The sequence below is a fragment of the Patella vulgata genome, chromosome 6 (assembly GCF_932274485.2).
Source record: "Patella vulgata chromosome 6, xgPatVulg1.2, whole genome shotgun sequence".
NCBI lineage: Eukaryota > Metazoa > Mollusca > Gastropoda > Patellidae > Patella > Patella vulgata.
The window spans coordinates 24,801,588-24,906,460 of record NC_065884.2 but is presented as its reverse complement, the minus strand read 5'-3'; the positions used below and the strand labels follow the sequence as shown (position 1 = coordinate 24,906,460).

Genomic DNA, 104,873 nt, shown 5'->3' with positions numbered 1-104,873 from the left:
GCGATTATCAATCGGCTGTTAAAATAAGAAGCAAGTCTTTAATATGTGCGGTGAATAATTATGAGTTAACAATTATCTCTTTCTTTTGGTAACGTACAGGCTAAATCAATTTGGTCGCGTGGGGTTAATTATCAGAACCATGACCAATCGCTTTAAACATTTCGCCAACCAATCAGCGCCGATCCGTAATTTTTATTCACCCAGTTACAACACGTGGTCGTCTGTTGATCACGTGACAGGAACTAGCCATTTTTATAACGAATGAGCATTGACTTCATGACATTGGCGGTTGGTTTAAACAGCATAGCAGCACGTTCGGTAAATTAACAGTTACAAACTTACAATATGGCGACTCTAAGAAAAACCATGCGATTTTCTATCCGTGGAAGAAGATACAGTATTTTGGAAGGAAAGGAGAATTACTATTTCAACACACCAAAATACAACAAAAGAAGTTCTGCTGTGGACGTTACTGACCACACAAACACCAATGACCTGCCAACACGAAGAGGTTCTAAAGTTACCCAATCTGTACGTGATGCAATGGGTACACTTAGACAGGTATGGAAATTTTAAAACATGAATCTTTCCACTTTTTATCATCTTGACCATTGACATGTCAACACTCAAAAACATGTTACCTACGATCGTAACGATGACGATGTAGGTCATCATCCATGATTTAGATTATGAAACTCTTCTTTCGCCTCTTCGGTCGGCAATACCCCACTATCTCACCGGTAGATAGATTATATTGAGCATCAATTCAAGAAGTTTCAATGAAGGGGACTGCAAACAATGAATTATGACAGAATAATTACTGCCACAGGCTTAGTCGTGATATAATAACAACAGTCATCATTGTTCAATTGATTGTTGTAATATTATTTGATTCTAAATACCAGTGTGACACCTTGTGACCTTGGTTATACTATATATGTGTCAACCACAGTTAAGATTAAAAATAAATAAAATATCCCTAACTGAAACTGGTACATAGAAAGTAACAAAAGTTATACAGTCAGTGCTAATTTCTGATGGGAGTATCAACATTTATTCTTAATCTTAGTAGTCATGATCTCTATGACTGCTGTTCTATAATATGTTTTTTTTTTCCTTTTTTTTAAAACAAATTATGATTATGGATAATAAGTACTGTGTAATAATATATTGTTTTTGAGTTAAGCAAGTAACACTTAAAGCGTATTCAGCATTCACCAGTTGGTAAAATAAATTTACTGGGGAATGTTCAAATTAAGATAATTGGATTTAAAATTTGAGACAAATCTGGTTTCAAAGATATTAACAGCCTCTTGGACCTCTTCTTAAGAAAAATCATATATGGTGTGATATGAATAGCATTTAGTTACCTAACCACTGTTCAGTACTTGGTTGACTATTGAGATATCTAGTAAACATTCAACGTTTAATGTTAACTGTTAAATATCCATTCAGCCTTATTCTCAAAACTTAAAATAGAAATTAAATTTGTCTACAATATTGTATAGAAAATAATATATTCAGCCTATATATGTTATGTAGGCTACCGTGGGAAGAAATTATCATTTATTTGATAAGATTAAAAAGCTTCTCTAAAATAAATTGCAAATACACTTCAAAGTAATCAGAAAACAATGGTGTGAATAAAGAAAATCCTTCATGCAGACTCTGTTAATCTGAAGTGGAAGTCTTTATAAAATCACTGAACATTCAGTCATCCAGATCACTCCATTTATTAATGAATAGACATCACTAACTAGGGTTCCCATCAATGGGAATGATTTCAGAATAATTCAATCAAAGTCAAACTTACAAAAGTCTTCTCTTTGCCACCTCTTCTGTGGTCATTTCCTGGTTTACATTGACAATTAAAATCTGTTTAGTTTATAAGTTTCGAATAAGATTAGCATATTTGTGAATTAAGAGTAGCAGGCAAAGTATGGACAAGCGAACAGATGTATGGCTTATTTGTTGATGCAGGCAGAGAGAATCGACATAAATAAATTTCTTGCATTTGAATACTTATTGAGACAATTGCAGGTTAAAGTTCAATTTAAATAAACTACACAATGTAGGTTAAAACTGCATTTGCTTTCTGCCATGTTTAATTGGAGTGAAGGGTAGATAGTAGATAGAGCTGTTGGCAGCATGAAGCGGGAGATTTAAAATTTAAACATGATATCATATGACTCAGACTAGTCTGTGTCTGATGAGTCAGTCAGCATGATAGATTATGATACAAGATAATTATTTCTGACATTTTGCTACATTTTGTATTTGAATGGATTCATAAGTTATCAACACATGTATATATTGCATTTTCGACACTTACAATTCATTTTTAGGTAAAGATTAAGTTTAAGTGATCTTTTTGTTATGCCCAAGGAACAAGAAATTGGACAATTTTTCCACTATTACTTTTCAATAACAATTTATATTTACTTGTCAATTACATGTAAATAATTGAATGCTCATTGCATTTAATTTGATGTTGACCTATGATACATTAAGGTTCTATCTATGTCTAGTAGTTAGTTTGATTAGTTATGTTTGATTATTTGTTGTACCTACTCTCAGTTTGACAACCAATAATTAACAGATTATAGTAAAAACATTTCGGTAAAAGTCAAGTACAATAAAAACACTAAGCTAAATGAGGTGGAAAAAAGAGGCTATATTGTTCAACCACTGATGGTATTTATCCTGTGATTAAGAAACAAAGACACTTTGATCTAGGTCAAAGCAGTTTGGACCAAGCACTCCTTGATACAAGAAACTTACCCTTAGGCTTTGGCTAAAAGAACCTTTAAATATTGACTGCATTCCAATATGAGAATAAACTGGAAAATTATATTGTTAAAGTTACATATATATAACTTATATATCATGTTCCTAAACCTGAATGATTACTGTGCTTGCATTATTTATTTTAATTGCTAATATACATGTACATGTACCATAAAAGTGTGGCATATCTAAAACCAAACATTGGTTTAAAAACCATATTTTATTCATATAAAAGCTTATATAAATTTTCTTCATATATGTTTATGTTATTTACTTTTGATATATCAAGAATATGATAATGTACTTGTTTCTTGACGATGAAAGTTCAATTCAACAATGTAAATTAATAGGATAAATAAATGAGTAACAAGCCGTTCTAACCACCACACCAACTAACTAAATTACATTAGATATACAGTTAAAGTTGAAGAGTAATTATTGAGTATTTATTTATTTGATTAAAGACGTATTCCAGTCGTTCACAAAAGTGATTTTCTATGTGTCAAAACGTTTTGTTAGTTTTAGATAATCATGAACTATCCTCAAGAATTTTTGATAGGGACAGAACCATGTGACATTTCTAAAATTACGCAAGACCTATTTGTTTCTACAAATGTGCTGATTTTTTTGTTTGATGTGAAAATTTCTTGATTTACGATTTCATTAACAAAATAAACAGAAATATATGAGTTGATGGCCACCTTTACTCTTGTAAAAAAATAGAAAGTGATAGTGATTTAATGGTGTATCTGTTAGTACAAGATCTTTGATGTTATGTAAAAGTACATTAGTTAACACTAGGGGGTAGGGGAGTAAACATCTTGACATTTAGAGTAATCCCCCTTTAGTCTCCAGCATGCCATCTGCCATGATATTGGAGCCAAGTGAAGATAGATCAGAAGGAGGTGTGGTACCCCAGTATGTGGTATTGTAAAAAGACCTGTTGTTACATACCTGCTGTTCAGACTGACATTAAATAGCTAGATGAGTTGAGTTCATTAAACCTATGTTATCAATTGGATGTAGGCAAACATTGATAAATGATATACATGTATCATGTAATTGGTGTCATTTAGTCATCAACTCAGGTAATGACTGCTTTAATGAGAAAATGGCATAAGTACTGTACATAACATATTACAGATAAAATGTAGGTCAAGAGATTGTGTGATACATTATAGAACCTAAGAACAGATCAATGTATTTTTTTTTCAGAAATTTCGTATGTCTACTAGAAGACGAGTTCGATTACAGAGTGCAAAATCTCCCAAAACACCATCAAGACGTCGATCATTACGACTGTCATCAGTAACACCACAGAAGGATGTGAAGATGTTGTCACCATTCTGTATTGATACACCAAATAAAATAAGATGTGGTACCAGACAGAGGCAACAGTGGTAAGTTTTTATACTAAAGATAGGGTCCTGTTTCTTGAAATCTTAACTAAAGATAAAATCCAAATTTTAGTAAATACTTCAATTTTGATTGGCTAAGTGCTAAAATCAATCTAATATTATCCAATCAAATTACTAAAATTTGGATTTTAACTTAGTTCAAATTTCGTGAAACCGCCCCTAGGTTACCTACAGGTAGTTAATTTTATACAGAATAGCTATATTAGCAGCAAGCTTGTGACTGTAGTATCTAGTAACAAAAGGGTTAACCCTACATGTAGGTTGGTTTACAATTAGTAGCTTTGCATGGAATATGAGCGAATTTAGACATTATATTGTGTTTTTCAGTGTATCATTAGAGACACCAACAAGACTGAGGAAAGAAGTTGAAGCTTTAACAGCTAATATGCAGGCACTGAGTGCTTTAACACCAAATACACTCCGAGAAAGAAGTATAGCAAGGTTAGTTATCATTTGTGTAGTTTTTTTAAAGCCAGTTTGCTTAGTTATAATTTTATAAAAGAATTAAATATTTTGTAATCAAATAGAAATAAAGCATTAAAAAAAAACTAGATTCAAGGGAGTATTACTCTTTGTTCTTATTTGTACCTGTTCATGGTGCCAAACTAATAATTGAATGCATATTTTCACTCATGGAATAAAGATTAATATAAACTGTACATTTTCAGACGTACTTCACCAATGCTAACAAATGGTAGTTTGAAATCACGCCAAGCCAGAAGAAAAATAGAGACAACCATTATCTGAAGAGTATGTGGTATCTTTGCTAAAGGTGCTGATCTATGTCAGTCGGTGCTTTGCAACAGTAATTTTTTTTGCACTTTAAGCCATTGTCATTGTCCTATGAATTAACATAATTTGTAAATAATGAAAGAATTTCAAATAAATGAAAACTTTAGTGCTATATTATGTGCTGTCTGTAATGTACTATGTTGTCTAACTGAATCACTAGTATCAAACCAGTATTTTAGTATTGTATATCTTCCTTATGGAGTGACTTTTTAAAGGTCAGTTAATATTAAAACATACTAATGCTATTATTGATCATCCGCTTTTAAGAAATTACAGATAGTATTATTAGTAGATTCATTTTGTCTGTGAACATATTTGAAAAAGAAACTAACTTTCAATCATACTAAAACTTACATATTGAATAAATACTCAAATAATAAATATTATAACAATAATATTTGAATATCCACATTATAATTATACATAATTCAACAAACTTATAAAGTTCAATCAGTATTCAAATGTATTAATTTACTTTAAGTATAAGATGTGTTTCTCTCTTATATTCATGTACATAATAAAAATATCACCAAAAGTAACACATGACAATATATGTAGATAATTAAAATAAATAATTGTGATTTATTGTGTATAAATGTTAATCCAGTGATTGAAATATGAAATAGGGGCCAACATATTTTTGGTCGGCTTCCTGGGGAATTAAAAATCCATTTAGGATTAAAGGTCGAAGCAATTTTCTAAAATACTTTAATTGAGTATCTATACAGTTATTTTCATCATGTCCATAATTCTATATAACTGCTTTATAATAATTGTTATAAGTAAATATTACTGATATATATGTTATAGTATTATATCAGTATTTTTGTTAACCTATCTCTATTGTATGTATGTATCTACTTTTCATACTCATTTATAAATGTAATTTTGTTCATCCTATACAAGTATATGTATTATTGTATTTATCTTGTCTTTCATTCTTTTCTGTTCTATTCTCTTTTTCTATCTTCTATTTCTTCTATTTTTTGTTTTGTAGTATACAATGAATTATTACTTGAAGCATAAATAAATTTATGTCATCAGATTAAAAAGCTTAATGCTTGAAGAACATTTTGTTATCTTGTGTATTTATTACTTTATTGGTAAAAGATCAGAGGAGAGCTCAAAACCCAGTAGTTTGGGAGTAACAATGGAAGGGGATTGGAGAAACCATCACTACTGTGGAAGCAGATGTTTATAAACCATCACTACTGTGGAAGCAGATGTTTATAAACCATGGGCTACTACTACTAGATAGATAGCCCTACTCATTGTCACATTTAATACAACTTTCGGTAAATTGGCATCACTTTCAAAGTTTATTGTCAAGGTTAGGATGTAAAGAATAATTAGGCCATTGACTGAATCGCGATTTGTGATAAGCACCAGCTTAGCCGGCTACATCCTCAGCCCCACCAAATTTTATGAGCTGGTACGGGCCCGCATCAGGTCTAGAGATGGTCAAGCTGACGCTCACAGTCACACATTGACACAGAGCTCAGAAGTATTATTATATTACCACATCCTCAGCCCCTCCAAAAAATTCCATATAGCCCCACCAAATTTTACGAGCTGGCTATGGGCCCGCATCAGGTCTAGAGACGGTCAACCTGACGCTCACAGTCACACATTGACACAGAGCTCAGTCGTATTATAGTACCTACCATAGATAATATGGTATTATCTATGGTCGTACACAAAAAAAAGGCTGGAAAATCCTGAGCCACTTTCTTACTCTTAGCACACACCTGGATATTAACTGAGGATCTTGGGATCATTGAGCCAGCGCCTTAATCATGTCTGGTGTAGAGAATTATGCAGTAGTCAGTTGGATGTGGAGGTGCCCGTGATCGTAACTTGATTCTACAAACCAATAAAAAAAATTCAGTTTACAAACCAGCCTTGGTCTCATTGTTTACCTTCACAACACTATGTTGGCTTGTTCGCTGGACTATTAGGAAGTTTGCAAAATATTTAATATAACAGAAGTGTCACGCACACAAAAAGATGTCCTAAAACATCTTTTTGATGGGATAGATGTTTTTATGTATTTAACAATTTTCTTTGATTGGTGGATAAATAAAGCAGTCATCAAGGGCAGATACATGGATGAACGATGAATCAATGGGATGGCTGAATAGTTAGCGTGCGCGCGCTGTATCATAAAGTCTGTCATTGAGTCGACTGGTGTGGTTTCGAATCCCTGGTTGTACGTGACATGGAGTAGGGTCGCCAGTCTTACCTCGTGGGTTTTCTCCGGGTCCTCCGTTTTCCTCCCACTGCTAAAGACCCCTACGCACAAGCGTATTATTGAAATAAAATTAAACCATGTTAGTCCCGAAATGACCTAGTTTGTGTCGAGTGGACGTTAAACCCCATTTCTCTCTCTCTCGTTAGTGGAGTGAGACCACTGGGGATACCGAGATTAGTTATTAATGGTATATAACCAAAGTCATGCTCACTCCAGAGAGTAGTGGACAGTTATCCAATGATGTTCACAGAGGTTTTCTGCAAAAGCTGTTCCTTGTGTAATCCCCCCAAAATGAAGTACCTTGCCTGGACAGCTATGTTTTTATTTGAGTTACATGGCATGTTGAATTCCCCCGACTCGCAGATGAGATCTCCTCATTCCAAAATTTATTGTCAAGGTTAGGATGTCAAGAATAATCAGGCCATTGACTGAATCGCGATTTGTGATGATCTATTGTATTATGCATTATTTTGGCATAGCTATAATACACGTGTACTTTGCTTTGGAATTTATTATTTTTTTATTGGATAGTATGGCCAGTTTTTATGGATATGCTGTCTTTTCATTGTGAACAGGCAAATTCACACATGGTGGCCATAAAGTCACTTTTTCAATAACTGAAGCAGTTTGACATATATTATAATCTTAAAGGCTACTCTAGAATCTAGTAGCACTAACCTCAGTTTGTAGTATGCTTTTCTTTTTGACTACAGTATTATTGTGTAGTCAATGTAGGGTGTAAGTATTTCCAGTAGCTGCATTTTGATTCTTCCATGGGATCACTTGGTACTTTTAATGCCCGATGGACATAAATCGTTTGCAGTCTAAAATACATTATTACTGACAAGTGAGAACTTGGCTTGGTGAAATATTTTATTAACAATGAATATCAACATATGATGGTATAGGTTAAGAGAATGGAAATGAAAAATATTACTGTATGAAATATTTGCCCTGAGGTTGTAATATTAACTGACACAGGCAACAAACAGAAGGCAACTGTAAGCTTTAATAATATTAAATTTGAAAATCTGGTCAGTATCGAGATGATTATAATGAGAATAGAGAAATTGATTAGTCATGTAATACATTCTATGATCATGATTAAAAGTAAAACTTAAACAATATCTGTAAAAAAATGAGATACCTAATCATGCAACATATTCTTCATTACTCATTAAAGTCGCATATCGTCGTTTGCAGGAACGCCAATCCCTTGTAAAATATAATAGTGTGAAATTTTAATCTCTTCATAAAAATGGATACATTTTGTTCAGTACTGTGGACTCTGTCACTTCTGACATCTGAATATTACGGCATTATGTGAAATCGGTCATCATTTTCATGTCGCGATTTATTTCCTTATTACTTCAACCAAAAATGTCTTGAGTAATCCGAATTCTGAATATTTTGAATTCTGACATCAATCAGCAGTCCCGCCACATGATTTGCGTACAATTAACATTGGATAATCCAGCCTTCAATCAGTGGGTGTTAGCCAAGAAGCAATCACCAATCAATTATCTGTGAGCATAAAACATGGGTCGGTCTTTGTTGATTACCTTGATAATTTTATAATCTCTTGGTATATATTTGAGTTTCTGACGTCAAATACAGCGACATTATATATAAATTGCCAAGATGAAAAATCACTATCATTATAATAATATTGTGTTCATAATGTGTGATCGTCCTGCAAAGCGTGCCCATACAGATGTCGAGAAAGTTCCACGACCTACAGAGAAGAAATTAGCCGTTAATTATTCAATTGATATAATGTAATAAAAGTTTGAATGTACAGAAAGTGTTATCATATTTTAAGTTCTGTGTGTTCGAGGGTGCATTGTATCGATCCCATATGATGTCGGAATTGACAGAGTCCACTGTATCTACAAAGAAATGTTGAATTGAAAATGATGATCAATGCTTTTAATAGAAAATGTGTTGATCAAAAGTCTTAATCTTCAACCAATCTCTTTAGTCACATTATCTCAAGATAAAATGTCTTTGTTCATCTATGCTGTACAATTCATACTAATCAATTTGAGAAAAGAGTATGTGAAGTCCATGGCAATTGGTCGATCTATCCTCCTGAACCATTCACTTCATATGATGCAAAAACTGAGATTGTCTACTCTTTCATCTATGGCATCCATGTACTTGTCTTCAGGGTATCAACCATTTTTTAGTCATTCAATATTGTGTCTTTTTTCGCCACATTTTCATTGTATAACTTAACTTCTCTGTGTATGTGTTTTAATTGTTTTGTCTACACTCTGTTCTGGGATTGTTTGATCTAACTATGGTTTGATGTTCAGGACAATTTCCATTACTGTTACTGAGTGCAAAAGCATTGGGGAAAAAAATGAATTTTATAGCCAAAGAGACTTAGAGAAATCACCCGCCACTTAATACAAATTACACATCAAATTTATGGGGTAAAAGCTTCTGAATGAAATACTGTCAATCCGTATGGAAATTATAAACAGGCTCTCTTTGCCTATTCAATTCATTAACAATTTATTAAAATCATTGAACAAAATGGATCCAAATTCAATGTTTCAATCAGCATCTAAGTTTCTTATATAATCAGCACAAACATATTACACAATAGCACCACCATACGGTATACTGGATAATAACATGAGAAACATTAGTGACCAGAGTTGTACAAAAATAAACTTTACACACACGACACATTAACACTTTATAATGTTATAAAACTATCATCATATGTTGCTGTTAGAGTTATCTTCTCCTTGTTTGGAAGGTGTCATATCCGTTTCTCTTTCTAACACTGGAGGAGGCTCAGAATCTGAAATTAGGATAAAGCTGTGTTATTTGTTACAGAAATATATTGTGACAAAAACATTACAAGGAAAAACAGATATAAAACTAATTATAATTACCATTTAAATATATGAAAATATTTATTCTGCACAATAATGTTTAGTTTCCAACAAATAAAAATATATGTTCTTCAGTCTTTATACTTTTAAGCTTTATTACAAAGTGAAGAACAGTTATTATTCACAAAATAATGCTAAATTCAGTTAGTTTTTATAGGAATGAACCATGGTTGCCTTCTATCACTGAAAGAAAACATGCATTGCACATCACAAAGTGCTTGGGGAATATTTCAATCTGATTAAAACACAGATCCTATTTCGTTTCGTTTTTATAGTTCAAAATTTTGTTTTACTTGTCTTTACAACACTTGGATCTGGAAGAGTTGTTATTTAACTCGTGTTCTCAATGGTGTCAGGGATAAGCCAATGAAACGGTCTGTTACGGCGAGCTTTAGGCGTGTTTTGCAAGGAACTGTGGGTAATCCACTAGTAACATTAATGCTGATTGGTTAATCAAATGTTTGACGTCATTAGTTCATAAGTCGGTCTTTTGACCCCTGACATGACCTATCGCAATAACTTCTCAGATCTTCATGTAGTGTAGGCCATTGAAAGTATATAAAAAAAACGAAACGAAATATAGATCTGTATTTTAAACAGATTGGGAACATTTAGTACCGTAAGCAAAACTATCATTAATTTTAGTATTAAAAATATGTTGTGGTAGATGGATACCAATCTTACCATTTGTTTCTTCATTTGATCCATTTCTAATCTTGTCATCATCACCCAGACTAGTATTCATACCTATAATTTAAATACAAAAATAAGTCAATTTATCTTCTGTAGTTCTCTTTAAATATTTGCAGCAAATGTAAGCTTTTCCATGAATTTGGAGTGTTCAGTATGCTGTATCAATAACGAATAAATAGTTTTATAAAGAGCAGTTGGATTTAATATTGTAGACAAGTGGTTGCCACAAGAGATACACCCACAATTTACAATAGATGGACGAAGAACTGGGAAATAGGACTCATCCTCTCATTGTTCAAATGTTTCACATTGAATTAGGAATAAATCTGTTAACCAGCGGCTGCCAGGCAGGATACGCTCACATTTTGCAAGAGATGGATAGAGAACAAGCTAAACAAAAAGAGATTTTTCATAACATCAAGGGCCATAATTCAGAAAGTTACGATCCGATATGCACGAATATAGACAGGAACCAAGATCTTTGGGTTATAAAGATGATATATTTCAAGTTTTATCAAAATTGGACCAACATTGTGACTTCTAGAGGGTCTACAACTTTGATATACCATATATTTACACTATTTGCGTACGAGAGGCGGCCATTTTGTCTGGCAGTTTTGGTCCGAATTTCACAAAATTCTAACTCAGCCGTCATTAGGGTGTAACAGTGAAATATTGTGACAAGGTTTTCTGAAAACAGCGGTAACTTTGGAACTAAATGTCACAGATTGCTGACTATTGATAGGGTTCGTCCTGTCATGCTACACGCCAAATTTTAAATAAATCTGTTGGAACCAGCGGTTGCCAGGCAAGATATGCCCACATTTTGCAAGAGATGGATAGAGTACAAGCTAAAAAAAACAAACACGATTTTTCGTACGATCAGGGGCCATAATCCAGGAATTTATGGTCCGAAATGCTCGGATATCGAAAGGGACTGAGATCTGTGGGATATAAAGATATATTTTAAGTTTCATCAAAATCAGAAAAAATTGTGACCTCTAGCGTGGTCCACAACCTTTGTATTACATACTTTCAAACAATCTGCGTTCAAGGAGCGGCCATTTTGTGCAAATATCGAAAGGAACCGAGATTGTTAAGTTATAAACATATATTTCAAGTTTCATCAAAATCGGATCAAAATTGTGACCTCTTAAGTGTCCACAAGCTAAAAACATGATTTTTCATACAATCAGGGGCCATAATCCATGAATTTATAATCCAATACATGCCAATATCGATAGGATCTGAGATTTTTGAGAGATAAACCTATATTTCATGTTTCGTTGAAATGTGATAAAAATTGTGACATGTATGGGTGCGACGACAATATATGTCGACATGAAAATGTAGGCATATAAAAACTGTAGCCTTTATCGCATTCAGAACATTTTTGGCAAAGAGGGGATAACTCCAGAACGAAAGGTTGCAGAACGCTGAATATCAATAGGGGTCGACCTCTCATGAACACAATGCCTCACACCAAATTGGAAGAAGATTGGTTAAAAACTGTGGCCACTATCACATTCACAAAATTTTTGTGCAAGGGGGCATAACTCTAGAACAAAATGTTGCAGAACATAGATTATTGATAAGGTTCGCTCACCAAATTTGAAAAAAAAATCTGTTAAAAAACATAGCCTTTATCACGTACACAAGTTTTTCGAAAAGGGTGCATAACTCTGGATCGAAAGTCAATGGTCACCAAACTAATCCGTATTGATCCTTTTGTTGACCCTTAAAACATATGTCGAGTTTCATTTGAAACAGACAAAAAATGTGGGCATATAAAATCATTTGGTGCATAATCAACTGCAGCAATTCTTGACATTACTCTTCAAATAAAATTCTTACCTTCTATATCATTACTATCTTGTGAATAATCTACCGAATTATCAGCAAACGACATATTGGAATCCTCAAAAATATTGGTTTCACTACAATTTGAATCATGGGATTGTTGAGTGTTCTCTTCTGAATAAACTGAAGCTGCTGCACGTCCTAAAATAAAGAATGAGGACATTATTATATAAAATTTATGCAACAGAATTTAGATGATCAAAGGCAACAAGAATATGGTGCTTTAAAGAGGAAACTTCACTTCGATTACCACTGACAAACAGAAAAGATTTGATTACAATGATTATAGAAGTTAAATTTCTGATTATGTAGTGTTTTCCAAGGAGCACAGCCTATGCTCATGCAAAAAGCTGTGCTACTAGTTTATAAATGTTGTAATTTTTGATACTGGTAATTGACTGACTATAGTTACTATTACTATATCTTACACAGCATTTTAGTATTTATTCAATTATTGTCTTCCTTTAATCTGTAGCTATACCGGTAATTTTAATGAATATATAGCTACAATCTGATTAAAATACAGATCTATATTTCGTTTCTTTTTTTTTATATAAATATATATACATGTACTTTCGATGGCCTACACTACATAAATATCTGACCGGTTGTAGTGAAAGGTTGTGTCAGGCTTTTGACCTTATGACGTCAGACATTTGATTAACCAATCAGCATTGATATGTAACAAACCGTTTCATTGGCAAATCCCTCACATCATCCACAATGCGGGTTATATAACAACTCTCCCTGATCCTAGTGGAGTAAAGGCAAGTAAAACGAAATTTTGAACTTTAAAAACGAAACGAAATAGGATCTGGGTTTTAATCATTGAGGTTAAAATAGTAAATATTGTTTAAAATAGCACTGGAATGATATAGACATCATGTGAGTGAAGGTATCATGTTAAAGAGGAAGTTGTGCAACTATGATAAATGTTTCCATGTAATTTCACTGGCAAATCAGGAGCACTAATAAAATTGGTCAATTTGTGAAAAAGTTGGTTATTTGTAATGTTAGTTATAAAATTAATTACATTTATATTCTTGCTGATATTGAATATTGATAATGTATTTTCAAGAGTGTGTGTAATTGAATGAATTCTTCCCCAGTTTCATATAGTAATTCAGGATGCAAGTTGTTTCTGGATTACGAAATAGTAAAACTATTAACCCACAATATGGTCGTGTAGATTCTCGAGATTCAAATCAGTATCAATGCAACAAGTTATAGCGATTAATAAAAATTTTTGTTTTTGCCTGACAAGTTAACTACATGTAGATGCACATAATAATTATTTTTATGCTGTTATGTTCTAAGCTTAACAGTGAGTAAAAATTAAAATATTATGATTTGTTAAAAGTGATTATTGTTATACCTGAATAGTATTCTTAAAAGATAGGTTGCCAGGCAACGAAACAGTTGTCGCATATTTTTACTTTTTTCGGTAATGGAACATTTATAATACATTAAAATCTGATTAAGAGTAACAACTCATTAAGTAATTATCAGAAAACCATTAGAATTTGTTTGGTTTTTATAAAGTTCTGCCCCATGCTAACGTTTAGTATACAAAACTTTTAACATCATGGATTTAGCTGTTCAAGTCATAAAGATCCATTGAAAATCAATATACTTGTTCGTCTCAAGACCTTAAACACTGTGTATCAATTTAAAGTCAATCGGATATTAACTTTAGCCTCTAGATCGTCCACAAGATTTTTCGAAGTGATCAAAGGCCATAACTCTGGCAGTAATTATCAGAAATTGCTGAAAATCAATAGGCTTCGTCTCGTGACCTTAAACACTGTGTATAAATTTAAAGTCAATCGGATATTAACTTTAGCCTCTAGAGCTTCCACAAGATTTTTCAAAGTGATCAAGGGCCATAACTCAGGCATAAATTATCGGAAATCGCTGAAAATCAATAGGATTCTTCGTCTCATGACCTTAAACACTGTGTATCAACTTAAAGTCAATCAGATATTAACTTTAGCCTCTAGAGCGTCCACAAGATTTTTCAAAGTGATCAAGGGCCATAACTCTGGCAGTAATTATCAGAAATTGCTGAAAATCAATAGGCTTCTTCGTCTCATGGCCTTAAAACACTGTATATAAATTTAAAGTCAATCAGATATTAACTTTAGCCTCTAGAGCGTCCACAAGATTTTTCAAAGTGATCAATAGGCTTCTTCGTCTCATGGCCTTAAACACTGTATATAAATTTAAAGTCAATTGGATATTAACTTTAGCCTCTAGAGCGTCCACAAGCAATTGTGGACGCCAGACCGACGGATGGGGGCGACGACAATATACGACCACATTTCAATGTGGGCGTATAAAAAATCTAAGGTCTTAGCCAGCAATTAAGCTATGGTTTTGGTAAGCTAAGAATCTAAGTAAGCTTTCTACATTCTAAAAGCTTCCTATGATGACCTTACTACATGAAATGACATCTGATCTGAACATACATTGATATCAATCCACAATAACACCGAATTTCAATTTTTTTCAAAACAAGTTCATCTAAAAGAATTAATACATTTGACATTGGTTTACATTGATGAAAATATCATATGTCCAAATGCCATTTTCAAACCTCCAAATTTTACCACAAGCTTCACCAAGAACAGATTAATATTGTTTATGCATCGACAAATGTAACATTTACTGCCCACATTATTTGGGCGAAACATAAAAATGGGTAGTGTATAATAAACAAAGGGATCGAACCTAAGTTAGAGCTACTATTGTAACTACTGTCAACAGATAGTTGTGAATCTTCTTGAATGTTTTTCGGTGTTTCCGCAGTTTTGGTCTGTTTTGACGAGTTTTTCGTTTTCCCATGAGTTGTATCTAGATAAATAATAAAGCAAGCAAAGGTCAAGTTAGCTCTAATAAATACATGTAATAATATACATATTGCTAGCAGTGCAAGTAACAAGCTTTTCTAGTGCTAATTAAATAAAAGCAAAGCTTTGTAATATTACATATCATTTATTTATTTCAAGCCCTTTCTATTCTAATAATAAATGTCAAAATCAAACAACAATATGATGCATCATACAGTATGATCTCATACTTCTCTATGAGGACTTGGATAATAAAATCAATCAACCTGTTTAAGCTTTTTTGCTAGTATGAGTGATTCCAGAAAGATCAATCAGTTTATCGTGGGCAGATAAAGAAATCACAAAACAGGATTTGTTTTTATATTCAAATCAGACAACCTTTGAAGTAAAGCAATGGAAGCAAAATAGTAAATAATTTGGTTGAAAAGCAGATTTTAAAGCTGATATTAGATGTTGAAAAGCAAAATTAGCTGACTGGACAATCTAACCTACCTGATTTACTTCCTGATTTCCCTTTGAAAAATTTACGATTACTTGTGGCTGACTGAAAAATATAAAAATAATATTAATATAACAAATTGACAAAATTTACTCTTCCCTTCATCCCATTATTAGTTTGCTCGACCAAAAGACATTTTATTAATGTACCAAAATCAACACAGATGTTAGTTTAATCTGCACTGACTGTGCTAATTAAGACAGATCGTTTGGAATAATAAAATTGATGTAGAGGATTATATTTATAATAATAATACTTACTCTTGGTGAAGATTCCTGATTTGCCACTGAAATTTAAAATGAGAAAAACAATAAATTTTCAATGTCTTATTGTGACTGCTAGAAAGGTTAAAGATAGAACTGTCAATATACCCTTTTGAAATGTTAAGACCTCCTTGATTTTGGTCACAAATATAATTGTTGTATATTATGTGTTGGACAGGGATCATTTTGATATTTAATGGTTGACAAAAAATTATTTACAGCTGTTTCGTCTATAATAACTCTTATTTACAAGCTGGGGGATCATGGTGGCTAAGTGGGTAAGACGCGGGCTGGCTAGAATTGAGGTCGGGTGTTCGATCCCTGCATTGGCCGAGCTAGTTCATCCAGATTTTCCGGCGTGGTTCTCCCTTGTCAGTGATGCAGGACGGAGGGCCTGACAAGGACAGCTGTCTAGTCGTTCGGATGGAACGAAAAACCGAGGTCCGGTGGACACATTGGCGTGACAGTTGGAATTTGATATAAGAGTAGGCCGTAGTGCCACTGTCCAGGCAAAATTTCCCTCATAGCACACTGTATGGCCTATGCCCGTCTTCATTAGCCTAGTTCGGAGCAGAACAGTAGGACGTTAAACTCCATTTCATTTATTTACAAGCTAACATTCTCTTTAAAATTCAATGTTATCCTTTGACTGGCCCCTTTTTTAAACCTGATTATCTACCCTTAATAGTATCTGAATTAAAATGGGAAAATTGGTTATATTGTGAAAAATGCACATGAAGCACAGAGATTTTAAAGTAGCCAAGTCTTTAACTCAGTATCATCCATAGTCTTCGACATTAAAATCACAAATTATTTGTGAATTTAAATCAACATTGATGTTGTGATCTTACAGGGAAAAGATGGGCTTCTGATATCCAATATTTAAGACAAAATGTCTAGACATATTCCACAACTCATATCAAACGTTGACGCCATATTCTTATCTGGAGAGCATGCACAATAAATACTATCGGTGTAGACTGGAATAACAAGACACTAGAGATTGGCATTTGATTGAGACTTCTGGCGTATTTCGTCGAGCATAACTGATTTAAAAACAGAAACGATTGAATGTAAGCCAGTTTTATACATTCATATTACCTTAATTATATGCATTGCGACCCATTTGTGTCAATTTCTAGGTCCCAAATATTGGCGATTTAGCTCCTTTTTTAAACTCATCATTTGGTGACAAGACTAATTCACAATAATAAATATTGTTACTTACCTGGAACCCATTTAAATATTCTCATAGTTGTGTCTCCAATTGTAACCCATTTCTTCTCCCTTTAAAAGACAAGAAATATATCAGCTTAATATATGAACACCCAATGAATACTGTTGGCTATTAGAGGGTTTTTGTTTTTATTGTTGTCACTCTATTTCTTTGTAAACAATCCTAATCTTATTATCTGATGTGCACAGAAATTACCCTATCCTGTGGTGCATGATGATAACCTCAGGGATCGGCAGTGAATATTCACTCGGTCGCTACAATCACTGATAGGGATGACATTAGTGTGGCTTAATGAGTCCCCAATATTAACTTTTTTCCTTCTGCAAATTAAATTCTAGAACATTTTTTTTAAGCATTACATAAATAAATAAAGGTGTTTGCAGTATATGTAGGTAAACAATATTTTTTTCTATTTAGTGTAAATGGGTATGTAAAATTAGTAAAAAGAACCATTCTGCCTGGACAAGTAATGTCATATGTAAACAATACATGCCCCATTGAGCCAATGATTGACGCCGCGTGAAGTGATGTCATATGTTGAAAGCAGTCATCTTTTACAGAGTAAGTAGAAGGGTAGCACAACATTTCAGTCCCGCGTCATTTCGGACTTAACACAGACAACCTTTCGGACCCAGTATGATGACCGTTCAGGCTTACTTGACAACTTTTCGGACTCAGTCTGGCAACGTTTTGGCCTCTGATGAATAATTAAAACTGTTGAAATTTTATTGAACTTGACAATAAAATATTGTTGAAAATTTGTGTATATTTAGCTGACTTGATGACAAGCAGTAAATTTTACATGCATGTTATATTTTTAAAATCATTTTTGGCTTATTAAAAATTGATTTGATAGTTGTGTTCAACCTTTCTTTTCACCTTATTCCCGAGTCACCTACCCAATTCCAAAATGTCACCTGTCTGAGTCTGAAACGTCAAGGGCATATTTTTTGGAGTCCGAAATGTCGTAAGTCTGAAATGAAACAGGACCAAAATGACATGTGAAACAGATTGGATGATGACGTGCAACCCTACCAATAATATAGATAAGAGATAAGCCTTGACTTGAAAACTCTTCTGTTTGATTTTATTAGAGTTCTCGTCTGATGACTAGCCGTTATCAATAATTTCAGACTCAAGAGGACAGACTGGAAGATTCAAAGATCTCGGAATTATGGCTACGGATAGCATTAGCCATTAGGTCTCGCCTAGCTCAGTAGCTGTAGCCTACTGACACTACTCTGGCATTAATAATTTGAGGGGGGGGGGGTAAAAAAAACAAACAATTTCACACGGCACTGTGTGGCAATCGAAAGAAATATAAATAAATCAAAGTGTAAAAAGGCACCGGTTCCGATATTAACATAGCTAAGGGCAGGTAGACATAACCTAGACTAGGCTAACAAACAGTTCTATTTTCACTGTGTCACCATATAATCAACCCTACCGTGGATTACATCAAAACTTACCATTTCTTTACTTTATCTAGTGCACTGATCACGCGTTTAATATCTTCTTTCGCGCGGCTACGGGTTTCTGCTCTTATTGACCGGGAAAGCATATCTGTAAATACTGGCCAATCTTGTACTGATTAATGCGTGCTTTGTCTAGCTAAAAATAATAGACCAGGCTTTACGTTCCTTCTTTTTAGTCTTCTATTATAGGACGACTCTAAGCTTCTTTATATTCCAGCTTTGATGAACAAGACTACATAATCTGACGCCATTTATTTTCAAAGGAAGATAACTCTTGTTGTCTTATTGGCGGAAGATTCAGGGTGGAGCAAGTAACTAATTTTAATCGCCCAACTTCCCGGAAGACCATATAGTCTATCTGTTATTAAGGGCATCCCGTCAAGGTTTTATGCACAGGCACTTGAATTGATTAAAATAAAACTTCTTACTACTCTTTGACTATATTACAGCTTATTACTGTAATATACAGTCAAAGAGTAGTAAGAAGTTTTATTTTAATCCCTTCAAGTGCCTGTGGTTTTATGTTACCGGTACATGATTTTTCTTCTTCTTAAAACTATGAAAACTAGGATATATGTTATTTTCATAAAATTAAGATGGGATCTAGGATATAATTATTTTTTTTTATTTTCTTAAAATTAAAATGAAATCGGGGTTTATTTTTCTTTTATTTTCTTAAACTTAAGGGAGGGGGGGGGCGAATGGTTAGCACGCGCGCGCTGAATCATACGGTCTGTCATTATGTCAACTGGCGTGGTTTCAATTCCCCGGTTGTACGTGACAAGGAGTAGGGTCGCCAGTCCAACCTCGTGGGCTTTCTCCGGGTCCCCCGGTTTCCTCCCACTGCTAAAGACCCCTACGCGCAAGCGAATTATTGAAATAAAATTGAACCATGTGTTAGTCCCGAAATGACCTAGTTTGTGTCGAGTGGACGTTAAACATCATTTCTCTCTCTCTTCTTAAACTTAAGATGAAATCTAGGATGTAAAGTAAGCCGATACAGTAACTAAAGCCATTTGATTTGGGTCAAAATTGAACTTGTCAGACTCAGTGGATTTCATTTGTTGACCCTCATTGAAAATTATTTCACATCGTTGTGTGTATATTTTTCGTAAAATGTTAAATAGTCTTAGAGATCTTCTCCGGAAACAGTACCGGATCTAGGGAGGGCAAAGTGGGACCCACCCTGATATTAGACTAAGACTAATTTTATATATAAAACTGAAAAATATATGCATATGTCGAAAAAGTCTCATTTCGATATTTGGTTGTTAGGCTACGCGTAGAACGTTTTGCGAAGAAATATTAAAGATACATTCCTGTGTATAAACTGGGTGATTTGATGATATATTTGGACTAAAAACATATTCAAACTAATTAATCTATCGTAATTTTTCTTCAAATCATTCTCAAATCAGTGTATTCGCCAGGGAATACCCCTGCTATAAAAATCTTTCAAAGGAGGTCATGTTTGTGTCATGTGACTAGGCTGACGCGGTACCTAGTAACAGGTGCGAAGACGGATGAGTATTCATTGCATATATTATAATAATAATAATAATAATGAATTTGTATAGCGCCTCTCATCTAGAACTGTTCTACTCGATGGCGCTGAGCTGCACTGTCACGTTTGGTATTCACAGTTAAATAAGTGAGTTTTCAAGGATGATTTAAAGGACTCTAAAGTTCTGGATTCCTTTAATGTTGCTGGGAGTTTATTCCATTGGATGGGTGCTGCCGCTGTTGTCTTTAATAGCTGAGTATCATAAATCCCAATAAATTTTCGAATTATCCACTGCCCAAGTCTTTTTCTGTGGTTTTTATCTCAGAAACCACCAAGTTTATCAACATAATTATACATCGACCGCTCAGTAACGCTGGGAGATCAATCTTCGCGGGCGACCTTTGACGTCATGTACTCAAGCAGACATCCCTAATCGTCGGGGTTTTGGTTAGAGAAACCTTTACATTTTTGCCCCGTATGCGTTCCATGGGTATTTTTCAGGGAATCCAGTATTTTTCTAGTAAGATTGGATAATTCTACTTGCCATATACTGTATACCAAAATTGCCATACCTTTATTGGGAATAACCACCCGATAAATACTTTTGCGGGAGATCTGCTCCAGAAACCACAACACCCACCCCAGGATTGAGTAAGTCTTCTTTTATGCAGAACACAGATAAAAATAATAATTACAAAAAAGTCTAAATAGCTGAAGGCACCACTGCAGCACCCGAATGATGAGTGTAAAGAGTTGCATGCCAAAATAGTGATTATTTTCTGAGTTCTTCTCCGGAAACAAGTGAGACGAACTTGCAGACAAAATGATCCTGACGGCTCAAGTGAATTATTGAAATAAAATTGAACCATATATTAGTCCAGAAATGTCCTAATTTGTGTCTAGTGGACGTTAACCCCATTTCTCTTTATATTCAAGGGAGATAAAAATATAAAAGCCCATTTTTTTTTTTTTTTAAATACGCCAAAATTTCATTTTTGGTGTGATGCATTGGGGTCATATAAGGGGGCGAACACTGTCGATTTTCAGCGTTCCTCGATATTGAGTTATAGTTAACATATAGGCTAAATTTTTTAACAGATTTATTTTATATTTTGCGTGAAGCATTGGGGTCGTGAGAGGACGCCTCGATGTTCAGCGTTCCGCAACTATCCATTCCAGAGTCACCTCTCCTTTTCCGAAAACTTAGTTAACACAATTTAGCCTACAAGCTGTAATGGATTTTGTTTCAAACCTGCTCATCACCACCACTAAATATTTCCCGTTATATTTATCCCCTTCCAAGTGGGGAGTATATTGCATGTTATTATACGAATCAATAATTGTACATGTATATATAGAGGTTACAGAGTTTTGCTAGGAGAGACTGACATTTCCTCTTGGGGATTCAACGTCCTCTTCCACCCTCCGGGAAACCTTTATCTTATTAAATTCAGGGTCCTTGCTGTGGGAGGAAACATAATTACACGGAGTAAAACCACACGAGTAATCTGTGATGAGTGAGGGGTTGTCGCGCTTCAAGCTATAGCTGGCCAACAACTTCGGGATTGTAGTTATGAGTTCGGTCCCTGATGTAAGCGTATGTGACTTGATACAGGTGCCTTGTCAATCGTGTGGTTTTACTCTGTGTCGTTAGGCTTCCTCCCACAGCAAGGACCCTGAATTTAATAAGAATACCAAACTAGAACAAGGTGCACATGTGGGGAACGGCCTGTCGCGCGCGGGGGGGGGGGGGGTGTAGAAGCCCGGCGCCAGGGTAAATTAGACAATGATCAGTCCCTACATATGATATATGAAATAAATAACCTTGGATCAGACCTGAGCTTCTAGATAAGAGGACATGTCAGTCTCTCCTAGCAAAACTCTGTAGCCTCTTTATACAATTATTGATTCGTATAATAACATGCAATATACTCCCCACTTGGAAGGGGATAAATATAACGGAAAAAATTTAGTGGTGGTGATGAGCATGGGATGGAGTGTGTGTGTGTGTGGGGGGGGGGGGGGGGTATGCGCTCCGCCACTGCAGCTTTGGATGGGCTGTAAAAACGAACAAATGAATATTTTTATTCTGCAAGTTTATCATCAAGTTATGCACAAAATTATACAGCTTAAAACGTTGAGACGTGTTCGGTTAGGTTATATTATCTCGAGCGCTCGCAATAGTATCTCGAGCGCTCGACTTAATTATCTCGAGCGCTCGACATAACTATCTCGAGCGCTCTACATACTTAGTATTTCGAGCGCTCGAGATATTATTTCTTTTTTTTTGCGTGTCCTAAATCAGCCACCATAGAATTGTCCTCCAGCTCTATAGTCAAAATAATATTAATGCTCTTTTATCTGATCCAACTAACATTATATTGTTTTAAACGTATAATTCTACTTCTGACACGGGTTTAGGGAGTCCTGTATATGACTGTTTCAGACTTTAATTGAATAATTTACTGAACACCAATGTTTTAATGTTTATCGGCTGTAAATTATACAGCCCATCGGCCATCATAAGTGTGCCACTGACCGACAATCTATCGTCGACAAACCTATCTCAAACATAATCCAAATTATAATGGAAATGGCTTGTTCAAGCCTTTGATGGATATCACGATGTTTAGCTTTGTTAGTTTAAACAACTCAATTATTGTATGGGAAGAACGCTAAAATAAGTTTAAAACAACCACCCCGATTCTCGACAAGCAGTAGAATGCATATTACTTTTCAGTGCATGTGTCTTATTCTGGAATGTCAAACATTCTATTTTGAAGTACTCCTCTAATAAACAAATTAATCCTTTATTTTATTTTTATATGAATCACAGGTTTGTCATAATAAGGCCAACAATCTGATTAAAATACAGATCCTATTTCGTTTCGTTTTTTATAGTTTAAAATTTCTTTCTATTTGTCTGTACTACACTAGGATCTGGAAGAGTTTTTATATAACATGCGTTCTGAATGGCGTGTGGTATTAGCCAATGAAACCATCTGTTACGGCGACTTCTTGGCGTGCCATGCACGGAACTGTGGGTACACCACTAGAAACGTCAAAGCTGATTGATTAATCAATGTCTGACGTCATAGGGTCAAAAGCCGCTCCTACGACCCTGACGCGACTTTTAAGTAAAACTTGTCAGATCGTCATGTTGTGTAGGCCATCGAAAGTATAAAAAAACGAAACGAAATATTGATCTGTAATCAGATTGTAAGGCCAATAAAATAAATCAACAAGGTTGCAAAAAGCAGGGATGCATCTCGGAATCACCAGAATAACAGTGCGTGACATCATCACATTTTCTAAATCGTTCTTGTATCCCAACACCACAAGTTTTACTGCATTCACTCCAACTACCCCACGTTTCATAACCTAAAAAAACCCAGGAGAATTAAAAATTGTGTAAACAAATTAGGCCGGCTAAAGTAAATGCCAGACCATAAACGTCATTTTTCAGCTTCAGTATTTACAAACTATTTGACACTTAAACATGCATTATGCAAGAGCTAAATCTGTTTATTGCAGGTCTTTCTTCAGGCCTTAGACATTAATTTACTGGTCCAGGCCATAATCAACACTCGATGCCATCGTTAGCCTGCGATCTTTAGTGGATATGAATACATTTTGTGATGGATAATTTAACGTAAAAATAGATAATCGAGACTTTGTTAATTATAGAACCAACGTTAGTAATGATGATCGAGGCTAGCCAAAAATTGAATGTTAATATCTTTGTTCAGTGAAGCAATTTGGCGTGGGATTGGTATGGCCTAGTGGTTTAGAGTGCCCCGCTTCGACCTCTAGCTGGCCGGTCATCTCTGAAGTGTGTGAGCGTATGTGGCTTGGAGAATCTCGTGGGTTTAATCCGGGTACTCCGGTTTCCACCCACAGGAAAGACCCCTGCGCGTGCGCTATGAAAATAAAAATGAAAACACTTGATTGCGATATCACCTTCGGTGGAAGCGGACGTTAAACTCTAAGAGAGAGAGAGAGAGAGAGAGAGAGAGAGAGAAATGGGGTTTAACGTCCACTCGACACAAACTAGGTCATTTCGGGACTAACATATGGATTAATTTTTTTTACATAATTCGCTTGCGCGTAGGGGTCTTTAGCAGTGGGAGGAAACCGGAGGACCCGGAGAAAACCCACGAGGTTGGACAGGCGACCCTACTCCTTGCCACGTACAACCGGGGATTCGAAACCACGCTAGTCGACGCTAACCATTGAGCCATCCCCTTTAAACTCTAAGAACAACAGCATTTTCTATTTTCACTATCTATTTTTAACTATTATAGCGAGAACTGTCAGCTCTTTAGTACCCAATGCTCCTTTAAGTAAATTGCTAAAATAATCATCCTTAGTCCAATAATCTGTAGAAAGACACAGGGACAGTTTTAATCCATAAGCTTACGTGGTCATTTACTAAAAATAACCAAACCATAAGAACGTAGCTTAGTAAAATGTCTATGCTCAACAAGTAAGGTTAAACTATGAGATTTGCACATACCAGTAATTACGAACCCCTATTGGCATCTTCATCTGTTTCCTCTAATACCTCAGCTTCTTTAAAAAAACCCTTATTACTACCATCGTTCCCGACGGCATCATATTCCAGTTTGAAACTAAGACTTCTTTTTTGGCGCCTTAATCTTTCCTTACGTTTGTGCAAAATATTCAAGATGGCCCTGGCAAGTTGCTTTTTTACAGGTACTGGGTTAAAAATTTTTCTTTCACCAACTGCCAATTCCGGCCCTACATGCCTTACTTCAGGCAAATCCGCCCCCGGAAGGATCGTTTGGGGAGGCTTCATGTTTTCAGCTCCTGTCGTTTCAAATACCTTGTCCAGCTCACCTTGAATGTCAATCTCCACAGGATTTACTTGCATATCCGAACCAAGCTGGTTATTCGCATTAGGATTCCCGTTGTTCGTTTGTTCTAAAATTGAAGCTGATGGGTTTATTTCGGCAGACCTCTGATAAGCATCACGTGGCAAAAAAATTTCATCATCGTAATCATTAGGAGTTAATATTTCGTCATAAGCACTAACATCAACATCCAGATTGTCTTCATAGGCTTGGTGGTCATTAAAAGATCTCTTCTGTTTTTGTGGTTCTGTGACATTACCTGGAGACGGCGTTGTGACACTAGCAGTGGTACCTGTCAACTGTAGCCAATTCATCCCCGGAGCAACGGGTAGACTCGGCTTCTTACGTCGATGTTTTAACAGCGGATGATTAATGGGCCGCAATGGACCACGATTTTGTGGAAATGGGCGGTCAACTCGTGGCAATAAACCAGTCATCTGTGGAAATATCGGTTGACGTAATGGAGCGGTCTCATCATTGTAATAATCCGTGTACTCTGAATCACCACTATCATAGTAATCATCGTAATTCCTTAAATGACGCCTCGATCGTGAAACAGCTGCCCCCGAAGCTTTATCTGCTTCTCTTTTCTGTCTGTTAACGTTGCTATCACCTTCATCCATACTACGCTTCTTCCTGGAAGAAATTAAATCACCAGCATATAAACCCAACTCTCCGTCATCATCACCATATTCATATTCATAATCATTGACACTTCTTTTATTTCTTGATAATAGAGATAATAAGCCAGAGTCATCTATTGGACTGCCACCTTCTTCCCAGTCGTCATCATCATCATCATCATCATCCTCATCATCATCATCATCATCGTCATTATCGTCATCATCATCATCATCAACATCATCATCATCATCATCATCATCATCATCATCATCATCATCTTCATCATAATCATCTTCCTCATCATCACCAGTTTGTCGTTTTTTTCTTGATAACTTGGAAACCAAATTATTTGAAACATCATCATCGTCATATTCAAGATCACCGTCATTTGTGTAATCATATTGTCGTTTAGCTATGGGTAGTTTCTCTTCAGAAGTTTTGCTGTCAGTACTTCTCTTCTCGCGTGTTAATAATGAAACCAAATCAGAAACATCTTCTTCATAATCCTTCTCTTCCTTATCTCCATCATCGTTCTCGTCGTCGTCGTCGTCATAGTCGTCGGTGTAATCGTCATCGTCTTCATAATCATCATCAACTTGCCGTTTTTTCATAGATATGGGACTGGAGGCTTGACCGTCTGCAGAAGATTCGACATTTCTTCTTCGCCGAGATAAGAGGGAATAAAGCTCAGAATCATCACTATTATCATATTCATCAACATCATCATCTTCGTTGTCGTCGTCTTCGTCCCCTTCATCATCATCTACATCGTCATATTTTTTTCTAAATCGGTCCAAATGTTCTTCTTCTTCTTCTATTTCAGCTTCTTCATCAGTGTCGTCGTCATCATCGTCCCCCTCTTCACCATCATCCTCTGCTTCTTCATCATCATCCATAGCGTCATCGTTGTCATCATCAGTTTCGTCATTTAGATCGTTTAACATATCTGTGATATCATCTACAGTGTTTTTCTTATGTCTGATAAGTGTGGAACTTTGTCCAATGGTATCACCGGCATCTCTCTTCGCTCTGGGGTGCTCATCGACTGTGTCAGCAGTAAGATCTCTTTTCTTCCTGTTCAAACTGTCCAATATAGAATTGAGTTCAATTTCAGTTTGGTCTGTGTTCTCAAAAGATTTTTTATTGCGATATTCATCATAGTCTTCATAATCCCTACCGCCATCATTATCATCGTAATCTTGTCTCTTACTTCGTTTAAAATCACCATTATCAACGTTTTTCTCGGGATTATCATCCACATCACGTTTACCACGGAGTAGATTCTTCAAGTAGTTTCCAATCATACCGTTATCTTCCGATACTTCATCATCTGGTCCGTCGTTATAATCACCCACGTCACCCTCGTCGTCATCTTCCTCGTCATCTTCCTCGTCAACTTCTGTCTCTTGGTTATTATTGTCATCGTCATTATCATAGTCATAGTCATCGTCATCGTCCACATCGCGTTTTTTTAGATTTACTCCAGTAAACCCGTCCTTATTCAAGACACCCATAGCATTAGCGGGTACGATAATTTGTTCATTATAATCTAGCTCCGGTTTAGGATCGTATGATTTAAGATTTTGTAAAACAGACGAAGCTTCCCTGGGAAACCTGGCGCCAGGTTTATCTTGCGACAGATTTCGCTTTTCAACAATAACGTCATCGTCATTTTTTTCTGTAATGACATTGCAATCGGGTCCAGAACAAGGGACGTCAGCTTGCTGTAGATCATGTACCGAGTGACGAACATGCTCTGGGTCATCAACATCTGTCTCTAAACCAGACGGACCTGTAAGATAAAAAGAAGAAAGAAAGGTTAAATAGATAACACCAACAAAAACGATACATTTGTTTCCTTTTTTGATCTAAAGTAGCTATAAGTCTCTAACTCAATATCATCCAAAATCTTCAACATTGAAAACACGATTTATTTGTCAAATTAAATCAACATTCATGTTGTGATCTTACCGGAAAAAGATGGGCTTTTGATATCCAGTATTTAAGACAAAATAAACATTTCACCATTGGTACACGAATCGTGTACCATAATGCGCTTCAGCCCCAGTTGTACCAAGAGACTCGAGGGACGAGGCTAGACACATTGCACCAAATCAAACGGCGTATGTAGACTGGAATAACCAGACGCTAGAAATTTGCACTCGCTTGAGACTGCTGGCTTATTTCGCCGAACATAACTGATTTGAAATTGGAGTAAAAACGGAAACCATTGAATGTAAATCAGTTTATATACATTCATATAACAGTATTATATGCGTTGCGACCCACTTTTGTCAATCTCTAGGTCCCAAATGTTAGCGATTTAGCTCCTTTAAGTGTCAATATTTGTGAATCTATCTGTATTAATGCAGCCGGAAAAAATATTAAAAAAGATCCGACAAATTTGCTTGCATTCCCACTATTTCAGAAATTCTTCATCGAACTTACACCAACAGGACTATATTGCGGCAATAAAACGAGTACCGGTACGGTAAACTATTATATACGGAGTATCAAAAAATGAAATAAAAGGAAAAACATCTGATTTTAAGAATATTGGTGTTGCTGTTTGTAGAATTTTATTCGTGCTCAGATTGATTACAGATTAACTCACCATAAACATCTTTATCAGGAGAAACATCTGCAGATCTTTTTCTTCTCTCAGATTCAATTGCTTCTATATTTCGTAAATTGTCTGTATTCATTGATTTAGGTATAGATATATAGGTATTGTCATTACTATGATCGTCAGCATTCAAAACATAATTAGAAGATGCCTGTAATTAAATATAATTGTTAATAAAATCTGAGGTGCAAAAGCGAACCGGCAGCGGGTAAAAGTTTCAGGTTGGTAGAATCAAAATGTCTTTAAAGGGCATCTGTTTCTATATTCTAGTAAAAGGTTGTCAGCTACTCTTTCAAATTTTAGAAAATTCCAGGTGCCCCTAATCAAATAATGCATATTAGTAACCGTAGCTCTACCAGGGGCCTTATTAAAAACTACAATATTTCTAAGAATGCAGTAAAATCTATATAGGATTTTAACCCTCTGCCAATGAAAATATTCATAGGGTTTCAGTAAATTTTGATATGTTGAAATCATCTAGTCGTGTTTCTACCTTTTCAAATTGGCAATTACACATGTTCTATTACATAATATGCAACATTAAATTTTGCTTTGCATTTGAACTGAGGTGTCTGTAAGGAAATTTAAAAATTGATTCCACTTCTTGTAGCTCCCATCTCTATCTATCTATTGTTAGGACTTGAATGTAAGACAAATAGATCACCTCCTTTTACAAATTAATATAATAAGCTCGTATATACCTGAGACATACATTGACCATATCCCTCTCCATTGCGTCGTACACATTGTTGATTTAATGCTTCACAATCAGCTGACGTCAGACAAATCTGTTCAAATGCACGCCTCTAGAAAATGCCAAAGTCAACGATCAATTTTTTGAAAAATAAAATAGTAACTAAGTAAATGAAAGGAGAGGGATAGGCTTCTGCTATAGTCTAGGTTTACTAAATTTTGATCCCAATTTCGAAGGCACGATAAGTCTAAACGTATTTCGAAAAATGAATTTAATAAACTGCAGCTTACTTATAGATTCTTAGCTCAGTCTTATCACTCAGATCACATATTATATACTCTTCAAAAAAAGTAGGGGATATTCAGAAACAATACAAAACTGCGGAAATGCACTGCTGTTTTTATTAGAGGTAACCAGTGTATGTTAATAACAGGCCAATTGCCTACACATGAACATAAACAGTTCATATGGGCGGCTTATCTTATCTGACGGCCGCATTTCAGTTGCAAAGAGATACACCGTCAAAAGTGAAAATGGACTTTTTTGATTTTTGTCTTAATAATGAGTAATTGCTCCACCAATCCTCAGACATTCAGCAATTCGTTGTGGCATGCTCCCAATCAACCGTCCAATCACGATTTGGGGCAATCTGACCCACTCCTCTTGCAGTGCCACTGCCAATTCTTGCAGTGTTGTCGGTTGACGTTGACGTCGACGAACAGTCTCCCGATCAAATTAAACGTAACACACTAAAGCAAAGCAACGCTAAACAGTAAATCATACACAGTTATGCAAGAACCGATAGGAAAGCAAACATGGATTCTATCAATTAATTGACTTAACTCACTCTTTTTGTCAAGCCATAGATCACGGAAAGTATACAAGAGCAGTGTTCTGTAACATCAGCAAGGCTTTTGACAGAGTCTGGCACTCTGGACTCTGTCATAAGCTGGGGCGTCTGGTGTAGGAGGGGTCTGCTTGATTGGTTTATTGATTATTTAAAAAACAGTAAGCAAGTAGTAGTTGTTAGTGATACCTCCTCTGACCCCATGATTGTCCCTGCCGGTGTCCCACAGGGCTCGGTTCATGGTCCTCTTTTATTTTTGTTATATATTAATGATATTGTAAATGATATTAACTCGAATATTAGATTATTTGCAGATGACACTTCCCTTTATTTACAAATAACGGATCCTCGGGCAGACGCGGCTATCCTGAATAATGATTTGATTACTATTAACAACTGGTCAAAGACATGGCTTGTAACTTTCAACCCCCTAAAAACTGAAACAATAACTTTTTCAACTAAAATAAATTTAACTAAACCACACATGTATTTGGACACTGTGCCAATAAAAGAAGTATCGGAGCATAAACATCTTGGGCAAAACTTTCAACCAAATTGCAAATGGGATGTCCATATAAATCATATCTGTAATAAAGTAGGGAAAGTTATCAATTGTTTTAGATCATTAAAGTATCGACGTAATAGAAAATCATTAAACACCATCTACATGTATACTTCTTTTATTCTACCACATTTTGATTATGCTGAAGTAATTTGGGCTGGCTGCTCAGACAAATTAGCTTCACAACTGAATTAGAAACTTTACAGTTAGATGCACTAAGGACTATTTTTGGAGCGGTTAGAGGTACAAGGCACCGTACAAGCCATGCAAAACTCTATAAAGAAACAGGATTTGTTCCATTAGCTGAACGTCGACGAAGACACAAAATAAAATTATTCTATAAGTTAATCAATGGTCTAGCTCCTTCTTATATTTCTAACCTTATTTTAAAGAAAAAATCACCATATCGTCTAAGAAATTGTAATAATCTCGAAGAGTACTTATGTAGAACAAACATTTTTTCAAATTCATTTATTCCGTCGACGATCAGAGAACACATTGGAACCCGAAGTACAAAATTCATTTGCTTCAAGCTTGATTAAAAACGATCTTATTATTCCACAGTACTTTTATATTCGAGATAGAAAAAAATCAAATAATACATAGTAAACTGAGATTAGGCTGCAGCAAATTAAATGGTCATAAGTTTTTGAGACATTTAACGGATAGCCCGCCTGCGCGTGTGGTCACCTTTTTGAAGATTGTTACCATTATCTATTAGTATACCCCTACATTCGGGTGCCCGAGGACAACCTATTGGGTTACGGTACTCAAGCAGCAATTTCAAGATATTGGTATTTTATTAAATGGTCAGATTGTCCTCTCATTTGATCGAAATCAGTTCATTTTTAACACTGTTCATAACTTTTTAAAATTGTCAAAATGTTTCTAAAGTTATTGATTTATTTACTCTATACATAATATACAAAACAATACCTCATGTTTAGGTAGGTTTTTTATGGAGGGACATTGGTACCCTAATAATATAAAGTCACGGAACGGACAACTGTATATATGTATAAATGTTTAGTTTATATTTAAATCTCAAATAATTTTATATTTATATGTTCGTGTATGTACATAAAGTAAACTTATTTTTGTAAATTCTGGAGAGGAGTCAACATAGGTCCAGCCTGTTTGTTCTCCAATCCATTTTGAAATGAAATAAAATATTGCTTACACCCCCCCTCCCCCAAAAAAAACATGGATAGATAAACCAGCACGCGACAGTTGTCATCAACCCTTCCTTGATTCCTCATACTCCTCGCAGTGTTCTGTTTCTCGGGCCATTGCTTCAGGAATATGTGATTCCTTGAAGTGTCAAATTTGACAATGAACCCCTAGTGTATGGCGCTATTGCGTGTCGTATGTGCAGCTCAGTGGTTCTCTTGGGGCGGTAAGTTCTTCATCTGTGAGCATACTCTCAAAGCACCTCAAGTGTCCATGACTATTTATCATATCACAACCTGCATATAATATAGGTATTTGCATTTCAATATCCCATACTTTTTTTGAAGAGTATATAATTTATAGCCTGGGACAATATTTTTGCAACCTCTGTCCTCCGTCAGAATACACAAAAAAAAGGGTATGAAACTACACAGTGTAGTCTATTTTTTCGATTTTATTTCTTTTTCAAACACAGTGTAGTTGCTTTCAGTGAAAAGCTTATAATGTCCGAACTCGTCAGAACATTATGGACAGCTGATATATTCGAATCACTCATCTGCGAGTTTCTAAAGTGGTAGTCGTCCCTCTTTTTATTTTCTTGTACCGCTATTCATTATTAGAACTATATATAGGGATGGATAGATTTTCAAAACCTTAAGAAATTCCACCTTAGTACTGGCTACTTACCCTTTCTCGTTCAACAGGAATAGACGTTGTTGTTCCAATAATGAAACACACCAGAAAAGCTATTTTCATGATGGCTACATTTATTCTGAAATGGCAATGATAAGATATGTAATTTGACATATTTTATTAGACAGTCAAGGCAAAAATTAAGCCTAACAACATGATATACGCTTACTTAGTTAATAGTAGTAGTACTGTAGCCTGAATGAATGAAATAACCTAGACTTTTTTATCCGTACCGGTACTGCATTTCTAACTAGTCAAAGATTATAAGAACTATGAGATCGGTGCTACACTTATTTTTTAGTTTTAAGTGGACGCAGGCATTTTTCGTATCACCTGAACAACTTGACGCCGTTTGGGCCTATTATGAACATTATCATTACAACTAAGTACGTACCACCGAGTTCTGAATCTGATGCGATGGGGGAAACCAGGCTGGAAAATCACGAGATTAGAGAATCTTCTCGGCCAACACCGGGATTGAAACCGGGATCTCCAGGTAAGTCATCCAGGGCCGCCCATAATCACTTTTTTTTTTGTTGGTGCTGCTGCTAGAGTACAGCTATATGATAGGGCTAGAAGAGGCTAGATCTAGACGTAGTCGAGTAGTAATAGTAACAACAATGATTGAATGATTAATTAATGGTCACAAGTTAACCTACACTGTTTAGCGTTTATTGGAACATAGCACTTAAAGTTAAAGTAAATATCAAAGTGATAAAAACAGTAGGTCCCCTAGGCCTAATTTCAAACTCAACAAAGAATCAAAGAATAAGCTAGCCTAGATCTTGGTTTGGGCTAGCAACTAAGCAAGGAAGAAAATGTCATCATGTCAAGATGAAGATGTCTAGATATCTAGCCCGATATAGGCAGGCCTACGCACAATAAGACTTTAGACACGCCACTAAAAACAACATTTAGATATGTCACCTTTACTAGCTTAAAGCCCAGTAAAGGCTGGAAATTATTTGTTAGTATCGATACCTACCTCATGTAGCGTGAGAAAGGAATTAAAATGGTGGCGAAATCTCTGTGACAACCAGGAACCATAGCGTCAACTGTGACGTCATAGTGAGCGTGACGTTATTCTTCTATGACGCCGGACTCGACAACGCGAATTCCTTCGCTGGGAATAACAAATTGCTAAGAAAACATCCGGAAGTCTCCAGGGATGTCCAAAACTGTAGGCATGCCTTCATAGCAATTGTGGACGATTTTTGTCTCTCGGAGTTTAACTAAACACACACACAGAAACACGCGTGTTACATAAAAAATATCTTGTTGGTCGGAACCGTCGTCGCCCTTTGGTATTAATTTTACGCTTAAATAGTAATAGTAGGCCAAATATTATAATAGTTAGGCCTGCTGACTTTGGCTATCGTAATCTTCCAGAACAATATCGGTATCCATGTGGTGAAATTTTTCTCGTAGTCTATGTTGGGATCAAAGCTTCTCTATTTCAGCGTTATATCAACGTTCTTGAGTAGTTAAGGTTTTGTCATTGAATCATTAGAGACTTTTGGCAAGCGTAAATTCCTGGTCCGTGTCGCGTATCCGTATCGATTTTGCGCGTGACGTCATCAATGCGTGTGTATTTCTCATACGTGATACGGCACACGGATACGACAGCATGTATCGAACAGCTTTCATACGGAAAAGGTCCGTATAACATCGTTGTCTTTTTACCGTACCGGTATTGTTTGCTACTTTTAGACGCTGAAATGTTGTGCCGTAGCGTTTTTATGAATCTATGTGTATCCTAAAACACGAAGGTGTATATTTCATGGGATATTAACCATGATAAAGACTGGAATTTAATCATTTTTTTGAGCTTTTCACGGAATTTTCATATTTTTCCTGTCTGTCTGCATGCTGGCTGATCTACGTGCTAAATTTAGGGAGGTGGGACCTTGCAAATCTAAGAGGTATATATTCTGAAATGATACATTAGTGAAACCAAAAAAGGCTGTCAAGTCCAAGCCGAAGATTTTTAATAAGATTCGACGCTATTTTTTTTTATTATTATTATTTTTTTTAAATAGCTCAGCGATTGTCGAGCGACTTTACTCCCTTCGGGAATTTGTAGGCTAGGCACTTGACTAGTAGGCTACTGATGTTGATCTTGGTAGATAACTGCCATCATCTGTAATAGAACTAAGTTCAGCTTAAGCTACCCATAGCCTACATGTACGTACGCGGCGCGAAAATCTGCCAAAAGTCTAAAACTACATTGACGCAAAGTATCACGTGACGATACGGATACGTGATACGAATAGGAAAAATTCCACTTGTCAAAAATCTCTATTGATGCAGAATAACATTTAACTGTATGCTGTAGTTGAGATAACTTTTATTGCATTCTATCTTTGCTGGAAAATGACAATTCATGATTCATCAGTAGTAGCTATTTAAATAATAAAAATAAATTGGCAGGTTATTTCAAGACAAAAAAATGTTTTAATAGCCTATGATTTCCCAATAAAGTGGTGGTTATCCATGAATGACTATTGATTCCTAGTAGACCTAAAACATGCTTTGTGGTCACTAGGCCTAGGCCTACATAATGAAATAGGATTTAATGATCTATTTTTCTGCACCTGATTATGAGCATGCAACGTGTATACTGGCACCATGCTTTTTTGTCCCACCCGGATGATTAGATGCTATTCCTGGCCAGAATCTACATTCTACACTAATGATGAGGGGATACTACATTGGAAAATCCTGGGGAGTGTTCTCAGTCAATCCCAGGTTTCCTGGTTAGTAAGCAAGCTACTGAGCCACTAGTTGTCTTCCAAATAAAATGTCTTCAGACCACCCCTTTCTTAGGAAAAAGGGTGGACTAACATTTTGTATTATAAATTGGCCTTTTGCATTTTCTATTAATTTGAGATGGATATCCTTTACTGTGGTAATGCTAGAACAAATTATTCTTGCCATTTTAAAACTATTAAACTATTTCAGAGCAATAGGATGATGGAATTGAAAGTCAACAATTTTATATTTATTAAATGAAATGTTTTATTAACAGATAATTCTGCCACAGACAAGCACATCATTTACCTTATTAGGCAATGCATGACAGGCAGTCTGACATGATATAACATCACATGAACAGAACATAAGGTTTAGATAACAGTACAGTCATACTGTCTTTGCTGGAGATTAAAGAGGAGATAACATATCAAACCATCTCCCATGAATCCGCAATCTTCAAGCCTGTTCTATAATTAATTCCTTGATAAATTGTTAAACAGCAATGTTGACTGACCAAAAACGGTTTGTAATATAGAACCAAGGGAATATGACTCTGTTATAAATTGTATATAATTTATGAAATATTTTAATTTTGTTTATAAAATTTTAAGTCAATTCACACTAAGACAGTATAGCAGGTACCAATGCCTTGAAAAACAGTATGACTGTAATATATATCCTATTAAGAACACAGACAGTGAACACATGACATCTGACTTGAATCAATTAATTAATTAATTAACAAGTACATGTACAGTATGGTTATATTATATATTATTAATATAATACACAAAATAAGACATGTATGTTATTAATTTTATATGTACTGTCTTTCCATTTACACTTAATCTTGATAAATAATCCAAAATTTGAAGATTGTCTTTTCCCCAAATTATATAGTAGCAAGTTAGAATAGACCGTTTAATAGGTCTTGACACATTATCAGCCTTTGGAAGAATTTTAACCATTCCATACAAGACTGACAAAAGACTACAGTACATTTTCTAAGCAGAAGTGCAAATTCTTTGTTAAGTCTATGACCCTTTATCTGGTTTTAAACTCTGGTTTTTGACTGAACAAGTATAGGAATTAACAAGTACAAGATGCTGCAAATAGGAAAAACAACAATAAAATGTACTAGTTATAGGTATTTCCTAATATACATTCATACCATATATTATATAGCAATATACAACATAATTTCTAAATCTATCTAGCATTTTATATTTCTACAGCTGTTCAGTAAACACTTAGGTATATTATATATTCTACACAACACCATTATCATTGTTTTATTACAAATATTAAGAAGCAATTCACATTTGTCTACAAGATTAAAATGACAAATATTGGTAGGTCTACAGTTATCCTTAATGAATTGTCCATAGAAATCAAAATTAGTTGATGTTCTTAGGGAGAAATTACAAAATGAAATAACACCATATACAATCAAAATTTTCTTTGGTTTATCCTGTTATAGTTTAATTATATTTAGGCTGTCTTCTAATTAAATGACATTGGTGTTAACATTCCCATAAGGGGAGAGAACCCAGTAAACTATAGTGAAACAGGCTTAACCAGGAGAGATCTTATTTGTTAACTAAAGAAATATTATGCATAGATCTCACTAATTAGCATGTTATAAATACTTCATCCAGCTGTCATGTTTAAATTAAAGGATTTTTTTTTCAAATTTGTGAATTAATATTAATGTAAGAAAATCAACGTTGTGCAATATAGACTTTGAACACATAATCTGTAATTTGCAAATATTAAGTAATAAACTGACGTAAATAATATTAAAAATGGCACGATACACAAAGTTTGGGACAATAAATACTATTCATAAACTGGTAATAAAAGGTAAAATAATCTATGAAAATCTCTGTCTAATAAGCTACTGTAAGGTTTGTATAACTTTGATTTCTTATAATAATTACATGATAATATAATAAAAAATAATTACATAATAATAATAATATTAATAATAAAAACTAACAAATTCATAACAAGAGTAATTGCATTATCAAATTAAATCTTGCAATTTTAAAAGCCAGCATTGTAAGAGAATGATGGAAAAAAAAAGAACATAAAAAGAAAGAAGACAGAAAAAGAAAATAATTTGATCATTTGGTTAGTAGGAGGGATAGAATAAAGACAACCATCTTTTATTTAAATTTAATACAAAATTAACAGAAAAATGTAAAATAGAAAAGATCAGATCTTGAAGTAAAAATGGACATTTGATATAATTTAGTCTAGTATAGATTTACAAGGTAATAATAACAAGGTAACAATAACAAACACAGCAATACTAATAAAGCTTAATCATGAACATTAATCAACTAGACTATTGTAAATATGACTGGTTTAAAAAAAGCAATCTGCATATATTTCTAGTATATAATATGATTACATATCGTTTATTATTAAATTTGAATAGTAGTAGACTGGAGTTGTTTCCACCTAATCTTATATCCCTTTTTGTAGATTTATTTAAAATATACTGACCATAATTAGAATTAATCGTGTTCAGAAAAGTGTGCAATCAATTGTGATCAAATACTTTACACTAGTGTAGAAAAAATATCATCAAGGTACATGTAATAAGGACAGCTTTACATTACACATAATATAATTGCATCTTTGAACCACATTGTGCAAACTGTCCAAAGAGATATCAATTTCTTTGAAAGTTGAAATGTGATAATATCATTTTAACATTATTTGATTGCAAAACTTTGACATAAATGCTCAAGTGCTATATTCTTTGCTCAAGGAATAAAGAGAATAATATATATTTACAACAATTACACACTACCATATATAGGTTAAACAGTTACAAACCCGGTAGTGATTGGACAACCAATCAAAAACCCTGACTCACCTGAGATTTTTCTCTAATCTTTAACCAATCAAAAACAGTGAAAGTGGTTTCAAATTTTTATGCTTAAACTGTGTACGCCTTTACACACAAGTGTAATAATAATAATAATATATTCTTTAACCGTTTAATATTAGGCGCCCAAATTTTCTTTGATCATTCTTTTTATATTTACAAAATGTTTCTACTTGAAGAAAAAAAGTTATTGAAATAAAGTTCCACATTTCTACCCAATACTATAACAATCACAGAACAATAAAAAGTGTCTTCAGCACTATACACTCATGTTAAGAGTTACTTCCCATGAGCACAGAGTTATCCCCCTTCACTCTGTATTCCCAACAATGATTGTCACAATTTCAATAACATCTAGCAACAGAGTGAACAGACATGGTTTATATAGTTTATTATGTCGATGTGGAGAGTTTTGTACCTCTGTAGTTTCTGTACAACTCATTTCATCTTCGTTTGCCCTAAACATTTTCACAGTTATCCAACAATCGTGTTATATATAATAAATGCACAACTAGTTAAAATATAATAATCGGAGGCTTTATGCTGTCGACTCTTTTAAATTATCAAAATAATCCATTAATTGATCGTATGTCATGCCCATAGCTTCGTAGTCCCATTCTGGATCATCTTGCATTGAGTGTTCGGGGCCAGTATCTGGTAAAGGATTAGCTGTAATACGAATACTACATTCTGAACCCTTGTATGTGGACACTGTGCTGTTACGATTACTACCACCAGTACTATTACTGCTTACAGAACTACCAATTCCTGAACTCGTAGGTCGAATCATGCGATTACCATTAAAATCTTCTTCAGGCATAAGCGTGTGTGAGCACTTTGTATTGACAGCATTTCTTTCAAGAGTTTGTCTTCCAATCCAAACCCAATCATTTGCTTGGCGAACAGATTCCCCTTTCTTCACTTTACCAAATTTAGATGGCATTCTTTTTCTTCTATAGCGCATCATAAATACCGCACAGTTTACAGTAAACACTAAAATAGCCACACAAAATACGGCTAACAGGACATACATGCCGATTTCCAGGGGAGATAATCCATCCTTGTCTTTAATTGGTTGTTGTTGAGCTTCGGTTTTAGGTTGAGAAGATTTTGGTTGACTTTCAGGTAGTTTATCTAGAGCAATATGAACTGGAATAACTTGTGGTTCATTTCCCATAATTCTCGGAAATTTCTCATTCTTGGTTTTGTGTTGGTATTTAAAATATTCATCTTTACTGCTGTAATGATCTTTATAGGTATTTTTATTAGGTAAATCATTCTTATCCCAACGATCACTAGCACGATTATCGTAGTTACTGTCACTCTGAAGTTCAAGATAATTGGTTTCCTTGGAGAAATCTACATTAACATAAACATAGCTGGTTCCCAAAGATCTTGAGCGTTTCTTCATGCAAGGGTCCTTCATCTTGAGAATGACCCTTACTAACTCTCCGCGACCTTCGTTATTTGCTATGATACTGTATTTGTGATTGGGTGAATCACCTGGAATCTCGACAACCTGACTATTTAAAGAAGTTATACTCAAATCATATTCATTTTCAGGAATATATTTTATTGGGAAACTGGTACCATCAGAGAACTGTAGAGTGATATCCAGAATTCCCTCCTGAAATTATACAAAATATAGAATCAAATTTATAATTTTCTCAGGACTTTAACATAGTTATTCTACATTGCATTATTCTATATACAAGTTACCTCTATCCAATTAAAGCAAACCAGACTGCTATAATGTTGTCTCAATTTTAGAAGGGTTTTGCACAAAAATTACTGGTTACATGTATCTCCCAAAAATTGAAAAATTACCTGATGTTTAGTCACTAATTTATCTTGTAAATGAGCCACAGCACTTAAAGATTCCATCTGATTTCTATCCTTCATTATCTCTAATGATACACCACTAATAACTCGAACCAATAATCTTTCTATAATAACTTTATCTTTACCAACGCGTAACTCTCGAACTCCTTTAATATGACCAGATGGGGCTAAAACCTGAAAAAAATATATACATTATTTTGTGAGCTACTGAAAATTTAAATGATTGTTTTCTTAAGCCTAGCTCACAACCAGCCGAATGTGCTACTATGGGCAATCTACGTGGGGAACTTAAGTAAACCTGTGCTTGAGACTAAGCCTCGCTTGCATATGTTCGGCACCGTAGAAGATCACAGACTGGCCATGGAGACTTTTGGTCCTGCACTTACAAAATTTTCACCTGGTTTCTTGTAGCTGATTCACAAGCTACCAAACCCTATGACCCATGCGTCTCAAAATACGTATGGCAGGGAAAAAGTTAATTTGGAGTGCCATTCGCTGTTCAATAATCATTCAATAGTTATCTGCTTATAAAGTTACACACCATCCCCGCAACTTGAGTTTGTGCTACTCTTCACTTTGTTGGTGATGTCTGCTGCATGAATAAATTTCTTTAATGTTGATCATTTGAATAAATAATTTCTGCTAACTAGTTTTTTGGTTGAAAAAGATAATGTTACGTGTGTTAAAAAAATATTTTGCCTGGCATCTTCATTTATTAAATATAACCTAAAATGGTTTTTATTTTGTGCATTTTTGAACCTACTGTAATATTAGATAATGATTAAAATATAAACAAATTGCAATTACTGAACTTCTCTTCTTGGGAGTGTAACATAACACTCTTTTCAATAACACAGATTCAATATAAACTGCAAAATGGTTAATAGTAAGAAAGCAAAATATCTGCAGGATAATATTTAATATCAATCTGAGATCAGTAATATCAATCTAAGACCACGACCTATGATAACATTTGGATGTTTTCCTCTCGTACCCAAACTTCTTAGAAACAGAGCTGAGGACTTAATTCAACATTTTGGAACAAACTGATTTCTCATCACAGAAAGTTATTAATTTCAATATTATCTTTCTTGAAGTAAAATATATTAATATTGAATTTACCGTTTTCTTTAGAAATGGTCCACAAGGTTTTACTTTAATACTTGGTTCAGGTAAGTGTTTCCATTTTAAATCTCACATACCATAACAGTGAATACTGGAAGCATTTATAACGTGGACGGATATAGAGAACGTATTATTTTTATACGCCCACATTGAAATGTGGTTGTATATTGTCATCGCCCCCGTCGATGCTAGAGACTCCGAAAAATCTTGTACCACGCTCTACATGTACAGGTCAAAATGATCATTCGATTGACTTTAAATTTATACATAGAGTTTAAGGTCTTGATTTTCAATGATTTCCGATAACTTGGAACAGCTAAATTCATGATATTAAATGTTTTGTATATTTAACGTAAGTTCCAATAAGTGAGATTATCAAGAAGTACTGAGATCTTTGTGATATAAACACAAATTTAAAGTTCCATCCATATTGGATGAAAATTGTCACCTCTTGAGTGTCCACAACCTTGATATACCATATTTTTACACTATTTGCATACAAGGAGCAGCCAATTTGGTCCGAATTTCATAAAATTCTCACTCAACCAGCATTATGGTGTAACAGTGATATATTCGAACATTTTTTTTAAATCTTATAAAAATTGTGAACTTGTACAATCAGAGACCATAATCCAGGAAGTTACAATCCAACATGCGCGAATATCGAAAGGAACCAAGATTTGTGGGTTATAAACATACATTTCAAGTTTCATCAAAATCGGATGGAAATTGTGACTTGTAGGGTGTCCACAAACAATTGTGGACAGATGGGCAGAAGCGACGCCAATATACGTCCATATGAAAATGTGGGCAAATAAAAATATACGACAACTCTTGTTGACTGGCCGGATGACTTTGCTGCTGTGGGCGTATGTTTCGCTGCCTGACAACCTATCTTTTTTATTTATTAGAGTAACTCTGGCAACTTTTGTGATATGTTTTATGTATTTACTAAGGTAACCATGGTAACTGACATACACCAAGGTTTATAAATGACTGCCAGAAAGCTTTCTATAAAGCCAGAAGGAGGTTGTTATTGGCACTATAATCACATCAACTAGGTGTGCCACGTAATCTAATGAACTTAATAACACCACTTCTTTAACTTTCATCTGTCTAGTAAGATCCCTTTAACTTTTTTGTGTAACATGCATCTAATAATGTGAAAAGAATGTCATTCTGTAGCGTGTCAAATACTTGTTGATTACTTGTACATGCATTATATCTAATATGAAAATGGTTGAGTGTTAAGTACAGGAATTGTACGAAGTTGAATAATTCTGTTATAAATAAATGACAGAATCAACCATAAAACTTCCTATTTGATATTAATGTGGATCAAAAGTGTATTTTATTATTTCACTGTCACTATAATGGATTGGTTACATATTCATTGGTCTGTAAATCTCTCATTTCCAAGCCGATCCTAGCATTGATTAATATTCAACACATAAAAAATATTTCTTTCTATTCTCTTTGTAACACCATAACTAGTAATATGAATTCATTTTCTATCTTTATCTGCATTTAATATCTAAATATCCATAATATAATAAAATTACCAACAACTGACCTGTACTTCTGTTCTTCCTTGACGGAGACCTTGAATAACAGTTCCATTTAAAGTAGCAACTCTGGAGTCAGCAATTCGAAGACGATCTCTAACTAGATCTGTTACTCGTAAATAAGCTTTACGATTGTGAAAGAAATCTGTCCTGCTAGCTGACTGGATGATAAATCTTGCATAAACTTCTACTTTTGATTGTTGTACACGTAATCTACAGCCATGCTGGTTGGTTTTCTCAGATGACTTGATATCAAGCAAGAAATTAGAATCAACACCTTGACTTAGCTTAGAACTTCTTTTACTGAAATGAAAAAAAAACAAAAACCAAAATGTTTACTTTTTATTTAGTTCAGTATGTCATTGACTAAATTTATATATCATTGTTTGAGAACTGAAGGCTAAGTGTAATTTCATAAAAGTGATACATTGTCCTATATTATGGTTGTGTTAAATCTCAAATATATTTCTGTAAATAAAACTGATCAATTCTGTGTGGAATGCTCTTAAATCATTTTTAGTCTAGCCCTCCCAGTAACCATCTGAAGCTCTGTGTTATTTTCAAGACATAATTATCACTGTTCACTTCTAGACAAGAATCACCCAATCTGATTAAAATACAGATCTATATTTCATTTCGTTTTTTTTTATACTTTCGAAGGCCTACACTACATGAATATCTGACAAGTAAAAGATTGCATCAGAGGTCGTATGAACGACTTTTGACCCTATGACATCAGACATTGATTAATCAATCAGTGGTTTACCCACAGTTCTGTGCATCGCACGCCAAGAAGTTACCGTAACAGATGGTTTCATTGGCAAATCCCTCACGCCATCCAGAACGCAGGTTATATAACAACTCTTCCAGATCCTAGTGTAGTACAGACAAATAAAACAAAGTTTTAAACTATAAAACACGAAACGAAATAGGATTTGTCTTTTAATCAGATTGGCAATCACCTTGTGTGTGGTTAAATCTATCTACAATTCAGACATGCTGCACTTTCAATTTTTGTTGTTTTTCATTGAGAAGTAGAATATTGCAAGTTATTTCACTGTTACCTCTAGACAGAGTTAACGAACAATGTTGAATAATCACGATACTGGCCCATCAAAACATAACAGTATTATATTTATCAGCCTTATTTCTATCAAAGGAGTTTCTCATTAGTCATTACACAATATGAAGATGACCTTTTATTTAGTTTCTATTGGAAATTTTGGTCAGTTTCACAAAAATAATAGCCTTGATTAACATTTGAAAAATGTACCACCGTAAAATCCTATTAAAGTTGACATTAATTAATGAATTTCCTGATAATATTAGAGGGTGATAATATTAATATGAATAATCATTGTTGATAGACTGTCTCTAAGACCATAGTCTTCTGTCATTCGTAGGGATGTGAACTTAATATCTGTTTTAAAAAGTTATTATTTTCAATGTGAAGGAATTTGGACAAGTCACTACAAATACAATGCTTTTTTTATATTTTACTCCTAGTTAAAGTAGACAAAATTAATTTTCTTATAAAACTTAACTATACATAACATTTTTTTCATCATCTTATCGAATTTAACAAATAACTTTAAGCAAAACTATCTATTTTACAGCATAGAATAATATGCTCTTAATTTCTGTAATATAGTGTAAAATAAAACTACTGGGTATTGTGTAACTAACGGTAAATCCCCACACCCTGTTATTACAGTAATATGAAGATGTTGGCTAAGATGAAAGCCTGGTTTGAACAGATTCTCGTTTTTCATCGAACAATGCACAATTTCTTTCATTCAGGTGCACAGTCTGCTCCAGGCAATTGTATCTTAAAACTAGAAAGATGACACCATACACCTAATAAAATCTCTCAACACAAAAATATACAAACTTTCTCTTTTCATGTACAGTTTACACCTTAGAGCAAATCAGTTAAGGGAAAATATGAGCATGCTGTCTTTGATGTGATATATAAAGGTATATATGATATATATTGGAGTTGGACCCAAGCCATAGGTAATATAACTGGCGTAATGCCCAACCTTTACTGTGATATATCATTCTCTACTGACCCTCTCTCATGTTTAACAGCTTGTAATTTCCCTAATATAATATATTCTCTTACAATAATTTGCATAATAAAATTCAAAATGATAATCCACAGACATCAAAACAAATCAAATGAAAAGGTGGATATCTACTGCATAATTTGACTTTCTAAAAACGGATATTCATAATATTATATAACATCTCATTGATATTGTATTATAGCAGATTGCAATCTCACTGGAAACAAATATCTAATATCATATGACAGACAACCATTTATTTTTATGAATATTTAAATATTTTAAGGGAAAGTTTTTGTCAAGGTTTAGACATGCTTTAGGCAGTTCATTTTCTCAGACTGGTGAAGCAATAAAAGAATGTTTTTCAAATATTGTTTTACGTCTTTGTATACCAAACATTGTGATACATGCATGCAAGTAAATATATTTTTTTAATGGAGTTTGATTAAAGCTGCAAGTATCCCTCTTCCCCAGGAAAGCTGGGTAAATAGAATGTTTAAAAATAATGTAGCCTTATCCATATCAATGCATTTTCCAAGTGATTTCTATGTGAAATTTATAAGGAATTGGTCCATGGGATAATTAAAGGAACCCATGTGGTATAGTAATAAGTAGCCACACATTGTACAGTTCTCATGTCTAAGACCATATTTTGATGGAAGATTTCATGATTTGGAAACCTCTGTTTTACAGATTAACTTCTGCATAAACATAGAATATAAATCCACCTGTTTAATATACATCATAAGAAATATTACAGCCAATCATGAGACAGTGTATGAGTTAAATCATAGTTTTAAACCTAATATTATCTGTATCCTGTAGTATTATACAACACCTGCATAGACCATTATATAGAAACACTTCATTTCTTTCTGTCTGAGAAAATAGTTCTACCAGTTTTATTTCACAACCATAAAACTTCACATCTAAATGTATCCTACTTGAGAAGGATCGTAACAAACTTAACCATCTGAATGCAATACTCTTTCATAAAAACACTCACATCCTGGCTTAACAGATATAATAAAAGTGGTAATAAATAAGACGAACGATCAAGAATAACAAGCAAGAAAATCCAGTGGAAGAATTCAAGAAAGTAAACAGTAAGCTGATTATTAATATGAAGGAAAGATGGAATTGTGACTTAAAGTCAACTCATCTAGATCAATTCTACATTACCATACATATATGGTAATGCTATTGCATCTAGTAGAGAGCTTGTAGATTGTGAATTTAAAACTGTAATCAAATTGGTGATAGACCTATACAAATATCCCATACTGTATAAGGGTATCACATGTTCTGGGAGACAATTCCAAATATTTGATCACTCTAACCCACGATTTATTTTTTTTGCCTCCGGTTCATCAGAAATGGATAAGAATCTTACCTTTTCTTGCTCTTTTTCTTTTCATCCGGAACTTTCCAGGTTCGGATCTGACTTAGTTTATGATCAGAGAGTTGTATATCCAATCTGTTTTCTGGTACCCACACTTGTATATGTAGGAAGGATGTATAATACCCCGTTTTAGCAATAATAGTAACATTATGTGAGCCCTGAGTTTCATCACCATTTAGATAAACCTCGGAACAATCAGGAGATACCTGTAATACAAAAGAAGAACTATAGTGACAAATTCTTCTTACAGAAATTCAAATCATGAGCCTCAATAAATGACCAATACTTCAATATGATACACAATCTATAACAGCACAAAATTTATATGTTTTAGAAATAAAATAAAAAAAGGTTTAAAGACCTACTTTTCTAATAAAAACATAGCTGTGGTTGAAACTTAAAGGTTTTAATTTAGCATTAAATATTTTTTTGTCATTATTTGTGTTTTTTGCAAGAAAGTGATTAAGAGGAAAATTAGAGTAAAAAATAAGTCTTTTTGAAGCATTTCTAAGTAATGTTTTATGTTAAAATTCTTGTCTGTAATATGTCTTGCTATACTACTATCATCCAGGGTTTATGGACCTGCATTATAGTCCAACCGCCGACAATGGGTTGTATGTTCAATCTAAGTGGGGGTGTAACATTGAACATACAATACAATAATTCAACAACTCACTTCTTCTTGGTATAATAATCGTATATTCTGTAACAATACTTAAACAATCATACATTTACAATAATGACCAACAGGCTAGGTAACTTAATATGGAACAGTGTCTAAGAAATAACTTATCAAGGACCTGCCCTGCTGTCTGCCTATGGTCAACTGTCTACAATCTACCATCTTTCCTCTAATATACTAGAGGTTACTTGGTAACGATAAACAGTAAATAATAATCATATATACCCTTAAATATTTTATAGTTGTTAAAGGGGTAGTATTTAATTGACATCCATTCCTTCATTTACTAAAGTGGCTAACTGGCCCTTGATTATGTAATGTTTATAGATGGATTATCTCATTACTACTATTATTAATTTACTTTAGATAATCCATCTTGGGTGCCGAGTTAAGCTACTACCTTAATATTGGGTGAATGGCTGTGTTAAATACTACCTGGTCATAAATAATACTGTTAGTTTAGATCTCTACATCTGATTTTAAATTTTCATGCATGTGTGGTATCTAGTTTGGCATTGACAGTTTATATTTATAAATATACATTTATAACCTTACCAACAACTTTCTTAATTATTACTAATACTGACCTTTATCACTTCTATATCAGCAGAATGACAGACGGTCATATATGTAACATCATGTAATGTTCCTTGTTTATCAACAGAATATATCTTTAATGGATATGACAAGCGATTACCCGTCAATACAGCTGTATTTAATATATTATATTCCTGAAATTAAAAATAACATCAATATCTAAATTATTATCAATCACAACATGAACACATTTCTGTAACAATTTTTCCTAAAATCGAATATGGTAACTTCCATAATTCATTTTCTCAAAATGATAATTGAAAATCCCTTTAAGAGCCATAATAATAAACTAAATTATTATGTTATAGACATTATTATGTCTTTTAAATATATTATTCAAAATTAATTACATTTATTTTCCTGCTGAGAGTGATAAAAATAGATAATGCAAAATAAATTTATTGAAAATTTCGTTCAAATTACTTATTCTGAGCAAAGTTATCACTGTTTGTTGTTATGACAAGATGTGTGAATTAATTGTTAATTATAATAAACACAATACTGGTTATTTGAGACTTTGCCTCGCTTCTCCATTTTTAAATCAAATCATTAAATGGCCAAACTGTTTTAATCTACTTAAAATCGGAGCCGTCCAATGGCCTAGAGAGTTGATTATCGTCTTGTCATGGTAATAAATGTCTAATTAATAATTTATATAACATCTTTGCGAAGCACCACAGAGCAGTCAAACTAACTGAATGTTCAGCACTCTAGATAATGATTATTATTATTATCATAATCATCATTTTTTAAGGCCTAAGAAAGACCTGCAATAGGCAGATTTAACTCTTGAATAATGTATCTTTAATAAATAAATCTTTTAGTGTACATGCGAATGCAGTCAATATGAGATCTTTACGTTCAAACCTGACATAGAAACATTTCTACTAATGCAATTTATAATTCTCCATGGAGTAAACCGTGCTTCATATCCAACAGAAATCAAATAACCTAATGCATTCCTTGCCACATCTCATTTTGATAAAAAAAAAAAAAAGATGCTTTTAGCTGTAGCTATAAAATACATTATTTTTCACTTGTGTTACCAGATCAGACAGTGATGGGCATAGTCGAAGTTGTGATCAATGAATTCTAAATAAAATGGTTATTTGACGAAGTTAAGATCTACCAAGTAGTAACAGTTGTCGTTTTGCTATACATAACTTATTATTCTTTGATACTGTCAAATTTTCCTCAAAACATAGACAGCTAAAAATGTTGACTTAAAATGTAGAAACACCAGAATTACTCTCTCTGCTTCTATCATGGTGCTTGGGTAAAAATGCTGTAGTGGTTTTTTTTCCATATTCACTATTTAATATCAGTTTAAGAAATAATGCAAAGATGGTACCCCATCACCTACTCCTTCCCTGTATCCCTATTTTATGGCTATTTGGATGTCTGATGGTAAAGTCGGTTCAAAACGATAAGAATCCGTTTTTTGTCAGTTTCAGAATCTTTCAAGGTTCAAATATTTGGGAAAATGTTCACAGAGACTCCCTCATTTAACACCTTGCATCAAAAGTGTAACTATATACACCTTCTGAAGATGCAAACATGATCAGATGATGACTTTTGATGTTAAAGACTTTACAAGGACCATTAGTATAAGAGTAATTAATGGAAATTATTAAAGTTTGAACAATAACAAGGACAATAACTCTTGATGCAATCAAAAGAAATTGTTAAAGTTCAACAGGTTTCTTGGTCCACGAATACTAACAATGCATATATATTTCAATCAGTTCAGGTCATAAATTTTGTCTCAATAGTGTTCACAAGATTCTACAAAGGGATAAGGGCAATAACTCTTGACAGCAATTTACAACCACACTCCAATGTGGGTGTAGGAAATGGCTAGGGAAGCACTTAATTACTTTTTTCTGCACTGTTCTGATTATCCAACAGATGTTTATAAAGAGAATCACAGAGGCTTTATTTATAGTCCAAAATAAAGCAGAAAATATCAATGGAAATGATGGACACCAATGTCACTAACTGGCTTCTCCTCCAAGATGCCAAATAATACTTGTCTTGATTACATTCCATGAATATTAATGTCAGTTAAAAAAAATACATGTATTGACCGTATATAATGTATGATGTCAGAACGACATGACCGTTATATCTAGTTTATCGATATATTTCGATATATTGCTTGTATATTCTCTTATATTTATATATTTCTTGTACATTCTTTTATATTAATATATTTCTTATAAATATATACTTATTCTTCGATATATTTCTTATATATTCTCTTATATTTCGATATATTGTCTTATATAAGATATATTCTCTTATATTAAGATATCTTCTCTTACAGTTAGATAATTCTATATTCTCCTATATTTAGATAATTTTATATTCTATATATATAGATATATTTTTTTTATATTGTAAATGGCTGGAATATATTCACACTTTAAAATACACTTACACACACAGATAAAACTAGGTTGCCAGACAATGAAACATATGCCCACAGCAGCTAAATCGTCCGAGCGATCGACAAGGGTTGTCACATATTTATTCTTTTGTAGGTAATTGGAGGCATTTACAAGACAGTTTCATACAGATCAGATTATGATTTTTGTCGTTTGAGGGTTCACAAGGTTCTACAAACTGAAACAAGGGCCTTAACTCTGGAAGTAATTTACAGAAAATCTTGAAATTTGACAGGCTTTTTTGTTTACTAATCTAAATAATGCATATAAATTTCATACAGATTGGATGAACGTTCACAAGGTTCGCAAAGTAAAACAAGGCCCATAACTCTAGAAATAATGGACGGAAATTGTTGAAATCCATTAGCCCTCCGTTTCACAAACTTAAATAATGCATATAAATTTCACAAAGATCGGATGATAACTTTTGGCGTTAGAGCGTTCACAAAGTTCAACAGAGTGAAACATGGGTCATAACTCTAGATGTAATTAACGGAATTTGCTGAAATTCAATAGGATTCTTCTTTTTACTAAACTAAAAGACACATATAAATTTCCTACAGACTGGCAGATAACTTTTGATTTTAGAGTGTCAGTGTACACATGGTGAAACAAAGTGAAACAAGGGCCATAATTCTAGAAGTAATTAACAGAAATTGTTGAAATTCAATAGGATTCTTCGTTTCACTAATTTAATAATGCTTATAAACTTCACAAAGATCGGGTGATAACTTTTGGCGTTAGAGCATTCACAAAGTGAAACAAGGGTCACAACTCTATACATAATAAACGGAAATTGCTGAAATTCAATAGGCATCTTTGTTTCACTAATCTAAATGATGAATATAAATTTCACAAAAGATCAGATGATAACTTTGGCATTAGAGCAAGGGCCATAACTCTAGACGTAATAAACGGAAATTATTGAAATTAAATCGGCTTCTTCATCTCACTAATGTAAACAACATAATATATCAATTTTAAAACAATCGGATGATAACTTTTGGCATTAGAGCGTTCACAAGATATTGTGGACGACAGACAGACCAACAGATAGACTGAGAAACAGGGGCGATGGCAATATACATTAACATTTCCATGTGAGCATATAATAAAATAGTGTATTTGTTTACTAAAGCCCTTATCACACCAAACAAATTCAAACAAGTTTCCGTAGACAGTTTACACCTGTTTGTAACTATTTCTACTTCGCCCCAATATGTCCTCAAACTGGTTCTAACAGCAACAGTTCTAACTAATTAGTAATTTGACAACCCCATTTAGACACAGTTCAACTCATCCTCATCTCATTCTTAGTGCATTTGAACGTACTTCTATTGCGTGTGCAATCCCATCCTGGCTTGAGGGCTATAAAAATCCAGCAAGTTTTTGCCATTCCGTATTCCTGTTCAACGATTCAAGCTGTGTAGATCAAGACATTCAAAAATCTTGTAGTACTACAATTGCCTACTATGTTTCATCGTGTTGCCAAAGAGAAGTGCCAGAAGGACCGCCCATGCGTAAGTAGCCACAAGTACTACCAGAAGATCCCTGAGCTCCAGCTCCTCTGAAGGCCAACCAGATCAAGTCCAAGTTGATGAGCCTATCCCTGGACCCTGTAGATCTCACACTCTGTCTCAGTAGATGATGGAGAGCAGCAGTAGCCCCTGAAGAAAATCAAGACGCACACCCATCTCATCCCTTAGCAAGAAGAAGGCATGGTGGAATGAATCCAGGCCAATGAAGTTCTCTATAGCAAAAGAAACCTGGGGCCTATACAGACACGACAAACAAACCAAACTCACCAGGTTGAGCTACAAACTGACCCAGTCATACTGCTAATTGATACTCGACCATGTCACTTTGTAACACGTCCCTAGTAGGATCTAAGGACAGCAATTCCGTTCTTCATATTACTGCAATTCCTTTCATAGTACAACAATTCCATTCGTAGTTCGTCCATCTCGTTTTAAGTATGTTGTCACTCTGTCTAATTGCAGGCTGCAGAATGGGGAACATTTTGAACAGGCTCAAAATTCTAGGGCACTCTTCCTATCCAAGTCAGTCTGATTCTGTCCTTGCAGTTCTTAAACAGGCCATAAACAGTTGCTACTATTTCACACCGTTCTCACACAGTTTGAGCCCGTTTGGCAATATTTTCCAAATAGCATTCAATAGCATTCAACAATAGAGAATCGACAAGGAATTCAAAACTTAAACATACATTATGCAGGAGCTATATCTGCCTATTGCAGGTCTTTCTTATGTTTTCTAAATTATTAAGTAGACATTAATTAACTTATCCAGACCATAATCATCTCTCGATGTCAATGCTAGCTTGCAATATTTACTGGATTTAAAATCCAATTTGCTGCTCAACACTCATTAATGATTAAATCCAAAATGGATAATCGAAACTATGTTTTTTATTGTACCAACTTTAGTAATGTAGATCGAGGCTGGGATTAAAATTCAAAATTTAATACCTCGTTTTAGAGTGGAGCAATTTGACTGAAATTTTCAGCATATTCTAATTACGTTATCTATTTATTTTTTAACTATTATAGTGAGAAGTGTCAGCTCTTTATCTAATCTCCCATAATTCCCCTTAACAAAAGTTCCAGAAAACAAAACAAATTGATTTTTTGTAGGTTGCCTGTCGCTTGAACAAAAGCAGACTGTCTTCATCACTAATTATAATGCTTTTCATATCTTTAATACAAAATGTGTAATTACACCTATTAATAATTCATAACATATTCTCTTCTATAACGATAAATGGCCAGCAAATCATATTGTATTTTGAAGTCTGATCTGATATCTTTTAATAGATGTCTATGTACAGTATAGTCAATTTCATGTTTATTTCTCCTTTTTTTTAAATAGATAACCCCTATTTGTTTTCACATTTGATAAGATACAAAATATCTCCAAAGCAATGCCACTCTGGAAGAAAGGTTTGTTTCAAAATATAATTTTTTTTTTACATAACATGTGAGTTTCAGTTTAAGGAAGCATTTTTTACCATAAACTGAAATATTAACAGGCATAGGGTGGATTGTGGCCATGTGTTCACGTACCTCACCCTCTCAATCCATTCCTGACAACACTTTGGAAAACAATCAAAATACATTCATACCAAATAAAGTGGGGGGGGGGGGGTCCTACCTTGAATACAGGAATAATTTTCTTCTGGTCATCACTAACAATCTGAATTCTTGCAGTAACACGGGAATCATGTTGTTTTACTGTTGGTCGATTTTTCTCGTAGTCTATATTCCAGATTATTCTGCCTGTTTCTGGACCATGAGCTTCTTCTTCTACCTCAAACTCCCATGAAAATATCTGTTCATTACTGAAAATAGAAAATACAATACATAAAAATACTATATATTCCAGTGATAAGACATAATTTGGGGCAATATATGAGTTGTCTGCCCATATTTCATCAGCGGGGTTGGATGGCCGAATGGTTAGCAGGAGCACACTGTATCATAAGGTCTGTTTCGATTCCCCGGTTGTACACGACAAGGAGTAGGGTTGCCTGTCCAACCTTGTGGGTTTTCTCCGGGTCCTCTGGTTTACTTCCCCTGCTAAAGACCCCTATGTGCAAGCGAATTATTGAAATAAAATTGAAACATGTGTTAATTCCAAAATGACCTAGTTTGTGTTGAGTGGACGTTAAACCCCACCTCTCTCTCTCTCTTCATCAATAATATGTACACCTACATCAAACATTTATGTATGTGTATTGTTTTATATATTACAGCAGTCACAGACTACATATAATGTTTGAAGACAGTTGTCTGGTATATACATAAAATGATCTATAGCCAATGAGAATTGTGATGTTTAATTCCAGATGTGTGCCTGACAACTATACATGTCCCATACATAATTTCCCAGGACTACAGCACTCTTCACAACTTATATTTTCATATTCGATTTTTCAGACAACTGAATTACAATGTCCATACATGTACTTTGATTCTTAATCAAATACAACCTCTACTCGAAAAGAATAAATGGATAATTAAATTGGCAAGATAATTTACAACATACAAATGTGCAACAAAAATGTGATGTGAACAGAAAAGTGGCATCAGATGTTCTAAAAAGTAGATAATGCTTTATATTCTGGAACACCATCTAAATGGTTACTTAAAAACAAAAAGATACTCAAAGCACCTTTTGTTATAATAAAATAGCCCAACAACTGTCATTAAAATGGGTTTATTCAAGTACTGGTATTTATCATAAATGTTATTTATGTAGGTAGGTATATATTTTTTTTATATTATCTAGGGTAGTATCAACACCTACACTGTGTTTATTTAGATGTAGATAGAGATGATTTGGTACTAGTACACCAGGATGTATTAGAACATCTATTAACCATATTGAAGAGTTCCTGTTTATTCTAACAGACATGTATTACCATACTTTATACAGTATGTTGCTTTATCATTTCTAGTAACGCCTTGATGCTTAGCTAATCTCTGATTCTTCATAATATTCAATTTAATAATCTTTCCCTAATTAAAGATGAAGTTGAAAAATGATCTCATTTATTTCAACATTAAAGATTATATGACTGGAAACCAAATAATTCCAATGATTAGATCAATTCTAGGTTGTATTAAATTTTAAATAAATTAAATAAGATTGTGTCTGTGTGTCTATAATAGTAACAGTGGTGTTATGGTGGCCATCATGAGTCTGTTAACATGTGATAATGTAAAATATTTAGTGAATGTGGGACACTAGCCAATTCTCTTTCCACCCACTAAGTTTACAGTATAACATTGGTAGGTTAATACAGACCATGACTTCTTTAATACGCTATATCCCCTACCAACTTCCATTCATTACACAATTCTATTTTCTCTCTACTCTCTTTAGTTCTATACATAACTGTTTATTTACACTGTATATTTTGAAGTTTGTTATTTCATCTGGTGAATTGTTGTCAAAAAAAGAAGATAATTCTACAATTAAGGGCTGCTAAATGAATTGTTGATGCTGTTCCAGGAGATAGTGGAACATTAGGCAGGTCACTGTGATGGGGTTATAACAGGTATGACAAATGACATATCACTAAAATAAATTTGATGACCATTACAATAACCCCACTCCTCTATTTTTGTCTGCCAGAATTTGTACCAATTTACACTATCAGTGCCAGAAGATTGTTAACCCAGTTCATTGTAGAAAAGTTATATTTTAATAGTGTGAATGGGGTTATTTATTGTCTATTTTAAGTCACACCTTTCACACCTTTTTCCAACCAGTTACAGACAGTCTTTTAATAAAATCATTTCTGGACACTAGGAAATATTATACTATATCTAGTTGTAATAATCAATATGTTTATACCTGACTGTATATATCCATTGTGTGCATTTATAAATATTTTATCTTATCCTTTCTTTTTTTCACACATCAATACTTTTTATCTTCTTTATTTTCAGTATTGTTCATCCCAAGTAACAGTATAAATATGATACATTAAAGGTCACCGGAAAAGCATCAATTTTTTTTTAAATAATGCAAGTAATTATGTCAACATATCCTTTCCATAAGTATAACCCGAGCCCGAACGTCAATAATACCTGCAACAGGTAAATTTCAACATTAGTAATTTCCGCCGTTCTCCGTCGGTAGTCGGTGGCCACTGACATCCAAGGTATGGTGAGGTCACAGAATCCCAAGTGAAAAATCAGGCTACTGATCTGTTATGGTTTTCGAACATTAGGCAAAATAACTTATTAAATAGGGCAGGGCTGGGGTGATAGTTTCACTTTTTATTGTCGTCTTTCATATTACAGGTATTCACAAAGTTTTAAATTTCACATGAAGTCTAGCAACTCAAATTACGCTTGATTTTTGTTTCTGTAGAACCTTAGGTGTAAAATGACATTTTAAATGTAATTGAGTTTTTTACTTTAAAACAGTTGCTGGGAATGACACCTCTCTTCACGTTAGTGTTATCAAAGAAGAAAAATCTTTACAGTTATTGATTTTTAAAATGAAGCCATTCTGTTTCTTTGAAACTGTTGAGAAAATGACAGAGGAAAAAGTGTTAAGAAAAAAACCTATTGTGTTATCTAAAGCTTTTAATCAATAAACAGAATGAAATGGGTGCTAGTTAAGTTTGTTGTGTAACATTAAAGACGAAGAAAGTTTTAGAAGAACAAGAAGTAAGGGTAACATAGATTTAAGGGTGCACTATTTTTAATTCTGATAAATATTGGGTATGGGGATCCTTTATTACTCACTGATCTGCCAAGCATCTTTAGATTCTTAAAAAGGCAGTTGCTACAAATATTACTTCCACCTACCGCACCATTTAGTTTATAGCAGTTTTTCTCTAGTCAACAGCCGTGTCCAAACACGTCCCCCACCCACCCTTGCATCGCCACTGCATCAAGGTAGTGGCAGAGATACATGTTCTTTATTCCACAACTGTCAAATCACAAAACTTTAAATTAAATTTGTCTCCAATCAACAAAAACCTATGAACTTAAATAAACTTGTATATGTTTAAAACATTATCCTCTAATCTTATTTCATGATGACCATTACATGAACTATTGTAAATAGCTAATAAAATCCATTCATTAATGATCTGACCTTTGTGTATATAAATAAAAGCTAAGCTGACCAATTTGTGGTATTTTTGTTAGTAATGTTACCACCCTAATGACATTTACTATGAGTTTGACTTATTGGTACCACCATCCTTAGTACAGCAGGTATATATACCCAATGTACTAATGATAGATTTATGGTTTACCAACGAATGGAGTAAGACCGGTCGATCCCTCTTTTCTGTGGCTAAAAAATTTGGGAAATTATTGATTCCACAATTAAATAGAATATTGTCTGATGTCATCCACAAATCACATTATTAAACACTTCTCAAATCCAAGAAGTACATAATATATGATTAACACTGTATGTTAAATTTCATTTCTATGGAGGGGGGGGGGGCAATTTTGCCCGAAGCGCAGCAATTCCACGTACTGCCAAGGGTTCTTACAGGCAAGCCAATTTGTACACAGGTGAACCTCGGTTTCTCATCCCAGAATTAAACCAGAAAATAAAGTCTACAAAATACATAAATCCAAACATTTGGATTTTAATTAGGATCTAGGTCTGGGTACATGTAGCAATTCTCTGTCTAAATTACATTGTGTGCACCGAAAAGGATTTCTTCCGGATTTCAGTTTTAACAGCAGATGTAGATAAAAGCTATACATGTGTTGATAATCTATATGTAGAGGTCAAGGTTATACCTCACAATAAGATATTGTACATGAATCAAGACATTATCATAGAACGACTATAACGTCTTCTACAGCAACTGACAGAGATTATGGTAATCAACAAATTTAATATAATTATCATTCATGAAGAATGAAATTAAATGTCACGTTATTGGCATTGATTATACTTGTTAATATTAATGTAAAGGAGGTAAAAATGAGGTTGTTCTGATCAGTTATTTCAAATAGTGATAGGAGAAAATCTATATAATTAAATGTGGTCATTTTGTTTACTAATTTTAGTTTTGTTTCTACCTTAAACTGTTACGTCTCAATATTGATTATATGTGGTCCTAAAGTTTAAAAGGTACACAAATATCTACCTCACAAAGCAAATCAAAACATGAAACTTAAATAAATTGACACTTTCAGTTTTTGTCCAAATCAATAGCTGTTTTTGGTACACTATATGTAGAACTCTTCAAAGAAAAGTTAATATAAGTCTCCCATGCACATTGGTCGTATGAACAAAAGCGAAAAATCATGTCCATTTGGAATAACCTATTTGCTTGAAATAAGGTCACGGTTACTAATGATCCACTGAGCACTGTTCTGAAAATGGATGCCTTTTACACCATAAATTTTTAACTGTGCTATTCTCACGATGGTTCCGAGACCACATCACTTCAGTGGTTCTGATTGGTAGCTGTTAATATAATGTTACAGTTCCATTCTCAGAACCATTCCTCTCACACTTTAAAGTATAAAATTAAATAGGTTTTATAAGGTCTAGTTATTTTAACAATGTCATTACTGATAATAACCATAGAAACTACAATGAATACAGAATGGGACAACCATTTAACGATAAATAGTGTCTTTTATAGACCTTAAATAAATTTTCTGTTTTCAAAATACAACCATGGACCATGATACAACCAACTGACAAATTTAAAACAGATACTTTACGAAAACTATGGTATTCCCCAAGTAATGTACGATTTCCTCTAAAAGAAAAAAACATTGTCAATTTTGATTTAAACTTTGATGAGAAAAAAAAAGAACACTTATACGTGAGTACATGACAATGAAATAGTTGTTAAATATAGGAAAATAAGACAAAAGCCATCAGTAAGCAAACATGGCGCCATAACCGTGGTTACAGACATTCAACAGTAGACATTAGGTAGTAATGATGAATTCCATATTGTGACAAGTGGTTCCATCTGGTAAGCTAATACACAAAACTACTGTGATTTATGGAAAGAATATTGTCCTCAGTGTAACAAACATGACTTCCTTTTTTCTGTATTAGTAATGAATCACTATATACATTTAAAACTTTTCCTTTTCTTAAAGTTACAATTTCATATTTTCTAAGAAAGTCAAAACATAATTATTTCTATGTCTTTTGCTCAATAGGTTGTCAACTCACTATTATACGATCATAGGTGTCATTCTCACACTTAAAACCCATTCACACCGGAAATAATAACAATTATCTCCCTTGTTTTCTATTCTCCACCATGGAGTAGCGATTTTCAAACGTTTGAATTTGAAGAGGAAAATGATATTTTTGCCAATTTCTCAACTGGCAATCGTGAATAATAGGATTAATAGGATTATTCTTTAACAAGGTAGGGCTGTTTATAGATACCATCTATTTTAAGGCTTTATTTTAATAAATTTTAAAAATATAACGTAAAAATATGAAATTGCTACTTTAAGGAGCTGATTGAATAAAGATTTTTTTACCAAAAATTTTCAGGGGCATTGCTGAATTTGGTCTTGCGGAGAGATTTCACAAAAGATGTCTGGTTCGACAGTACAATGGAAATATTGATAGATTTGATCTACTTACCCTATCAATTTGTTTTTCTTTTCAAAATATTACCTTTTCCCAAAGTTACCAGGAAAGGAATTAGTGTAATTAATTACACAATTATATTTGAAAATAAATAAGGCCTTGGCCTGGATAATCATGTCTATACTTGTGCTTGTCCTAGAGTTACTGTCTTGAATGAACAGACTGCTTAATTATGGTAATTAAAAACTTATCCATGTGTTTGAAATTACTTCTAGGAAAATAATATCCATTATACAATTAAATATTCCCACGCACAAAAATCACTTTATTATTAATGATGGCTCAGACAGTAGTAAAATTATCTTGATTATCCAGATAATGAACCTGACAGCACATCAACAAACTGCTTACAAGAATTGCTTTATAAGATAGTAATCTAAAATATCATGCTTAGGACTCTGACTGCTCCCAATGTCATCTCTTGTCTCCACGGCAAATAGCAAAGTAATATCAAGGAATGTCTCTTTAACATGACCTCTAACTTTGATGATAAATTTGGTAGATTCTTTCAGCTGCCTTATAATAATTTGCCTAAATGTGATTTATTCGAAATAATTACAAAAGTAACTTTTTTTATATTATATTTAATTGTAAAAATATACAAGTTAATCATTCTTGTTATTGATAACTCATTCTCCAACCCCTCCAAACAAAAAATATTCATTAAGGTGAAAAGGTGATACGTGGGTGTAATTCCAGTTGCTTCTGTTTTTTGGAAATCATCCAAATTAAGCTAATCAGTAGGTAAAAGATCTAGTGAGATAGTTCTCTATCTAGTACAACTTATAAATAAACATATCCTGTCTCAATTCATAAATATAAACAAAAGAAAAAGTGACATTTATTATCTTGAAAAATACCATACACTTTGTTCTCATTCTCAACAACAATATAAAAAAAATATTGAAAGTGTTTGGTTAGTTGGGGTTTTTTTAACAAGAGAGGTAAGCCAAGCTGTTTTTTAATTTCTTCCAATTTATTATCAACCACATCCAATCTCATATTAAAACCATGAACCCTACAATATATTATTAAGTCCATTTCATGATGATTGGTTATTATATAAGTCCAAATAATTGTGTGAATCAATAACAGGATCATGCAAGTGTGTTGAATGCTTGTAGCAAATCAGATATTTTGGTTCAGTTTAGTCAGTCAATGAAACTGCTCTACGACAGTGTTTTCAGTGTATCTATAACAGTGTTGACAACACAATAAATTAACAACATCACATGTTCCCAGTAATTTCATCTTATTGTCACTATACACCAACAATTTATCTATAAGATACATACATACACATAATCTATAATCAAGTCAAAATATTGAATTTTTAGAAACTACATACTTAAATTTACTTAATGTTTTTGTCTTTAAAGTTTGGAATTTTGCATCATTCTATAGTTTATTGATACAAAATAAACTTGAAAGGGTTGCCAGCCATCATCCTCACAATCAATTCCATTTTTCAGCGCAAAGGATTTGTCCATATTACAAAATTTGTGTTAACATTGTTCAACCATTTGCAATAATAATACACATTACACATACTATCAACCATCAACATGGCTCCCCCTACCCCACCCTGTAGAACTAGCTAGGCTGGTGAACGGATGGGTGGACAACTTAATACTTGGACACTAAAGAAAATGAATTATTTTTAAAGGGTGTGGCAACCCCCTTTGCTCCACAAATTGGCTCTCATGTCACTATGCCTCTAGAGAAATCAGACGAAAAAATATATCAGTAGCCAATATTGCTCTGTATCTTATCTTTTCTAAGTCTGTTTTAATAGCTGAATAAATTTTCTCTTTGATTCTATCGGGATCCAAATTGATTAAGATATATTACCTTGATAGTGTAGGTAATAGACGACCTGATACAACACATATTTAAATTAACCTACATGACAAAGACGCAGAAGCTATAAATCTTTAACGAGACCCATTCTAATTAGCAATTTAATTAAAAGATAGCCGATCTAGACCAGAACATAAAAGCTCAGGAGCATACACCACAGCACACATTCACGTCTAGCACCAATTAACTGACAATAGAAAGTTTGTGATATATCTTTTATTCTAAAATATTGAGACAATTTGACGTGATTTAGGGAAAATGGTGGCTTATTGGTTTAAAATTACTAATAAAACATTGCTAGTCAGATTGCTACATCCTAACGTCTCACTGTTATATTGATTTTTATTGGCTAAGATGATGGATTGATTGCCAACCAGCGAGACGAAATGACTTTCAAGTCCTAACAGATCAGACGATTTTCAGCACCACCAAATATCTGTTTTGTTTATCAACGCACGAAGTATTAATTCTTAGCTTAAAAGACAAGTGTGTTAGTAATTGAACTAAAGCTGTACTTATTACACTAAGGTACTACAGTAAATAGTTGAGCACCAAATCTAGATCAGACAAAAACCAAAAAAACTTTTCTATTATCTTCTGTGAATATGATACTTACTAACTCATTGTTGGTGGAAAAATCTCCCGTGTATACCACTGGGAGCACATTAAAGATCCCCTGACAGTTGGAAATTGAAGTAAGGGGAGTGAGACTATTTTCAATATTAATGCATGTCTTGCCAAAAATGTTTTTCATTTCAATGAATACAGGGCTGTTTTAACAGCATTATAGAAGCCTGAGCAAAGCAGTGCACTGGGGCACCTACCTAGGCTAAACAAACACTCACAGGAATACAAATCTAGATGGTAGATAAAATAAGATACAGTAGAATCTGCATTAAGCGGCCACCCAAGGGAATTTTCACAACTGACCGCTTAACGAGAGTGGCCGCTTAATAAAATCTCGTTGCTTTTTGTGCTGACATAAATTAAATATTATGCTTGGATGCATTGGAAGCGGTAAATTTGTCTGTCGCTGAATCTTGCGCCGAACGAAAATTCTTTACTCAAATCTCGGACATAACTTAACGGGAGTGGCCTCTTAATAAAATCTTGGTGCTTTTTGTGCCGACATAAATTAAATATTACGCTTGAATGCATTGGAAGCGGTAAATTTGACCATCGCTGAATCTTGTGCCGAACGAAAATTCTTTACTCAAATCTGGGACATAACTTCTGTAAACTTGTCATTTTGTACCAACCTTCGATACTACTGTGATGCATTCGATAATATTTATCCATTTTTGTGAAGAAAATCGATGAATTCATTTTATTTTATCAAAAAAGCACATGAACAAACAAACATCGCTAATTTTATCACCTATTTACAGGGGGTGTAACTCTGTATGTAATATTATAGGAGGCGCTAAGAGAGATACTAGATGATCGTGACAAAACTCGGTACTTTTATTTTATTCAATCAGTATCAAATAATGTGTCTTTACGCGTGAAAACAATGATCAGGTTAGTCGTTTAATAAATCAAAAGATTAATTAACAGATAATCCCGGGTTGATTGTTATTTTTACATTTCTTTTTACCTGATCAGTGGGGGTCCAGTTAATTAACTACTACTCACGGGATTAGCGGGGGTGTTACAAAGAACGACAAAATGGTATCATTCAACAATGGCGGTTGAATGGGCGATGTTTTGTTGAATTTATTAGTAAAATAGTGACAGCTGGCCGCGTTAGAGGAGTGATCGTTGAATAAAGAGATGAAACAACAGAATTTCTACGGGGGGAATTTATCGTGACCGCTTACAAGGAGATGTCGCTGAATAGGAGTGGCTGCTCATACAGATTCTACTGTATCAGAATTGTTTTCGTCAATATTCAACTAACAAGCAGTCTGAATTTTTACATAATGAATATTGATAAATGTGTGATTTGTTGTATAAACCCAACTCACACCTTTACAAACTCTATCTATCCACTGCTGTGTCTGCATCCAAACAGTTTAAAATAAGTAGATTAAAACCTGCAATGAAATTGTTTACATTTCTAATAGGCCAACAACAGTAGATTCAGTACCCCATCCTCAACTCTAAGAATTCTATATTTGTGGGACAAGAACAAGTTGAACTTAATAATTAGTATTAGCCTAACCTCCACTTTAAATATATATTTCTCTATTAACCTGTAGATGATATATTATATTTTGTATTCTATTGACCAATTGTTGATATCAGTTTAGGCCACCATCGATTTAGTGTTCTGCATGCTTTTTCAATAATCAGCAGCACGCTACTAATAATAAGATAAAAGGTATGATTTACATGTTAATATGCTTGATTCTTTATATAATATCATAAACCACTCAATCACATAATTCATAGGTAAATATTGAAAAAATATTTAACTTCTTTTTTTTATCATTGGTATGTACACATAGCGCCTTGATCTATTAATATTAGTTCACAGGTTTATCTGACTACTGATAAAAGAATTAATGTGTTTGATAAGTCTAGTTTTATTTTAATTCCTTACACGTACAAACATGTAAAACTGGAAATATTTCCAGGTTGGCAGTCAGTCATTCTTAAACAGGTTGTAAAATAAATGATCCAAAATGCAAGTTATTTTTTTTTTAAAAGAGAGAGTAGTCCAATTTTATTTCAATAAGGGGTCTGTAGCAGTGGGAGGAAACCCGGAGAAACCCAAGAGGTTGGACAGGCGATGTTGTCCCGTACAAGCAGGGAATCAAAGCCATGGCACTTGACTCAATGGCTGAACTTCTGATCCAACGCACGGGTGTTAACTATTCGGCTACCCAACGACCCTAGAGAGAAATGGGGTTTAATGTTCACAAAACACAAAATAGGTCATACTGGAATTAACATATGGTATAATTTTACTTCAGTTATACAGGGGTCTTTAGAAGTGACATCATAGCCCCATGAATCAATGGCAGATCTAAAGCAGTGACATGAGAACACACAGTACATCATTAAACACTACCCTGATTTTTATCAAGAAATAAACACTGATGTTCACTTCAGTATCAATATCATACTGAATGAGGACACATTGGGCTGTACCAGTCTTGGTGTTAGAACCAATTTTAAAATTAGTTTCATACTCGATCTGAATCTGTCAGGGTAGATGAAACCGCTCCAAACAATTTTCTTCTAATTATATCCTGTAGACAATTAATTTAATTACTGGGGAGTGGGTAGACAGAATAACCAGATGATCACAGTATATTCCATGAACCTCATTTTCTCTTGTCAAATCTTCCACCATAACCTACTTACCAGGTATATTTCTGGTGACAAACTATCATAAAGAGACTTTAAGCCTCTATCTTTCTGTATGGAATGTTACAGTGAGGTGGTCGAAACATCTACCTCTATAGAATAACTCAAAACCATGATGGCATCTAACTTTGAGTTGTCATTCTAATCATCTAAATTACAACATAAATAACACTTTCTAGGCTTTATTTTGTAAAATTAAATAAAAAAAAATGTTTATTAGACTTTTGACCTTTAACAGCTTTAACAGACAGTTTGAATAATTCCTGTACTTTTTTTCTATCAAATACAGTTTATCTCAATTCAATTAATGTGAAGGCTGGTTTGTTAAATTACACATATCAATGTAAATACCCACTCTAACACCACCGCTACAGTCTCTAGCGAACATTGATTGAAACAATACCATACAAACTTGACATTAAAAAAAAAAACCTTTCCCATTTTACAATCAATAATTCGATTTCTTTTATAGCCAACCAGGTTGAAATAAAAACATCACTTCTGTTTAAAGATGAGAATCCCACTTCCCTTGGATATCAATGGTTGCCAAGGTGATAGGTGTTATGGCAGAATGATGGCATGATGTGAGTAGGAACTAATTAATGGTCAAGTTAGTTGTTCTAATTGAATAAGAGATTCCTGATTCCACTATAGTATGTTCAGACACATTATTCATTAATCTATCAACATGCCTCCTGGTCAGAAACCTTGAGCCATCAAATGTTAACAAAGAACTACAATATATGCAAACCACTTTGAAAATCTCCTCCCAAAAGATATATTTTTGTTTTGCATAAGGTTTCATAAATTATTAGAAACATAAAAGTATAAAGTTTGATCAGCGAAAATCCACTGTTCGAAATTCATCTGACACTCTGCATCCAGGAAATTTAATTAAGCTAACATTTAAATTAAATAAAGTTATCTATTTCATTGAGCTAATTCCTAGCAAGTATTAGATTAAATGAATATATATCAAAATGAATTTGATTTAGCTTCTGTTGAAGTTCAATAACCTTTATTACTCAGTGCAGGCATATAAATTGTGGTATAGTCAGATTTAGTTATTGGCTTCCAAACTCACCACCCCCTGATTAGATTAAATAGCTAATGATAGGAATCAATAAGAACAATGAGGTCAGTTTGAACTTGCCAACTGCAACAATTTCTGCTGAAGGAACAACTTGAATGACATTTTAGACATCTAATCCTGTGGTATTTTTACACCAATAAATATCATAACCTTTAGATCACCACAACCAAAGAATCCTAAAGGCCAAACAAAAATATACAGCAGCCACACATTTTCAATTTTGAATCTCTTCAAGGTCTTGATGCTTTTACCAAAATTCAAGGTTCTTTTTACAAAGATCTAGTTCACTTTTGATTAGGGCTAAAGAAAATATCCAGAAATAATTCTAAATTCTGAACAATGATGCCAGAATCTGTCCACTATTTGTCTTTACCCATGTTCTATGTGTTTACACATCAAAATTAATAAGGCTTACGTGAATCAAGTATATCTTTGGAACCCTAACCAGTAAACTGTATCTACACTAGACTTAAAATTTAGATTCTTTTGAACTTTTTTCTCAGTAGACACAATTCGATTTACTGATTTAATTTAACTCTGACTTGTTAATTAAAATCAATTTGAGTAGATCTAATCTGAACCTTAAAGAATGGTTCCAATCAGGATAATAGAACAGAGACACTATAAAGTTGATAAATATTTGAAAGAGATGGATATGATTGGAACATTTGGGAAATTTTATACTTTTGCAATGACCATAAATTGTCAATCATGCAAGATTTTAATTAAAACTATATGACCCAATTCTATAAGTTAAGTAAAGGTTTAAACTGATATATTGTGGTCGGTATAATTGACTGACATTTTTGTACTAGAATTAGCACAATGAAGTAATTATTCTAGAAGTAATGCTTATGAGCAATAGTGTCAAATACCAATTACAGGCAATGTTTTTTTGGCTAACCAGAATAGTGAAAACATCCTTTATTGTTTTTACTTTGTACTTCTATCAACCTTTAACTATCAGTGAAATAAGGCATTATTTAAGCCTCTTGGAAATGTTTGCACAGGACAAATAACATTAGGGCTGGTTTCTAAAAATCTTGGTACTTTGCACCAAGTTGAATTAGAAACTAAGCCCAGGGAAGGCAACTGAGCAGAAATGCAAATTTAAGTGTACCAATGGTTGATAATGCTTGTATTCCTTGCTTCAGGAATATGAATAGAGAAAAGAATGGGGTATAATGTCAGCACAATACTTTGGTCAATTTTAGTCTAAATAAATGGATTACTTTTCATTTCTACATACATATGTACACAAAATATTTTGCCAGGACAGCAGCATTTCTGCCTGCTCTTATTCAAATTTTACGTGCGAGAAAATGTCTGCATCAGCCACCGATGATTCCAGTCCAGTGTCCTTACTATTGAACTACTTCATTTAAGCCATTAAAGATACATTATGTAAGACCTAAACCTGTCTATTGGCCTCATATGTTAAAAATTAATAATTAGACATTTATTCACATGACAACCCGATATCAAGAAGTGAACTAGATCTTTGCAAAAAGGACATTGAATTGAAGTCCACCATCCAATGTTGCCATGAACTGTATAATTTGCTATACCATTGATACTTTGACTCATTTTTTTAAGAAAAAAAAAATTTCAAACATATTTGATTAGACAAAAGGCTGTGTATGGACACATGTTTTGGACTAAGTGTCACTTTCATACATAATTTTTGCCATATTAACATTGTAAGCATTTTGCATGATCCCTTGTAAATTGACTTAACAGAAAAAACTTGTTTCCAATCACCATTTTCATCCTTCTGCATATCACTGATCAAATTTATTCTCTCTCTATTTACAAAAGCTAAAGTAAATTAGTCACGAAATTGATTCCTCAAGAAATTGTCAGAAAACCAATTTTCAGAGACATTGAGAAATTTGAAAGTTGATGTTAAAAAAGAATTGTGATTTGATTATAGATTCAAGTAAGAAATTATTTCAAACAGAGATCAAAGGGTATGTCTGTAGGATGATTGAACGGTTTAAAAAATATAATAAAAAGAAGACATTACAAGTAAAAGAAGCCTGTATGCTCTGGATGCAGAAATGCAGAAACATTAAACACCAAAGAATTCATGTTTTAATGTAACATCAACAGAAATAGAACATGCAAGAAAGAACGAGAGACAGGATTTTAACATCCATTCAATACAAACTAGGTCATTTTGCGACTAATATATAGTACAATTTTTTATGTCAATAATTTGCTTGCATGTAGGGGCCTTTGAAGTGGGAGGAAACTGTAGAACCCAGAGAAAACCGACAAGATTTGGCATGCGAACCTTCTGGTCATATCCAATATAAAACATCCATTTGTCGCATCTGAACCTTGTAGTATTTTCCGTCACTGTTAAAATAATGTACTGAATTTGTCTGATCTGCTATATTTCTTCAATTTGTGATGGAATAAGTCAGTTTGTTTATTAATTTTAGTTCAATTTTTAGTTGGCTGTGTCAACACTGGAATAAGCAATGTATGGACATAAACAAAAATAAATAGATTATTGGAAGCTCTGTCTGCACTCTTCATATTAAATGTTTGCACTTCTCACATCATTTCTCATCGTCACATTGTAGAATTAAATCGAATTCTGTTCAAAAATGGTAGCTAAAGGATACCACCCCATTCTATGGTGATTTCTGGTATACGTCCTTTGTCAACTAACAGAGGTTTAGATTGTGATTAGAGGGGAAATCTGAAGGTAAATCAATAAAGATCTTGTGATTAGATTTCTAGAGTGACTCATGATGTGTCAAACATTGACAGAAAGCTTTACATCCTGGACATGATGTATTTGGTACCATATATTAGTTACTTTACTTAGCGAACAGTCCATCAACATCAACCTACTAAAACTACTCAAGTAAAGAACACTTCATTAGTTCTTAATGGACAAATCACGACCAGCAATATTGAAGCAGACATTTTCTTCTATGGCTATATTACTACAAAAGCTTCGGGTATATTGACAAGGTTAACATGTGAATTCTAAAGGTCATCACTGTCTTGCAATGAAATCAGAATTTTCAAAACTAATTAATCTCTTTCAAATTTGCATATTCACTCTTAAAGTATAGACTTACTTTGCCCAGAAATTTTATGTAGCATTCAACAGAAATTATGTAAATATGTTACCGTTAGTCTTAAGATTTTCAGCTCCTTAATTTCATTAAAAGTCAATGAAATTTGACAAACAATTTTGATTCAAAGATTTTCAGATAGTAAGATAAATATTTATTTTCACTTGTGTATCATCTTGAAGTCTCTGAGTGTCATTTGAGGGATATAGGAATCTCTTGCAAACTACAATATTGTAAAAGTTGAATCTCTAATAGGAATATCAGTCCAAAGTTATGATGAAATGAAATTCCATTGATATATATATGCTGCTCCCTATGTAAACCCGCTCCACAGTCATTTATGTTTCACAAAATCTAATAGATATGCCAGTTTTTAATTAATCCAATGGAATCCATGCCGGAAGATTATCTATCTTTGATATTTTGAAATTTTCCAAAAATGCAAATCACACACATCGACTTTAACAAAAAAAAGTTTACTATGGACAAATTTACAACAGAACATTTACATTGTATTAGGGTATTTTGTATTAAAAAGAAAGGTACCATATTACTTAATGATTCAGTTTTCAATATGGACGACAGCTAATATGGATACATGCATCAATCTAGATAGCTAAAGCTCTGCACATCACAGAAATGACTTATTGGCAGTTTGTGTTAGAATACTAATAAATCAGTTCTTCACACACATTGTTACATTTTATAGCCATCAATAATAGTAAAATCACTCTTGTAATTGTACAAGTAATGATTGGGAATTATTGGAGATGGTCATATGATCAGGTTTTAGTGTCAATAATCTGGTTATAGTCTTATATTACATGACTCACAACAAGTCCTCAAGATACAGGCATTCTAAACTTTGACATTAAACTCATAATACTGGGATTGGAACAGCTAAACACGACTTAGTATTAATACTTGTACTAAAACATAATTATCAAAGATGAATTATCACTCTTACAAGACCAATAAATGTAATAAATTTTCAGAATTATCATATTCAAAATAACTTTTAAGATTCATCTATTTATTGAAAATCCATGTACCAATCTAATTAGAGCAAGCATAATCTGTTTCAACATAGAATCATATGGTGAAATTTGTTTTTAACAGTGAAAATATTTTTTTTTTAAATTATAATTTGAATCAGGGACAAATGTGATCTATGTTGTGTCAATGGGGGAATTTTTTTTATCTGGACAGCAGCTTTTCCCCTACTCTTCTTCAATTTCCAAGTTACATATTGTCTAATTGTACCAGTATAACTAATACAGCAAAATGAAAACTTTGAAAAATCATACACCTGTAGCCCCTGACTAGTCTAAAGTGACACAAACATTAAAGAAATATGATGCACATAACTTGTAAATGGCATCACTGAATGTAATTGTTATCACTTACAGTATTTTATATAGGATATTAACAGTGGTTATTATTTTAGTAAAAAGATAGTTAATCATGTGTGATATCTTGTGTTAATGTGCATATTTTCTAGTAATAATCTGTGGTTATGAGAAGGTCAGTCAGATGATGAGGTAGTACAGAATTAATTCTCGTCTAAATCTACCATCATTTAGTTGTAGGATATGACAGGTCAACAAGTAACATCAAAGATATTTAGCAAGATTTTATAGTTTTTATCCTACTAAGACCCTCCTAACACAAGAATTATTTCCATTTGGTAAACCAAGCTAAACATCATTACATGAAAATTGCTTTAAGGTCTGTTGATGAAAATTTACCAGATTGGTTTAGTTTTTGTCCTTTCAGGCTTTCATTATGTTGACTTTCGGCATCTCTGGTGAGTCAGAATCAAACATTTTAAGACGTAATTTGTATTGATATAATAAAGTCTGTAGATGTTTGTCTTCTGGTTTTGTTCTTGCATGCCATGTACAATAAATCATAACTTATAACATGATCCAGCAATTAAACATTTTAAACAAATTTATTCAAACCAAGCAGATAATGTCAACATTGTTATGGAGTTAGTACAGTGTAAATGTTCATCTTGCATCACAAATAATTATTAGATTGTCTTTGCAATTAGTTAATATTTAATGTTTTAATACAAGAGATGATTTAAATGTGAGCATGAATTATTCCTGACAAGTTCTTTAACAGAACCACTGTGGATGCGGGCCAATATGCTATTTAAAGCAAAAAGTATGGTAAACTCATATCCCTTGTGGCACATTCTTTGTAAGGAAATATCTATCAGTAATATCGGACCTTTACGGTGAAGTTATATTCTGTAGACCGTGAGTGAGTCATCTGATGTTATTAACAAGTAATACTGGCGCTAATAAAAGCCCACAGGGACAGACAATAGGTGAATATTGATCATCTAATCAACACCTAGATATTATTATCAACATCTTTTATTACTTAAACGTCAATAGAAACACCTTTATAATCATACAATAAACCTTGTAGATTGTTACTCTATTAATTTCTATCTAACAACTAATCTACTTGCTTCAAATTAATTGGTTGACGTATTACATTCAAATGACTTTTAGATTCAACATTTTATTATTGTAACAAAGAACTATATACCAGTTGCCCAACATATTACATAACTTTACCAGAAGCTGTCTCATGAAAAATTAAACCTCTGTAACATTTCTGTTTTATATATCTTTCATACTTGGTAATATTCCAGACTAAAAGGCAAAGATAGACTTTCAAACTAAAACTTAAAAGCAGTCTTAACAAAAAGTATATTGATTAAAAATTTATTAAAATGGATCAATATTAACGTAACTGATGGCCATCTAAAGTTCACATTACTTTCTATTGAATTCATGATGCCATCTATAATATTATTTTTGAATGCCTGTCCATGAACATCAGACTCATAAATGGTGCCAAACCTAGTGTAGGTATTTTGTTTCAATCACCTAAATACCGTTAAGGAACATTTTTCATCCCTAATTTTTGTTAAATTTAAATATGTAAAATGATTATTGGCTTTCTGGCATATCAAGGCTTTAATTCATTATTTGTTTGTGGAATGTACAGCAAATACAGTGTACTGACATAGTACACGACTCATGATTTGCTGATGATCATCCCATCCCCAATTTAGACCACTGCTTGAATTTTGGCAGATATTCCACCGCCATGTTAAATTGTTGTAATCAAAATAACAAACCTATGTCAGTTGTAATAAACACCAGGGTTGAAAAGGTATTCATTTGTTTTTTCTTTAAGGGGTAATAAGCTTGCATCCACTCTTAATACTGTACACAGCATCTGCTTGGTTGGCTATTTATTTGTCTATTGTACAATAAATGTAAAATAGGCCATACATGTGCCACAGTGAGAGGGCATTTGTAAGTTCCCTGCTACTTTTCGTTTTTCAATACAACTTTTCAAGCACCTGTGTTGTTATTACATCAAACATGGTAAATGCAGAGGATGATAGAAATGCACTGTTGCGCTTTGTTTCAGCCTAACATTTCTGCTGGATAATTTTTAAAAATTATGTTCCCTGCTGCTGATTGCGTCCTAGACCAAAATTTAAAATAAACCATAGTAATAACCACATGCTTTTTGTTAAATGAATGTTAAATAATTTTAGATAGTAAGTCGAGAAAACATTGCTCTTTTGTCACAACTAAATTTAACTGGTGTACAGTTTGGGGAGCTCAGACATTCAGCTTTTTAGAGCGGTTTCATCAGAACCAAAGAGGTTCCATAAAATGCAATTATAAAAAAAAAAACACTCTTAAAAAATACCCATAAATTAAAAGCATCAGTTTTGCTATCATAAATTGCAATTCTACAGAGAGCAATATTCCTCATACTGGATATAAATAAATAATATTATGTACTTCAATAAACAGAGACAGAAAGACATTCAGTTTTACTGGCAAAGTTTATGCATCAAACAGAGATGTTTAAACATACGTTTTCTAATGTAGTTTGTTGGTTGACTGCCTTAACAGAGCACACTAGGTCAGAAGAAAATATATTCATAACACATACATCAACTGATATCAGATATAAACAAAACTTCAAATAAATTGATGCCGGAAGATATTTTAAGTCTTTTTTAAGTGTTTACAAGAACTGCGTGGATTTAAATTACACTTGAGATTTTGGTTCCAAGAGAACTTTGAAATTCATAATATGCAGTATCAGAAACTTGAAGGTACAGATTTTATGATAGTCTGGACTCCAGACTCTGGAGTTAATAATATGTACTTCAAAATTATTTTTTACATATTGACTGAAGTTGTTAAGAACATGTATTTACAAATAAACTAAAATACTGACCCAAAAAGTAGACTATAACACTTATTAAAGATGCATTATGTAACATTTAGATAACATTTAATTTTTCATGAGACAGCTTCTGGTCTTGCTGTAATAGGTTAAAAATATTGAAAATTTCAGTCAAATTACTTTATTCTTGGGGAAGTAATAAATGTTATAGCCGAGTCTCATTTGTCATATCTAGGATAATAAACGAAGCCTAAAAATTCCCTTTAATCATTAAATTGTTAAATGGTGAGAGTATTCTAAGTCATTCCATATCTAAGCCATGACTACTTGTAGCCACATGATTATCTTTATTGTCAGATGGAGACACTCACAGCATTTATTAGCCTCTATAATAATTCTAAATACAGAATTAAATTCATTCAGTGTGGGTACATCTACCTAACCACATGATGCGTAAATTAATTCTACCACATTTTATTACTGGTGTTGTTTATTTAGAAGCCATGTTTCATCAGCCTATATAGCTTAAATGATTATCACATGTGTTGCCATGTTTTTGATAGGAGACTGGAAACAAGATAGAATATCTGATTAAAGAGCACATCAAAGACTAGCTATTCAATAAAACCTGAAACTTCCCTAATTTCTAAAAAAATACACATGTACTCCTCTTATATTACATGGTGATTTGCTATCAAAGACAGTGACCTGGTAAAACATGGTATCCTACATGTACTCTTCTAATATTACATGGCGATTTGCTATCAAAGACAGTGACCTGGTAAAACATGGCAACCTATGTACTGTACCTTCACTGGAAGATAAATATAAATATAACCAGCTGCTTTCACTACTTTGATTTTTTTTTATATTTCAATCTTTTATGAGTGTGCATGTTTCGAGATTACTCAAGTCTTTGAAATGTAAATTGAGAAAATTAGATTTTAAGATCTTTAAACACTTCAATGAATGTTTCTCCCTTTTTACTCTGTGTGTATTTATTTACTGACAACTTGGAGTTTTCTGTGTTGCAAATTTTTTTACTTATCACATCAACTGCATAAAAAGATAGGTTGCCAGGCAACGACACATACACCCACAGCAGCTAAGTCGTCTGGGGAGTCAACAAGGGTTGTCGCACATTTTTTTCTTTTGTTAGAAATTAAAACATTTACAACACACTAAAATCTGATCACGAGTAACAGCCCATGTGGCTTCTAGTTCTGCCTTATTCTAACATTTAGCATACAAAACATTTAATATCAATTTCCATATAAATCATTGGATATTGTTGAGAATTGACAGGCTTCTTCATTTCATGAACTTAAACACTGTGTATAAATTTAGAGTCAATCAGTTATTAACTTTTGACTCTTGAGCATCTACAAGATTTTTCAAAGTGATCAAGGGCCATAACTCTGACAGTAATTATCGGAAATCATTGAATATCAATAGGCTGCTTCGTCTCATGACCTTAAACACTGTATAAAAATTTAAAGTCAATCGGATATTAACTTTAGCCTCTAGGATTTTCTAGCTTTTCAGTTAAAAGCAAACAAGTACATGTACATGTATGATATGGAAATTATATATGCGATGTACATGTAATCTAATATTGACAATTTTCTTATCAAATAGGAGTTTGTAACCATCTAAGAATGATTATAAATTGTGAAATCCTAATAACAGACACAAGCATATAATGTGAGAGAATGGTGTTTTTCTATCACTTAGCTCATAAGATGCATGGTTTAAGCTTAGATGTACAGTAGATGTATGTGCATGTCTCATTGTGGGTGAAATGCAATAATGTGTAAGAAAATTTAAGCAAGAATCAGTTATTCTTTGGACTTAAATACTATTTGGCTACAAATATAATAAATTCAGGCATAATGAATAACGATGATGTATCAGTGATCATTCAGTAAGTTCTTCTGCCTTGAACCTTTGGTAACAATGTATGTTTTGTATTTTGTCTACAATGATTTTGTATGCCTGCTCATCCTCCATGGACGTTTTGATGCAATAACTTTGATCTTAACAGAATATTTACAGCTTAAAGCCTTCTCTGGATATTAGTCCACATAGAGAGAACATTATTTAAAAAGAGAAAGAGAGAAATGGGGTTTTAACTCCACTCGACACAAACTAGGTGATTTAAGGACTAACATATCGTTCAATTTTATAATTCGCTTGTGCGTAGGGGTCTTTAGCAGTTGGAGGAAACCAAAAGGCCCGGACAAAACCCACGAGGTGGGACAGGCAACCCTACTCCTTGTCAAATACAACCATGGAATCGAAACCACGGCAGTTGGCTCGATAACAGACCTTATGATACAATGAGTATGCGCCATCCAACTCCCCATTATTTAAAGAGGAAAGTGCCTTGAAGTAAAAAATAGTCATGTTTTACATGTACGTCTAGACAGACATATATAAATAAATAAATAATCCATTGATGTTAATAACAGACTTACCTTGTACTCTGTATAAACTTGGGTTTATTTTTGATAAATGCAGTGACTATGGCTGACTTTTGTCGATCCTTCATTTCAAAATAAACACTCCATGGACTATTTGGTTTAACTGCTGCTCCTCGAATCTTCAATCCATTCTTGACTTTAGCTCTAGAAAAAAAAAAAAAATTGTCAAGTTTGGTAAAACAAATTTCATCATTTTTCTTTATCCACTTTTAATAACTTTAAATTTATTCGCCAGTAAACGTTATTTTTATATTACTTATATCTTTTTTATTCTTTTAAGGTTTTAAATTAACCACTTTTCATGTGTCTTATAAATGTGTATATGTTTGTATTGTAAAGCCACATCTGAACATTTATAAATGTGTATGTTTGTAAAGCCATAAAGCGACATATGAACACTAGTGTAAACGATATCTCTCTTTCTAATATTACAAAATTAAAGATGCTTTATGTACTATTTGCTATAATAGTTCAAAAATAGATAAAGTAAAATGAATTTATTGAAAATTTCAGTCAAATTACTTTATTCAGAGCAAAATTTTATGAGAGTTTGAAGTTCTGACAAGATACGGCATAAATAGTATTGATTGTCAAGTATCACTGCTACAATAAATCACAAAGTCTTGATTATTCATTTTAACGTTGAATTATTATATGGCGCAGGTTTTCTAATCCATACAATTTCTCAGCCATCCAATGGTCTGAAGAATTAATTATGGGCTTGTCATGTGAATAAATGTGTAAATAATTCATACAACATTTGAAGCCAGAAAAACAGACCTGTAGTTGGCAGATTTCGCTCTTGCATCAAGTTTCTATAAATTATTCAACTGATTCAAGTAAAAGGCAGAGTACATTGCATGTATTTTCCTTACAGCATATGATTTAACATATATTTTAAAGTGGGTTTCTACTGTTTTGCCCTAGGCTAATATCACAGCCCATCACCTACATGTATATATGACAAACCTCTTTCTAACGAGATATTTTATTTTCACACCAACAGCAACATTTGTGGTTTATAACCACAGTTTACACAATCAATCAGTTTCTCAACAGTACTAGACCTAGTAAAACTGATGAGATAATCGATGAAATGAGACTGTAATTTCATGTTCCGACATACACTGGGAATTTTATACACATACTAAAGATTATTCCACCAACAATTTTTTTTTTATCAGACATGCCCATTTACTGACATGATTTACTTTCATTGACAGTACTGTATCTCAACATCAAAAGAATTTCAGGGCACAAGCCTACCACGGCTCTTCAAATCTACATTTAAGACACTTTCAAAACTTTTGGCACCTACCCGGTACATGTAAATGTTTACCCTTTCGAAAATTCTAGTAAGACAGCCATGGTAACTTCCTTTCGTCTCTACCACGTAGGTCTTATTTTTAAAAATAAATTATCATGTGCTGCGTATTTTCCAGGATGACCCAGGTTTACTCTAAATGCAATCTTCATCATTTACAATTATAAATGATAATTTTTTTGATGAACAAGAGTACCGATCTGTAGAGATCTAATAAAGGAATACAATAAATATGGGAAGGAAAAATGAAGATGTTATAGACAAAACATGTCTTTCTCTGCGTGGATCAGTTTATAAGCCAATTGAATGGACCCATATGAATGGTTGAATGAGGGGTTGCTTACTGCGTCAATACCACCAGAAGACTAACAAAGCTTTCTAATCTAGTTGAACAAACAACCACCTTAAAACTGCCTTCATAACCTTACTAACTTCAAAGATATCAAATGGACAAACTGTTTTACTACCACTGTAACCCACACCATATTTATCAAGTTTTTTAAGAGTCTCTATTACTTAGATGTTTAAAATATTAATCCTAATGTCAATAAGACATATATTATTTATGATTTAGAATTACTCTACTTCAAACGGTTGTGTATTTATATTTTTTAAAATAACATTTATAATTAAACACCATGTAGATAAAATAATGTGTGATCAGTAATCCTACGCCTACTAAATGATGAAATATAGAATTATGATACTCTTTCTGATTAAATATTAAAATCAAACAAAAAAAAACCCCTAAATCTTTCATAATCTGTGATTATTTTCTTAATTGCTTTCTTCATTCTTCATGCCGAGTCTTTTTTATGTTTATTTTTTGCCACTTTGGAACCTTACATTCTACAAAGAAGAATAAATTTGCTTCCAGACTGTTAAGCTTCATATTATTCATGAGTTGCCTGGTAAAAAGCTCTGCATGCAAAGATTGTTTCCTTTGACCAATAAATTTGAATTGTTGAATTGGATATCATTAAATCAAGTGTTTTTGTTACATGTCAATTACTGTCTGTCTCTTGCTACTTGGCAATATACAACTGTTCGAACCACATTCCAATGTGGGCATATCGTAATGGTTTCAGTTGGTGCAATATCACTTTTGTGTAAGCAGACGTTAAAGGACCAATGTACATGTACTACTACTGGGTTCAATGGGGTGGGGGGGGATGGCCTAGTGGTCTTCATATTCCTGTAGCAATGACCTGAGAAATCCCTCTCTGGCCATTGCTGGATGGACTTATGATAGGGTGACCCACCATAAATAAATATCTCCAAATATCTCGACAATTACACCACAAAATTTATATATATACCGAGCCTTAAATCAGTTTCGCACATTTATAGTCACTAAATAAACAGTCATGTTGTACTTAATAAGCTATGACCATTTAACCATCTATAAATAATACACTGAAAGATGGTTACGAGTGTCGGCCATAACATCCGGGCACTTGTGAGTAAAAAATAGGTTATGTGCCCTTGTTTTGAAATTAGTATCACTTAACCAGTCTACCGACCATTCTACGTCTGACTGACAGACCAGGATAATCAAGACTACTTTTTTACGAAACATAACAGAAAGCTGGAACTAGAAATTGAAATTAGAAACACACAATTGTTTTAAAAACCTTGTAAAAGTAAAATGAAACTAATGCTAGTATCATGTTCTTGCCTAACAAAAGTGTTTCAGAGATATTATTTGTACTAAACCAAAAGATGCTGCTCCTAACGGTACAGTTAATGATAAAGCAATTTAAAAAATAAAATGAGCATAATTTGGAACAGAAATTTGCTTCCATTACGGCAGTGCTTGAGTGGGATTAGGTCTAATCAAACGAAACACTGCGAGGAGTATGAGTGATCTTGAGTGTTGCACTTCGAGCTCTAGCTGGTCAGTCACCTCTGTCTTACGGTTGTGTGTGAGCATATGTGGCTTGGAGATAGGGACGTCTTTCATCCCATGCGAAAGACCCCTGCACATGCACTAAGCTTAGCAGAAATAAAATAAGACAACTTGTCTGCGATATCAACATTGATGGAAGCGGACACTAAACACTAATAAAAGAAGAAGTTAGTTCAATGCTGATGATATTCATGTATTGGCAGAAAATAAATTTTATTATTCAATTAACATGTTGGAATCCTGATGAACAAAACATCAAATCGTTACAGGAAAAAATAAATGTAGTTGATGATAATAAAGGCTGTAGGTAGTATTGAAAGCCTTCTGGGATTAAACAATTCTAATATTCTAGTAAAGCACATGTAAAGTACATTTATATCCTATTAGTCTACTTCATATTGACAAAGGGTCAACATAAGACTTATAAAATTTGAACCTCTACAATCTACATATTAAAAACACTTTACACCTAGGGCATTGACTGGTGGCCCCTACTATCAGGCAAACAATAATGATGACTGTTTACACTCCAACAAACATAAGTTTGGTGCTTTACCACAGTGCATGTCTGGACGTCAAAAGATAATAGCATTTGCAGAACCAATACAGTGCATACACATAGAGCTCGAATTAAAAAGTATATTTTTGTATAAAGGGCATTCATCTTAAAGTTCAATGATTTGAAATGCCTAATTTTATTGCATTTAAATTAACTGACAGACAAATACCACAGTTGGTTGATGACCGAAAATAAATCCCTGCTATGTGCAGAAAATGAAGGCATTTGCAATGTGGGCATAAATTTAGGGCTTTACAGTACTTACTATAAAGGAATACAGTGAATCCGTCAATATGTAATTCACGAAAGCAATTCTTTTCTTTTAAATGAAATTAGTTATACATCAAAACACATTAAAATTGTAATATAAGTTCTTTTGGAAATTGTTTAAAAAGTAAATCTGGGGGTAAAATGGAGTTGGGGTAGAGTTGGGTGATATAATAAAAACCTTCTAAAATACTGACCTAAGAAGAATATCGCGGTTTTGATTTTTCTGATTGCAATTCAGTATAAATATTGAAAAAATGTTTTTATTTTTAAGTTATTTACCATATTTTTATTGTTTAATGATGAATAAATAGCGATGAATAATGTTATAAACTCCCGAGTGTTCATTTCACAAAGTTATAGTTTTGTTTATATCACCTGACTTCTCACTCATTTTAGCACACGACTGGTACTGTTAGAATTGTCTATGCACCTTTTACAAATTTTTTTATTGGAATAAATTTTAATAGAGCAGAAATATAAATAATGCCAAACTATCAGTCGACTGATTATCTATGGCACATGATATGGCGGTTCGGGATAAAAAAAAAAATTGCTATTTGACTTAGTTAATGAACGCTTGTTCAGGCATCAATGAAATTTAGTGCTTGTGTATTGTAAAATTCATTTTTTCAAGATGGCATGCATTTGAATGAGAAAAAAACGAGTTAGTAAGAACAATGAATGGCCTCCAATCATGGCTAAAAAAACAAGCACATCCGATAGACCAGCAGTCTGCGAGTGGCTAGATCTATGTTTGAATTGAACCTGAACATTTGTTTGTAAATACTGTATTTATGCTTAATTTGCTTAATAATGTTGACTACAATCGGTCAAGTGAATACCAAAAAGACATGTCCAACTTTTTAAGCATGTTTATTTACAGCTAAAGGGTCATAAAGTAAAATTATTGACATTCTATACAATATTGTGATATACTTATAATATCGTGATATTTGTTTTCAGGGATATTGTCCAGCAAAAGTTGGGGGTTCTAACGTACATGTACATGTAAAGCTGTGTGGGATAAATATATACTATTCAAAAAAAGTAGGGGATATTTGATTTTTAAGTGTTATTAAAGTCACCTAATGAAACTGACGAAGAAACAAATGACAAAATGAAATGAAGTTCACATTCATCGATTTATTCCAAATGATCGTTAGACTAAGTAAGGCACAGACTGACCATTATAAGGGTAAAATGATACCCGGGGTCAAACAGCAAAGTTACCACAGCATCACAACCAAGTCAGTAACGGGTAAATCCTCCTCTGTTTGCCAAACAAGCATTGATCCGACGTGGCATACTCCTAATGAGACGTCTAAGGTCATTTTGCTCCAGATTGTCCCATTCCTTTTGCAACGCAGCAGCAAGTTTTTGGACATTGGCAGGACGTTGTTGACGTTGACGTAACCTCTGTCCAAGCATGTCCCAGACATGCTCGATGGGGGAGAGGTCGGGACTCAGTGCTGGCCAAGGTAATGTGGTGATGTTCTGTTGTTGGAGGTAACCTGTAACGATCCTGGCCCTGTGACATCTTGCGTTGTCATCCTGGAAGATGAAACGGCGGCCATGACGTCGTGCGAACGGCACAACATGGACTGCCAAGATGTTGTCCCGGTAGTACTGGCCTGTAACACGCCCTGCAACAACATGTAAAGCCGTTCTTCCAGCAACAGTGATGCCTCCCCACACCATAACAGAACCACCCCCAAATCGATCATGTCTGATGACGTTAACGTCTTGGAAGCGCTCGTTTCGACGACGCCACACCCTCCTACGTCTGTCCAAAAAATCAACAGTGAACCTTGACTCATCTGAAAACATCACATTGCTCCAGCGTCGATTATCCCAGTGTTGACGATCCCTACACCAACGACGTCTTGCCTGAATGTGATGATCTCTCAAACAAGGGATCACGCGAGGACGTCGGGCGCGAAGGTGACCCCTATGCAGTCGATTCCGAATCGTCTGGCCACTCACTCTCACACCAGTGTCTGTTTGAAGACGAGCGCTGATCTGATTTGCTGTGATGACACGATTTCTCAAGGCCAAGGTACGGATAAATCGATCCTGGGCTTGAGTTGTCGCCCTTGGTCGACCTGAGCGTGGTCTGTCCTGTACAGATTGTGTATCACGGTATCTGGACCATAGCCTGCTTATGACAGACTGAGAAACATTCATCGTCCGCGCCACAACCGCCTGTGTTGTGCCGATCTGTAGCATGCCAAGGGCACGTAACCTTTCATTTTGGGTAAGCCGACGCATATCAAAATTTGTTTTCTGGTCACTAAAACAATTAAACTGATGTTTCCACCCTGGAATTCAATGCCACAATGACTGTAACATTCAAAGTCAGAGTCGTGCAAATCTTGGGTTGGACCCCCATGATGATCCCAAGCATCACCTGCATTCCATGCGGTAGCTATTGGTGCGTTTGGGCGTCACATGTAACTGGAAATGTTTCTTCTGTTAGGTTCTATAGTGACTTTTTTCGTAGTCATTTGCATATTTTAGTATTATGCCCCCAAAATCAAATATCCCCTACTTTTTTTGAATAGTATATTAGACTTTTATCAGCACCTTCCTTCTACCTACAGTGTTCATTAATTCCATAATACCACATAAGCTACTTTCTACCTTTTTATCTAATAAAATAATATTCCGGATGTGTTGAACTTCAAACTGGAAGATCCTGATCATATAAAGGCCAAATATAGGTTATTAGGACACAGTACCATAGGCGTACAGGCCCATTAAGGATGGAGTGGGGGGCTGTATCATTTTGCCTCCAAAAAATGGTGACAATGCCCGAAAATGAACCTACATAACTTTACTAGATAGCGCCCGATCAACAATCAGTGAAATTTGCAAAAATGTTTACATTGACTGATCTCATAGTGTATTATTCATCATCATACCTAATTAATAATTATCGTATATACAGTATAATACACCAATCACCATTTCTAGTGAAATTAAACATGTAATATCACAATAATCTGCATCAAAATTGGTCTACAGCGTATGAACAAAATAGTAATCTGGCTGTGATCAGGGGTCATACATCATTGGACGAGATAAGAGCAAAACGCGAATTGCATGGCATTCATAAAATCCGCACTGGTCAAAACAATGAATAAGATTAAAATCACAAGATAATAGTAGTAAAATCTCGAAAAATAACTGCAATTAGCACCTAGCAGAGCAAATTTTCTGGAACTGCAGCATGAGTTTGAGAACTAGACACCCTGAATCAAAAGATTTTCAGAATTGTGTGATTTTCCGGATAGGAATTGCATTACCCCATCCAATGGTCAGTAAAAGTCCCGGATTTTGGGCACTTCATTTTGCAGGATGGAATAATTTTCATATTTTTCTGTTTATATCCACTATTTTTTTTTTTTTTATCATTTAGCCGGTGCCCGAAAAATTTGATGAGCCTCCTCAGCTCATACGCCTATGCACAGAACATACATGTACTTTACTTATGCATAAAATGGAAACTTGACAAGATACAATATGTACATATACCAGTTTATGACTAAAGACTCAATCATTTTAATTTTGGTCTTAAAAGTATTAGATTGCCACTTGCAGAGAAATACATGTAACCAACATACAATATGAGTAAAACTCATCACTACAAGTAGGCCTACATGCAATGCTGCTGTATGCAATAGCAGACTGGGCCGAGGATTGTTGGAGATTGTAATTCTCTAATTTTGAGAAAGAATGTTTTTTATTTAAATAATTTAAAATATTATGATACTTACTGAACAACAACAATCTGTACTTCAGAATTTGCTGCCAAATAAACAGGTACTAAAAATCGACTGCCTGGCAAATATTTGGTTTTAGGAATTCGAAATATTAGTCGATTATCTCCCTTTTCATCGAATCTATGATCCTCTGTAGAAAGTGGGATAACAGCAAGAAGATTTTTATCCTTAGAGTCATCAGAACGTCCTGGAACAATAGAATTTGATTCACTTGCACATTCGTGATTATCCTCAACCCGTGAAACCTGGTAATACACATCAATATTAGACTTATTGTGATGCCACCATTCGATAGGTATACTAATATCCATGACGCAAGCATTTTTATCTTTTTGGTTTAAAATACAAACATCTGTTAATCGCTGATCCAAATGTTGTACTATTAATTGTCCACACCACCTTTCATCAAACACTGTCTCACGAAAATCGTCAACTTTCAAATGTTCCGACACTGGCTGAGAGTGCATTAAGACTTGAAGTTGCGGCCATTTTGGCAACAGTTCTTCAGTAAGCAAATGAACGCTTACATCCAAATTATGAAAAATTTGACTCTGTGATTTAGTGTTTGTATTTCTATCCAAGTATTCGTCAGGCACAGCCTGGTAAACTTCAAAAGGGCCATGACTTGCACGTAATTTGTGAAGTTCTGCTCTTTTGGTGACAACGAAAAGTTCACGTTCTTGTGTAGGATTGCTTGGTTTCAGTTTGTGATAAGCTGATTTTAAGAAGTAGCCATCATTTGGTTGGTCAAAGGCTATCTCCACTGCATTAGCACACCCTATAACAAAAAGAAAAGCAAACATTATAAACATGATCATTTACTTGTTGCTCAATCTAATATTGAGTTTTACAATCAATATTGTAGAGTTTCATTCAGAATAAACAACTATAGGTATTTATCAATAAAATTAATTGATATTATAACATTAAATAACCAAATAAAATACTAATACATGCATTTTATCATACTACATGTAAATATCTTAATGCAAATTCATTACAACTATAATCCAGTGCAGACTACATGTAGATCCTTAATTAAATTAGCACATATATATGCTTATTCAGTTATATAAATTCAGTGTAATATTCAATTAGATATAAAAGAAAATCTACACACGTGTAAACATGAATTATCTGGATCTCCATGTATTATGCATATTAATAAATAAAATACAAGCCAGATGTACTATTGATGTATTAGATTATAATGTAATTTATTATCAGTATTACAGTTGATTAACTAATAAATCTTTATACAGATGTTCAATAATACATTCACATACATGTATACTATACGTAAAGTTATCACCCAGCAGGTTACACACTAACAGTTTGATTTTTAATCATATACATGTAGCAGGTTGAAAGAACATGAAATAATGATGGTATGCCAAAGGTTGAAGTTGCCACTATCCTACATGTACTATCAAAACCGCTACATTTGAACAATAGTTAAATTGAAAACAACCAAATGAAACTGGACAGTATCAGATATCTGTTTAGGCTAACACAGAAGTACCCTTACAGGGTTGGGATAGAAGCGGAGTGGGGGAATATTCAGTTGTTTCAAAGGATCAGGGTGATTTTTAGTCTGTTCCCCTCATTTAAACACTATCCAGTTCATGTACAGAGATCTGGATGTAACTGACTATAGCCTTATAGCCCATGGGGCTGTATTTATTATGAAGAAAGAGAACAATATGCAGCCTCAATTCAACACATTTCTTTCTGATTATTTTTTCCTGTTAAGAATCACTAATATAGTTTATGTTTTCTGTAAATATTTATTTTGACAGGTGTTTAAATTAATCAGCGGTGAAGTAGTTTACATTGATGTGGTAGTAATTTATATTCATATATCATACTCCTGTACAGTAGACAGAAGATTGGCCAGTTCTATCTTTAAATACAGCACCTGCTTCTGACCACTTCTGACATCAGTCAATATTTTAAAGGCTATTTGACAAAGTCTGGTATTGTCAAGATAATACAATTTACAAATCGCCTTATAGTGGGCCCACGGCCGCCCACACCATGTTATATTCTGGATTGTTGAGTTTGTCTATGCCCTTAATTTTGTGTGAATACTGAGAAAGAACAACCCACAAATAATTTGATGATAAGAAGTTGCTAGTATTGACTAATCCTAGAACATCTGATACAGCATCTTCTTTACTTAGAACATTAACAATAACTACTGAAAGTCATTTTGTATTACTTTAACACAAGATCAAAACTGATTGTTCCTAACGGATATCCTAAGGGTATTCAAATTCAATAAATACAAAGTGACAAAGTACATGTACAATGTAATGTGTTTCAATGACTGGTTTATTCAACATACATGTACTAGAAAAACATTTCGCGAATTTTCTCAATATATAAATGTATATTTTTCAGTGTTCATGTATTATGTGAATCAAACCGCACAGTGGGGCCTTTACGAAAAGGCTAGAAATTATTGATTAATCCAGTCTTAGTCCAGACTTGATCATCATCAATATAAACCTAATTAATGAACTAAGGGACAGACATAGGACCATGGGTCAATTATTATAAAACATGGTTGGCCACAACACAGATCTTGTAAACAGTCTACCCTATACAACACAATATACCAGCGTAAATAACAGATATATATTTACATTCAATCAACGAATATACGGGTAGGGGGCATAGTCTGGGAATGGGTTGTAACAAGTTGTATGTATTGGGGACCATGGGCTACTTTATCAGTATTGCATACACCGTATGTTTAATTTCATCAACAAAGAATAAAAAAATATGGTTAAGTATAAGAAAATGTTACAAATTCCATCAGATCAGTCAAAAAGCGTGTTTATGTTTTATAAATAGATTTTGGTTTATGTCTAGTCTACACTAACAGGTAACATTTGTGGTCATTCTGAAATGTTTTCCATTCTTACAATAGCACAGTCTGTACAGTGGTGTTTACGCCTAATTTGAATTCCACTTGTAAAGGAACATTTTCCATACGATACCAATGTGTACAGACCATTGAAGATATTCTTTGCAAGCTCTTTTGTATTAACTTTACTATACACTTTCAAACTTGGGATATTCTTAGTTTTTAATCTGATTCTGGGAGCATAAATGAAGGTCTGAGTACAATTTGATGTTATGTTTTCCTTAAGCGCACATTGCTGTTCTAACACTCATTGGTACATGTACAATGCTTTTTGAACGGATCCTGTTTCAGCTCCAAGGTTTGTTCTTCAAAGTTTACCAGTATATGCTGAGGCTAATTCAAGAAAATATTTATCATTATAAATTGACATATTGGTAAATGGCATTATAAGAAAGATAAGTGAGCAATGAATAATTTAATACCAATCTGTATTAGCGTTAAGTTAAAAACTAATAAAGATTGGCATAATGTCATTAAAATTGCACCATGTGCAAGATTTTGTTGGGTTTTGACATTAGGATACAAATTACTATACATGTAAGACCTTGTATTTAGGAATTGAAGTAATCAGTTGATATCTATATCATGTTAATCATGTTTTATTGATATTTTCTAAACATACCAAATATATCACTTATGATCATAAACATTTTCTTGAAGAGGTTTCAAGATATGCCATTTAGAGACCAAAGAAAATGCCTGAATGAAACAGTATTCAAAAGAAAACTAGACTTCCTGCTTAACCACAAAATTACATGAAATGATATTATTATGCATGATCACTCCCTTTTTAATATGTTCAAAAGTAATATTATCAATTTGAGTGCATTTTATAATGTGTTGATTTGTTTTGTTATTAGAGACATTTTTTAGATCCATAGATTAATCCAGTAGTGTTTAGATATAAAGATATAAATAGTCAACTGTTTTTAAAAGCCAAAAAGGAAATTAAAATTAGTAAACAGTCGAACCTCAGTTTATTCTTGAGAATCAAAATGTAACCATTTAGAGTTTGTTCCACAACTAATTGAAACAATGCACTAAATTAATACTTCATTTTGACCTCAATCAAAGAGCTACTTTGATGTAAAAGAATTACATCTTGACCACAGATTAATCTTATAGAAGAGCTCAATAACATTACAACAGATTCTGGACAAATAAATTTGCAAGTGGCACTTTAAAAACATGCATCGCTTTGATTGTCTAATCATCAATAATTTGTTTTATGTTGAGTAAAACATCTATTTATCTTGTTTATCATCCAGAACTTTCATCACATGATTAATCTTCTTCTAACTCTATTTCTATCTACAGTTAAAATGTGAACTTGATGAACTGTTCTTTAAAACAACAATGTCAAACTACAATCAATATAAAAGTACTGGTTCGTCCTTTTCTTTTTCATCCAACCATAAATTTTTATTCACGTTTTGATTTTTTTCAAATTAAAGTAACAGTAAACTAAATGTATTTTTCTTTTTCTTTTATATTTCCAACATTTGTGTACCATAAAGGAACAGAAAAAATTATATCCTGAAAGATTTCCCTTGCTGCAATGTACCTTGCCAACTTCAAGTACGATAATATCACAGCCTGTTAAACATGTTGTCGTTATTGGCTAGAAATACATCTTTTACTTCAAAAATAGACCAAAATTATGAATAATACAATGTCTATATGCTCCATAATAATTTTACCATCAGATTGATAAAACTAGTTGTTATAAAGGGAACATTAATTGAGGAAATCTAGCTCTTTTGTACTGGACTCTATGGTCACCAGTTCCCTAAGCCATTTTTATTCTTATAATAAAATGGGACCCAGTAACCGGGAAGTCTGTAATGACTAGTCACCAGACCACATGCAAATGACTGCGGTATTTGCTACCGGTCATTGTAATTGCATCATTTGAACTATGCTCATTTCTATTCTAGGCCATTCTAGTATGGGGCCCAGTGACCAGATCTCATGGAAATCTATGATGTGAGTAACAACCCATTTTTTATGCATTACCCGCAACAGTTGTTTTCTTATGATTTTGGAAACTTTTTCCTATTTTCATTTTAACTATTCAACCTGACCATTCTATAATTCAATGGACTTCGTCAAGGTTCTAGTTAGCAAATCTTACCCATTTCAAAATTTCAAAGGGTTTTTTTTTTAAAGTTATATTTTTGCTTAATTCATAAAAAGAAACATTGTTTGGGAAGTATTTCTTCGATACTTAATACTTGTTGAATCTATGAAAGTTCTTCAGCAAGTCTCATTATAATATGTTGTTCTGTCCGTGTACGATCGACTCAAAATGAAAACTTTTATTTCTTTCTCTTGTTGGAGAATTCTAAGGATCCTTACTTCATTTTAAATCTTTGAAGGAGTCGTTAAAGGAGTCTAACAAGTTTTGAGTCAATATTAGAGTTGTCTAATCTCAATACAGTGTAACAACTATAGTTATATTACATGTATATCAAACAAATTTCAAACTTAAAAGTATTTACATTATGCTCAGTTTACACAAGATTTTAAAGTGAGATCTCGTCTAGAATTTAAAATTACACTTTGATATGAAAATAGACATTCATTAGCTTATTACTACAACTTGCATAATGATACGCTACATGCACGAGACACAAATGACAAGTATCAAATTCATGGAATTTTAACGTTCACTGATTGTCATAGTCTTATATATTTGAAATAGTTTCGAAAAATATGTCATTTTTAAGATGTGTAAATTGAATGATGAAACAAATCTGATCATTCTTGAAGGTAAATGATCCTGATCAATAGATATGTCTGAAATGGAACTTGCGTATGTGGACTGTGGAGTACTTGGGAAAATTGATGTTTGGTAGAAAAGTGACAATGAAAAATAGTTATCTTGTATTTTTTATGCCACATTTCTTGTAACCCAAACAGACACTTTACTACTTTTGTTATTTTCATTCATAATACATTAATTTCCATGTAGATTCATTATCGTGCAATGCAATCTTATAGCATTTGCAATGTTAATGCAAGGTTTTGTTTCAACTTAGTTATTTGACTGTTTAGGACTGATTTCAGAATCTGTCTACCTTTACATCATACCTTATCTGAACCCCAACCCTTGTTTGCTGAATGTACAATATGGGGCAGATTACTGTACATGTATATCTAGCCTACTTTTTAATATGAACAAAGATTGATTGCAATACCTTTAAAAATACACTGATGTATATTCAGGTACATGTACCTACATATAATTAATAGTCATACTTCAAAGACAAACACTCCCCCCAAAATATCTCTCAGTGTAACTCTGGTTCTTTTATTTCCCCTCTCCATTTTTATAAACCTATGCTGTTTGAATAAACAGGAAAGCCTAAATGAAAATTTATTAAGTGGTTTTAAAACCTTTTGAAAATTGTGTACTAGCTTTAAAAAGGATTAGTGACTGGCTAAATACACAACTTTATACAAGTAAATTTTAATCCATTTTACAGTGTATTTGTATGGAGTGAAAGCTGTTCACAAACTTTCTCCAGTTGACAAACGGCAATGGTAACTTCTCCAAAAAGGCAATTGAAATCTTTCTAGTATCTTTGCAAACATGGCTTAAATGTAAACCCTTGCTAATATTAAACTTGGCTCGCACTATCAAAGAAGAGTAAAGCTATGTATAAGGGGCTGACAAAAGGAATGATAATACTTGTAAACTATATAAACCATGGTTCATAGACTAGTTGTTACTGTCCTAATAAAACTTTTATATAGACGATGACCCCAATCTGACCTATTATCATCTTATAAAATACAGCACATTACATTTACATCTCACTATCTGTGTTAACTATTACAAGAATTTATAACCATCTTTTACAATGAAATTTGTTGTTATATATCATCTCCTTAAAAACATATCAAATAAAAACTCTCTACATCAAATTCAAATTTAAACTATAACCTGTTTACATTATTTTATTATTCACAATTCAAGACGTCAAACTTTTATTCATGCTTAAAAACCAAATCATGGATAATCCTAATTCTTGGTTGATTAATTTGACTTCTTTGACTTGTAGATTTATGTGACGATTCCCTTCTGATTACGCAACCAGATGTAATTATTGGCATGAATAAAAAGATGGAAACACACATTAAACCAGCCAATAAATAATCCTAGAAATTGAACAATCCATAATTACTATGTTCTTATGCTAAAATCTACTTGCAAATATCAGTAAGACAATATTATTATGCATGTTATGTATGTTTATGTAGATTCTGACAGAATACAATTAGGTGTCTGTTTACCTACAGAATTGAATTCTGCCAAAAAAGCTGATCCAGCTAATTTGTGTTAACAAACTTATAAATAACTGATATATTATTCTGAGAACCGCACATATATTCCAGTGCACATAACACATTATGACTAATTACAGACGTCAGAGGGTTCACTTCTAGCCTGATCATGTAGGGATGTATTCATAAAGATTTGGAAACGATAAGAAATTTTGCATACTGTTTAATCACATAATAATAAGAATGGAAAATGGACAATCAAAAATGGAAAATGCTTTGAATCATTTAAAATATGGTCAATCCAATGATTTTAGATTAAAATGATTTTGATTGCAAAACATAACCAAAACACCCACAGATAGATCTTGATTCTCAACCCACCAATCCAAACACACTGATACAATAAAAAAAATGTTAACAAAGATGGACTTTAATGCAAGTTTTCAGACAAAATTTACCATTTTCTATCTGCAGCGTCATTCAACCCACCCACCTAGTTCTACTGGTTATTCGTTTGGATGCCAGTGTTGAAACTTTGTGAAGGTCTCTTAGAACTTTACATATGTATAATATCATATCACGACAATGTTGCCTGTTTGCATAACATCGATGGTCCATACACAAACATATAACAGGTAATAGCACCAGGTGCACGGATGATTAGACGATCACCTTGCTGACATCTTTTAGGACATCAAAAAATCTAATGTTGACATGCAGGTCTAATAAAAAGTGCAGTTGTATAGAGATACATGTACACTTCCAAACAAGACATAGCTGTTTTAGGAATATATGCCAAAATGATATTGCAATGATTATAGACCAATGTACATTGACCATGTATATATTATGTAGATTTACATTTTGTGTACTGTATTATAGTTTATACACTAATATACATTGACTCTGTATATATTATGTGTTTACATTTTGTGTACTGTATTATAGTTTATACACTAATATACATTGACTGTATTATGTGTATTTACAATTTGTGTACTGCATATACACACTAATATATATTGAATCTGTATTTAGTTTGTGTATTTACATCTTGTGTACCATATTATATTATAATACTCCAATTATATGTGTATTGGCAAAATGCACTGTACAGATTAATATAAATTGGTGATGTAGGTTAGAATGTGTATTAACAGCCTGTAGACCTATATGTACATGAATGCAACTTGAAATTGTGAACACAAAGAACAATCATTCTGTAATCTTTGTATTTCTGGAAGTTTACATGAATATACATAAAAACTTTGAACTATGTATAACACATGTATTTATATTAAAAAAAATATATTTGAAAGAAACTTGTAACCTTTTTATGTCCAAAATGCCCCAGATAATCCTATATTATTTATGACTTAAAACTAATTATCACTGCTAAAATGGTAGTAATAAAATTTGACCTATCAGTCATTTACATGGAAATTTAATTTGACTAATAATACTGCTAAATAAAAATAACATTAAAAGATATCTTTATTATCTAGCCCCTGTTTCTAGAAATCTGGTGGAATATTAGACAGTATTTTACTTTTCTAAAAGGCATGGTAGATATAACTATGTGATATATAGCTTATATTCCACACTCCACGAAGTAAACAATCGTGTCTGAAAAATTCATCACCTAAAAGACAGGTATCATATTTCATACTACAACAGGCATATGCAACGTTTACAACAATATATCGTGTAATATCAATATAATACATGTTTTTATGGATATCTATTACATAGTTCTAGATAAGATAAGTAAAAGTTGTTGGGAGTTTATCGTGCAATAGATGACAGTTTGAGATCAATACTAAGAGACTATAGACTGCTATACTGGTAATGTATTTAGCAGACACTTACCAACTGACACACAAACAAACGCCGCCAACAGCGTTATTATCCCACTCTTCGGCATTATTCCATTTACATCCATTAGAAAATATGTTTAAATATATACTGCTAATCCGTCATAATAATATGACACATAATGTCCACCGATTTTTACCATTTTATCCGTACGTTTTAACTCGATACCGTTACATTTTGCGGTTGCTGTAAGCCATTCCAAGACGTGTAGCTCACTTAAATAATATCACTACGCACTGTCATTGGGCCCACGAATTCTTGAAAACTGTCTCATCTAAGAAAATAATTGAAAATATTATAGAAACGAAATCTAATATGTTTATGTATTCTACGTTTTACCGATCAATTACAAAAAAAACAATGACCTAGTTATTTTTGGAACTATTTTCTTCACCTCTCTATGGATATTACCGTAATATATTCAATTTGTATCACGTGACGTCTTTCATGGTAAATATTCTATTGGATATCGCAGAAAGCGGGGGATATAATGTGAATATCGAATCATTGAGACATCTGTTTTATTTCATTCATCGTTTGTCCTAAAAAAAGAGAATGTATTGTTTCTGAAATAGCTTCTAATTGAAAAGTCTAGGCACGAGTAAAATACAAACACATAGTGTATTAAAAGTGTTAATCCGACTTAAAAACATGTTATCCAAGAGGGCTCTAAAAATTATGACATAAAATATTAAAGAAATTAAATAAATAAAAGAAGTTATCAACTGCAACCATTCAAGGACATTCCATAATCCATGCTACTTCTTTATTTTCTAATAACTAAATGTATTTCGAAAGAGCAGGAGGGGAAGAGATTTATTCAAAGTTGAAATGTGCCAATCATAGGTTGCCAGGCAATGAAACAAATGCCCACCTCAAGATTTGTCATTCTATTTTTTTTTAAATTATAAGTTTTCCATATACAAAGGTTGTGATCCCTATTTTAATGTCTGAAGTATCTCCAGATTTCCGGCAAGTTTGAATCGACATCTCAGGAAATCTGACTTTGGTTACATGGTTTTGGACCATAGCTCCAAAAATAATTGACAGGAGAACCCTGAATTTCAATAGGCTTCATTCTTATAAATAACCAAACAATTCCCGAAAATTCATCACAAAATCTAAAAAAGTGTGTCCTTGTGTCTATAGTCAAACAATACAAGCAAGTTTATAAATTCTTATCTGTAGAGAGGTTAGTTTTCTATCAGAACGTCAATACCACTTGAAATAATTGATGCAGGATGCTGAATTTTATAGAGTTCAAATATGCGCAGGAAGTGTGCAAAAAAGAGAAAAAGTTAAACAATCTCGGAAACTTTGGAAGAGCAATTCTAACTTATGCCGTGCCCCCTTAGGAATTGAAGGCGCACGTTTTATTGTAGTCCCTATTTGGCGTAACATTTGTGTAAAATGTAAAACATTGAATATATTTTATTTTCAAGATATAATTTGCAAAATTAAGTTAGTTTGTATTCATCAAACGTCGTCTTCGGAAGTTGGAAAATTGTCCGCATGATTTAATTAAGTGTATTTATACAATATGGTTTCCTAATCCTTATAAGACATATAGAAATAGATTTCACTAAAAATAAAACACACTTATATGGATATACTACTTCTGAATTTATTAACATGCTACGTTTCGATACACATACAGATATCGTTTTCATTATTTTTGATACACCTGGTGAAAGAGGCTTAGTTTTTAAAAATATTGTTGTCTTTATGGAGGGCTATTACATAGTCGTATGGAATTTTATTTTAAACCAATTTCAATTATGTGAATTAAATATGGAAAATTATTTTCCTTTCAGTCAGTGTTCAGTCTCAGTGTTTTAGTAGACTTGATTTTGGGTTTATGTTTTAAGTATGTACAATAAAGTTGAATATAACGGAAAGCAAAAACGTAAACAAGTAATGACTTTCTCATTTAAAAAAAAAAAAAAGAAAGACCGCCCTCCCGCCCCAACAATTTTCAGCAATAGCCAAATTTTATTTTGCACCATCAATGAGTAAAAAAAAAAAAGAAACCGCCCTCCCTCCCTACAGTTTCAGCTGTCAGTTGCCCGAGAAACAAGACATTTATTTTGTGTGGCCTAAAGTTCCAGTAGAACTCCTCTTCTTCTGTATGTACGTCTTTCCGATTATGGAACAGCTCCTCAGATAGTGGAGTAAATACACGGTATGCATATAAAATGCTCTTCCTAAAAACATGTTTTAAAATGTCGATGTGATAAAATCAAGGCGTTATTCACAGTTCTTGTTCAATCTATAAAACATGATTATATACACCAGGGAAGGGAAGCAGCTGTGCTCCCTGTCTCGCCTTTTATTCTGTTCAAGTTTCATATCTGTACATTCGTTCCGAAAAAGGAGCAATCTTTGACAAGTTTAACAAGGCCGCTTTTGTTCTTGAGAACTGTTTGCAAGAAGGATTCCTTTGCCATTACTAGCTTTGATTCTGTCGACTGTGGATAGCATATATTTTATGGTTAGATAGAATACTCACTTTAAAAATAGTTCCTTTCTTCACATCCGATATTGTCGAATTAAGTCATGTCCATATACGATGAGAAGAACCAAATTTCAGATATTTTGTATGATACGTTTATTAAAGTTGATTTTCGTCCGTAATTCGGACGAAAACTGTCATTCCATTGGTTCTTTACTGCATTTTACTGCGTGTTTCTAGTTATCTTTAGTATGAAGGATTTATTGCAATGTGAGCTCATGCAGTATGTCAGGCGGATTATAAAGGGTTAGAAATTGTCTTGTTTTACGAAAGCAGCTTTTGTGTTCTGCAAGTTCAAAACTGGTGGAGTTCCGACATGCTAAGATAAATCTCATTGCATCAAAACGCCTACAAGAGGCAGCATACAATATTTTAAAAAAGTACAATACAGAAAATGTAGTAAATAAGAAATAAAGAGATATGACACAAAAAGAATAAAATGAAAATAATTGTGAATTCATTTGGTCGTGGTATCCGTGTTCGTTTCGGAAAGCATCGTATATAAAAGTGCATATCCCATTGGCTAGTTCGTCTGGATGGTTGAACATTTGTTGCTAAAGTAAAAGGAATAGAATAGGAAGCATAACTGTGGTGAAGTGTAGATTATATATTTTAGTCTAAGATCGTTATTTACAATCCATGAGGAAATGACATTCACTTGGGGGGGGGGGGTACGTCTTTTCTCCGCATGTATGCTGCATTGGGTGGTTGAACATGTTGCTAAAGTAAAACTAGGAATAGAAAGAACAACTGTGAAGTGTAGTGTATACAAGTTAGTCTTAAATCGCCATTTACAATCCATGAAGAAATGGCATTCACTTTGGTTTTTATTTTTACGTCTTTTGTCCCCAGGAATGCTGCAATATCGACCTCTTTTTATTTCAAGACAGTGGGTGCAGGTCAGTCTCAGAAATCTGGGTATAAATTTTATGGTCTGATACCATAATTTCACGATACAGAATTTATATGGATTTACCTCCCTTTACATAATTTGTATTGAGAATTATCTTCCCCTGGTGTCACAAGAGGACACTGTCAATGAGGAAATGAGAAATTTGTTGTTTATTTTTGATTTTGATGTAATTTTGTAATGACATTCCGAAAACGACACTGAGTCATACGAAGGGGAACGTATTGGTGAGCAGAAAAGTGTATGGCTTCTCTTCATTAGTTTAACCCTGTTATTCTTTGTGTTTATTATTTATCTTTAAAGGAGCTAAATCACTAATATATCGGGGAGCCAAGAAATTTGACACCAAAAAATTTTTTCAGTCAAATGCCCACTTTCAAATGGGTCGATACGCATATAAATAATAATGTAATATGAGTATATAAACTGATTTACATTAAATCGTTCCCGTTTTTATTCTAATTTCAAATTTGTCATGTTCGGCGAAATACGCAAGAAGTCTCAACTCAATCGAATGGCAGTCTAGCGGCTGGTTATTCCAGTCTATACCAATAGTATTTGTTGAGCATGCTCTACAGATAACAATATGGCGTCACCATTTGACATTACTTGTGGAATATGTCTATAGCCTCGTTCTTCGAGTCCCTTGTTACAAATGGCGCAGAATCGCATTATGATTATGGTACATGATTCGTGTACCAATAGTGAAATATTTATTTTGTCTGACCCCAATAAGATCACAACACAATGTTGATTTAAATTGACAAATGATTCGTATTTTCAATGTCAAAGACTTCGGGTGATATTGAGTTAGAGTAGCCATAGCTACTTTAAAATTAGCCTATCACCATCATTTTAAAAATGAATATGACCTGGCTGTAGTGTGTAAGATTTTGAACAAACAGGCTTAAAGTGGAAATTGCAAATTTTCTAAGAAAGACAAAACGTAATTATTTCAATGTCTTTTGCTCAATAGGTTGTCAACTCACAATTATACGATCATAAGTGTCATTCTCACACTTACAACTCATTTACACAGGAAATAATAACACAATTACCTCCCAATTACCTCCCTTGCTTTCTATTCTCCACCATGGAGTAGCATTTTTCAAACGTTTGAAAATGAAGAGGAAAATGATATTTTTGCCAATTTCTCAGCTGGCAATAGTGAATTATAGGATTAATAGGATTATTCTTTAACAAGGTAGGACTGTTTATGGATACCATCTATTTTCAGGCTTTATTTCAATAAATTTTAAAAATATAACTTAAAAATTTGCAATTTCCGCTTTAAATTTATTTAGTTTAGATTTTGTCCTTGACTCCATGGTGTGGTAAAGGTTATAAGCTTGTAATAATACAATGTTATTCATTTATGGAAAGGGTTCGTACCAAATTGTTTCATGTGAGTGTGGCTGTTGAGATTTGGATTAGAGTGTCTCAGTAATCGGAAATAGAAGGCGAATGGTATTTGTCTCTCTTTTGTGTAGTCCGTTAATTTAGCTGGACGAGTATGTCTGTTATTCTTCAGTGGTGTGTCTTTGTTGAGTAGGCTGCTCCTTTCAACAAGATCAGCTCTAGAGGGATAGGGAGTAGACATAAGGGGAACCACATCTAACCAATCTGGTCACAAAATTAGTCACATATATAACTAGATCGTTAGCAGAGCTTGAGAAAAGAGAAAATAATTGGCTATAAAGACCAGGCCCCCATCACAAAACTCCTGTGTTGTCGGGTTATGAAAAGTGTGTAAAGTTTACATGGCCATATGTTGCCAAATTGAGAGTTAAAATGATGTTGCTCTCCTCACTGCATTTTGTAACATTTTTGTCTACAACTATGAAAGTAAATTAAAAGTAATAAACAAAATACAAATTCAAACTGCAATATTGAAAAAGGTTGAACAAATTGTCATAATTGCATTTGTATAGTAAATTTACTGTGTCAGTAGGATGTTACAAGTATTGAAGTATTAAGCATATTGTGAAAAGGAGTTGGGTCGCCTGTCCAACCTCGTGGGTTTTCTCTGGGTCCTCTGGTTTCGTTCCCACTGCTTAAGACCCCCTACGAGCATGCAAATTATTGAAATAAAATTGAACCATATGTTAGTCCCAAAATGACCTAGTTTGTGTTACACCCCCCCCCCCTCTCTCTCTCTCTCTCTCTGGGCATGAATCTTACTCCATAAAGAATGATCATCATTTTCAAGGTTATGTTATTTGAACTTTTTCATTTTCATCATTATTTGACTTTGATTTTACAGAAAAAGAATTTCTAGAAATAGCAATTCAACTTGACTGTAGTAACAATAACACCAAGATGTATACAAACAATTATGGCATGGGGTATGGTGGGCAAGCTGGTAGTGGTTCTTCTGGTCTTCAAATGGACGAGGCAGAAGCAGTAGCTTCTATTCAGAATTTAAGTATGACTGAATTACAGCTTATATTGGAAACTGATGGAAAATTAGATGATATCGTTAATAAATTAAAACAGGTACAATTTATTATTTAGATAACATCTCAGGGCTCTCATACACTTTTTACGTTACATTAAATATGTACGCTAGCCTGTAGTTAGAAAGTTATAAATTTATTGATGCATTATTTCTTTGTGTATTATTTTACATGAAAAGACTGCACCCAATATGACAGATTCTGAAATTAGATTGTATAAAAGTTGCTTAGGTGCAGTTATTATTATTATTATTAGAGTTTCTTCAATTGACATTGCTCAAATCACTAAGGATGGAGATTGGGTCAATAGCAAATGGGACAGTAGAATTGTTAAGGAGCAAATTTAGATTTTTCTTTTGAAATATTTCATATACAATAAAATTACTAGATAAAAAGGTTTGTTTGCAAAAAAAAATGTATTCTAAACCTATTAGTAATCCTATCGCTCCAAAATTAATTCAAATATTAATGCACAATCAAATTCACAAGAACACTTACAAAAAGATTTTATTGGTCTAACTCTAAATGTGTTCAAATCCACAAATTCTAATATTTCTAATTGTAGTTTCCATTAGTTTCTATTGAATTCACACTGCCGTCTTTGATTGAGTTTGTTTATAAATGCAAAATCGGAAATCTTTTTAACAGCTAGGTGGACTTTTAAGTTTAGATAGTTTTTGAATGTATGAGTTAGCTTAATGGAGATAAACCTCCTAAACAAATCCACATTTATTAATCCAATGAAATTAAAATTTTATGTTTGACCCAAATTAGTTTTTGCAGGACATAATTCATGTATGTAGCCTACCGGTATTTTTAAGAGTTAAAAATTGAGATCTTTGTTAATCATCTATTATATCAAGGCTTTATTAAGCCTTTGAATATCTTATGATTTATAGCAAAATATAAGTCTTTAATTGTTTCAGGTTGACAATATTACTACTCAACGAGAGATATTGTTGGCTAGTAATAAAAGTTTAGCAGATTATAATCTTTCACTACAACCGCAATTTGAAGCATTAAAACGCCAAGTAGCAACGGGCTATGAACAACTGAATTCTTTAAAGACAGAATTAGCACAAGATATTGCTAAATTAGGTAAGTTACAACAGGTTAAAGCCACTGATTGTTATTTGACGGATTTTCAAATCCCAAACAAACTGCAATATTGTTGAAGTTGAATTCCAGTTAGTATTTACAATCATTTAAGATGAATTGAACATTTTGCAACCTTGAGCATCCTCTGCAGATGATATATACAAGGAGGCATTACACATGTACATGTAAGTGTTTGATAAAATCTTTTGATAAGCACAACTTAAAATGGCAAGTGGAGACATTTTCTTGGGATAGAAAGGATTAAACATAAGATGGAGATATTATTGATATATTGAATCGATACTGATATGTGATCAAATCCACTTGTGATATAATTATATACGAGTACATTAACAGCTATTTTTGATACCGATATGTGATCAAATCCAATTATGATACCAGTACATTAACAGCTATTTTTTTTTAAATATTTTTTTTAAAAAGATGTCCATACTGGTCAACAGTCCATGGATACACTACTAGCTGTTTTACAAACCGAAGCAGCTAAATCAGAAGAATTAACAGAGGTAAAGTTAGCATTTTTTTTTCATGATTCATTGCAGATAAAGTTTATCATTCTCAAGTCATCCAATTCTGAGCAGGGTATGAAAATTATATTATCCTGTCTAGTCACCACCACTGATCAGACAAACACATGTTACTGAAAACTTGCTTGATGTATATAAACATTTATTGTACTATTAAAACCATGATCTATATACATTGAGATTAATTGTCTGACCAACAGAGATCTACAAACTGATCACCCCTAACTTGATCAAGTCTAATTACACCTTTCATATACCCCTGTGCTCGCTTACTGTCTGTTTATAGTCAATCTTTTTTTATATTTTTTACTTCTTCTCTAGCTACTTATTGACATTTTTTCAAATCAAGTTGATCAGTCCCATAAGGGAGGGTGGGATGATGCACTTGAAAGGGCAGATTTCGCCGGTATATTGGTTTGGTAGTGCTTGTGTGTGAATGGGTTTATGTACAGTATAAATCATGTAGATATAGATTTTAACCATCGAGTGGACATCGACTAACAACAAATGCAAGCTAATTTGGATTCTGCCTCATTCAGGTCGTGTGTGAATAACACAGCTGATTAAAACAGATTCTCGCTTCATGGGATAGTTTTCTTCCACTTAAATTTTGTAGTGAAATCTTAATAGATAAATCTATTTGGATTTTTCATTTAGTCCAAGTACATTTATATCACCATATTTGCCAGTTGCTTGGACAGTATCTTAGAACTGGCAAATGTAAATATTTTCTTTAATTGTTATAGCCTAACCCAACCCACCGATCTGCTCTTGTTCCTAATATTTGTTGATGATTTGATCTTGCTTGACACAATCCTTGGTGTGTTCTACTCTTGGAAATTGGAATTATTAAAACAAACAATCCTATTCTGAATAAGTATGCATGTATTTTCCTGAATATAATTACAAGTTATTTTTAATTGTTTATGGCATAAATACAGTCAAGTTAATCATAATAAAATTCATTTATACTTTGGTTTTAAAGTCCTCATGCCTTTGAATTTAAAATTGAGTATGGGGTTGAATATTTATTAAGAATTAATTTTTTAAAATTTATTTTCAGGATCTTGCCTCTGACTTTTGTTCAGAAAAATGTGATGTAAATGAATTTTTGACTCAGTATATAAAATTGAGAAGTGAGGCACACACGAAGAGGATAAAAGCAGAGAAAATGGCAGAAATAATTCGAAACCCATCATCTATCAGTGAAAATAATTATTCGAGCAACACACCAGTTTCAAATTATGGGAGGTCGTCATTCTCCGGTGGTTCTGCCCCCTATCCTGTATCTAACTCTATGGGTATGCCTCAACCCTCCCAACCTTATAGACGTTATTAAAAGTGTATAAAACTTCTACTTCTCTTTTTGGCTTTCTGTGCTGGATAAAATACTGACCGCGCCAAGTAAGACATGGACCATCTGGTTTTCCAAACAAGAAATACAATTTGAGGAAATTTTTCATCAAGAAATATAACTTTATTGTCTCCAAGATCTAAGAGTGATGCTACCAGTTTTTGGAATATTGTTCCTGCACTGAATATATTTGAAAATAGAAATTAAACAGATACAAGGTATTAAAAAGAAATTAAAGATGCATTATGTAAGCTCTTGCTATAATAGTTTACTGATAGTTAATCCGAAATAAATATATTGAAGTTATGAATGTTTAAAGTTTTGACAAGGCTAGCATAGTCTCTGTTGTCATTGCTGTGATAAGAGTGTTGATTATGGGCTTGTAATGTCTAAATGATAATTTAAATAACATTTCAAGTTAGAAAAAAGACCCGCAATAGGCAGATTTTACCATTACATAATGCATCTTTGATGCTAAATTAGTTATCTGCGTAAATAAGGTAAATATCGAGGTAAAATTGTAGCACCTTGATTTACAAATACCTCATAATGTTCTTTACTTTGATATATATTGAACAATACTATTATTAATGTGAGTTCCACTAATAATCATTTTGTCCATTAAGTGTTAGATTGGAATGTAGCTAACAGAATCATTTTATAAACCAAACACAACTTAATAATTTTTTTTATTAGACCTTCTGTTTTATGTTATGACATAATTTTTTTGGGTATGGTATGAATAACTGAATTGATAATGATGTACAAATTCGCTCAAATTTGTAAAGATATGATTTACTGCAGGCTTAATAGACAAACAATAAAGATAAAGTTTGTCTCTTTAACTCTTAATTGTGTGTGATTCTTATGATTTGGGCAAATTTTTTTTTAACTTTGTAAGGTATGTGACTCAGTTATGCTTGTTTCTAACACATTTGGTCATCATGAATTTTTGTATAATTTTGCAGTCTTTATCAATGTCCGTTATATTTTGTAAAAGTTTTATGTGTAGTTTTGCTACAATATGCCACACCATGGTTATAAATACCAATCTCTACTTTGACTCACTAAATGCATCAGACAGAAATTCTTTACACTGAATATTTGAAAACTGCACTTTCATGTTTTTTTAGTATATTAATTTCACATGATCTACATCTTATTTATTTATCTTGGTAGTTCACAATATCTTGATAGTTCCATTTTACTACCTATTTAATCAGAAATTAGATCAAAAAGGTGATTCCTTTCGTCTTTAAAACTTTTGTTATAGCATGTTGGGGCTTTAATATTAGTCTGGTTTTAAACACATCATGCATGGGTAAATATCTTTTAAATTTTCCCGTATTTACAATGGATTTGTTATTTACTCTTAATATAAGTGACAGTTGTTAAAGAATCACTATTTTTATAGGGAAAAATCAGTCAATTAATTTAATGATTTTAATTCTTTCTTTTTTTTTCTTATTCTTTTTTTTTCCATGTAAACAAAATTTACACAGTGCTAATTTTATATTCAGAAGATGTATAAATGGAGTCTTGAAACCTGTATTTTCTTTTTCTTTTATCTCATGTATTTTGTCAGGACTCTGTTGTGTAATATATATGTAAAGATATGTAAATAAATAGATAACACACATTTTTAGATATTAATGTAAATGTATTTGTGATATACCTGTAAGTAAAATGTTGCTGTTGATAATGTTTCAAGTTAATTTTATTTGAGGCTTCTTTATGTATATTGTCCTAGGGGAATTCATTGAATCACTACCACTCTATATTAGGCAACACAAATAAAATAACTTGTTTCTCGGGCACCGCCCGCACGCAAAATTGGTTGCGCGTGCAGTCTATTTATTAGTCTTGATGAAAAAAAATAAATATGTAACGCCCGCCCGCACATCGACAAGCAAGTCGTAAAAAAAATATCCCGCATGTACCTACATCCGCCATACATGTATATCTATTCAAATGTATTAAAACTGATTCAGATGAACATGCTGTCTTTTTTATCCGAACAATGGCGAAGTTTGGCAGATTTGCCTTTTTTATTGATATCGAAAGAACCTCCATTTTGTATCACGTGATATTAATTACCTCCCCTGATAAACTAGAATTTGATTCGTGTTAAAAGTCATAGGCGACAATATTTCAATCATTCGATCGTAATCGGCTCATTATTGCCGGCTTCAGTCGGCCCTTGTTTGGAAAATCCTATTGATAAAATAATGAACCGTAGAACAGGTTAATTAATTATAGCTAAGAATACGATACGATGACGATAGTCATCATAATGCATACCTTAGAATCTGGGTCATTATTAGCACATTTACGGTAGTTTCGATAATCCGGAAAATAATAATTGGATTACCGATTTGATGGTTTTACTGACCAGTTGTTAGTTAGATTTAAATAGTCATTCAATAATATAAACACCGGATAGAACACCGAATATCCTGAGAAACACACCGAATATCCCAAGAAACAGTATTTCCGGCAATCTCCAATACCGATGACACGGTGTGACATGCATTGGTTGGAATTCGGTAAATAATTATAAATAAACCGGCGATACTAGATTTAGTTTTAAATACTGTTTACCATGATTATTATTTTTGATACACCTGGTGAAAGAGGCTTAGTTTTTAAAAATATTGTTGTCTTTATGGAGGGCTATTACATAGTCGTATGGAATTTTATTTTAAACCAATTTCAATTATGTGAATTAAATATGGAAAATTATTTTCCTTTCAGTCAGTGTTCAGTCTCAGTGTTTTAGTAGACTTGATTTTGGGTTTATGTTTTCAGTATGTACAATAAAGTTGAATATAACGGAAAGCAAAAACGTAAACAAGTAATGACTTTCTCATTTAAAAAAAAAAAAAAAAGAAAGACCGCCCTCCCGCCCCAACAATTTTCAGCAATAGCCAAATTTTATTTTGCACCATCAATGAGTAAAAAAAAAAAAAGAAACCGCCCTCCCTCCCTACAGTTTCAGCTGTCAGTTGCCCGAGAAACAAGACATTTATTTTGTGTGGCCTTAATAATTTAAAAAAAAAAGAAACAACCTGTAACATTTTCTAATACTATTCAAAGGTAAAATGTCTGATCTATGGGAGATTTCTGATTCTGTCCAATTCAAAGCGTTATGACCTGAAGAACGAAGGCCTAGACACAAAACATTTGGGAAAATTTTGCCTGTACAGAGGCACTACGCCTACTTTTATTTTGAATTCCAATTGTCAAAGATGTTTTAACGTACACACCAGTTTTTTGTTCAATCTGAACAACTAGACACTGTTCCTTGTCCTGAAACCGAAGACCTTCTGGATTCTTACTCATTTAACCACTTGGGCTCCCAGACACTGACAGATCCCATTGCTATACACGCAAGTTCCATGAGACATGGAGGGTCCCTTGGGTATATTTAACAGGCATTGTAGACTCGATTGTCTAAAAAGTGAAAATAATGAGTATTGCGATTTAGTTGACGGAATGCATGGTAGTGGCCTTTGATCACACCTTTCGTAGTCTGAGGGTTTCAGATCTGATATATTATTATATTTACTGATAGAGAATCAGTGTGAGACAAGTTATTTGCCCCTGAATTTGCTAGACTTTAGACATAATACTTAGTCACAGCTTAATGATGTATATGTAAGAGCTAAATCTGCCTATTTCATTTGGCCTCAAATGTTATATAAAACATTTATTCACATGCCAAGAGCATAATCAACTCTAGATCATTGGATTGTTGAGATTTTCAGTGGATTTAAACATGATCACAAGTTAATAATTTAATTAAACCAGCGGCTGCCAGGCAGG

The 104,873-nt window shown here is 33.4% G+C and overlaps 5 protein-coding genes and 1 long non-coding RNA gene across 9 annotated transcripts; 3 read left to right on the top strand and 3 right to left on the bottom strand.

Moving 5' to 3' along the window:
- Positions 1-213: 213 nt before the first annotated feature.
- On the top strand, positions 214-5,990 carry LOC126823388 (uncharacterized). Its single transcript, XM_050552207.2, has 4 exons — positions 214-561; positions 4,003-4,187; positions 4,533-4,646; positions 4,874-5,990. Exons 1-4 carry the CDS (start codon positions 346-348, stop codon positions 4,950-4,952), a joined length of 594 nt encoding a protein of 197 aa, XP_050408164.1. The 5' UTR covers positions 214-345; the 3' UTR covers positions 4,953-5,990.
- Positions 5,991-8,103: 2,113 nt separating this feature from the next.
- On the bottom strand, positions 8,104-19,237 carry LOC126823390 (B-cell CLL/lymphoma 7 protein family member B-A). Of its 2 annotated transcripts, XM_050552210.2 has the most exons (8): positions 19,028-19,236; positions 17,550-17,608; positions 16,319-16,344; positions 16,052-16,103; positions 15,441-15,563; positions 12,705-12,851; positions 10,842-10,904; positions 8,104-10,063 (listed from the first exon to the last, which is right to left on the bottom strand). In XM_050552210.2, the coding sequence occupies exons 1-8, from the start codon at positions 19,117-19,119 to the stop codon at positions 9,978-9,980; spliced, it is 648 nt and encodes a 215-aa protein (XP_050408167.1). In that variant the 5' UTR covers positions 19,120-19,236; the 3' UTR covers positions 8,104-9,977. The 2 variants fall into 2 exon arrangements, with proteins under 2 accessions (XP_050408167.1, XP_055957597.1); XM_056101622.1 differs by lacking the exon at positions 15,441-15,563 and having other exon boundaries at positions 19,028-19,237.
- Positions 19,238-23,396: 4,159 nt separating this feature from the next.
- Positions 23,397-27,142, bottom strand: LOC126823359 (protein PFC0760c). The gene is made up of 2 exons (XM_050552151.2): positions 25,054-27,142; positions 23,397-23,918 (listed from the first exon to the last, which is right to left on the bottom strand). The coding sequence occupies exon 1, from the start codon at positions 26,977-26,979 to the stop codon at positions 25,060-25,062; it is 1,920 nt and encodes a 639-aa protein (XP_050408108.2). The 5' UTR covers positions 26,980-27,142; the 3' UTR covers positions 23,397-23,918; positions 25,054-25,059.
- Positions 27,143-34,957: 7,815 nt separating this feature from the next.
- Positions 34,958-92,400, bottom strand: LOC126823358 (transmembrane protein 132E). Its single transcript, XM_050552150.2, has 9 exons — positions 92,165-92,400; positions 83,068-83,851; positions 75,224-75,373; positions 53,178-53,364; positions 47,553-47,696; positions 46,275-46,489; positions 42,821-43,115; positions 40,108-40,296; positions 34,958-39,907 (listed from the first exon to the last, which is right to left on the bottom strand). Exons 1-9 carry the CDS (start codon positions 92,235-92,237, stop codon positions 38,819-38,821), a joined length of 3,126 nt encoding a protein of 1,041 aa, XP_050408107.2. The 5' UTR covers positions 92,238-92,400; the 3' UTR covers positions 34,958-38,818.
- LOC126823393 (uncharacterized) lies at positions 54,392-56,151 on the top strand. Of its 2 annotated transcripts, XR_007681140.1 has the most exons (4): positions 54,392-54,460; positions 54,952-55,086; positions 55,481-55,630; positions 55,964-56,151. It is a non-coding gene; the product is annotated as an uncharacterized LOC126823393 (long non-coding RNA). The 2 variants fall into 2 exon arrangements; XR_007681139.2 differs by lacking the exon at positions 54,392-54,460 and having other exon boundaries at positions 54,919-55,086.
- A 3,290-nt stretch (positions 92,401-95,690) lies between the features above and the next one.
- Positions 95,691-102,687, top strand: LOC126823385 (vacuolar protein sorting-associated protein 37B). 2 transcript variants are annotated; one of them, XM_050552203.2, is made up of 5 exons: positions 95,691-95,819; positions 97,856-98,088; positions 98,975-99,146; positions 99,591-99,673; positions 100,758-102,687. In XM_050552203.2, exons 2-5 carry the CDS (start codon positions 97,912-97,914, stop codon positions 101,031-101,033), a joined length of 708 nt encoding a protein of 235 aa, XP_050408160.1. In that variant the 5' UTR covers positions 95,691-95,819; positions 97,856-97,911; the 3' UTR covers positions 101,034-102,687. The 2 variants fall into 2 exon arrangements, with proteins under 2 accessions (XP_050408160.1, XP_050408161.1); XM_050552204.2 differs by having other exon boundaries at positions 95,691-95,833.
- The last annotated feature ends 2,186 nt before the right edge of the window (positions 102,688-104,873 follow it).

Coding starts and splice junctions, on each gene's coding strand:
- LOC126823388 (XM_050552207.2), top strand. CDS start 346: ATGGCGACTCTAAGAAAAACCATGCGATTTTCTATCCGTGGAAGAAGA. Junction 4,188..4,532: donor ACCAGACAGAGGCAACAGTG/GTAAGTTTTTAT, acceptor TGTGTTTTTCAG/TGTATCATTAGAGACACCAA. Junction 4,647..4,873: donor CGAGAAAGAAGTATAGCAAG/GTTAGTTATCAT, acceptor GTACATTTTCAG/ACGTACTTCACCAATGCTAA.
- LOC126823390 (XM_050552210.2), bottom strand. CDS start 19,119: ATGCTTTCCCGGTCAATAAGAGCAGAAACCCGTAGCCGCGCGAAAGAA. Junction 16,345..17,549: donor AATATTTAAATGGGTTCCAG/GTAAGTAACAAT, acceptor TTTAAATTTCAG/TGGCAAATCAGGAATCTTCA. Junction 12,852..15,440: donor CAATAGTAGCTCTAACTTAG/GTTCGATCCCTT, acceptor TCTTTATTTTAG/GACGTGCAGCAGCTTCAGTT.
- LOC126823359 (XM_050552151.2), bottom strand. CDS start 26,979: ATGTTAAACGATCTAAATGACGAAACTGATGATGACAACGATGACGCT.
- LOC126823358 (XM_050552150.2), bottom strand. CDS start 92,237: ATGGATGTAAATGGAATAATGCCGAAGAGTGGGATAATAACGCTGTTG. Junction 47,697..53,177: donor AAATTATTCCTGTATTCAAG/GTAGGACCCCCC, acceptor TTTTAATTTCAG/GAATATAATATATTAAATAC. Junction 43,116..46,274: donor AAGAAAAAGAGCAAGAAAAG/GTAAGATTCTTA, acceptor TTTTCATTTCAG/TAAAAGAAGTTCTAAGCTAA.
- LOC126823385 (XM_050552203.2), top strand. CDS start 97,912: ATGTATACAAACAATTATGGCATGGGGTATGGTGGGCAAGCTGGTAGT. Junction 98,089..98,974: donor TCGTTAATAAATTAAAACAG/GTACAATTTATT, acceptor TAATTGTTTCAG/GTTGACAATATTACTACTCA. Junction 99,147..99,590: donor ACAAGATATTGCTAAATTAG/GTAAGTTACAAC, acceptor TTTTTTAAAAAG/ATGTCCATACTGGTCAACAG.